Raw genomic sequence first — 121,896 nt, forward strand, 5'->3', positions numbered from 1 at the left:
GGATCTACAACCTATCCTGAAGGATGACCCAACACTCTCACAAATCTTGGGAGACAGGCCAGTCCTTGCCTACAGACAGCCCCCCAACCTGAAGCAAATACTCACCAACAACCACATACCACACAACAGAACCACTAACCCAGGAACTTATCCTTGCAACAAAGCCCGTTGCCAACTGTGCCCACATATCTATTCAGGGGACACCATCACAAGGCCTAATAACATCAGCTACACTGTCAGAGGCTCGTTCACTTGCACATCCACCAATGTGATATATGCCATCATGTGCCAGCAATGCCCCCCTGCCATGTACATTGGTCAAACTGGACAGTCTCTATGTAAAAGAATAAATGGACACAAATCAGATGTCAAGAATTATAACATTCATAAACCAGTCGGAGAACACTTCAATCTCTCTGGTCACGCAATCACAGACATGAAGGTCGCTATCTTAAAACAAAAAAACTTCAAATCCAGACTCCAGCGAGAAACTGCTGAATTGGAATTCATTTGCAAATTGGATACTATTGATTTAGGCTTAAATAGAGATTGGGAGTGGCTAAGTCATTATGCAAGGTAGCCTATTTCCCCTTGTTTTTTCCTACCCCCCCCCCCCCCAGACGTTCTGGTTAAACTTGGATTTAAACTTTGAGAGTGGTCAGTTTGGATGAGCTATTGCCAGCAGGAGAGCGAGTTTGTGTGTGTGTGTGTGTGTGTGTGTTCCCGGGAAGCGGGGGGGGGGGGGGGGGGCGCGGGGTGAGAAAGCCTGGATTTGTGCTGGAAATGGCCCACCTTGATTACCATGCACATTGTAGGGAGAGTGGTCACTTTGGATAAGCTATTACCAGCAGGAGAGTGAGTTTGTGTGTGTATGGGGGTGGGGGGGCTGAGAAAGCCTGGATTTGTGCTGGAAATGGCCCACCTTGATTATCATGCACATTGTAGGGAGAGTGGTCACTTTGGATAAGCTATTACCAGCAGGAGAGTGAGTTTGTGTGTGTGGTTTTTGGAGGGGGGTGAGAGAACCTGGATTTGTGCAGGAAATGGCCCACCTTGATTATCATACACATTGTGAAGAGAGTGGTCACTTTGGATGGGCTATTACCAGCAGGAGAGTGAGTTTGGGGGGGGGGGGGGTGGAGGGTGAGAAAACCTGGATTTGTGCTGGAAATGGCCCAACTTGATGATCACTTTAGATAAGCTATTACCAGCAGGACAGTGGGGTGGAAGGAGTTATTGTTTCATGGTCTCTGTGTGTATATAATGTCTTCTGCAGTTTCCACGGTATGCATCCGATGAAGTGAGCTGTAGCTCACAAAAGCTCGTGCTCAAATAAATTGGTTAGTCTCTAAGGTGCCACAAGTACTCCTTTTCTTTTTGCGAATACAGACTAACACGGCTGTTACTCTAAATTCAGAAGCTGGAAGTGGTGGAGAAAGCATCTGCCTTGGTTAGCAGGGCATCTATAAAGAACATCAGACACTGCACTGAATACCTGTGAGCTTTCAGATGATTTTAAGGCATTGGCATGGACATATAAAGCCCCAAATGACCTGGGAAGGGCCTACCTCTCTCCTCATGAGTGGGCAGTTGCAATCAGCAGAAGCACTGATGCTAGAGTCTTCTCTGGATGACAGAGGGAATTGCAAGAAGTGCATTCTCCATCCAGGTAACCCAGCTTTATTAACTTTCAGTGAATGCTGTAGGGCACATTTGTTTCACCTGACCTTTGAAGAAAACTAGGGGATATTTGAAGATGAGTGGGGGTCTGGGCATTACAATTTCATTATAGGCAGCTGCTAGGGGAATGGGATAAGCTGATTAAACTGTATTTTGTTTGCAATTTTAAACAGCTGACAAGGTGCTCAAAACCTGTGGCATTTTTTACTGTTTATAAATCAAAAGCAAATATATAAAATAAAATAAACCCATAGCTAAATCTTGGACGTAAACAGATGGAACAGAAACATAATATTCACAATATACATGTGTCAAACAGGAATGCATAGTTGCTGTAATGTGCTTGGATTCCTATGTAATAATTATAACTAGGTTCTACTTCCTCTCAGTATGTTCTAGCTTAATTGGAAGCCAGGATCCAGCACAAAACCAAAACAACATTCAAACAGGCATTTATGCACTGGATTCAACTTCAGCATTTGCATGATCTCAATTTGTTCATTCAAAATGATACTACAGATACGTTTGCAGGTAGAATATCCTGCCTGTTTATGTGATTACCCATGTTTATAAATGCTATGTTTATCTTCAAGCTTTTTTAATAATTTAAACTAATTAAAGTTAATAGTCCTTGGATGTTACAAAAGAGAACTTCACTGGTATTCACAAATGAATGCAAACTAATATGATCCCTATTTTGTATTAAATGGTGTATTATTATATATCATTAATCTATAAAAGCTTTATCTGACTTGCAGAAATTAAGACCCAAATTAACAGCAATTAATGTCCAACCATAAACAGACATTAGTGTACTATAACATTGAAAAAGGTGTTAATTGCATTAATACCCCAGTGTAATAGGGATAAATTGGATTTTACTTAAATTACTTTTTACTTAGTGAGATTAGTTACCTTAGTGGCAGCCACTCTGCCCTAGCTGCATAATCATCATTTTTCATGATTCCCATTATTTTTCCTCCATCTAGGACATGAGTTAAAACATTATTATACAAATGTCACCATCATGCAAAGTTGTTTCGTATTATGGACTCCTTGAAGGCTTAACAGCCAGTGCAGAGCTGCCCTAGTTTGAAGTTAGAACGTGCTAGGACTATGAATCTTCAGGGGTGCAGCACCTTCTACTAGCTGGTGCATAGGCAGCGTTGGGGCCAGACAGCCCTTTGAGGGATCTGTCCTGCTTTCTTAGGAGCAAAGGGATTACAATTGTGCCTAGCTGTTTGCACAGGTACAAGGGTGGGGGGTGTCCTTTTTTCTGGGAACAATCTGACTTTAGAATACATCTGCACTGCAAAAAAACCCCACCAACCTATGGCAGTAAGTCTCAGAGCCTGAGTCCACAGACTCACGTTAATGGGATTCATACAACGGCACTAAAAATAATAGTGCAGATGTTTCTACTCAGGCTCTGAATCCTGGGAAGGAGGGTGGGTCTCAGAAACTGAGCTCCAGCCCAAGCAGGAACATTTACACTGCTCTTTTTAGAGCTGTAGCCCAAATCCTCGTCTGGGCTCCGAAACTGTCACAGGGGGGTGTTCTTTGCAGTATAGACAAACCCATCATAGAGACCCTTCAGAAAACCTTCCCCATGATACTTCTTTTACACTGAGATTAGCAATCGTTTCTGAGTGCCCAAAACTGTGAGTCACTTCACAGGAAGGTTCTTGTCCCACATTGTTTACAATCTAAACCCACTGATGTGAGGTGACATATGTGCTGTCCCAGTATATTTATAAATGACAGTCCTCCGGGCCTAGTCAGAACTGACTCAAAATCAACAGAAGTGTTTTGCAAGGGACTGCTCTGTTAAAAGAACTCTGAAGATCTTGGAAAGGTTAAGGGAATATAGTTTCCATTTCAAAAGCAGAGCATGTGCGAGTTTGAATGTATGGCCTTGTTTTCTAGTCTTACTCACACCACAGAAATTATTGCTGGAGCTGATGGAAATATTGCATCACTAGTTTTTTTTAGAAGCTCCAGCAAAAACTGTTTTGCCATAAACACACTGCTTTGCCCATGTTAAAATAATTGCTACAACAACCATGTAATTGAGCAACGCTAACATCTGTATGTTTTGGAGCAGGGACTTGAAATTTGCCAGGGAATTTGCCCTGGTGTCAAGGATGTTTTTTACTCTTTCCATGAAAAACTGCCCAAATTTGGCTAAGCTATAAGTCTAGAAAATTTCAGTTCACACACGCTCATTAGAGACAAGTTATAGTATGGCAGCTAAATTCTTCATTCTTCTGCACTGAGTATGCTCCATCCACTCGCAGATTGTAGGTCTGTTCCCACAGAGTGACTGAACATACTCCATCCTGGGGAGCAGCACTTTCCCTGCAGTTCCTACTTCTGGTTGCCAGGAATTACTGTGGTACCAGAATTGAGAGCGGGGAGACTGTTTCTCCTGTGCTCTCAGTGATGCCCCGATCGAGTCCAGGCAGCATGTAGGACAAGGAGCAAATGGTGTGACTGGAATTTGGAGTGGTGATGAATGCAGAAAGGAGGAAAGGGGAAAAGAAGCAGAGCAGGGAGATGGGCAGGTGCTCAGGGAGACTAGAAGTCAGGGTGGGGGAGAAATTAGGAGCAGGAACAAAGCTAGGAAACTGAGGACAGGGATGGAGCGGGGTAGAAAATGGGAGATAGGAACAAGAGGGGAAGAGGGGCAGGAGCTGAAGATGAGCAGAGGGACGGGTAGGACCTGGGAGGAATGCAGGGGGCGATGGGGCAGGAGATAGGAAGGGGGAGATAGGAGCAGCAGGGAACACAAAGAGGCTGCCGGAGTGCAGGGGCTGTTAGGTCTATAACAATGAGAGTGCACTTGCTTACAGAACCTGAAACAGAACCCATTTTTGACTTTCAGTAAGATTCGGGCTCCTAAGTGTCTATGTCATTTTGAAAGTGGGACTTAGGCATTTTTGAAAATGTTACCTTAGATCTTGTAACTAAATTGTTTTTCGCAGCCCAAGCTCAGGACAATTGGATATCAAGAACACTAAAATTCATGGGATTTATAAAGGAGATGGACAGAAATTTTGAAATATATTCCTCTAAAAAATACAAAGTACCTGAAATTAGAGAAATGAAAGCAGACAAATATACACTGAGTCAATAGATGGTACTGTTCTGTATTTATTTATATTTATTTTAAAGCTTTTTAGAGAAGTAGTTAAAAATAGCTGCTGTGTGATTTTCAGATAAGTGCTTACTTGTGGAGTGAGCTCAGTTGTATTTTTAGCAGTAAAGTTGGCCATAATTATAAATATTTTTGTGGTATTTTTAATTTTTGTATTTCATATTTTATTTTAGGCAACAGGACTATTTAGATATTCCCAAATCACACAGCTATCATTTAAGCCTTTTCCAGTAATTACATTTGAATTTTGTTTTCAGCAAATATCAGCAAATATCCTGTTTATACCAAAAAAGTGTTTCTCATTCTTATTGCCTTGCAATAAATCAAAAACTCCAGGATCTGCAGATTTCCTGAGATTTCACTCTACAAAGAACAAAGCAGCCTAGCCCTGATCTGGAAACAAGCAGACCCCTGAGTTTACATGGAGATGAATTCAGTTTATTGTCCACCCATGCAGCATCAATTGCGGGACTGTGTTCTGATCTGTCCCTAATCATCTTTCACTAATGATCTAGTTCAGCAATCTGGTTAAACTCACATCTATAAAGGTGGAAACAAACAATAAAACATTTAGACATTAGATGGCAGCAAACATCTGAAAACTGAGCTCTGCCTGCAGTCTGACACATATGTTATAGGAATCTACAGAATCCTCCAACTGTGGAGTCTCTTTGGTTCAGCTGTTGGAGAACTATCTTGCCAAAAGAGCCAATATTTTTTCAGCCTGCTCCTACAGAGCTTAGAATCTCAGTTTTGCCAACACAGCTAAATAACTCAAAATGACAGCACCCCCCGACCACTCATAATTAGTCCCTTCACTAATAACACACAGTAGAACAGAACAGAACTTGAAGGGGTTTTTTTAATCGCTTTTACTTGTAAGTCCATGCAGGTATTTTTTATGCTATTTGACTGTATAATTTTAGGAACAGACTTTTACAGTTATCGGTTCAGTATCATTATGTTTATTTAGTAACCGCTTTTCCTAATGAGGTTGCAGTGTAAGTAAACAGGCATATTTTTCACTTGACAAAATGTTATCTTGAAATATAATTTTCCTAATAAAGTTTATTGCATTATTAATGTACAACATTTATTTCAAGCTAACAGATTCTTCTGAAGTCATGCAGAAGGAGTTAACCAAGAGCTTCCTACAAATTCTGGAAAGCCAGATGTTTCCTAATGATTTATATTTCCTTTAATTAGCTAAAATAGAAGATACAACTTTTGTACTCTAATCTTACATACTGCTCTTTCACTATGTAGAAGTATTGGCCTCAGTTGTCAAAGGCCACTTTTGAACACATACAGTTGTGAGTTAGGTAGTCATTGTGTATGCACAAGGCATATGGTCAAATGAGCCCAGGGCCTGATCCAAGAGACATAGAAATGAATGGGAACCTTTTCAGTTGCTTCACTGGGAGTTGGATCAGTGCCTTAGCGTGTAAGCAGTTGCACTGAAAATTGGGCTCATAGAGTGTATGCACACAAGCTGCCAAGTTCCCTGGGAAGCTTTTGAGTTCTGTGTGCACGCAAATTAACCGCAGGGGAGGTAGTTGCATAGACTTAGTGGACCTTCTGCAGCCTGCTGTAAATTAAATCAAAGTATGTTTATAGACACAGCTCTGGCCCACCTTGCCCATATCTGATTGATGAACATGAATGAAGAGAGGAAACTGTCAATTGGGCAGTCAGCAGACATCTCTCTCATGGTAGCCCTCATCATTCTCATTAATCCCACATATATCCTATCCATTCTAGAGAGGTGAAGAACTTCAAGCATAGATGCAAAGACCTGAAAAATGGACAGCTGCAGAATCTCTACCATCTCCAGGAACGGTTCATGGAAAGAAAACCCCCAGTGTCCCTTAGCACAGGCTGAGAGGGTCTCAGGAGGGTGGACAACGCACATGCAGCAAATTGTGGCCTTGTGTGCAAATAATCAAATTCAGATGCTCACCCAGAACAGTGGGGACAGACTATGGCTGAGTAAAAGTGGCAAGAGTAGTAGCCACCGAGCCAGGAGGTTAGGTAAATACAATGGCAAACCTGAGTTTCCCTCTGCACAAGAAAAAGCTCACTGTCTGCTGACAACTCCACTGCATCCAAGTCCAGGTTCAGAGAGCATGTGCTGGGATTGACAGATCAGAAGGTGCACTCTTGCTCTGCCTTCCACAGAGCTCAGCATTCAGACAAGCACTCATTTAGTCACCTATAAATAGAAGCAGAGTAACTCTAGCAAATGTATCAAAGGGCTTTACAAAGGCAGCCTTTGTCAGAACATACAGATAGGCCACGCCAAACATGAGACATCCAGGCATTGTACAACAGTAGTAATCATTGTAAGTTTTCTTTTGCAGAACTGCATCCCTCCCCTACCTACTCCATCTTTCAGGGTAATGTGAGCTTTAGACATTGTTGAAACTTCAGTGGAGACACCTTTAAATGACAACAGTGACAACCCAGAGAACAAAGAGGAGCATTCCTCTCCCTTTGTCAGCCAGGACCAGATCTCCCGATACCATCCGGCTTCATTGCCCAGCCTCTGTTCCTGAATCTATCTGCCTGCCCCTTTGGTACTTGCCTTTTCTGCTTCGGAATTCCTCTGCCCTTCTACTATTGCTCTGCCACCCCTGGACTCAGAGTCTGCTATTTACATGCAGAAATCAGGGAAGCAGCAACAATTAACATCAGGGGAGGCAGAGAAGGTTTGGGAGTACTGTCAGTGGTTAGGGTTACTGTCAGTGATTCTCAAACTTTTGTATTTGTGACCCCTTTCACACAGAAAGCCTGTGAGTGTGACCCCATTTATAAATTAAAACATATGTTTTATATTTAACACTATTATAAATGCTGGAAGTAAAGCGGGGCTTTGGGGTGGAGGCTGATAGCTCGCAACCCCCCACATAATAATCTTGCAACTCCCCGAGAGCTCATGACCCCAGTTTGAGAATCCCTGGTTTACCTGAAGAACAAACTAGGAAATCAGGTGCTTTTTAAATTAGGCTTCTTTCTGGGTTACAATATGACTAGCTAATATGATTGTAACATGTTAACCTGTGTCCACATCACTAGATGCTAAGGGGGTTTCAAATCATGTTAGCTAACTTGAGGTAGTACCATTTCCCTAGCTTATTCCTTGTGCAGACAGGCCTCTACAGGGAATAATGGGTTTAGCAATTGGTAAATAAGTACTTATTTCACAGTCTAGATTCAGAAGTGATATTGATCAGTATGATTATCAGTCTTCCAGGTTTTTCCAAGGTTGTAAGGATGGTGTTGTGAGTCATGTCTGGAAGAATCACTCACCTTAAGGAGCAATTGGAAGAGTTTTGTTTGACAGATTTTTGAATTCAGTTCAAATCCATTGGAGCCCAGCATGTTTTTAGAGTGATGACCATCAATTACTTGTATAATTTCTCCTTGGTCAATGTCAAAGTGACAATTTCTCCTATCACTTCAGCACTGAGGTGTGTTTTTTGTGTGGAGTGAGTTAAGGAAAAAAAAGTCATATTAAGACGAGTTTGGTTCTCTGTGATGTTAAATAAATAAAGATTGACATAAAACTTTTTAAAAAATACTATTTCTTCTTTATTGATTCCTTGTTCCATGGATGCGTTTTTTAGCCAACAGAGAGCCCTGCACAGGAGCAGCCTACTCAGTCTGGCCACCATTGCCGAACTCACAAAGAAGCTAGCAATACTGATTTTTGCCATAAGGACAGTGGTAGATTTTAAAAAAATCTAACCTACTTCATTTTATGTATTTCATAAATACATCTTAAAATCAATCCATGTTCTGAATTTAGTTTATTGGGAAATACTGGCTGGCACTATCAAAAAGAACATTCACCCTATTCCCTTATGAGGAAATAAGGCAAAGGCCACAGACGACTCTAGACTTTTCTCCAGAGTGGTGACAAAAAAAAATAACTGCAGGCATAATGTGGTCACAAATGAGCAAAATGACCTGAAAGTAACAGGCACTGCCATAGGTTCCCCACATGTCATGAGAGCTATGGGCTAGCCATGTGTTCTTCTCCTGCTAAAACTCCTCCTCCTTCCTGCTATTCAGCTATAGAACAAAAGAGGAGACAGACAACTCATGGCCTAATTTCCCCTTTCCAATAACTCAGGTCCAGAAATTTTTAAGGCCAACTTAAGTTCTTCTGTCTGTCATATTGACTTGACATGTTGAAATTGTTCTTACTGGCAAAAAATTATGCTACCGTATATGAAACTGGAAGTGTATACAAAAGTAGTTTTGTTATTTCACAGAAAAACAATTTATTATAGTGGGTTTACTTTTTTTCATTAAAACATTTTTTTAGTGAACATGACTTTTCAAACAAAACAAATTTTTACAGAAAATTTGCATTTGGGCAAAAAAATTTCAGTTTTTCAGTGAAAAACTGGAAGCTAAAAACTAAACATTTTTTACAGAAAAATGCTATTTAACATTCATTCCATGCTTTTCCCCTGACAGCTAAAAATACTAATGCCTCCTATTTAGAGGGGTCATTTGTAACTCCAAGTCACCTCTCTGTACCATCTTGATTTACAGTGAGATCTATCTGACATATGGTCATGGTATAATAATGTTGGGACAGATGGCAAAACTGTACTGGCTCCTGGATATCACTACTATATCATTCAATTTCTTGAGCAGCCCTCAAGAGTCACTATCATCACTAAAGTGCCTTCTTGTGTATTCAAGACAAAAAATGGAGAATGTCAATTTCAAATGTCCAACTTGCTCTAGAAGAATACCCACTGATGCCAAGGAGAGTTCTGTGCACGAAGGGTGAGATGATTTTAGAATCACAGACAAGTTTGCAGAGCTGAGAAGATAACGTTGCTTTCCAATATGTCATGTCGTATGGCCAAGCAAAATTATCCTTTCTTAACTAAACATTCTGTATGGTGGATCGTTGAATATTTAACTGTCAAACTCAAAATGCAATGCAAGCTAATATAAATGAGCCACAACATTATCTGTATACCCGACATGGGAACTTTTAACAGATATCTGATCCTTTTAGAATGGGAATTTCATATTAGCCATAAAAAGTTTAAAGCATGAACAGGAAGATTTTTTTACACTAAGTATTTCATAGGAAAAGTGGTATTTTTTACTTATTTCTTACTATTTCTGCCATAGCGTCCCTACAGATTTTCTTCTCTATTAATCCACATTCAAGTGTAGATGTGAGCTAGCCAAGATGAAAGCTTTGCCAAGGGCAAAGAAAACAAGAATAGATGAAAGCTCACAGCACTCCAATGCCAAAGTTTACATTTTAAATGCCTTACTTTATGTGGCAAACACTCAAGGGGAAAAAGTGACACTGATGCAGACTTTAATTGTCCAAGCTATTTTGGGCATAACACTGTTATGACCCACACTGATGGCAAAGTTTCCTTAGGTGGGATGTGACTCAAGATAGTGCTGCTTCCTTTTCCTTAGATTTGCAGGTTCTGTACTCATGCGGTGCAAGCTGTTTATCATGTTAATGGCATAATAACTACTCTTTTTATTAGGAAATGGCCTGCTGGAGCAGTGCCTAGCCATTGTGTCACTACACCCGCCTCCCTTCCCCCTGCAAGCTGGATCAGAACTGCAGACAGAGCCTCACATTTCCTCATTAATTCTGGAAAATTCCCATAATGAATATCGTAATTTGGGGCTTTTCTTGTTGCTTCACAATTGCTGGAAGAATTTCAGTTTATACTGCATTACAAGGATTTCCAAATTAAGGATCAAATAGTGTTTGTTTTGGAAACCATGCCTATATATGTTAAAACTAGATAACCCACACAGGATAACTATTATCTTGAGAAAAGCATAACATAAAGGACATGAATGTCCACCTTTAATTCTCACTCCAACATTTAAGTTGCACCATAAATCCTCATATTTTGTGAACTTGTGAGTGAAAAACTTGTTAGTCAGAAAAGTGTGGTGTTTCCCTTCAGTTCAGACCTTCAAATGCAGTTATACTGTGAAAAATGACTCTACAAGAGTCATCATGAGGTCCAAATTGTTTATTTCCTCTCAATTATTTCCACTGTAAGTCTGCTTAGTTTATAAGTAAAAAGATTACCTTTTCTTTATAATTGACAGGTCTGCAGACTCAGCCTAGCATCAAAAGGTGAAATAAAGCTTCTGCAGTCCAAATTATACCCTCATATCCACCTGTGCAACCCCACTGTCTCTGAATTACACCCTCAATGATACCTATCTCTCTTAACCATCCAAATAAGCACACTTGGGCTGGAAATCTTGTGAGAATAGTCCTGCTTAGAAAATAGTGTTTCTGTCTGGGCCAGAAATATCACAAGAACACTCTTCATTAGGGTATATTAAGCATATCATTTTATACTCTCAGCTGCAACTAGGACATGCAGACATGCAAAAGTCATATCCCAATACGGTAACGACTTTAGAGATGAAGCAAAAGTATTATGACAGTCATTCAGTGGCCATCCAACACTTCAGTCCATCTTTACTTTAGACCATATTGACATTTGGTATCACACAGTTACGCATTCCAATTGTAATCTAAATTTCTCCTCAAAGGGTAACAATTTGAAGCAGTCTGTTACCATATACTCCTAAATCACTGTGAGGAGTCTCCAAAGTACATCATTATCTGTCTACAGTATCTTAGACTTTTATATGGTACCTATCATTGTATTGTGTAAGCATACCACAAAATGAAGAACCAGAAAATGACGGTACTTCCCCTTTGGATTTGGCTGAAAAGAATATCATGCAGCTAGCAGCCACCCTAACCTATCTGTGTCCAAGGGGTGGGGATATATAGTCTGCCCAATAATGCTCATGTGTTGAGTTCACAAAAGGAAGATTTTTCTAATCTGTTAGCCTTTAATATTTAGATAATTGATTATATTGTTACTCAGTTACATATATTAGTATAACACGTAAGGCTACTACCACTCCTAAAGAGATTTTGGGAAAGTTTATTTTAAGGTAATTGTTGGGGCAGAAGGTGTCAAATCCTACTCTCACTTAAAACTATAAGAATATTTTCCACTGATTATCCTTGGCATGTTTGTTACTAGAGAAGTACTGAATCCCACATTAATTTACTTTTTCAAAATAATTATCTTGAGGGTAGATTAGAGATGCTTCCACACTGGGAAATTTATCCATCATTGTTCAAGTGGCTCAAAGTTGCGGGCACTTTTAGATTTTGGTCTATTCTTCAAATATCCGATGGAAGCCTGGGCCAAAAATACCTTACACCTACTTCAGGTAAAGCATTTTTTACTATTTTTCACTTATTTGGATGTTTCTACAGTTATCCAAACCTTTGTGACCTATAGACTAGATTATTGCTAGAATCTGCTCAGGAAGAGAACTCACATGAACCTGCCAGTTAGTCACAATGAGCATCTTACACCAGTTCTTAGACAACTGCACTGAATCCCTATTCATTTCCAAGTAGATGCAATTCAAGCTGTTGACTTTCATTGATGGTATAAAGCCCTACATCAGTGATGGCAAAACTTTATTGTACCACATAAAAATTACAAAAGAAGAATTCAGAAGGCCAAGATGCAGAGGCAGCTGTGCAACACTCACTGGGACTTCTGTTCTTCAGGGCTGTTTGTGGGGGAGGGGAGAGGGAAGGGGGACTTTTAATTCTAGTCTGGTATTTTGTATCTTACATTCTACTCTCATCAGTTGATTCCTGATGTCAGACTTGAGTAAGTTGATTGTTTAAAACAGTTGTTTACATGGACACATTGGGCCAAGGGGAATAAACATAACTATGACTATTTTTTAAGGAATAAAGAGACTGAAGAATCAAGCAGTGTGTTCCCAGTTTGCAACATACAGCTTTGGGCGTGGATTGATTATTCTGTTTAATCCCATCATACTCAATATTTTGCAGCTGGGTACTTAAGTTCAACTATCTTTGTTTTCCAGGTAGCCTTGTCTTGGAAGTTAACCATCACCAGCAGTAGCTTTGAAAACAGTCCAGTTCTCCAGATGTTTCCTCAATAAAAGGGAAATGGTTTTGCCTTCCAGTTTCCAAGTCTTTCTTGAATATTCCCAGTTTCAACATGAGATGACCTTCTGTGCACAAAACTCAGAGCCCCGGCAGGAAGGGGTTACATTGGTATTTATGCCACTTTTACACCTACGATATTATGTGCTGCTGCAGACGGAGTAGCCTCTCACCTAAAGCAGACAGCTCTGAGAGCTAATCTAATGTATGGAACCCCCTACAGGTTGCTAATGGATTTCCCCACAGCTTCAGCAAATGAGAATCCCTGTAGCTGGCATAAGTACTGGGATTCAACTCTGGCCTCCGCCACCTCCCACGTTTGCTTTCCCTCCCTTCTCCCTGCAACATGCTCCTACACCTACACCTGGACTTTTGAGGGAGCTTCTAAGTGCTACTGTAATACAACAGATCAGTATTAATAATAACAAAGTACACTACTTGATTAGTGATACCTGATGTGTAAGGCCCTTGGTTTTCACTTTCTATTTTGGAATTTATAGGTTTAACTAGAAAAAATTTAAAACAGGTGAAAAATCAGTGCAAAAATTAATTTCTCACTTTTCTGTGTAAATATCACCTTCTTCTTGGGTTTTTTTTTTACAAAACTTGTAAAAAAGTGCATATGTTCTGAAACACAGTCAGATACAGTTTTTCATTTGCAACCCATTTTAGCAGGAGAAGTAGCTCTCTATCTTTTATTTGCTTTGAATGGTGCTAATTAATGCTGTTAACTGTAGAGGTTACAGAACCACAATTTCTCCTTCTGGAACAGGCCCAGAAGCAGAAAAGGTGGAGGAGGGAGCATGAGGAGATGGCACCCTCACATCCTCCACCTCCATCTTGTCCAAAATTTGTGTGAAATTTTGTGTGAAAAAAAATTCTTGCCCATCATCGCTGCTCAGATGATGGACAGGAATCAAAGACTTGTAGCCTTCAAGATATCCTATAGGGAAGGGTTGTTTTTTCACATGATTTTTCATTGCTTACCTGTCAACAATAATTAGTATTATACTCTCCTAGCTCACTTTCTGTTTATTAGGTCCTGCCCTCCTACAAAGCTTTCCTTCGCTCACTAATCCATCAGTATATCTCCCAGTAGTTGAAGGTGACATCCTTACGAAACGTAAATCAAAGCTCCTCAGCATCTCAGAATATCATGCTGAGCTTGGCAGTCTTACAGGAAGGAAGTCTCTTGAGGCTCATCCATGCTATGGAAGGAAAAATACATTTTGCTCAGTTTAGATTCTTTTCATAACTAGTGCTGTTGAACGATTCTAAAAAAAATTTTCTCTTCATTTTAAGGCTTCCAAGTAATTTCCTTTTGATTACAGAATCTAAAAAATTATAATATTTTAGAAGGTTTAGATGGGGGGGGTAGGGTGTCAACAAAATTACTTCTGATCCAAGCAACTCTGATTCTAGGTCTCTTTATTTTTATTTAAGTTTTGAAAATACTTTCATAGTGTTTTCCCAGTTCATGGTAGAATGAATGGTAATCTCTCTGTACATCCAAAATAGGCAGTAGTGGCCTACTTGGAAAAGTCTAGTTTTCCAAATAATCATATGGCTTTCTCTGTACTCAGCAGTCAATATTCACATGCACAATGGCCTTGATATTGACATCAGTAATAGTCACAGAGTGTGTTTCCTGCCTCTTCTAATGAGCCTTAAAGGGTACATAAGAGTAAGAAATTCTACTGTGGTGCTGGGAATTAGTACAGTGTTTTTTCACACAGAAAAAAGAGACATGTTATTTATCAGATCTCTTGGCTGGTAGAGAGTGCACCCTTACACAGATTTCTTGGTATAGTTATTTGCATGTTTATTAATTAAATTGGAACATATTTTATGTCTGTCTTTTTTTTTTTCTGTCCTACCAGGATTCCCAATTTCTAGTTAATTTTTTATTCAATTAATAATATAAATGCTTCTAGTTTTTTCTGTCAATAAAGAATGAGGACTGATTGATATATATTAATTTAAAGGCTCTACCAGATGCATTTTAGAGCCCAGTTTTACTGAAGTATAGTAAATTATGTAAAGACTCATGACACAACTGATTAGCAAGATTTCCACCCATGGCTTTGAGGGCCACAGCAGAACCCTCCATCACTTAAGCTAAATGTGTTAGCTGGTAACTGTAGTAGGCCACTATCCTCCATGTAGACGAGTTACTAGAAGAAGACACAACACACACTGCAACACGCGTTGCTATTACTTTCTTACCTGGCATAAGCACACCTAGTAAGTGAAGTTGATAGAGGTTAAGCTGTGGGTTCAGCTTGAAGGAGTCCACGAAACGTATGTGAACTGAAGACCAACACAAAGGGTAAAATTTTTGAAAGCACCTAAATGAAATAGGCACTTCAGTCCCATTTTAAAAAGGGACCTGGGCACTTATGAGCCTATTTATTTTCACTCAAGCCCTCCTTTCTTCATCCTTTCTCTATCACTATTGGCACTACCCCAATCGTCCCTTTCCTACAGCCTTGTAGTCATTTTCTATACCAATGCCATGCCTTCTGAGGACTCCCCTATATCAGAGGCATTCCCCAGGGGGTCGTCATGGTTCCTCTACAGTTAATCAAGTCCTTAATCTTCAAACTTGTCGGTAAACCATCTTGCACACTTTAGGCACGACATAAGAAATAAACTACAAACAGAAGCCACATACCATCTGCACATTTCCTGCTCTTCTGTTTCAAACACAGAGATTTATTGTCATAATTCAGGGCAACCACACCTGTGCTCCCTCTCTATGGTACAGAAAGGGCACTAAATCTCAAGCTGCTGGTTCCCTTGTCTGTTGCCTTTCTTAGGTGGAGGCATGTATCTCTCTGCTTTCTGACCAGGGTATTTCCATGTTCAACAGGTCCCCGACTTCACTGTGTTATTCCTGTCTTGCCTTCTCTTCAGAGACTAATAACAGAGTGATTGCCCACCATGATAAGGTAACACACACCACTTCCTATGCAAGCCTATTTTATTCTTAAGGTAAAAGCACTACAGAGAAAACATTAAAAACACCAAAAGAACCTACATGCATGCTAATAAGCTTAGCAGAGATCAACCCAACTGTCAAGGTTCCTCCCCCACTCTGAACTCTAGGGTACAGATGTGGGGACCTGCATGAAAAACCTCCTAAGCTTATCTTTACCAGCTTAGGTCAAAACTTCCCAAGGTACAAAATATTCCACCCGTCGTCCTTGGATTGGCCGCTACCACCACCAAACTAATACTGGTTACTGGGGAAGAGCTGTTTGGACGCATCTTTCCCCCCCAAAATACTTCCCAAAACCTTGCACCCCACTTCCTGGACAAGATTTGGTAAAAAGCCTCACCAATTTGCCTAGGTGACTACAGACCCAGACCCTTGGATCTTAAGAACAATGAACAATCCTCCCAACACTTGCACCCCCCGTTTCCTGGGAAATGTTGGATAAAAAGCCTCACCAATTTGCATAGGTGACCACAGACCCAAACCCTTGGATCTGAGAACAATGAAAAAGCATTCAGTTTTCTTACAAGAAGACTTTTAATAAAAATAGAAGTAAATAGAAATAAAGAAATCCCCCTTGTAAAATCAGGATGGTAGATATCTTACAGGGTAATTAGATTCAAAAACATAGAGAACCCCTCTAGGCAAAACCTTAAGTTACTAAAAAGATACACAGACAGAAATAGTTATTCTATTCAGCACAATTCTTTTCTCAGCCATTTAAAGAAATCATAATCTAACACATACCTAGCTAGATTACTTACTAAAAGTTCTAAGGCTCCATTCCTGGTCTATCCCTGGCAAAGACCAGCATACAGACAGACACAGACCCTTTGTTTCTCTCCCTCCTCCCAGCTTTTGAAAGTATCTTGTCTCCTCATTGGTCATTTTGTTCAGGTGCCAGCGAGGTTACCTTTAGCTTCTTAACCCTTTACAGGTGAGAGGAGCTTTCCCCTGGCCAGGACGGATTTCAAAGGGGTTTACCCTTCCCTTTATATTTATGACACCAACTCTAACATGGGCTCTGGTAAAAGCAGCCCTTCAAAATCACACTCAAGGTTTTCCTTATGGGTTCAAGTTCATCACAGCTTCAGCTCAGAACAAGCCTCAGTAGGCCCAGTCTAAGATCATCTATTGACTTCACTATGAAGAGACCCTGAAGGGTTTGCTTGGTTCAGTGCCTGCACCTAGAAATACAGGATGCAGAGGCCGGTCCATGTAGCCATTATGAAGCAAACCTTGCAGGATTTAAGAAAGCCTAGTCCAACAAAAAATAAGTGGACTTTTTATGATGTTTTAAGAAGGATTTGATGTTTAGGGGAGGAAGCTCTTCTGTTTAAAAAAAACAACACTAGAAATGCAAGTTTTAGGTATCTTGATAAAGGTGGAGAGGTTGGAGTTTAAGCAGGTGGAGGAAGATATTTTGGGGAATTTAGTTTTGGGGAGTTTAAGAGCAATAGGACTTGATGAGAGCCTGGGGATGTGAAGGAAGAAGATAAGAGAGAAGTAAAAATAATCTTCTGAGGACTCGATGACAAGGTTCGATGACAGGGAGCCTCATAGAGTTGTCAAAAAGGTGGAGGAAGGAGGGAGAGAAGACTCAATGAGCTAGAAGATGAGAAGCTCATTTTTTGATCCAATTATTCTGAGAAAGTGAACTATGAGGAAATTGTGGAGAAAGATTTATCATTACTAATGCCAGCACCTGGCTGTAGTGCGAAGTCCGTGTGGCACTGGCAGCAGTACATGCATAGATACACTGGCGGATGTCTTACGTTAAAGCAATCTTACCTCCATAGACCAGAATGCCGTGCTTCAGACCAGCTCTGTGCATGGGATGGAAAAGTGCATATTTCCACTCCTTTTAGAGACCCTGATCCAAAGCTCACTAAATCAGTGGGCAACTTTCTATTGACTCGTTGACTGATAGCCTTTGGATCAAGTTCAAAAGAAGCAGCATGTGGTGTCATCTAGTGCTTGTTGCTGATATTTGATTTAATGCCTGCTCCATTTGACCATGCAGTTTGCTTTGTCACACTAGAAGGCTGTAGTTGTCAGTGCATGATTTGCAATGTGGCAAGATTCTGTTTGGCAGCCATATCATGTGTAACACTGCTTGCATACTACAGAATGACTTCTTATTCCTTTTTTTCTTTATCACCACCCGTGCTAGCAGAGGTAGTGTTTACCCTTACATTTTATTGAATGGCTTAATACTGTCTGCTCCACATTAATATATATGCAATGTTCTTGTAGCCTTGCAGATCCAAGGATATTATAGAGACAAGGTGGGTCAGGTAATATCTTTTATTGCACCAGCTTCGGTTGGTGGGATAGACAAGCTTTCGAGCTTAAATATGAATAGTTAGACACCAGAAATAATAACTACAAAAATGTGCTTGAGAAAAAATCATAGAAGTACTCTCTGAACCTAGAAGAATAAAATAAAGATTTTGTGTATACCTACCTCCAAAACTGTCTGGTCAAGATTCTGCCGCGCACAATCCCTCTGTCCCTCATCTCTCTACATAGCAGAGAAACAAAATATTGCTCCAATAAACGAATGTCAAATACACACTGTTTGCACTACCCAGCTACATTCTTCCAGACATTATTCTTGGTGAAAAGAAAAGTGGAAGCAGACAACCATGACAGTAATTTGCCTATTACAAAAAATACTCCACTGCATTATCTCATTTTCAGATCTTCCTGTTGTTTAACGTTAACATATGAAAATAACTTCTGCTGTCAATTATTCTGACTGATTTTTTAATAAAATGTGAGTAGCTATCCTGAGATAGGAAAGTGACTGCACCCAATAAAGTACCTCTGTAGGTCTCAGCCTCCCTGCAACATGGACCACTGCACATGCTGTGACCCTGAGTTTGGGAAATTTACATTTTTCAGGGTATGAAAAGGATATATGTATCTTGTGTGAGATCTAGGAATGGTCATTTTTCACTGTCTCTTTGCAGATTTATGAGCCCTTGTTACACGTAACAGATGTCTCCAGTTACATCAGGGAAAATAAAGTTGGATAATTTATGGGGAGGGAAGCGTTTTTACATGGATTTTTTTTAAACGCTCCACACTGTTTTCAAGTAAGGAATGTGACCTCTGTGTGAAAACAGCCTGCATTTTTTGTAAGTACAGCCCTCTGAATGGAACTATCAGCACTGTGAACATTACACATATTTCAGTAGAAAACAAGAAAAACAAAAGAATTTCTGAATTTGACACAGACATTTCAATGGAAAAGAAATCCTCCATTAAAAAAGGGGACTCAGGGGTGAAGCCACAAATGTTACATTGTTTTCTGTTCTGCTGTGTCCGCTCTCTGCCCTGTTGACCCCACTGCAGCTTTTTGCCCTCTGACATTTAGCCAATGGTTGCAAAGCTAACACAATCTCTGGAAGGGTTCCAATTAGCCACCTTCATGAGATTCTCAGTACTATTAAGGAATGAGCTACACTCGGGAAATATGACCCCCCCCCAAAGTAGAAATAAAATGATTTATAGACGACTTGATTATCAAAACTTTAAAAACCTCATAAATCCAGGAACATATATCTGAACATTTATTTGTTGACATTCAAATACTGTGCATATATATATATATATATATATATATATATATATATATATATATATACCAAATACTTTATATAGATATATACTTTATTTAACACTTATTTTAAGGTTCAGTCCTGCTCTCCTATATGTGGACTTATATTTCTGTGCAACCCTTATAATACATGATAGTACAAGATACATGGTATTATGCATGTAAATGCCCTCACTCAAAAGGTGTAATGGCCCCACTGTGCCTGTAAGTTTACCACAGGACTGTAGAATCACTGATACATGTGCATACTTCAAATATAGAACCCATTTTTCCTCTCAGTTTTTTGAGAGCAACTTCAGAATTGACCCTTGTTATCTTCTTAGTTCATACACGATATTTGTATTCCATATCTGATTCTAAGTGTAAACCCCTCTGGAATTGTGCATACCAATATTACACTAACAAGGTTACCATACAATATATAGATATGAACTGAATTTCAACATTTTTTTTTAGGCATTTTTCTTGAACTTGGCAGTTTGTCATGTCTACCCAGCAGGAAAAAACATACAGCATTTTTTCAGTTGCACTGAAATAACAGCCAAAAATAGGTTCCAGATTTTGACCTTAGTTTCTCATTTCTATATTGAAGCATAAAGGCTACAATATAGGCTTTAGTAAACTACTAATTTTTGTTGGGATAGCCCATAGTTATATGTGGTGCAGAATTATTCTAGATTCCAATTTTGCTCTTGATGTATACATGGAAATTGGTGCTGTGTGTGATCAACACTAGGAGAAATATTTTCCATACAGGCTCAAGTCCTTTCATCCAGTACATAAAACCCAAATACTGTATCTCCAGTCAGAGCGAGGTAGAAAGGAATTCTCTTCCTTTGCTCTGTAGTCCTGAGACCCTAATACTCCCCATGAGGATCTTCAACTAGAACTGGTCACAGTTTTTCAAATAAAATATTTCTCAGTGAAACATTGTCTTTTTTCAAAATTGGAAAGTGTCGCAATTATTCTTCTGATATTTTTTATTTTTTCAGTGAAACAGGAAAATGAAAATTGTTGCCATTTTCTCAGTTTCCATTTTTGGTTTTCCTCCCCCCACCCTTTTTCTTCTCCCTTTTCAGTGGCGAAATGGAAAGAAGGGACAAGGGAAAAGAAAAAAAGGGGAAGGGAGAAAAAGTAAGAAAATTTTAAAAATTCTAAACCAAAAATTGTTGTTGACAATTTTTGGTGAAAAATATTGACTAAGTGAAAAAAATCTTTCCTTTTTAAAGCCTTCAAAATGAAAACATCTTTGACATTTTTGATTTTTGGACATTATCTCCATTTTTTTTATCATTATAGCAAGTAAACTCAATGCAATGTTCCCCTGCCTGGTCCACTTGTGCAGTGGGGAACCACAGCTGGGCCCCTGAACCCTTGCTACGCCTTTGTGTAGCAGAATCATACCGGTTGTTAGCAGAAGGCTGACAGTGTTATTTTCCAGTGTGAGTCACTTTTTCAGCTGGAGGAGCAACTGCAGTCTCTAGGTTGTAAATGTTATTGCTCCTTTTAAAAATGTCTTCATACTGAAGCTTCAGTTACCTTCTATGAAGCTATATTTTAGTTAACCGGGTTATGTGACCCTCCAGAGAAGTAGTGGCTATCTTCTTGGATAATCAAGTAAATTTTTGTCTCGATTTCTGGCCCATGAGCTCCTTTTAAAAATGTACCCCCACCATTGAGCTCTCCTGCATTTGTCCTAAATGTCTTGAAGAGTCTATTTTAGGTCACAGGTTTCATGCTGACGGTGCCTCAGCTAATGGCTAACTGAAAAATCAATTGATCAAATAGTATGGCAAAAGTACAACTCTATTTTCTGCCACGTGACCCTGCCTAAGCTGAATTTGTGCATCTGGTCATGAATTTCCTCAGTGTAGTACATTTTCTCAATGGGGGTCACCCCAAAGTGTAACAGCCCCATTGTAGTAGTAGGTTTACAACAGCCTCCAAAACTACTGATAGAGTTGCATACTTTGTGGCCCCATATTAATACTCATTTGTAGTAGAATACAATGCAATAATAATTTGTGGTGGTTTATTTTAAAGAGTCTGCTAGCATAAGTCACAAGGGAATAACTCAGATTGTTTATCAAACAGTGGCAGAGCTTTAAACAGTCATATAGCCCTGTATTTGCCAGGAGGCATATACTCATACAGTAATTATAAGTAGATATTTTAAAACTTTTTTTCTTTAAACATGCCATAGCTACTGCAGCACAACACAAAGTCCCATGACACTGGAAGGGAAGATGACACAGGTCATCTCTGTACAGTTAAGTCCTAATAATTTTGACAGCTTTTTCTTTAAACTCAGTTCTTGTTTGTACATGAATTAGTACTGCATAATGATGCTAAAGATCACAGGTAGCACTGTCATGGAAACAGTACTCAAGATTCCCACCCATCAGGGTAGATTTAGAAGTGAATTGATGTGGGAAAATAACACAAGTCCTGTCGGGAATTAAGTTACAAGTCAAAGGACGACGATCTAGCAACCTCAGTATTAAATTGTAATATCATTCTGATTAGAATAGACGGCCATTATAGGATATGTCGTCACTAAATGTAGCACCTGCAGCAGAATTTTTCACAGAATTGAAGAGAATATTTCCCACATTAATCCTTTACAGTCCGATTCAATAAAATTCAGTAGAGAAAGTTATGCTGAATACCATGTTTTAATGTAACTGAGGAGGTTTAAGTCGTACTAACCATCTGTTGTGATTTGCAATCTAGGAACAAGGCTGCAGGGAGACCCATGTCTGTAGAATCGATTCATAAAAAGATCATGTCATTTCATTCTCCCATGCCATGAGTTCAAGCCTACCTCTACATGTCTCTGAAAGTTGGCTATAGGGAATAATATTACTTCTCTACAAGGAGCCTCATCCTACCTTGCAATGAGCCTTCACAAAGTCAATGTCTTCAGAGGTAGTCAGACTTTCTTCGTAAATTGGCCAGCTGGGGCATGAAAGGGTCCAATCACCAACTTACTTTCAGGAAGGAAGAAGTAGCAAAAGACTACACTTAAAACAATATTCTCCTTTCCCTACATCCAGCTGGAAAAGGAAGTGAAAGATGAAGGCCAAAATTATCTTCAGGTCCACCCTGTACATCATGACTTTGAATCCTCAGCTTTTCCTGTTTATAGGCCACACATTTAATCAACAAGCACAATCCAAATATGCAGGGAGAGCAGACTATCAAATCCAAGAACTACCTCAGAGATTAATTTTGCCTCAAGAATTTAATTTTTTAAGAAATATGTTTTCAGTTCAAATACCTTCAAAACCATTTTCAGGAGCTAAAAAATGAAAAACATTTAAACTGGGCTGGTTTTACATTCCACTGCACTTCAGTCACAACACTAGCTGCAACGAGAAGCCATATTTCAGGATGATATCTTTTAAAAACAAAGCCATTTGTGCAATGCCTTCTAAAATAATGGTGTTCAGCATTTGAATTCTTTTTCAATGATATTCTAAGGGCTCCTGCCTTTAGCCGAGAGCAGCAAGGAGGCAACAAAACATGGAAGAAAAAAAAATCACTTTATTTACCAAGCTTGATAGAGATTCTAAAGATCCTCCTGGACTCAATAAAAATAGATCAAAGAATTTAGCATTTGTACAGACAAATGTTAAACAAAAAATCAAAAGCAGCAACACAAGTAATCTGATGGGCACACTCAAAGGAATGAGAAAGTCAGAGAGTGGAGATCAGAGCAGATTGGCAGATGTTGTTTCTTTGATCTTTACTTTCAAGTGATGGTGCAACACATGCTACAGCTTTGAAAACTTTCATTTTCACCCTAATTAAGGCTGACACTGACACTTGTGCTTACAATTTGATTTAACGATTTTTCAAATCTAGCCCCCAAAATTACTTTTACAGAGGAAAAATATCTACAAAAAATGCTGGTGGTAGAAAATCAGGCCCCAGAATTGCCTATTAGCACCTAGATAGTGACAAAGTGAAATAAAGAAACATGTTAATATAGAAAATAAGAAAAAATACTATTGGCTTTAACTAGTGTGATGAGTGAAGTATCTGTACTTTCCTTCAAATCATTGTTTGCTAGATAATCAGTGAGAGAGGGAGAGAAAGAGAGAGAGACTCTTTAATATTGTGCTAGATTCTACCTTCACTTAAACCCACACAAATCTATGGCTACCCATTGCAGTCAGTGAGGTTTAGACAGGTGTAAAGGCAAAATGTGACCCATATTTTTTATTTCTGTAACTTCCAGAAGTGAAGAGATATAGAGTGTAACCTAATGTCTGTTTTGTGTATAAATCATTCACTTCATACATTGCACCCAGTGCACTTTTTACACAAATACGCCTCCTATTATTTTAGCTAGAAAAAGTCAGTGATGAGTGACATCCAATCTCCTTCTGAAAGCATCATAAATTTTTATCTCACTGGTCCCAGCTTTGTGTCCTCAGACCAAAACCCAAGAGCAACAGCCAGACTTGTTCTCAAACTGAAATTAGTGTTCCCAAATAATTTCTCCCAAGTACCATCAAAAGGTATTCACGCTGTTCTTGAAGACTAACCAACAGTAGCATCATGATGAAATAGCTAATTGATGGTAAAGTGTATAAGAAGAATAGGAATCACATGGTAAGAATAATATTAGATTCTGAGTAATGGGTTGCTCTAAAAATATTTGTTAACATAAAAAATCCTCCTCTCACCACAGCCCCTAACACACTGCTCTCCATTCTGCAACAGCAGATTTCATCAGTGCAAAATGTGATGATGGGACAGTCTACCTTCAGTACAGTTTGTGTAACTCTGGAGTAATTCCTTTGAAATTAATGGATTTATGGCAGACCTACCACATTTGTAATTTAGAGTATTCCTACCCTAAGTGCTGTACCTCTTCAGTGTAGACACTACCTGTTTCAGCAGGCGGGGTTTACCCTTACTGCAGGAAGATAATCATCCAGTGATAATTAGACATCTAATCAGAATTCTAGGTGTGAACATGCATATGGTGGAAATACACCATCAATTGGTGGAGTAGACATAATCTTTGCCCTAGCTTACAGTGGCTGTCCCTAACCTACCAATATCTGTCCAGTTTTTCCTGAGTTAAGCCTCAATTACTTCACTGTTTCTCATGCACCAGTCTCCACCAGACTCTGGGAAAGGCACTCAGTTGTACTGCCTGTATCAAAAGAGAGAGAAACATACAACTGGATGTCATCAGCATATTGAAGACATCACAAGCCATATGTAGTTTGTAAGTATGTTAGAACCTATACACATATGCCAACTGTATAAAATTCTAGCGGTCAGAGTATTTATTCATTCCTATTACCAAGGTGAATAACTTCAAAAATAAGTATCTCAATGTCTCAAAAATCTTTGCACTAGAGCATTTTCAAGGGCTTTTGAGTTAAGCAAATTTGACGTTTCTAGGCTAATCCATTTATATGAGACATACAATCAATAAGTGCTAGAATTCTTTTCAAAAAGTGAAATGCATCTATTACCATAAGACTGTTTACTCAGTAATAGTTCTATGATTCACCTCAGATTAAGCCAAAAATTATCCCTTCAGCATAGACCACACATGCAAAGTTCAAAGTACATAGAATCAGTTTAAAGGAATGTAGAGGGTGTGCCAAAAATCAGCCTAATAATGATAACCTAGTTACAACTTTAACTATGGTGACACTGCTACATTCACAAACCAATGGTTCTGATGAATAGAGGGGGGTTATGATAGTTTTGGAAGTTCTTCAAAATAGATTGACCAGGCCACTTGATCTCTGGAGAGGAGAAAGTGGGGGTAGAGCATGTAAATTATTGTTTTAGGCTGAGAAAGGTGGGTGGAAGGGTTGACTGAGTCAGAGGAAGACTGCATGTATATGGGAACTGGAATCCACCTAAGCAATTACTAATTATAGTATTTCAAAATGTATAGGACTGGCTTTTTCTTTGCTTTCTACCATCTTGACATCACAGCTATTGAAAGTGATGGCATCAGGCTGTAGCAGTGGGAGTTGTCAAAGCTTATTAGTTTGCAACAAACCAAAAGTTGTGCTTGGGAAAACACTAAAACAGGATTTTGTGTTCACAAAAGTGCAAACCGTTATAAATGTATGGCTTGTGATTTGCACACAAGCCAGACTGGATTTACAGGGAGGTTTGCAGGATGCTGTGTGAACCAAATTCTGGAGGAGTACCAGCCACTGCCAGTTAGTGACAAACTATTCCCATTACATTTATCACCAAGATCTCATCCTTTATTCATCTTTTTTAGGGCTGTGACATGTTGTGAGATTCTCATTTTCTGCCCCGTAAAGGTTTAAAAATCTAAACCTTTCCACCGTCATAAGGGAGCTCTTTGAACAATAGCACTGTTGTTTCTGAGTTAACTGACAATTTCTTGTGGCTGAGCAGGGATTTCAAGCCTGTCCAATCACTGGAAAGAAGGCAGCACCTTCCACTTATTTCAAGGGTCTGTATTAAAATTTAATTTAACTATTTCTGTGTTCAGCTCTCTCCTTTTCACTTTTATCAAAAGCAAACACATAGTCAAGCACTCCAAACAGCTCTGCACAGTTCAAACTGAAAGATCTGCTGTTTTTTAAAACCTGATTTATATTCACTAATCACCTAATTGCTTCAGCTATCCGTCCCACTATTCTTGTCACCTGCCATTATACCCCAAACCCATATTTTCTTTGAGGAAACAACAAGGCATGCCAAAAATAAAATATAGGTCACTGCCTGTTGGTGGGTGAGGTGTATGTCAAAGAATAGTGTTTGTTTCTTCATTTTGCTGATCATCAGGTTTTATCTTTTGGTGTTAGTATGTCTTGGAGCAATCTTACAACATGAAAATGTACTGGTAAAATTGATGTTTTAAAGCCACTGTATCTATTCAAGAATGATAGCAGCTAGTGGTGGCTAATACTAAATAGATCATTTATCCCATCTGTGATGGAGTTTGAGCTGCCCTGTGATAATTTATAAACACTATATGTTGCCCTGTTATTGGTGTGTTTTCCATATGACTAAATTTGTTTAACTCAACAAAGATCTGTCTGAAAAAAACAAGTGGGAAGGAGAAGAATGGCCCAAAAGGGCCACCTCTCTGCAAACACTTAAGAATTAAGGAATAATGCCAGAACTATCAGTTTCTGTAGGTTGTCTTCGGCAATGCCCCTCTGCCATGTACATTGGCCAAACCGGACAGTCTCTATGCAAAAGAATAAACGGACACAAACCTGACATCAGGAATCATAACATTCAAAACCCGGTAGGAGAACACGTCAACCTCTCTGGCCACTCAGTAAAAGACTTAAGGGTGGCAATTTTGCAACAGAAAAGCTTCAAAAACAGACTCCAACAAGAAACTGCTGAGCTTGAATTAATATGCAAACTAGATACTGTTAACTTGGGTTTGAATAGAGACTGGGAGTGGCTGGGTCATTACATATATTGAATCTATTTCCCCATGTCAAGCATCCCCACACCTTCTTGTCAACTGTCTAAATGGGCCATCTTAATTATCACTACAAAAGTTTTTTTCTCCTGCTGATAATAGCTCATCTAAATTAATTAGCCTTTTACAGTTTGTATGGCAACTTCCACCTTCTCTGTATGTTTACATATATATCTTCTTACTATATGTTCCATTCTATGCTTCCGATGAAGTGGGCTGTAGCTTATGCTCTAATAAATTTGTTAGTCTCTAAGGTGCCACAAGTACTTCTGTTCTTTCTACAAAACTAGTTTGAATCAAGATAGGAAAAGGCCAGCGAATAAGAAGAAGAAGTTCAAAAGAACTCTGATTAAAAAGGGCAGTATTTGTTCAGGAAAACCACGGTGAAGCATAGGAACCAGAATGGATGCATCTGAAGAACTTAGGCCTGCCTACATTACCATCAGGGGATGTCAAGACTTTAGGTACGACAGACATGCATGTAGAATGTTCATTGTAAAATCATTTTTCTCTAAATGCTTTGTTCCTATGCCAAAATAAACAACATCTTGGTTTTCAGAAAGCTGCTCTGTCACTGTATTCCACTGGTCACAGATTCCTGAAGGGAAGAACTACACATGCCCAAACTCAGCCAGATCTGATGGGTAAGAATGGTGGATATAGAGGGTAATATCCCCCAGAGCATGGGCTAAGAGTCGGAGCATTGCAAAATTCCATTTCAGGATAGGTAAAAGCACAAGGCCTGACACCTGAGGGGGTGCACTCAGAGAGACCAGGAAGGGGGCAGAGGTGCAGTTAACCCTGGAAACGTGACACCATCTATCTACCAAAAACAGATAGTTCCCTTCATGTTTTAGTGTATTGTGCAGCCTAGTTTTATTGTGCGAAGTACTGGGGTCTACCACTTTCCTTGGGAAACTTTTCTATAGCCCAGTGTTTCCCAAACTTGGGACGCCACTTGTTCAGGGAAAGCCCCTGGCAGGCCGGGCCGGTTTGTTTACGTGCCGCATCCACAGGTTCGGCTGATCGCAGCTCCCACTGGCCGTGGTTCGCTGCTCTAGGCCAATGGGGGCTGCAGGAAGTGGCGGCCGGTACGTCGCTCAGCCCGCGCTGCTTCCCGCAGCCCCCATTGGCCTGGAGCAGCGAACCACGGCCAGTGTCATAAAGAGCGAGACAATTACCTACTGTTTTCATGACACAAAGCATTTATATTTACATCTGCAAAAAAGCATGTTGCAGCAGCCAGATCACATTGCAAATGTATATGTAATATGGCATCCTCCATCACAGTTAGGTCTATTTCAGCATTGCTGATTGATATATTTTCCCTCCCGTTGAATGAATGGAGGAAATCTTGGCTCCATTGAAGTCAATGGCAACACTCCCTTTGACTTTTGTGGAGCCAAGATTTGACCCTACGTGTTTCAGATTATTTTTTCTTAATTCATTGGTCTGCATTTTTTCCACACTGAAGCATTTTTTTAATCCCAGCCATGTTTCTAATCTGTCTAGGTTCTTTTGTATTTCTTCCTTGTCCCCACAGGTATTTGTGTTTCCTCCCAACTGAGTGTCATTTTAATTAGTGTTATTTTTTATGCTCATCCACATCAATAATGATGATGTTAAATAAAACTGCAATATTAAAGATTACAATGAAATTATTTAATATCAAAGCACTATAAAGGCATTAGCATTCATACATGCTATCTTCCTTATTTGCATCAGGATCTATGAGAATGCAAAATTCATGCAAGCTAAACATCATTTATTTGACAAGCTATACATCAATTACATCAATTAAAAAGGATCTTAAGAATGTTACTGCATTTTACCTACAATTTATAAACACTTATTAAAATGGGAAAGGAGCTGTATCTGGTGTTACATGGCTTAGAGTCTATTAAAAAAAAATGCAAAAAGAACAAAGTTCCAATGCTCATAGCACAACGGCTCCTCCATCAAGATCAATTTTGTACAAATAGTAATTGTAACTTTTTCTAGCTTGACTTGAATCATGACTGTGACTCTAATATTATAGTATAAAGTGAAATTGGATGTTCAGTAAGGTCAGCAGCTAGGGTTGGGATGAGAGACAGAAAGGAAGATTTTTATGTTAGGCATCATCTGTCCAAATGAATCTTGGCAGGAGGAAATGAGGAGAGAGTAGATTAGAGTTCTTGTTTATTGTGTCTTCTGGCTCAAAGTGGACCCAGAGAGTGGGAAAATAGCTAGGAAAGAAGCAAAAGGAGAATGGTACATTTAGAGCTGACATTGCTCTCCAACCCAGCAACACGGTGGCAAAACATAATCAAGGCTGAAGTGAGCACAGTGTAAAGTACTGGAAATTATTTTCATGGAGGTTTTTAGGTAAGCTTTGGCAGCTTTCCTTTTAATTAAAACAGGGAGAGAACTGGCTACCCAAGCCAAGTTTTTCATTACTTAGAGAGGTTCCCAAACAATAACTCTAAGTCATGTTAATAGATTAAACATAAATAATAGCAGCTGCTTTTTCATCATGTTGCAACTAATGTCAGTGTTTCTCCCTGCCTTTGTTTTTTAATGTCAACAATGTCTGGACAAATGGAAGAACAGTAAAAGTAAACAGTAATCTCTGGTCTTGTCTATGTTTTTCGTATAACCAATATAGTTATACCAGCATAACTCCCTCTAATTCTGGTATAAAAGCACCTTTTCTTGATTTAGCTTATGTCGCTTGGGAAGGGTTTTTGCCTGTATAACTGTATTGATATAACTGCAAAAAAAAAAAAAAAAGAAGTACTTGTGGCACCTTAGAGACTAACAAATTCATTTGAGCATAAGCTTTCGTGAGCTACAGCTCACTTCATTGGATGCATGCAGTGGAAAATACAGTGGGGAGATTTATATGCACAGAGACCATGAAATAATGAGTGTTACCATACACACTGTAACGAGAGTGATCAGGTAAGGTGAGCTATTGCCAGCAGGAGAGTGGGGGGGGGGAGAACCTTTTGTAGTGATAATCAAGGTGGGCCATTTCCAGCAGTTGACAAGAACATCTGAGGAACAGTGGGGGGAGGGGGAATAAACATGGGGAAATAGTTTTACTTTGTGTAATGACCCATTCACTCCCAGTCTTTATTCAAGCCTAAATTAATTGTATCCAGTTTGCAAATTAATTCCAGTTCGGCAGTCTCTCATTGGAGTCTGTTTCTGATGTTTTTTTGTTGAAGAATTGCCACTTTTAGGTCTGTAATTGAGTGACCAAAGAGATTGAAGTGTTCTCCAACTGGTTTTTGAAAGTTATAATTCTTGACGTCTGATTTGTGTCCATTTATACTTTTACGTAGAGACTGTCTTGAATAAAGACTGGGAGTGGATGGGTCATTACACAAAGTAAAACTATTTCCCCATGTTTATCTCCCCCCTTCCCTCCCCCCACAGCTGTTCCTCAGACATTGGTGTCAACTGCTGGAAATGGCCCACCTTGATTATCACTACAAAAGGTTTTTTGCCCCCCAGCTCTCATGCTGGTAATAGCTCACCTGACCTGATCACTCTCGTTACAGTGTGTATGGTAACACCCATTTTTTCATGGTCTCTGTGTATATAAATCTCCCCCCACTGTATTTTCCACTGAATGCATCCGACGAAGTGAGCTGTAGCTCACGAAAGCTTATGCTCAAATAAATTTGTTAGTCTCTAAGGTGCCACAAGTACTCCTTTTCTTTTTGCGAATACAGACTAACACGGCTGCTACTCTGAAACTTGATATAACTGGTAAATCATTCCCATGTAGACAAGATCTTAGATTTCCTGGGTTGTTTTTTATACATGCAGTAGATATGGCATCAAGAATGTAGTGAATAAAGTGAATGCTGACAAAATTTGCCCAGATAACATTTTAAGTTTTCTGCTGAGACATCTTAAATTGTCATTTGGATGCCACATTTTAATCAAATCCCAATAAATACAGTTAATTATAGCAATTAAATTATTAATATTGGCATACTCCCCTCTCAAAATGCCATAATCACTGATGCTGCTGATGCTGATAGCTATAACTTCATGGACTTCAAAGGAATATAGCACCTGCTTAACCAACAGTGAATTTGTGCCAGTGAGAGGGAGCCATCAGTATGCTAATAAATCCCTGTGAGCTGAGTACAGTATAAACTAGTCTCCCAAAACTCTTTAGTAAATTAACTTCTCTATAGTCCATTTTTTAATTTAATTTATTCCCAGGTTGCTCAAAATTAGGCTTCTTTTTAGGAAAGCTTTTTTTCCCCAACTTGTCTAGGTGCAATGGGATTTTCCAGTGTGCTATATATATTGTACCAGGGTAGCCAGTACGAACAAATTCTGATTAGAAAGGAATTAATTAGTCTTAATTTCCTTACATTTTCCATCCTTGTGAGCAAGCCATTACAGTGTTTCTATGCATTAGAAATAAGGAACAAACATTTTATCTCTGTAAGTACAGGAAATAATGTTTGGAGAAGAATCAAATCAATTCTCCATAGGAAAAAAGTGGTAGGAACAGAAAAAGACTTGTACTTCCCCCGCCCCACCCCAGTTACTATAAAACATCTTTACCCTTCCCCTCAACCCCTTACACAGGAGAAAAATGAAGTTACCTCTTCTGGCCTCTTTTCTAAAGATTTATTCAGTCATACAGTACATTGTGTAAATGAAATGAAAGCAAAACACCAACAGCTTTGGAATAAAACACTTTACTGTCTTATTGTGAAGTTCTATTTTGGTTGTCTGCCATCATAAAACTAGGTTTTCATCTGAGCATGAAAAAACACAGCAGATCCTATGAGAGGCCAGTCCCCACGCTGTACACACGCACTTAGCCAGAGAAGGGCTGATCACTGCCACCTGCTCACAGCTGTAGTTGAATGGGGAACATAGCTGGGAAATAGCATTAGCAGCATCAAAATGATACCTCCCGCCATAGCCCAGCTGTACCTTCCGGACATCAACATTTCTGTCCTCTTCTTTCTTGGTTATTATTGTGGTTTGTTTCATGCTGTATAAAAAGACAGAAAAACTGTGCAGGAAAAACCAAGTTAGTAGAGGATTGATTGATATATTGTTTTGTTTCTGTTCATCTGCCATAATTTGAAGCTGCATGCATGTAGATATGTCACATACCTCATAACAGCTGTCTGATGCAGTTATACTTTACATTCCTGATTTTTGCTATATCATATAGTACTTCTATTTTATTACTACCTAAGGCCTTAATTGTGGAGCTACCACCATCCCCAGTTAAGTAGCAGCATGGAGTTGTGCCCAGGGCCAGACTGTTCACAGTTTGGTCTCAGGTTTCCTGCTTGCTGTAAGGGAGAAGTACTCCATGCCAGACTTTATTTGGTGCACAATATTAATACTTCCCTCGCTTTGCCAGCTCAGCCATGTGGCCTGTGCATTGGATGGGTACAGACAAGGCTACACATACTTGCACACCTACTCCCTTACCACTTGTACTGGAGGAGAAGCCCTGTGGAGGTTCCTCTCCTCCCTGCATTGTACCCCATGATGTCGGGATGTCCTGCTGCCTTTAACTTCCATTAAAATCAGTGGGCCATATCTTCCTCTTCTGGGTGAAAGCAAGTGAAAAGAGAGGACTCACATCTCAAAAGACTCAGCTTCTGATGAAACACAGTTCTAATTGCATCATCTTTAATGTGTAAGCAGTGTCAGGATGAGCTCCACCCTGACATCTGGTGGTGAGGTGTGGCAAGTTGTGGAAAAGAACTTCAGGGGGCCGATCTCATTTGCATAGGCACACCCACCACGCCTAGAATGAGACCATAGCTGCCCAAATGGTCACTTTGGCTGCTGTGGGATCCCCAGTGTCTCTGTTATTGGAGCAGGAAGAATAAATTGTTATTACCCTGATTATGGGAACTGTGCTTGGAACTGTACGTGGCCTTTTGTTATGATGGAGGGATTCACCATCAACTAAGTAGCACTCGCTAGGCAAGGGTCATGGGTTCCAAAACTGTGTGAATGGAGAGAGGCTGGGGACAAGTAGTAATACTTGGTGGCATGGGCCCCTTGGTGAGGGCCTTACATGCTAATTGCACTTCCTCCTCTCTCCACTGTGGAATATCAGAGCTAATTTTGATTTCATTAGAAGTCTAGTTATAGGCTGCTGAGCTCACTTTGGGCTGACAGTGCCCCAGCACTGGGGCTCCCCTACTACAAGCTGAATTCACCTAAGAGCTGAAATCACTGAGTGTTGTGTTAAGTAGTGGGGGAGCTTGAAGATATATTGTGGAGCAGTTTGCGGGACGGCTGGTGAAGCAGTTCGACGCGGAGCAGTGTGTGAATGGCAGGAGCTGCTTGTGGGCCGTGGAGCTGAGTAAAGAAGTTCGTGGGGCGGCTGGCGGAGCGGAGCGCAGCTGAGCGAAGGAGTTCGTGGGGTGGCTGGCGGAGCGGAGCGCAGCTGAGTGAAGGAGTTTGTGGGGCGGCTGGCGGAGCAGAGCACCGCTATGGAGCTATGGGGCGGTCAGCTTCAGATCATGTAAGGTGCCTCTTACCCCCGTCCCATTTCCACCCAGGTTGGGAGGTAAAGCTCTGCAGATAAACTTTCGAACTCTGGGGCTGCCCTGACCAGGGACAGAGACTTTTGGGGCATTGGACTTTTGGGACTTTGGGTGATTTGGGGTTGCTGGACTCAAGAACCAAAGGGAAAAGGGCATGCCCCAATTTGCCTGGGGTGGGTTTTTTTTTGCTCATGGGTTGTGTTATGAATCCTGTTGGTGGTGTTTCCCCAACATAATGCCACATTGTTTCTCTCTGTTATTAAAAGGCTTTTGCTACACTCAGACTATGTGCTTGCGAGAGGGGAAGTATTGCCTCTTGGAGGCGCCCAGCGGGGGTGGTATATATTTGTCCCAGGTCACTGGGTGGGGGCTCGAGCCGGTTTGCATTGTGTTATTGGAATGGAACCCCTAGATATTGAACCCGGCCCTTGTTGCTGCCAACTCTGACGGGCAGAAGGGTTACAAATGAGTAGTCCCAGCAGTGGTTCACAACAGGTATAGGGTGTGATACCCACACATGGACTGGAGAGCTCTGTGACAATACGCTCGCAACGCTGCACACTTCCAGCCATCTGCAGCTCCTCCACAAGGCTCCCAGACTCTCTCCTCACCTAATATGGGCAGCCTGGCTGGTATGGTCATCCCACCCACAAAACAATTAGAAGCAACAGAAAAAGTCCAGGAAGGGCAACAAGAATGGACTTCATAGAAAGAGGAATTGAAGGCATTAGAACTTTAGTTTAGGGTGAAGAACACAAAGGGACATTATAGAAGAGGCATATCTGAAATAACGTGTGGTGTCGTGAAAGTCAGTTGCTATTTACCCTTTCACATAATGCAAGAATAAGGAAATGCTAAATTAAGTTAAAAGACAACACAATTAAAAATGGTTAAAAGTAATGCTTTATAGGGCCTGATCCTGAAAATATTTAAGCAAATGAAAAACTTGAACACATGAATAACTTGATTTTAAAGTGTGGGGGGACTTGGCAATTACACAGCATATAGTTAACCTGGGAACTCACAGCCATGAAATTGAGGCAAACAACTTAATGTTATTAAAAAAAAAAGGATTAGACACTTATACTGAATACTAACACTGTCACCTACACTAATAAAGATGAAAATATATAGGGGATATGGCCCATGAATTTGGCATAGTACATATGAAAACACGAAATCAATACCATCATTAGGTAAAGGTTACTTTTATTCTCAGAAGATACAGTACTGTAGTTGCTTGCCAAAACACATGGCCTTCCTCAAGAGTCAAGGCAAGTTCTAGCTCATTAACATGTGTCAAATATATATTAATATGTGTCAAATGCTACAAATCTATATTTTATTCATTATTTATCATCTGTAGCTTTTTTGGTTTGGTTTGCTTTGCTTTTTTCATCCAGCTATAGAGCTGCATAAATTATCTGTCAAAAGAATGCAACAATAATTGATTTGGTGAATGCCCTTATATATTCTGAATAACATATCGAAAGACTATTTTTTAATTACTTGTCTGACTCTAGTCAAGACTACGCCATATGGCAGATGTGGACTGCATTTTCAAATCCTCCTACACACATATTAAGGGTAAGATGTATCAAGCCATCGTCAGAATAAATTAATTTAAAAAATACTCCACAGTTTCAAACAATGTTGCAATTGTATTATTGCCAAATTCTTCCCGGACCACAGTGCTCTATAGAAATGATATTTTAATGATGATTTGTCAGACTTGTTACCCTGCAAATCTAAATTTTACTGTTTGTTTTTGACATAATTGCACTTCCGGCGATCAAGTTTAACAGGCATATCCCGGATGTTTTATTTGTCAGGAAAGCAACCACTTGTATAGTTTGGACTAATAAAACACAAATTGTGTCCTCAGTTACACTGGTGTAAATCCAGAGGGAATACTGAAAATTGACACAGTGTTTTTCCCTTTTTTAAAATGAATTGTGTTTGCACCACGTCAGCCGTCTCTATCTGTGAGTACTCTAGCAAACGAATTTTCTTGCAAGAATATATAGGACCTTTTTCTAAAGAATTAATATTGATTAACCACGTGGATTGCTTAACTTCTCTTTTTCCATTCCATCCAACTTTTAATACACAGCACACACACATCACAGAATGGACTCTGTGTGCCCTTGTGGGCGTTTTCTGTTTTAACTTCTTCCATTTGTATGGTTATACTTAAAAGAAAAGCGCAAATTGGCACTTGTGCTCTCTTCATAGTATACAGAATTGTGTGGTTGTACCAAGGAAATTACATACTGCCGAAAAGGTTAGCTCGCTTTTCCACTGGAAAAACATTTCTAACTTATCCTTAGAGGAAAAAATATCACCAGGTTCATTCTATCACACAGTGTGAAGATTTACCACTAGATGGTCTAATCCTTGCTAATACAGTAGGATACTGAATCCATTTATTATTCACTTTTTCAATATACTGCACTGTTGAATAGAATTAACAATTATTTTTTCTTTTGTATTGAATGTATTACAATTATAAGTACACCTCTATATTATACAACATGGGTGAAATCCTGGCCCCACTGAGATCTATAGAAAAACGACTCTTGACTTCAGTGGAGTCTGAATTTCACCCCATAGATTCTCTCTTACAAAAATATTAAACTAGAAAGAGTCAGCTCTGTTGAAATTTACTGTATTATGTAGGAACTGGTAAATAGTTTCATTGTTAAGGATATTGTGGTTTGCTATTCTAATGATTAAATCCCTTTTATTATGTACACATAATGTTTATCATCACCAAATTCTTTTTTGGAAGTTACAAGTAAATCTGTCAGTAGTTTAGGCCTTAGCAGTTTAAACTGACTCCTTCAAAACTTAAGTCTATCTTTGCCCACTCCCACAACCCTCCCATCCCTTTAGTTAACAAATGGTTTGGTTTAACAGCTTGGCTTGACAAATTCTTATACATAGGCTCTGAGATACAGGCTACTTTTCATAATAATAGAGATATTAGCATTATTCATAATACATGTTTGTTTATTTTGCTAAGGGAAGCCAACGGATGATTCATGGTCATTAAAACAACTTGCTTATATAGCGAAGCAATAGCATTTCACCACCTGAACTATAAACTAAACCCTGATCCCCAGCCAGAGTCTCTCTCTCTGGCTCATCATACCCTAAGTAACTCCCTCTCATTAGGCTTCAGCCAACCAGCACTCAGTGTGTCCCCATCACCCTAGTCTTGCCTGACAACCCTACCCAGCACCAGGGACCTGAGAGGGAAGACAACAGCAGCACCTCCCTGCACACCCTGTCCCCACACCTCCTGATGATATGCTAAGGTCTGCACCAAAGAAGCACCTCTGTGGAAAGATCTTTGAAAGCATGACTACCCTACTGGAGGGAGAAGGGGAGAGAAAGAGAAAGGGAGAGAGAGACACACACACACACAAGAAATACCCAAACAAAACACTTGGGAACCTTTAGGTTATCATGGTAAAGTATATTTTCCATCAACACCATCACCAAAATTAAAGCCAATTAGGAATTAAGGGGATTCCACGCTTTACCCTTGTCCCTTACTTACTGAAAATACTGTACATACCATTACATAAATTGCCAAAACAAACCTAGATACATTTTCTTTCTGCCCTGTTAATCTTTTTAATAATACATTATTAGAAGTGAGTAGAGCTGGTTGGGAATTTTTGGACAAAATTTTTTTTCATCAGAAAATTCCAGTTTGTCAAAACTGAAACATTTCCCAGAAACATTTTGGTGTCAGTGAAGCTTTCTTTGGGAAGGTTTCTCAGGTTCAAGGTGGAATTTCTGGTCAAAATCATTGAGAGAGAAAGAAACACAGGAAGGATTTGAATGTAGGTCCCCCACATACCAAGGGAGAGCACCTCTCTCCCTCTCTCTCAAAAAAAGAGGACGTTCTTCTTTTCATACCAGTGAAGAACAAAAATAATTTTGAACTTGCTAAATATTTTGCAAAATGATTTTTTTTCAGCCAGCCCTATAAGTGAATGTATTTATATATTTTATTTACAGGTGGTGAAATGACAATTTGATTTACATAATATAAGATCATTTATATACACATTTTTCCTTGTACTTAGTGTGATGGGTTATTACAGCACTAAAAGTGGTGTTTTGCTGGAAGGAGGGAACATAGCTTTATAATTTTCTGCATATCTTGTACAATGATTTTCAAATTTCCATGAAGCACCAACTCTGTAGATGGGGGTTTGATTTATCATTGGATTCCTCCAATTTTACCACAGTGCAACTCCTCTGAAATCTCAGTGCCTGCACATAGCTTCTGTAGAATTTTGTGGGCAAAAAATGTAGGGGAGGGATGCTAGCTGTTCCAAACGGCCTTGATGACAGCATGTAATATGAATTTTCAGCTTTGCAAGCAGACCAGTTCATGTCTTGCTCCGTTCTGTCTGTCACAGGTCTCACTTAGCTACTGAGAGACACTTTTAAACTCACACTAAAATATCTCCACTAAAAAAAGAATTGATGCATTACAGTGAAGTCCAGCGAACGCCTCTCCACTGCAAAAAAAAACCCCAAAAAACAAAAAATCCACTCTTTGACAAAAATTCTACATATTTAAAAAAACCCTATGTAATGAAAAGCCTTGAACAGAACAGCTGGGGCATCCATTCAGTTCCCCATTTCTACAAAATCCATCATTGCTCTTTATCATCCAGTTCAACTCCCAACCTGGATCTTTGTCCCCATTTCACATGCCTCCTGCGCCCCCTTCATCTTTCTCTTCTTGACTCGCCAGTTTATTGTCCCTTTCCATGAACTCCCTCTTGCAATCTCCTCAAATCCCTCCATTCTGAGATGGGGGAGTACATATCCATATACTCCCCAGACATCTATCCCCAGTCCAAATCCCCACGGCTCCCATCCCACTGTTCTATTTCCCCAAAACACCCTTCCCCCCAAAGGATTCTCACTTTTAGTCCTTCAGTAATTCACCCCAGTCTCAAATCTCCCCATCTGCACTCCCCACACATCTAAAATACACACAAACCCCATTGGCTCAGCTCAGCAGCCCCCTGGACTGGAGGAAAACCTGGAATCAGGAGTAGGGTGGTACTGTATTATAAATATTTTATCTATATGAACACATTTATATTATCTATATTTTAAACTTTGCCCTGTATACATACAACTAGCTCTCTATATCCTTGTATTCCCAACTAAAATTAAAAGACACTTCTCAGCAAGCCAAAACAAACAGTGAATTTGGTGCCCGATGAGCTTAACATGGCAGGAATACTTTAAAAACCTGAACAACGAGGAAAATTTTGAAACACCATATCTTCCTCTCTGATTTTTCCCAAACTTCCCAGAAAAACTCTATCTTATGGTGACACATAGCATATAAAATATTTGCGGGATTAGTGTCTTTTTGGATCATTTAGAGTGGTTGAAATTTGCTTATATCTGACATTATTTTCAAAATTAACCATGGAATGGCTACAGCTGATCCATAAAAAAAATAACAACAAAAAACAGTGGGAGTTTGTATTATATAGATGTTCTGCTTTACCCTAGTTAGTTGTCGGACTCCAAAAAGCATATAAGGCCTTCCTCCTCTATATAAAAAGTACAACTAGTAAATCCTGTCCTTCATTATTATTATTACTATGTCCCCTCTGTGGTATGATGATAATAAAGATAGTGTGAGCATCCTTATCCTTCTCTACAAGGCTTTTGTTTAATTAATACTGAAGATATTTTTTGTTATGCAGCATAACTGATAATAGAACTATACGTCTCCTGTATTTATACAAAATTGCTCAGTGGCATGGACAGTTTTCTCACTGCTTTTACAAGATCTCCCAATCTTAGTTGATTGTGGGTGACAGCCTATAATGTTTGTTGAATAGAATCTTTGCTGATCAGTTCTGATAAAGCAAGAACAAAGATTGCAAGGAGGTTCTTTATTGGATTCATTTTGCAGTTGCTGATTTGACTCACCATACACTATTACAAGAGCTCTGTAATCCTAAGCAAGCTTGAGAAATGGAAAATGAAGTCTTACAGTTATTTAGACAAATAGGTTCATTCCTACAGGACATGCATTGGCACAGCTCCAAACAGCTGGGTTTGCACAAAGAAGTCTCTTTTTCTGTAAGAGATTCTGGTGTAATTTTGTCTCACTCCATAAAAATTGCTTCTTCTTTTTTTTTAAACAAAAAGAAAAGTTCATCGGCTAAGCTTTGCATGATTTAATTTAATTTAGTTCTAAAAATGCAAGACTAAGACTGATTTAAAATTGTTTAGGAAGGCAAACGACACAGATGTGCACCATAAACTTGTTCTATTACTTACCCTAGATCTTGCATTTATTGCACATTCAGAATTTCTATGGAGGTCTATTGGAGTTTTCAGTGTGCAAAAATTGCAGAACAGTCCCCCACGTATACACGGGTTTTCCTAACAGTATTCCATGTTATGTCAGTAGAACTACCAAGAGGAACAATTTAGACAGACTTTTTGCGGATGCTGGGCTTGGATCACTGCATCACAAAAGTATTTTAATTTCCTGTGAAACAGAAGCTGCATCACTCCATGAAATCAACAAGAGAAGTAGAATGGATGTGTTTAGCAGAATGACTTTTAGTTACACTTCTTTTTTGCTAGGAATAAGGGTTGCACTAAGGTTTTCCTAAACAAAATAATTCCCCTTCTACTAAGAAATCAAACAATTCTGATGCATTATTTAATTTCAGTTAAGGACTGATCTTTGTTTCATTGAAATCAGTGACAAAATTTTCCTTGACTTTAGTGGGAGCAAAAAACAGCAGTATATATATATATATATATATATATATACTGCAGGGATGAATTTGGCCAGTATTTTCTAGTGGTTGGTCTGGATGTATTTTAGGAATTTGATCACTTATAGAATCTTAGAATCATAGACGATTAGGGTTGAAAGAGACCTCAGAGGTCCACCACAACTACATAATCCCAGCCAGGGCTTTGTCAAGCTGGGCCTTAAATACCTCTAGGGATGGAGATTCTACCACCTCCCTAGGTAACCCATTCCAGTGCTTCACCACCCTCCTAGTGAAATAGCTTTTCCTAATATCCAACCTAGACCTCCACCACTGCAACTTGAGACCATTGCTCCTTGTTCTGTCATCTGCCACCATTGAGTACAGCCGAGCTCCATCCTCTTTGGAACCCCACTTCAGGTAGTTGGAGGCTGCTATTAAATCCCCCGTCACTCGTCTCTTCTGCAGACTAAATAAGCCCAGTTGCCTCACCCTCTCCTCATAAGTCATGTGCCGCAGCCCTCTAATAATTTCCGTTGCCCTCTGCTGGATTCTCTCCAATTTGTCCACATCCTTTCTGTAGTTGGGGGCCCAAGACTGGATGCAGTACTCCAGATGCGGCCTCACCAATGCTGAATAGAAGGGAATAATCACTTCCTTCAATCTGCTGGCAATGGTCCTACTATATGCCGTTAGCCTTCTTGGCAACAAGAGCACACTGTTGACTCATATCCAGCTTCTCGTCCACTGTAATCCCCTGGTCCTTTTCTGCAGAACTGCCATTTAGCCAGTCGGTTCCCAGCCTGTAGCGGTGCCTGGGATTCTTCCATCATAACTGCAGGACTATGCACTTGTCCTTGTTGAACCTCATCAGATTTCTTTTGGCCCAATCCTCCAATTTGTCTAGGTCACTCTGGACCCTAACCCTACCCTCCAGCATATCTACCTCTCCTCACAGCTTAGTGTCATCCGCGAACTTGCTGAGGGTGCAATCCATCCCATCATCCAGATCATTAATGCACTCCTCAAAGTATTTTGTCACACTCATGTTTGGCAGTATTAGATTTCATCCCAATTTGCATAATAGTTGAGAGTGAATATATATTTACTACTGTAGTTGATTGCTGTTCTCCACTTTAAAGTATTTAACCTTAGCCAAGAAAGGACTCACACTAATTACTGAGGGGTCAAATTAAAAAACACCTCTCAAAGTTAATGTGAGAGCTACATACCGGTCTTCAGTTTTCTATGGTGCCTATCACTACTTGGATTTTACCTGCCTCTTCTGGAGCAAACTTGATTGCACTTTTTAGCAACCAACTTTAAAGTATATTGTCAAATGTTCTTCATGTCTAAGCATATCACTCAGTTTAGTCTCAAAGTTATCAAAGAACCACACAAATGTGTCCCCTCACTTGCGGAAACTTATTCACATCAGGAATAACGAATCATGAAACAGGCAGACTGAAGGCAGAAAGCTACTGAAATGTCCCCCATTGCCCTAGTATCTGAGCACCACACGACTTTTAATGTATTTATCCTCATGACAACCCTTGTGAGGGAGGGAAGTGCTATTAACCCCATTTCACAAATGATGAACCGAGGCACAGTGAGACTATGTGAGTTGTCCAAGGTCACACTGGAAGCATGTAGTGGAGCAGGGAACAATCCACGGACTCATCCTTCTCCCAGCCCTGCAGCATTTAAAATTCCATCCATAAATACTTTTTTTTGTGGTTTGGGATTATTTGCACACCCTGTGCCTCACATTCAGGCTTTTGCAGGTTGAGAGGTCTTAGGTAAAGCAAAAAGTAAATGTAATGAAACAACCATGTGATAATTGGATATAGATCCCAGTTAAAGTCCAGATTCAAATCCAAATCTGAATTTGAAAACCTCAAAGTTTGGGGAGGGGAGGTTTCATATCAGTGATATGAGTTTGGTCAATTTTGAACATGGGGACCATCTGCAAAATTCAGATGCAAATCTAGGTACATTAAAATTTTGGAATGATCAGATTGGAGGTTTTGTTTCAGACCTGTCTCATGTCTAAACTTGTCCAGATCCTCTAATTTAATTAATACTCCTTTATTCTGTGAAGCCCTAATGGTGCTTGAGAAATTGCATAAAAATTTACAGTTTATGATTGTGTCAAAACCTCAAGAAACTGTCCCAGGAAAAAAGAAAAGGAGGACTTGTGGCACCTTAGAGACTAACAAATTTATTTGAGCATGAGCTTTCGTGAGCTACAGCTCACTTCATCGAATGCATGTAGTGGAAAATACAGTGGGGAGATTTTATATACACAGAGAACATGAAACAATGGGTGTTACCATACACACTGTAACAATAGTGATCAGGTAAGTTGAGCTATTACCAGCAGGAGAGCCGTGGGAGGGGAAAACCTTTTGTAGTGATAATCAAGGTGGGCCATTTCCAGCAGTTGACAAGAACATCTGAGGAACATTAGAGGGGCAAGGGAGACCGGGGGGAGAAATATGGGGAAATTGTTTTACTTTGTGTAATGACACATCCACTCCAAGTCTTTATTCAAGCCTAAGTTAATTGTATCCAGTTTGCAAATTAATTCCAATTCAGCAGTCTCTTGCTGGAGTCTGTCCAGTTTGGCCAATGTACAAGAGTACCCAGAAGTCACCTACTACACAACAGGCCCAACAAAGAAAATAACAGAGCGCCACTAGCCGTTACCTTCAGCCCCCAACTAAAACCTCTCCAACGCATCATCAAGGATCTACAACCTATCCTGAAGGACGACCCATCACTCTCACAGATCTTGTGAGACAGGCCAGTCCTTGCCTACAGACAGCCCCCCAACCTGAAGCAAATATGCACCAGCAACCACACACCACACAACAAAAACACTAACCCAGGAACCTATCCTTACAACAAAGCCCGTTGCCAACTGTGTCCACATATCTATTCAGGGGACACCATCATAGGGCCTAATAACATCAGCCACACTATCAGAGGCTCGTTCACCTGCACATCTACCAATGTGATATATGCCATCATGTGCCAGCAATGCCCCTCTGCTATGTACATTGGCCAAACCGGACAGTCTCTATGTAAAAGAATAAATGGACACAAATCAGATGTCAAGAATTATAACATTGAAAAACCAGTTGGAGAACACTTCAATCTCTCTGGTCACTCGATTACAGACCTAAAAGTGGCAATTCTTCAACAAAAAAACTTCAAAACCAGACTCCAGCGAGAGACTGCTGAATTGGAAATAATTTGCAAACTGGATACAATTAACTCAGGCTTGAATAAAGACTGGGAGTGAATGTGTCATTACACAAAGTAAAACTATTTCCCCATGTTTATTTCCCCCACACACACACACTGTTCCTCACACATTCTTGTCAACTGCTGGAAATGGCTCACCTTGATTATCATTACAAAAGGTTTCCCTCGCAGCCTCCTCCTTGCAAGCTGCTAATTGTGTTAGTACATTCTAAGACAGAGTCTGTTCTCAAAGCAATTCTTTGTAACAACAACTACTCACACAGAGAGAGATTCAAAGCAATACTCTGTAACAACAGAAACAGGACACACAGACTACCCACCCTGTTATTGTATTTATCTCGCTTTGCTAACAACTGTGATTAAAATAGAGATAGAGGATGTATGTGGATGGATGCTTGGTGTGGATAATAAATGAATGGTCAGGGCGGTGCCAGCCTAAAAATCCAGTGTCCATCAGCTGAAGAAGGCGTCAAGTGGAAATAACCAGAGGGCCCCCAATGGGCAGACTGGAATCCACCCAACAGCCTCAAGGATGGGAGAACCAAAGAGTAAGATAACATCTGGCAGCATGGAGCCGTCAGGAATGTGCCATCTGCTGATTGATTCAGCGACAGCATGATAAAGCAATTCCCATAGACTGACATAGGAAGAAATTCCTATAGAAATGGACTCTAGAAAGTGAGAACTTTGGGGTCTGATTCTGCAAACCAATTTCCAGGAGCATCAGATGTGCATCTGACAAGGCCCTGCTCCCTCCTCAGGTCCAGGCCACCTGGCCAGTGGCTTGGCATGAGCAACTCTAAGGCTGGTAACTATGATAACAACCTTGCAGAACCTGTGTGTGTGTGTGTGTGTGTGTGTGTATGAATGAATGTGTGAATAAATATGAATGGAATGTTATAGCTATAACTAACTGCTTACTATGATTATTTCTGTATTCACATAAATGTGGTATTTTGCCTTTTCCCCTTTAATAAGATCCTACTGGTTTTTATTTTATTGGTATAACACCCACTGTATTTTCCACTGCATGCATCTGCTGAAGTGAGCTGTAGCTCATGAAAGCTTATGCTCAAATAACTTTGTTAGTCTCTAAGGTGCCACAAGTACTCCTTTTCTTTTTGCAGATACAGACTAACATGGCTGCTACTCTGAAAGCTGTCCCAGGAAAGAGGCTAGATCTTGTGTATGACTTAGCAAACCTATCAGACAAACAAAATGTGCACAGCTTGGACCCTTGGGCGGAAGCCTGGGCATCATCTTCTACTAATACAGACGTTTTTCCACCCTTTTAGCTTCAGTAAAAAAAAAACACTCTGGGAAGCAGGTGCCCAAAGAGATATAACAAGAGAAGAAAACCTTCAGAAAAGCAGGAGATGAAAGGGAACTTTTTGTTGCCAAGAGCCAACAGTCTTGCACATGTTTCTCTTTTAAACATTTTGGGCCAATTTAGGCCTTCACTTACACAGTCCAACCCACTGAAGACAATGAGTTTGTGTAGGTGTAACTGAGCCCAGAATTTAGCTCACTATTTATCAAAAATGGTCAGATTGAAGATTAACTTGCTTTGTTGAATATTTATTAGTGTTCCACTTCACTTGAAATATGAACTGCAAGTCCTTCCATAAATAAATTAAAGCTGTCTAGTTTAAATGTGGTGTCAACAAATCTTTGAAGCTTGTTATAAGTCTGATCCAAAGCCTGTTGTAGTCAACGGGAGTTTTTCCATTGATTTCAAGGGCTTTGGATAAGGTCCTAAGTGCAGTGAGCTGGTATAATGAGTTATAAATAAAATTTTAGCAGGTCTCCTTGCTATAGCAACAATGCTGCTGGAGTGTATTTTTCTCAGCCATGTGACAGAACAAGTGTCACAATATTGGAGCTGAAAGGGAGTCTGAACACACTCATTTCAGTGTGTCATGCAGTTAAAATAATGCAACCCTAAAATGGTAATGTTCCTAATGCGTATATTAATGACTTGACCTTTCTCTTTGTTGTTCTTTTCAAACTTATGTCATTTGACATTGCATATAAAACTGCCATGTCTCCAGGAAAACAATACATGTAGACTCCATACCACAGTCCCCAAAAGAGACTTTACAAGGAAACAGTAAGTTAGGGTTAGTGGTCATTTCTCCCCACTGTGGGATATTTGCTTTTCATTGTGTCAAGCCAAAATAATTGACATATTTTATTATTAACCGTAATTCAGCGCTAGCGGTGTACTGCCCTGGTCCTTGTCTACTTCAGTAAGCATGTGGGGCTCCTTTCTGCTCTCTGTTTACAAAAAGTAAACTGATAAAAGTTGCTACATTTTGGTATATTGTATGAGAAGCTCAGCTGTGGGAACGTCTCTGTGCTGCCTTCTTCAAAATCTAGTTCTCTCTTTCATATATCTACTATTATTATATGTAGGCTTGTTTTGCTGCATATATTATTTTAAATCTCTCTATGTGCCTTATTCTGGCTACTTATCTGCAATGAGATTCCTATAGTCCCATTTTTATCATTTTACCTGACTGTAATTATTAACTAAATAATTGTGATCAGTATTAGAAGCCTGATCCAAAGCCCAGTGAATTCATTTGGAGTCTTTCCATTGACTTCAGTGGGTTTTGGAACAGGCCCTGAATGAGGAATAAGCTTTGCCTGAAATGGGAGCATCCAAACAGTTTAGGCAACATATGTTTGAGCCGGAAGGAAAACATACAGAGCCAAATTCCCTCTGGGATACGTATCACTTTTTCCAGACATAGATGTAAATTTATAAAGATTTTAATGGTGACCATATACCTGAGCCATATGCACTTGTCTTTTGGTTTGTAGCAGTTGGTAACATATGGCATATGCCTTTCAGCAAAGTGACAAGCCAGCTGTGAAATCCCACAGACTAGAGGTAGTATTCCTCTGTCAAAAATTCTGTCAAAAAAAAGCACTACATGCTTTTCACTACACGGAGAGGCGAACCACCTCTGAGAGAGTGATGCAGTCCCTTCTTGCAGATTGTATATGCAATTTCCATTCTGTTACGTCCTTCCACACAGGGTGTTTTGAAACAGTTAAATGAAATGAAAAATAATTCGAAATTATATTAGTAACATCTGTGGAATAATACTTGGGTTACTTGTTAAATAAAGAGTATTACCAATGTAACATCAACTGCAGATGGAAAACTACATATATGGATGATGACTGTACTCCACTCATTTGTTTATGCTCTCCAAGTCCCTCAGTGTATACATGACCTCTCTCAGGGATGGATTTTGCATTTAGAATTAGCTGAGAGATGTATAACACCGCATCTGATCTAACAGTTCCCTATTATCAACTACGCTTCAGAGAAGACATTGCTTATTTCAGCACATATATGGTATATATTGTGCTCATGAAATGTGCCCGGAAGACTTTCGGTCCTCAGGGTCATTTATGCTCTATTGACACCATTTATATTTACACCAGCTTTAAGGCCCCTTTACTCTGCTCTGCCAGAGCAATGTAAAGAAACCTCAGTGGTAATGATAACCAGAGCCATTAGTTTTAGGCAGGAATATGTGAAAGACTCAAACGGTCTTTTAATCAAACCACACCCTGGGCCAAGAGAACTCCCCTGCCTCTGCCCAGAGGAGGAGAATGTATGTATTCTCAGCTTTTAGGGAGGAGCAGATACCACAGAGACTTTATTAACATGCTTAAATTATCTTAATCTTACCTTCATGTTACAGGTTGCTCAAGCTTGGAGATGCTTATGGACTGAATTCTTCTCTTCCGATTTTCCTAATTTCTCCTTTCCTTCTTAGTTTACTCCTTTATTCTCTGTCATCTCATAACACACACTTTTTCTTTACTTGTCCTTATTCCACTACTATTATTTGTACTACCGTAGCATCCAAAAACACCAGTCAAAGAGCAGCGTCGATTACACTTATCTCTTGTAAGATTTGACTTTTTCTCGTTAGGGCAGAAATTCAGCAAAAATCAGGTTCGGCAGATGCAAAAATGCTTATCCATTCAGCAGTAACTTATTGAATTTGGCAATACAGAGCCCCACAATCCATCTTTTCCTGAGGTGGATTGAGGGGCAACAGCTGGTGAAGGAGTCCTGAACAAGGGACAGGATGGAGCTGTGAGGAACTAGTACAGTGGCATTGAAGCTCTGGGCAGACAGCCCTTTGCCTTTGCATATCCTACAAGATCTACATAGATCTGCTATTTCTGTGGGGTTGGAGGAATTCTTGGCTCCCTCCCCAGTGGAAAGATGTAAAGTCAACTCCATCAGTGCAAACCATGAAAGTTATACAGATTTGTATCCTGAAAGAAACCAAACTTGCTATTGCATTATTTCACACGCTACCTTAATCCTTAAACTACCAAATATAGACACTATTAGGAACCGATGTTGTTTTTAAGGACATCTTAATTGTTCTCTGAAAGTGTGGTTCTCTGTAATAACATAACTAAGAAAAAGACACACTCACTCCCACTGAATTTTAGCCATTGCTTTTATGTACAGACAAAAGAGTTAGTCTTAGAGCTTTCCCCCACAAAAATTCTGAATAAAAAAAATTTTCTTTTGAATATTTTCAACGGATGGATGAACATCAAGAGAGTTAGACTGAGACAGAAAGACTCCCATTTATGTCAACAGGAATTTTGCCACTTATGGTCAGGATCAGGGCCAAGGTTTAGCAGATCAAATCTGAATTGTGATGCCACACCATGACAAACACACTCTGGTTCCAATGCCAGTAAAGTCCACGCTTCAGGGATGGAGTGCAGGCAGCAGGAGCCTGGAGCTGGCCTTATGGGAAAGCATAGCTTCTCTTTTCCCATGCACTCCAATTAAAGTCTTCCAGTAACCAGGACTTTTCCAGGCTGCAATCACATTGTGAGGGTGCAAGTGTCATACTTAAACCTGTGATGTTTCAGTTCAGCAGATTCTAACAGAGTTTATTCAGAGGGACTCGTTTTTTGTAACCACTCATCCTGTTCTTAAATAAATATATAACTATGGCATTGACTTCATCTGCTATACTTATGAGTGAATATCACAGATTCAATTCTGTATATGAAAATGGAAAGCATATTTCACTTTGGTGACTCCTAAACAAGAAACTTAATTAAAAGAACTGACTGGCTGAAAGAGTAATTCAATGGAGTCCAGTTAAAACCCCAAGAAAATTACACATACTTTGCAAAAATGCCATACCTCAGGAAGGAATCCCATGTTAAAAAGCTTGGAAAGCAACAGCTAAGGGATCCTGCCATCCCCTAGTGCCATAATATTCTTCACTTTTCAGTATCATGACTTACATCATCCACTCAACCGCCGGGTTTAACCACTAGCCACAACCAAGCTATATATGTTCTCCATTCCCTGCCTTTAGGGTCGAGGGTAGGATTCTGTTATTCCTCCTAATCCAACACTTCCTAGTTCCACCACACAAGGCTCTTTTAGTCAGACTTTGGCGGAATTTTACCCATCCACAGGAAGTAAATGGATTTATTTTTCCTGTCTATAATTACAGAGACATGGAGCATTTATGCTGAAAATATGGACCTAAATTATGAGTGGAAGGTGGGGTGCCAAAAAGCACTGAAACAGATGTAAGTTTTATTTTCTTACTAGGCAAAGCAACCATTGTGAAAGCTGAAGGATATCACCAATGGGTGGTAAAGCTGACAGCAGAAAATCAAAGAAATCTTAGCACTAAGGCAACAATGTAACATAAAAAAATGTGTCAGCTCTCCATGGCCATGCAGATTATCACTCACATCATGATGGAAGGTAAGAATTGTTTCCCAGTATGGAGTTGACACTGCATGAGCTTTAATCTGTTGTTCTTTGCCTTTCAGATCTCTTGCTTCAGAACACAAACACTAACAAGATGACAAAAGCTGTATTTGAGCATTATATCTACTTGCAAACTAGCATTTCAAGTTCAAGTTTAGACATACTAGGGAACAAAGCAAAATGAAGAGGAAGGCTGTGATTTTAGTGGGGCTTTAACCTCTTTTGTTCTTTGACCTTTTGTAGCGCTCAGAATATATCAACACTTCTGTCGCATGAATTACCTTATCAGCTTAGTTGATGCTGATATAGCCATTTATGCATCCAATTACAGCTAGAAGCATTGATTTTGGTGGCTTTTCATCCCATTTCCAGCTGCAGGTGTCCCAAAGCACTAAGCAGTAAGGCCCAAATCCTGTGAGTCGGCACACAACTCAAGCACTGGGCTAATGCTAGTGATCACTGCAAAGGAGGAACGGAGAGAAGTAGCATCATGCCCAGAGTGCAGAGTGACTGTTCAGCAGCTATGACTGCCATGAATCTGCCGAAACCCCCATGTCTCCCTTATCTCTGCTTTGTGGAGGGCCAAGGCGGGTTGGGAGAGTCAGAGAAAAATGTATTTTATTGAAATACAGAATTTCACATTATATTTTTTAAACTCTAAGTTTGCATATAATAAGACTTATCTTCAACATTCTCTTTTTCTCCCTTTTATAACAAATTCAGTCCTTTGATAGCTGCTGGACTGACAGCTCCAGAACGGAAGGTTTTTTTTCATAGCACAGGCAACAACATGCAAGCTTACAATTGTCCAGGAAAGGTCTCTTAATGGAACACTCACTAGGAGTGAAAGGGTAGTTCAGTCTCTCTGCCCAGTCTCTTCTTGGTCTTTCTATACAACTGGTCAATCAGGATTTAGCTAATGGTAATTTGTGGGCTGGTTGACTGATGGACTTGATGAATGAGAGATGATAGATAGGGTGGGGGTAGGCCATGAAAGGCCTTGAAAGTAAACCAAGTAGCTTACCTTTGACACAATCAAGGCAGAGCCAGTGGATGGCTGCAAACAGAGGGATGACATGGATCAGTGACAAGCTAGGAAAATGATCATTGCAGCAGCATTCTCAATGCATATGAACAGGGCAAGACTGTATGTGTAAAGGCCAGAGAGAAGGATGTTGCAGAAAATCATGCCACAAGATAAGGGCCTGGGTGAGTGTTTTAGTTGAGTAGATAGATAGGAAGGGTTGTGTCTTAGAGACAGAATTTTGAGAAAGAATTGGCAAGATTTAGATAGAGCCTGGAGGTGGGGACTTAGAGAAAGATCTGAATTATAGATGACGCCCGGGATACAGTCCTGAGTGACAAGCAGGATGGTGGCGTTGGCCACAGTGACTGAGAAAAGAAGTAGGAGGGTAGGTTTGAGGGGGAAGGTTAAGACCTCTGTTTTTACCCACTTTGGGCTTGAGCTCATGGCTAGACATTTATGAGATGTCAGAGAGACCCCAAGGTTGTCAGAACGAGAGCTTGTTGTGTTTCAAATAGTTAATTCTTTTATCTTCCCTGAGCACAATGCTTTTATAATAAAAAAGTACTTGCTGTTTGGGTATCAGCAGTTTCCTGTGTTTAAGTTTACCACAATTGCACTACAGCTACCTTGCTAGTGTTCTTTAGCCCTCTAACATTTTTAGCGATAGGAGTGTGCATTTCCTTTTCTGGAGAGACTGGAGGCAGGAAATGCTGTCCATTTTTATCTCTGATATGTCATGTATTGTAGAGAATTAAGAAGTATGACCTGTTGTTTTTTGAAATTCCCAAACCAAAAAGGCTTATTGGAGCACGAGCTTTTACCATCTGTCAGGCATAGTTCTCACACTTCATAAAACTGCCTCTCACATTGGTACCATTTTCTGTAACAGTTTGTTAATAAATTCCATCCAAATCTTGAAGTGTTTCACATGACAAGCTGAAGAATATCCCTGATAAAGCATGCTTATTCTGCTTAGCAGCCCTCCAGGGACTGCCAGGCTTATGTTTTTGTGGAAGGAAGCAGAGATAACATTCCTTAGCAGAGGATGCCAAGCCTACATAATTAAATGACAAGTACAGTGCAAAGGGCTAACAAGGAAAAGGTCCTGAAATCTGAGACAAACAATTTTTAGAGAAAGTTAGATTCACCGATTTCAAGATCAGTTTTAGTTCATTAGATGCAGTGAACAGGATATTATTGCTTGAAAGATCTTCAGTTCAAGTTGCTCCCAGCGACCAGTCATTCTCTGTGCATTAAATTATAGTGTTCATGTAAAGTGTCTATTCCTATTAATATTACATACAGCGATCACCAAGGAAGAGAAGAATGAACTAAACTTCACAGAAACATCTCTAAGAGGACTAATGACACTGGGAGACACCCACATGATTGATCTATGCTATACACATACATTAGGAAGGAAGAGGATATCTACATTTTTATTGTACAAAATTTCATTGAGAATTTCAATGAAAATATGTTTGGTACAATATATGATCAATCACATCTTGTTCCAAAAAATAGAATTCTTAGGAAGTACTTTGCAAAATTGTTATGAAGCTCTCTATAAACCTGAAATGATAAGTTGGAAACAGCTTGTCTTCTGGACTCTTTCAAGTGGGCATGGAGTCCAAACTGCTCCACAAAATTGAATCTTATCCATCTTTGGAAGAACAGAAATAATTTCTCATATTCCTGTAGTTAAAGAAAATGTTGGCACATCTTGAAAAATTACAGCTTCCTTCATCTCACTGAGTACTTGTCTCACTCTGCAGTTGTATCATAACATATGGCAAGAGATGCAGATGTCAAGCCATTATGTATTTCATTTTAATTACTGATCTTAAATGTCCAAATTCTAAGATGGATCATCCAAATTCTTCAATAAGATTTGGGGGTGGAACTAACTCTGGAGCCTGCTCAGAAACCTTGCAGCTCCCGGGAGACCTGTCTGGAGCCCAGAGTATCAGCCAGAGTTGAGTGTTACCTGACTGGAGGCCCTGTCCTCTGCTCCAGCTCATATCCCAGGCAGCTCCCCTGCCTACTCCATTGGAGTCATGCTGCCAAGACTTCTCCGGCCCCAGTCCTTTAAAGCAGGTTCCTGGTCATAGAGGAATCCCTGGGGTTCCAGGGTATATTACCTTTTCAATCTAATCTCTGCAGTGCCAGATGACATGATTTGTGTTCCCCATCTCTGCCCACACACAACCCAGTCCCCATCCCCTTTCCCATACAGAGCAAGCCATCAATGTATCCTTGGAAGGGATGGGATGGTGCTATGGAGGCAATTGACTGGACCCATCTGCATGAAAGGTTTGATATCAGAAGTGGAGGTTCCCCTCCATGCATAGAATTAGCGTCACAATCTGGCCCTCTGCTCTTGAGTATGCTACTGTAAATCTGAAGTAACCCCAATCAGTTAAAATCCTGTTCTTATTGACAATGTAATTAATTCAGTACAGTCAATTTATAGCAGTATATACTCCTTAAAGTATAGGTGAGGGGACAATTTGATCTAAAATATAGAAAAATGTTAAGACAATCAAATGCAAAATTATAATTAATTATAAGAACTTCAGAACAAGAATGACCATACTGGGCCAGACCAACAGTCCGTCTAGCCCAGTATCCTCTCTTCTGACAGTGGCCAATGCCAGATGCTTCAGAGGGAATGAACAGAACAGGGCAATTATCTAATGATCCACCCCTGTCATCCAGTCCCAGCATCTGGAAGTCAGAGCCTTAAGACACCCAGAGCATGGGGCTGCACATACAAAAATACGAATTGTAAAACTATACAGATCATAATGCTGCCTATTAGTATATTTTTGGCTTCTGAAGAAATGTACACTCCAGAGACTTTAAAAATAAAAACTCTTGGGCTACTTTATCTGCTTAGCTGCTATGAGACAGGGATTTCAGCCCTTTGTTCCCAAGCCTGTTCACTCTGTTAAAACTTCACTACTACAAATTATCCCTTTCCATCATCAGAACATCACCACACATGGATGTGGGTTTTTCTTTTCAAATTTTAAAAAATTATTCAAACAAAAATGCTTGAGTAAGACTAGGCTACAGTAACACCACAGTACTCACGGGCTTCATTGCTAGTCAACCCCATTTAGTAAGAAAGAATTATAAGTCTCATGAGTAAATGGCTAGAAAATGTTTCCACAGGAAAAGCTTCATAATCTCATGTGGATTGTTTCTTGAAAGAAGCATCTTCAAGGCTATAACTCTTTTAAAAATACCATCCCATCAATACTATACTGTAGAGTCATAATTACTTCAGATCTTGGTACTATTGCAAATCACAGGGATCCCAACTAAAAATCCCAGTGAACATACTCATTTTATTCTTTATAGTCCAGGACACACAAGGACACACACACACACACACTCCAGAAATAATTGCCTAAATGAATCATTGCCTATGACAATTTTTTTTAGTGTTAATTAAAAAAAGACACCACAATGTCATTTTTAAAATATTCAAAGAGAAAAGAGATTCAGTGCTGGATGTAACACTAAATATAAAGTTTTACAGTACTGTTAACTAAGAACAGCCATACTGGGTAAGACCAAAGGTCCATCAAACCCAGTATCCTGTCTTCCAACAGTGGCCAATGCCAGGTGCCCCAAAGGGAATGAACAGACAGGTTATCATCAAGTGATCCATCCCCTGTCACCCATTCCTAGCTTCTGTCACTTCACACTCAAATAACAAGCATTTTGTCATTTTTTCTTCATTTAATAACTAGAAGATTTCTTATACAGAAATATTATCAAAGGGAGATACTGTACTTTTTGGAAGAAAATTTTCAATTTGTCATGGGTATACAAATTGGCATTTGTACTCACAAATCAGGCAATTGTACATATAAACACCAAACTGCACACACAAATCAGTATTCTACTTTTTAGAAACAAGCTAAGGTATTTACATATATTTAAAGAGGCATTCCCAGAATGTACAGGTACAGAGTTACAGGCCAACTGGAAATTTGTCCCTTAATTTAGTCTCTCTATATATGCATATATACACACTGTTTTGAAATCATGTAGTTTATGGACAGTTTTTGAGCAATATCCTGTATTTTAGATAATATGAAAAAGAAGGAGGAATATTGCTTCCACTATGATAAGCAAAAATTCTCATCTTCTGTACTTCTGAAAAGATTCAAGATTATTAAACGTGCTGACACACTGCTGAGGAGATTCAAGGCATCTGTGGCCATGCTACTTGTTTTATACTCTGTCTTTCAATACTATTAAATCTATGATAGTCTTCTTAGTTTTGTTTTTTTTAATTCCATTTTATGTGGTTCTAGTTTTCAGACAGATTCAAGAATGACACAAACGCCTTCCTCCACCCACAGACCTTGGATTCCTGCCATTGGTTACACCCTTCCAACTAATGTGGAACATGAAGCTGTGTCTGGTCCCATATATCCATAAATGGAAGGAAGGCCAGCACAGACGATGTAGGAATGAACAAATGAAGCAAGCATCCACAGTTTCTTTCCTGACTGTGGATCCCTAACACAGGCACAGCAAGGCTTATTTTTAATAGATTCATTTTATTCTGATTTTCAGACAGGAGTGTCATTTCATTGTCAGGTTGTTGTTTTAAAAATGAAGTAAATTAATCTAACTATAAGCTTTATCCGAGCTGTTGAGGTGAGAGCAGATCTCTTCTGTCTGAGCATATTAGCAGCAAATAAACTATGCAGAATGTTTGTTTGGCTGAAACCACTGCATAAGCAGTTATATAAGTGCACTTGAAATGTACGGAATTCTTTTGTTTACTGAGAAATCCTTCACCTTTTGTAAATTAAAAGCTCAAAGTTATCCTTACTTCAGCTATTCCTTATTCTTATGCCCTGTATCAATCATTATTCTTTGGATTATTAACAATACTGTATTTAGCACCATATTAAACAATCATAGGCTAAATAATACCAAATATGACAGTTGCTTCCCAGGGTTTGTATTTATCATCACCAGTATTAGTAATAATTTGAGGCCTGATCTTATGTCCCATTCTTATATCAGTACTCCTTAAAGTCAATGGGAGCATCTGCATGAGTGAGGGGTATGCACTTCAATATGGGGTACAAGATGAGGCCCTTAAGCTGAAGGAAGGACTATATATAGAAACATTAAGGCACAGTGATGTTGGGGAACAATGTGCAGGTGCACCACCCTACACAAACACCAGAAAGAGCGGTTGCTGAAGTAGACACACTATTTGAATCCCTGCATCTCAAAGAGTGCTGTTGTTCACCCTTGGAAAGAGTAATGTCTAATCCGCTGTGTGGCTAGCCATGGTTCCACTCACTCTCTATCCTCCCTCACCCAGTTTGGAGAAGTTAGCACTGGCAGTGTCATTGGCCTGACAGAAACCTTACACCCTGCGGAAGCTGCTTAGGGTATTGACACTGCATTTGGCAAAATATACAAAATGTGTCACACACATGCACACACAAGCATGGGATAGTATCCCCAGGGAAACAGAACCATACAGGGAGCAATAGCAAAAAACACAATGAGTTCATTCAGGGATGCTGGAAAATTTGTATAGTGGGGGTGCTGAGAACCATGGAATCAAACTGTAAACCCTGTATGTGGTGTGGCCATAGGTGCTGGAATTTGGGGTACTGGGGGCGCTGCTGCATCCCTTGTCTTGAAATTGTTTCCATTCTATACAGGGTTTGCAGTCTCGTTCACTGGCTCTCAGCTTCCCCACTATACACATTTTTTCAGCACCCCTGGTTGCAGCAGCACCCACAGCGCCCCTTCTTCCAGCACCTATGAGTCCATTAAAAAAATCAAAATTCTCTCTGAATTCCATTTATTTCTCCTCCTTGATCACTACCTTTCCCTAGGCTTTGGTTCATCTGGTCCATAAGTTAATGCATAATTGAGGGCCTGATTTTCCTCTCATGCCAGCAGAACTCCACTGACATTACTTCTGATTTACACTGTGTTAAATGAGAGTAGCGTCAGCGGAAAGTGATGGAATTCAACTCGTTTAAAACTTTTTTTAATGAAAAAAACCCATACAACAGTATTTAAATTACTCACAATGGAAAAATACTATTGTACATACATTGCCAGAGATGGGTAATTATAGAAACATGTAACATGCTCCAATACCTTCATACACTTCCAAAGAAAAAAAGCTTTCTTGAATGTCTGTTGAGTACTAGGAGGCAGCTATAGGATTATGGTATTCAACACTGATTTATGTTTTATCCCTGGAAGCACATTAAGACCTAGGAAAAGTCTTATTCAAAATGAATGGTGGACAATGTCTCACTTTTCCAATACCCCTCTATTCAGAAATACTTCTGACAGATCTTCAGCTGGTGTGAATTGTCATAGCTTTTTGAAGTCAACACAGCTACATCAATTTAAACCAGCTGAGGATATGCTCCATTGATGTTTTATGATTCGTCCCATCTCTAATGACAAAGTATCTTCTTGAAGAACAGTAAACATTCTTAATGGAACACCAAAGGCTACATTTAGAGCTAAGAGAGTACTAGAAACAACATTTTCTGTTCTAATTTTAACATTCATTCCCCTTCTGTGTTTGCTTTCTGTCAGAATTCTAGAAAATGAGTTTATTGCCAGGAACATTTGCAGAAACAAAAATACGTACTCTAATATAGCAGACTATACACAAAGTTAATATTGAATTTATAATCACCATTAGCTGCACTGGAAATCTGATTCTTGGAGTTGGATTCAGTCCAACAGGGAATAGAAACCTAGCATGTGATCCATAAGTACCAAACAATTTAAATGGAAAATATTTATTACGCTCAAAAAATGGCACATAAACAATCTGCAGACCAATATGGACAATCTGGGGACCAAAAAAAGTCAGATTTGGTCCAAATAAATCATTGGGGAGGAAGTATTTGTCCTTCCCAAGTGCTGGCATAAGCAGGCTATTGATAATTGGTTATTGATAAATTATTAATTAATTGATTCCCCCAGTAATTGATAACAATTTTAACTGTGATTATATGTTTATATGTCTATATGTTTAATGAGAGGGATTCTTTCAAATCTGGATTCGTTTAATTATTAACAAACCTCCAATAAGTCATCTTTGATTGGATTTACTGATTTAACAGTTAGTAAAGACATAGTTACCAACTACTGCAGAAGACCTTCCCTGTAGTTCTCTAATAGCCTGTGTTCAATCTCCAGATGATCTTACTTTCTCTTGATTTCTTAGGGTAATTATATCCTTATTACTCTATTGTTTATCATTCCAACCCTTATTTATTCCTTTTGGTACATTCTTCTTATCTTAGGTTATTTTCTAAGTTCCCTGTTCCCTTGTAACTTTCCAACTACCTCAACTCCTTATGGTTAGTTATTATTTATTTCCTTTGTTAGGGTAATGATATTTGTTATACCTCTTCCACACTTTTGTGTTCAATGTTACTAAAATATCTGTTGCAGCAATTTCAAAATATGCTAATGGTTACTGCTTAGTAAAATTTCACTCCTTAAAGTTATCTTAACTGCAAAGTGTCCTGGGAATCTTGTTTCCAGGCAAAACTTAGATTCTTTCTTTGACCTGTTTTAAGTGTCAACAGTGCCAAACTTCCATTGTCTTCAATGGAAGTTATACCTGCTTGCCAAAGAGCTGAATTTGGTCCCTAGATCTCACAATATCACATATGTAATAAAAAAAATACAAACCATAGGAGACACTGGAAGTTTGTGTGTTCTAAAGAAACAAAAAAGAAAGACTGCAACTCCCTGAATTAATGTTCTCTATTAGAGGTGTGGTTATACTTTGAGACTGGGACTTTCAATCAAAAGTGCTTAGCATTGGCTTAAGGTCTGCTCCCATTTAAATCAATGCTAAAACTTCCATTGACTTCGAGAAGAGCAGTTGTCCAAGGCTGAGTGTGTTTGAAAAATCCCACTCTTAATTATGAAATACCTGGTAAAAGAATCCAGTGGAGACAGATCTGTCCTTAACTGAGAGAATAGAAGAAAGTTTAGAAGATTGAGAATCCAATATTTGTATTAAATTATTGCATTGTTTATTACATGCTTAGACATCTTTGTTAGGAGAACACAGCAATAAATGCATTTAAGAAAGATTTTAGAGAAAGTTAGAGAACTGGCACTTTTATACTATATAACATTTTTTTCAAATGTCTAAAAAAAAAACAGGCTTACCAGTTTACTGTTATGTTTTGGAAATTAAAAGAATTTTAAAAGAAAGAAATTTTGCCATAAGTTCTTGCCTTATATAACTGTAACTCTTAGAGTTAGGGAAAAAAGACTTTCATTCATTCATGGGTAATACTTTGGCTCCATGTGCATTTATATAGGTAAGAAGAATTTTGGCACGCCTTTCTACCACATCAATAAGTTTTTCAATTCCTCGGCGACCTCCTTGGCTCTCCCAATATACTTTGTCAAGGAACAGAGACTGAAGAAGCTTCTCTCGCAAGCGCTGGCTTTTCAGCACTGAAATTGCAGATTCAGGGAACCTGAAAAAGCATATAGGAGTTTATAAGCCTTGGTATCACTCTGAACTACAATATTTATGTTGTGGTTTAACAACCAATTCCATGGATTCATCAAGGTATTTCAGTGCATGCTTAGCTGTATGTACACAGTCCCATTTATTTCTACTGACATGCTTAAAGTTAGACACCTCAGCACTTTGGATGAGTTGGGGTCATAATCACTGATACTGTCACTGATTCTCCATTCTAGCCGACCGGCTGAACAGCTCAGGATGGGGTGTTTAAAGATGGGTGCACTCCCTGATTCTGGAGCTACCTGGGCTGCTAGGGATCAATCAGGCACAGAGATATCCTGGCCACACCCCACATTCTGGTGGTCAGGAAAGGGGGATGTAAGAGCTGCTATGGAAACTCTACATCATCTAATGAGACCCCTATTCAGACCCTCCAATGTCCAGTTAAGGCAGTTTTCAACCACAGGAGTGACCCAAATGTGCCAATGAATCAGGCCCACATTATTCAAAACTATCCTAAAATCCCCAGGCTTTTTAAAAAAATGTCTAGATTGTTTGAAATGTCATATATCAATAGCAGTTATAACTGTACACTGGACATATTTGCGAAATATTAACTGGCCCAAGAGCAGCTCAGCAAAAAATCATTAACTATTGTCAAAAATGCTAATAGCCACTGTACATCCGCTTTTCAATCAGATTCCCCTTCAAGATTAACTTCTTTTGAAATACCCACAGAAGTCAGTCAAAGATACCTTTTATTTATATTGCTTTAAAGTGAAGAAGAAACATAATTCCACCACAATAAACACTTGCCCTAAGTAAATAATCATGGCATTTTAGGGCCCTTGTTTATAATGGTTTTTTTTTCCTCTTTTTGTTTTGTTTTCTTTGAAAGCAGTGTGAACTTCAGATGTAAATGCCTCCAATCTATATAAATGGGGCTTGCACTGATGCAGTTTATTCCAGTAACTGACAGCATGTGGTGTTTCTGCGTTGGGGGCTTACTGCAGTAACTTACTCTTCTGCAGAGTGTCTACATTAGAGGTTTCCACCATGTATTGACACCAGTGAAGTTAGACTGGTGCAGATTTTCCTAGTCTCTATAGGCTTATTGATCTCATGCCCCCATCCTCCTTTCTCCTTCACCCCATTTTGTCAGTCATGCCTTTGGTGGCAAGGATCTTGCTGTATCTGTTCTATAAAGCACCTAGCATACGTGTGATGCTCCAAGTAATAATAATATCTGCCTGGACACAAAAGTATTTATATCCATACCTTAGTTTAGTCAAATTTCCATATGGAGGAGACATAGAAGAGACACTGAGGCTACTGCAACAATGTCTTCTTTGTGAGTGGGGAAAGAAAAGAAAGCGTCCTTGTCCCATTCACAACCTCCTAACCCCTGGGGACATCCTCAGTGCACAGCCCTTTCGCTCAGGCTGTGTGTTGAAGAGACAGAGAGGAGAGACTCTGATCCTAAATGAAGAGCTAGGAAAAGCCTACTGAACCCTGTGCAAATTTGTAGGGATTTCCTAAAACTTACTCTTTGATTCCTTGTAATATTTTGAAATCCAGATTGTCTTCGCTTCTGTCAAAGAAACCTTTATTATCTATAAAGACCAAGTGCCTAGGGTCATGCCTTCTCTGAATAATGTGTGTCAAGTCAACAGAGTCTTGATCTTCACATTTCTGCTTCAGTCCTTTCTGAACACAGGAATCCTCCTTGCGAGGTTTGAACCCACAGCAATTTCTGTCCAGTCGATTGTAGACCTGGAAATGAATATAACAGATGACCAAAGTGAAACGCAACAGGATGCAAAGTTTGACTCTTAGATATACTGGCCTGGATGCAGAAAAGGAACCAGGTGCCCAATTAGGTCTTAGGTTCCACTGTAGTGACCAAAATGCCCACTGAACCTTGTAGGCACCTAAACTCAGCACCTAAGCTTTTGCAATAGAAGGTCCTCAGAAGCTTACATTTCTGCCTCTGAGCATGCACACTGCTGATTTTTTTAGGCATCTAGTTGCCTATCTGCCACCTTAGCCCCAGAGCAATTGACAAACCTGGAGAAGCCCGATGTTCAATCAGCTGAGTCACATGAAGGTGACTGAGCACACTTAGGCAAATTCACACAATACAGATGGGGGAAGGAGGGAGAAGCAAGATCTCCCTCATAACTTTTAGCCCTGGTTATGATTCCCACCTGAGATGTGGGAGACCACCAATCAGAGTCTGTCAGCCACATGAAGGAGAGAAGGAATTTGAACAGGGATCTGCTACCTGTTAAGTGAGTGGTCTAACCACTGGGCTATGCTGAGGTGCTCAGTAAGTCTCTCTGTTGAAGCTGTTCCACTGTGGCTAAATAAAGAGTCATTGGAGCAGGAGGACTAGATTCCCCACATCCCGGGTGAGCGCTCTAACCTCCAAGCTAGAGTCACTGATGTTTGTCTTTCCCTCTCTGTCCCAAATGACTCTTTAATTATTTAATCTAGAATGCGACAGCATCACAGAAGAGACGAAGAGAGCCTCACATCAGAATATCCCACAGCTGGTGGTCAGAGCGCTCACCTGTGAGATGGCACATCCACAGGTGGGGGGAAGGGGGATTTGAATCAGAGGCCTTCCACATCCCAGATGAGTACCCTAAGCGCTGAGCTAAGCATTATGAGGGAAGGAATGTTGGCCTCCTTTCCCCACCCTGCTGGCTTCTTGCAAAAATGACATAGGCACCTAATTCCACAGTGGGTCCCCAGCTGTGAAATGCTAACAGCGATAGGTGACTCCCTGCAGCTTGGACTTAGGCACCTATCTCATGGGGGAGGGGATGCTTACCACACACCTCTCTTGTCAGCATATCCCATTGGCTAGCTTAGGTGTCTCCCTACCTAATGCCATGGTTTTTATGAATCACATAAAGGCTCCTATCTCTCCCCATTCATTGTATAGGAGCTTAGGTAACAAATTTGGGTTTTGTGAATCACATATAGGCATCTAGAAAATCAAAGTTATGCACTGTGATGCTCAGCATCACCACTCCTAACTCCTGTTGTGCATCCAGGCCACCTATTACTTAGACTTGTCGGAGTTTGGAAAAAGCTATCATTCCTTACTAAACAGCACCCCAGCGTCATGAATACAGAGCAAGCTTAATTAACGTCAGTGGCGGGGAGAGGGAAGAGCTCAGTATTGATCATCCACAATTCATCTATTATTAAAACCCATTTCCTAGTCTCCATGTTGTACCCATAGGTCCTGATTCACTCCTCTGTTATTCCAGTCTTGCACCAGTGTAACTCTATCTTAAAATAATCAATGGAGTGACACCAGTGTCAAACCTGAGTAACACAAATGCGGAAATCAAACCCAAGATTTTTCAGAAAGCAGCATCCTTTTTAAATCTCTGAGCTGGAATATAACAGAACTGATACAGACTTAAGTACACTAAGGAGAGGATTGCGTCATATAGCGTGTTATAGGTAAAGTGAAGTACTCAACAGTTAAGAAATGCCAGAATGAAGGTTGCCTGTGCAGCCGTAAGTCAGCCTTGTTTCGCGAATGCATTATGATACAGGCTTCTTCTACATACTATTTTTTCCACAAGACCACTGTCTCATTCAGTGAACAGGACAGATGGCAACCAATTAAATGAGTAGCTATTCGATATTTCGTTTTATCTTCATTGTTTGAGTTGTGGCCGTAGGCCTGATTTACTGTACATTAGTCAAACCCTGTTGTGAGTACAGAATTATCAATTTCCTCACGGACATGGTGCTTTACAAAACATGAATTTATATTCATAACATGCCAGTGAGGTGAGGTGATATTATTATCCTGATTTTACAGAGGGGGAACTGAGGTACAGGTTAAAGAGTGTCCATTTACTTTGTATTTATGTAATTACCGATTGTATCAAAATTCATATGCACAAGGGGTCTGAATTAAGATTCAGACAACTCTAAATCTGGCATGTCCTCACTTTTGAGTGCTTGACTTTGCAACTTTAACGTTTGAGTGTGGCTGATGTATTTTTATATTTTGTGTATCTAATATATTTATCTAGTTTTAAATGACTCACGTGGTAGACATTTTACTTGAAAAAAACTATTCCATGGTCTAGCAGAGTGCACTCCTTGCACACTTTTCTTGATATGCAGACTATTTTTCTCTTTGATCAGTGTCATCCCATCAATCCTTCATATATCTACCAGGACCACCCTGCACAATACCCCTGCTTTCTTGACATTTACATATTTCAGCTACTTGTAACCTGTTACCATACCTCATACCTCTCCAGTCATCATTTAACTGGGCTACACATATTGACTTATTTTAATCTTTCCTCATTAATCCCTTCAACTACTGTCCATTGTTCTCTGATTCCCTCCAATTTCTCTGCATCTTTCATCTCAGTTCAAATTCAAACTTACGGTATTACACAAAATCTTCCCACAAACAGAAAATTACTCCTTTGATTTTTAGTACCACTTGTGCTACTAGTTACTTTACTAGGACTCAACTCAGGAAGTCCTTACACAGATATGCCATACTCTTCAGGGCATGTGACTATTTGTGTAATTTATATGATGTACTCAGGTGAATAAGAGGTATCAGGCTCTTAGTTAAGATACTTTTTTCTATAATCAAAGTAAGAAGATTTCCAACTTTAGAGGGATCAAGGGCAAGCTAGCTGGCAATGGCTAGGATCAGGAAAACCTCAAAGTGGATAAAGGGTAGCCAGTCACCATCTCTTGCACAAGTAGAAAACAAGTGAGTATCAACATGTTTGCAAGTTATTCAGGCAAACCAATCTGCTTACTAGTACTGGAATAGCTCAGAGGTTAATACGCAAATGCAATACTTGAAAAGCAGTTAGAGAATCACTAGTCAACTGAAGGCTTCTGGGTCCATTTACATGCAATGGATGTTGATCACTTTGATCACTTTTACTAGAACATTGATCACTTTTACTAGTGATGAATACAACCCATTATGTTGGTCATGTCACCTCAGCTTCCCTTGTTCATCTGTCCCTTTTTATTGGATTTTTCAGGAATCCGTGCTCTCCTGTTGAAATGTCTCTAAAGATAGTTGTATGTTCAAGTACATCCTGAGAAAGTATGAATCATGCAGAATGAGCAGATTTCTCAAATACATATTCAGCTGCTTGGCATATACTTCTGACAATTGGCAGGGCATTTGCTGGAAGTGTAGAATACCCCAGATTTGTAGCCTGCCTTTTAAAAATGATTTGCTTCCTTTTTATTTCATAAATGGCTCAAGCCTGCTGCATCTCATCTAGTAGTTAACATTTATTTCTGGATAACAGCAGAGATAACATAATGTTCATTGCTAAATTGCAGTCTTTACTCTAGAAGATACTAAAATTAAAAATTAATCAATACTTCTGTGCATCAGCACAGGAAAAAATCTATCTTTTACACCATTAAATGCGAAAACATTAGCACTTTTATATTAACAAATCAAAAGCCATTTAAAATGCTCTGACACACACTGTGCTATTCCTATAGGGTTATTGCTATGTTTAGGATCAATATAATCCACATATGACTTTATATCAGATTACAAGCATTACTCACTCGTAATAGGACTGAGGATGGAGTCATTACACAAATGACAACCTATTTTAGGCAGAAAATTCCCATTCTAAAATTACCACTAGCAGTGTTGCATAAATATAACTCAAAAAGTGAAACATCCATTCGTCCTCGTCAAAAACAAAAACTTGTGAAGGACAGAGATAGATGGTGTCTAAGCAAATGCAATGATTTCTACATTTTAAAAAACATGACTTTCTAGAATGTTGAATTGTATGTGAGAGGAAATGCTGCATATAAACAGGGGTTATTGTAGCTTCTAGATGCAGGTGCCTGGTGGGGGAAGTGCAAACATACACTATACTAACAGGACCTCCTGGAGAAACAGTGTACCCACATCTCCATGTTATGTAGGAGAAAATGAATGATGTGCCACCTTATAAGAGGGTGTATCACGAAGTTCCCTCCACATCCAAGCACTTCTGTTGGCCAATGTGAGGAAGAGGTGGGAAAGTATAGTCTTGAGGTGTCTAGTGCTGCTACCCCTAATTCTCATTGCGCTCAACTGGTTGCAAGGGCTAAGATTATGACTGAACCCTAAAATGGGGAAACATAAGCAGGGGTAAGTCTCCTTGAGCCCTCCCACTCCTTGCACACCTGTTCAGTGGTCAATTATAGTCTAGTCCATGAGATTATATTTGGTCAAAGTATGAATTTAAAATATAGTTGGCCAAATTATTCCCTTAGTTACACCTGTTCATTGGATTTCATGGGTTGCATACTCAGGACAGAAGAATTATGGAGAGCAGCCTATTGTGCATAGCGTAAAAAGAATTGTGGAAATCAGAGATGGAAAACACTTATTAGGTTGTCTAATGCAAGGATTGATCCCTACAGTATATATGTAAGAAAATCTTTTCCAAACGGTTGTGGTGGTTAAGGATACACATACCTTTGGTACTCTTTTGCACTGGTGTACTAGTATGGATCAGAAGTTTAGTCGTTTGTGGGGTTAGGATGTTGCCCTAAATCCTAATTTAAGTGGGGCAATCTCATTTTTCAGACTATACCTGTTATAACTGCCAGTGGCTGTCCTGTTTCTTCACACAAGCCCAAATCTGCATTCACCAATCAAGGTTTTAAGTGGACTTCTCACACTGGGAAAATCTACTATCATCCAGACTTCAGTCAGTATGGAACAAACTGCCAGCCCCTTTTGATCCATCAAGTTATATGGCAGAAAAAAACATATCTTGTAGACAGAGGGACCAGGCTTAAGGGGAGGAAATAGTAGCCCTGCTACAAAGATGAAGTAAATGGACTAAGTCAAGACATGGACTGCTGTGAATGGACTAGGTAAAGGCACGAGTTGATCTGTGAAGTGTTCCTATCATCTATCCCTTTTGTGTGTGCGCCTGTCTGTGTTAAGGACTAAGGTTATGACTGTACAGTCCATGGTCATGTAATGTAATTTGCCTGATCTCCATTGACAAGCCATGGCTTACGTAATGCTTAAGTTTTTGTTATCAGGTGCCTTATCTCCAGTTTACCTTTGAGCTGCGTGTGAAGAGTTGGCAATCAGGTTTGTAAATTTGGTTCATGTCTACTCTTAGCTACTGCCTTCTTTGCTAAGAGCAGGATTTGGTGCTAGGTGTTTGAAACCTACCCCAGTCTTCTATTTTAACTTCAAATCACTTCTGAGAGGAAACAAATGATTAATGAAAGGGATTGAGCTGCTAGGGAGTACTTGTATTTCTGATTATGAAACTATTCAGTCACTTGTTAGAATAGGCTTGAAATCTTTGAGACTGAACATTTGATCCAAAGCCCATTAAGTCAATGGGAGTCTTTCCACTGATTTCAAAGGAGTTTGTGGTAATCAAACTAACTCATGGGATTAAGTCCCTTACTCCACAAGTAGCTCACTGCAAGGAAAATGAGTAGGAGCAATAAACACTTTTGATGCCAGTAGAAATTACTCAAGTTTCACTTTTCAGGTTACCATGTAGTAAGGACTGGGTCTAGCTCATAGCAATATCTTACTTAGCAAAATAATGGGGACAATTAAAGAATCATAGAAATGTAGTACTAGAAGGGACCTCAATATTTATCTCGACCAGTCCCCTACACTGAGGCAGGACTCAGTATAATCTAGACCAGCCCTGACAGATGTTTGTCTAACATGTTCTTAAAAACCTCCAATGACAGCGATTCCTCAGGCTCCCTAAGTAATTTGTTTCAGTCCTTAACTACCCTTCCAATTAAGAAGTTTTTCCTAATGTCTAACCTAAGTCTCCCTCGCTGCAACATCAGCCCATTACTTCTTGTCCTGTCCTCAGTGGATAAGGAGAACAATTTATCATTCTCCTTTTTATAACAAATTTTGATGTACTTGAAGACTTACCATGTTCCCTGCCATCCCAGTCTTCTCTTCTCCAGACTAAACAAACCCAATTTTTTTCAGTCTTTCCTCGTAGGTCATGTTTTCTAGACATTTGATCATTTTTGTTGCTGTCCTTTGGACTTCCTCCAATTTGTCCACATCTTTCATGAAGTGTGGGGCCCACAACTCGACATAAGGCTCCAGTTAAGGCCTAATCAGTCCTGAGTACAGTGGAAAAATTGTTTGTCTTGTCTTGCTTACAACACTCCTACTAATACATCCAAGAATGAAGTTCACTCTTTTAGAACAATGTTACATTGTTGATTCATATTTAGTTTGTGATCCACTATAACCTCCAGATCCTTTCCTACAGTACTCCTTCATAGCCGGTTTCCCATTTTGTATTTGCGCACTTGATTGTGAACTCCTAGGGGTGTGTGAAAAGTACATACACACTACATAGATTATAAAGCCAGAAGGGATGACTGTGATCTTCTAGTCTGACCTCCTGTATAACACTGGCCACAGAACTTCTCTAAATTAATTCCTGCTTGAACTAGAGCATCTCTTTTAGAAAAGGATATCTGATCTTGGTTTAAAAATTTCCATTGATGGAGAATCCACCGCAATCCTTGGTAAATTGTTCCAGTGGTTATTCACACTCTCTATTAAAAATGTGTCTTATTACTAGTTAAATTTGTCTTGCTTCAACTTCCAGCTATTGTATCTTGTTATATTTGCTTGCTACAATGAAGAGCCCTCTATTATCAAATTTCAGTTTTGTGCATAGGAGGTATTTATAAGTCAGGATCAAATCGTCCCTAATTTTTCAACCTTCTTGTTGATAAACTAAAAATATTGAGCTCCTTGAGTCTGTCAATATAAGGTATGTTTTCAATTTTTTAAATAATTCTTGTTGCTTTTCTCTAAGCGCTCTACAAGTTTTCAACATCCTTCCTGACTTGTTGACACCTGAAACAGACATAGTATTCCAGCAGTGGTTGCACCAGTGCCAAATACAGAGGTAAAATATCTTTACTCTACTCAATATGCCCCTGTTTATACATGCAAAGATCGCATTAGCCATTTTGGCCACACCTTCACACTGGCGGCTCATGTTATACCACTTGATGTCCTCTTGGCTGAAGAAGGAATATCATTTATTCTTTTTAAAACATTAACAGGAAGACATAAGACCAATGAGATCCTCACATCTATGGCTGAGTATCAGCAGCCTTTTGCTGGAGAAGGGGAAATGAAGAAACTGGTGTCACTGCAGGTAATTCTCTGCCTTTTTCAAGAGCATGTGAGACTGGCACTGCAAAATAACTTACGGCCAGATCCTCAGCAGGTAAGTTCTATTAAGTGGAATGAAAATGAGTCACATCAACTAAGGATCTGTCCCCATGACTTAATAATAGAGGTCCTGACTCTCCAGTGCCTCACACCTTTGTATATTCATTTACACCTGTACAAAGTATGTGTAAAATGCTACCAGAATGGCAGCAGTTTTCACTCACTTTCCACAAGTGTAAATGAATACACAAAGTGCAAGGCAGTGCAGAATCTGAACTATTGTCTTTTATCTTTTGGGGTTGTACAGTGTACCAGAAACAAACCAAAGGAACACAAACACATACCTTTCTCATTAAAGACAAAAACTGAAACCACCTTTTTAAACACTCCCCTTCTGCGAAATTGCAACCCAGAGTGAATTTTATCATTGGACATATCTGTGGAAATTGTTTATCCTTAACCAGACTGGTGCTAAAATAAATCTTGCAAAGGTTGGTATTCTTTGTGTACAGTAAACATTTTACATTGCTCCCTTACCTGCAGAAGAAAATCAAAGAGTGCCATCTTGGACCACTCATGGTGATGGATTTCAGTACAGCCCCACTCAGCTTTGGGCACTTTGCCATTCTGCCAGCACTTCTGTTTCAATAGCTGCTGATAGGCCCCCCAGTTTAGCCTCACTGAAGAATGGGTCCTATTATTTGTCGGAGCCAATGAGGAATCCCAGAGAATAATAGGACATGGCAGACCACCTGAGAAGAGGCAAAATAGAATCATTACCATATATGAATAATTCTCTTATATTGGAAACTAAAAGAACTTGATAATTCTTTAGACATTGTCTCTGGCATCACTAATTACAGCATTTGTTTTTAAAGAAGACATTTCAGATGTGGCAGGAAAAAGCTACCAAGCCCCAATAATTTCACATCCTTTGGTTTATGTGGTCATATTCCACATCTGAAAACAGCCACCACAGAAAAGGAAAAACCCTAGACATTATAGTTCTCTTCAATGTCTGAGAAGAACTGCTCTCTGTTTGCTGTCTGCTTAAAAGTCTCTCTACCTTTGGAGGCTATCTATTAAATCAGTTTTAAAAATTTAACATCCGATCCACAGCTGGGGTAAATTAATGAAGCAATGTTGATTTTCACCAGGTGAGGATCTAGCCCACTGTTTCTCCCTTTCTAAGGCAAATATATAAGGCAAATCCTGGAGTCCAACCAAAAAGTGGATTTATTTTGTCATCTTTAGAGTTTTAGTCCTACAGATATAAGATTTCACAGCTGTAAATAGAAAGGTTATAGATAGACCATATGAGGATGTGGCATGACTTTGGCTTTATCATTCATGAGCAATATGTCCTTGCCAATGAGTCATACAGTTCATCCCAAAGTAGTGCTGATAAGACCTTTATTCAACCCCACAGTGTCATATATTCTTCATATACAATACATATTTTACAGAAAATCCATTTTAGAAATATTTTAGTCAGTTTTTAAAATGTATATAAATAATATTTGTCTTATCCCTCCAGATGTAAAACCAGGTGCCTTAGATATGATGAATCCATCTGTACAGGGCTCAGAGAGAGAGAGAAATTATAATCATCATGTTATGTTCACTGCATACACACAGAGAAGCTAGATGAAAAAATCAATAGTTTTGCTGGAAGGTTTAAGATAACACTACTTTAATTCTTAGAATTCAGAGTGATAACACACAAGAGAGAGAGAAAACAAGCTCATCCCTAAACCAGTGAGGCGATCTTGTTTTTAAGCTGGCTCTTTCCAGATTGACTGGATAGGATGCATTGTTACAGAGCACCCAACCCCACAAGTAGGACTGGGAAACCCTCATCTCTGCTCTTAAAGTGGTAGCTTGGAATTCCAACACAGTCCTCAATACACCACATACCAATTTTAGACACCTCTAAAAATTACCCCAAACTGCCATTTGCTATATAATAATGCCACCATATTTGAGTCATATATCTCAGAACATACAGCAGCAGGGCTATAAGTAAGTGGTGTGTATCCTATTGGAAAAAATGGGATAATTTTCTTTCCAATGGTACAAAAGTTCTTGTTGCTAACTCTGATGTCCTGCCTGATGCTTAAACCTGTCACTGAACCAGGGCTGAATACCGGTGTTGCACTTCAAAGCAGAGTAATTTTTTTGAGGTGGGGCAGGGAGGGGGGCCAGGAATTTACATGTTTGTATGCAAAGAAGGAAAAATTTATATGGCAAGTTATTAGATGACAGTTACTGGAATATGATCAAAGGTTTGGAATTTTTGTATGTTAGTCCTGAGCAGTAAGCAAGAAAGTGCAGGCAAAGTGGTCAAATTTTATGCTACATCCAAATGATCACATTGCTACCACCCTGACATGTGTTACGTTGCAGAGCAAATCATCTCACTATTTCCTTCATGTACATATTGAACCGGAGAGGTGGCAAAAGAAAGTTGTAGCACCCCACATGAGAGTACTCCCAGAACAATGAGTCCAATAGCGCTCTCAGCATCTCTCTGAGAGCAAAGAATAGAACTACTTAAGAATGAGTCTATCCAGTCCTGCCAAGATCCGCAATTGAGTCAGTAAAAGTCAGAAGATGCTGACTTGCCCTAAAATAATCAGCAAGGACAACATATCAGCAAGGACAACTGATGTTTGCCCATTATTAGCAAAGGGTCATCTGCCAACAAGGTCAGTGCACTTTTCATACTACTGAATTCTCCCAGGACAGAATGACCTTGAGCCATCCTAGACTGAATAAAAATGTGCTCAACTTGTTTCAGAAATCTGCTTCGGAAAGCAGAAGAATGGGCTGTACCACAAAGACCAGATATATTTCTAACTTCGCCAAATCCTGGTACTTACACACACAAGGTGATCACACTCAAATGAATCCAGTGTACAGCTCGAACCACCTCTGGAACTGTCCTCCTGTTTGCCTGTTTTCTTGAACGAGGCATCTCCAACCCCGAACAGATCTTTCCTCTTATGCCCTCCCATCTCTTTCCTTTCACTACCATCACTGATAATTACTCTATCCTCCCCTATCATATTCAGCTTCTTTCTGTTCTTTTTCCCCAGAAGTCAATGGGTGATCAGCAGTTTTAAAAAGTAGGACACTTATTTTGTTGCCTAAATAAGGATTTAGGAGCATAACTTTCAGGAACTTACATTTGAAAAGCTTGGTCCAAATCTTCCATATGCAATCTAGTCTCCCAGAACTCTCTCATTCTGGGTTCCACTTCTGACTCTGTCACTGACTTACCTCTTGACCTTAGCCAAATGACCTCTCAGTGATGCTTTCTTTATTTGCAATAAATGTATATGCAATAGGGATAGTGACACTTACCTTCCTTTGTAAAACACTTTGAAACCCCCAGAAAAAAAGCTCTATATCAGAGTTAAATATATTATATATTGATGGGACCTCAATTTGATCTTGTTTCCTTATATCAATAATCAAAGTTCATGTAATTATTTATGGGTTTTCCCCAAAGCAGATATATCAATGCTCTCCAAACAAAGCAAACCACCTCCCCACGCACCCAAAATGTTCAGCATAACAACCAACACCTCACTGTTATTTATTATTTTAACGTTATGACAATATCATGCCAATTTCCATTCAGATTTTTAAAAAGGTTAAACACAGGAAATGTTTGTGATTCACAGGAAACAAAGATGAACCACCACAAAACACTTGAACTTTATAACACAAATGGAATTATTGGAGCATGTCTTCGTAGCTGGAGTAGAGAGCAGTAACCCAGATTGCTGGCTGCTGCAGGGAAAATGTGAAGGCAGTGAGTAAAAACAGATAAGGGGCTTCATCCTCAGATGGTATAAATTGGCATAGCCCCATTAAAGCCTGCCAACTTACACCAAGCAAGGCTCTGGCCCAATTTGAATAACAACAAAAGGTAGTTCTAGGCCTGACCCTACATGCTGTTGAGTGCAAATTCAGTTGATTATGGTAGGAGCTGAGATGTCTCAGAACCCTCCAGAATCAAGCCCATTATCTCCCACTGCTGCTGGGCCTCTGCTCCCAACCTTTCCTAGAGATGCTGCTGCAGAGAGGTGAGTTAGAACCCCTTTCTTGCTTTCAATGATGCTGCTGCTCCTTGCAATCCTCTCCAGAGACATCTATGCTCCACATCACTGTAGTACATGAATCTCTCTCATACATATAATTAACATGTATCCTCTCAAGCCCACATGAGGAAAGGAAGTAGTAATGGAAGCACAGACTGATGTAAGTGGCATGCCCAAAGTTTGTTAATTAGAAAAAAACAGAATGAAAGTTGGTGGGGAGAGGGACACATCTCAACGTGGCTTATATCAGCAAAAGAGTCTTTTGCTAGTTTAGCTTATATCATTGGGGAAGGTGGTCTAACTATAGTGGCAACCCACACACACACACCTCCTTTTGCTGGTACAAGCTCTGTCTCCACTAGGGACCAATAGACCAACCTGGCAAAGCCTTCTCCATGTAAGGTAGCCCTCTGAACAGTAAGGAAATGGTGTAAGCCACTTAAACAGATCTCAAAAGTGTTGACTAAAGTATTTCCCCTCTTTCTTCCACATCTTAGCTATAAGCATTATACACTTCGGAGAAATCTTGGAAGGGACGAAAATCTTCTGTGTGTGAATACAGATTTTAAGGAATCTGTGAGGGGTGTATAAGTATTGGATTTTTATGTAACACACTGTTGTGAGAATATGACCTCTGGTCTCTCACTCAGATCCAGCTATATGGCAGCAAGCAATTCACAGCACAACTCAATCTGATAAAGGGCACACAAAAGAGACATCATTTAAAATGCATAAGTAAGACTGAGTTCTTATTGCCCTGACATTAATAACGAGTGTGCCTGAATGTTCATAACTTTTGATGTGATGGAAAGAGCATGCTAAGTATGTTGGGTGTAAGAGAAAATCTGTGGCTATCTTTCTCATTGTGTAGAGGTCAGTAAAGAAACATGACAACTCTAATCAATGGAACTTTCTATCACACCTGTGCCAAATTCCCAGCATCCATTTGCACATAACCTGTGATGAAGTGAGCAGAAACAATGCTACTCAACAGGTGAAGAAACTCACTATGGACATGCTGTGCAGCCATTTTGCTTGGCCAAAGTGCTGAGTAAGATGGACTGTGCCCTGACACCAAACAACTCCCCTACTAGTAGGTATCCCTGCCTGTTTTGGAGATAAGGGGGCACAGGATATGGGCAAGGAATGACCTGAAAACCTCAGGGCAGCATGTGGAATAGCTACTGATCTACTGAGTAGCCGGGATATGCACTGGAAGTGATATGGCCTTCTCCAGGGCCCTTCCTACCTCTCTGCAGGAATCATTAATGGTACTTGCTAAAAAGACAAACTCCTGTACATTTTGTCTTTCCCACTGAAAGATTAATGGGAGGAAGAAGTGTCCCAAAAACTCTCTGAGTTACATTTTACAGCATCTAAGTCATTCCTGACAGGTTTCAGAGTAGCAGCCGTGTTAGTCTGTATCCACAAAAAGAAAAGGAGGACTTGTGGCACCTTAGAGACTCACAAATTTATTTGAGCATAAGCTTAAGTCATTCCTATATATGAGACAGTGTTTTGAGGCAGCACAGAGGGACTAGAAATGTAGCCTTCAGGCTGTATAGTCCAAGGATTCCTGGTGAAATCCAGATCCATCCTGGCCGACCTGTGGGAGCTTGCAACGGGCAGGCAGTACATCCTATACAGAATTTTGCTTGCAAATCAGTTTGGTTTGGATGGAAGCACGCCCTGTAAATGAGATACTCCCTAATTCCACACCTCCACGCTGACATTACCAGACCCTTTAAAGCGCAGATTTCCAGGGCTAGGATGTGGACTTCAGAAGGCTTGGATGTATGAGGATCATCCACTATTTACTCCAATGCCCTTACCACACATTTATGCCATTTTCCCACTTCTTTTCAGCCCTTGCTTTGCTATTTATATCTCAGTACCAAAGGAGTTCTTCCAGCTAACACCTACTGCTTGAACACTGGGAAAAAAGTGGTATATATATTTGCATATGCATAGAATTATTTTTGCTTGGTTTTCAAATCAAAATTGTGGAAGACTTTGTCCACCTTTAGTCTCCATGCCCATGTTATTTTTGATAAGTCACTGGAAAAGAATATTGAGGAAACAGTTATTGTGACCCAACTTTCCATTCTGGCAAGGCAGAAATGTCACAGGATAATTTAAAACTGTGGCAAATGGTTCACTTTTGATTAGGGGAGTGGCAAGCAGAGAGCTCTGGTACAGTATTTTGCTAGCCTCTCCGTCACCTGTCAGGGGAGGAGCTGTGGAAACAAAAAAATAAACCCAAAGTTGTTTGGGGGTTTACAAAGCATCTCTTTGAAAAGGCTTTTAACAAAATGAATGGCGGTTTTGTGGAGCCTATTTTTAAAAAGATTTTAATGCTACATCAGACATGTCTTGTTACATTGATTACATCATGACTGAGGCAAGCTAAAAGGATACGTCAGCTTAGAACTTGTTGAGGAGTCCAGTCCTACATTGCTTTCTTTCTCATGAGTAGTCATGACTCACACAAGCAGTCCCACTGAAATCATTTGGGCAGCCCACATATAGATTACTCAAATGAGTAGAGGCTACAGGAGCGGGCTCATGAATTGTTCATCCTGTTTTCTAAAATAATTTTTCATTCCTTTCCTAAACAAGAAGAGAACAACAAATGAGGTGTTCTCCGCTGACATTTGTGTAGTTAATTAACAATCCAAGTCAAATACACTCAAGCAAGTAACTATGGCAACCAAGGCAGGCATTTGAAATCCAGCAAGTTTCAAGATTAATGAAATGGAGAGAGGTAAGGTGCTGTGGCTGTTCCAGAAGCTGAACTCGCCCTTTAGCTGGAAAACATGAAAAAAGACCCAAAAGGAAAAATGACTTTTTTTCTCCTCATTACTTAGCAACACTTTTCGTGCTCTAGGAACATAACCAATTACAGGGAAAAGGAGGCTGAAGAAAATAGAATCTCTCTCCCAGCCAATCCAAAAGATGTTGCAGGCTGAAGACATTAAGTAATTCAGTCTACACTTAACCTAATAGCAGTTTCCAAAGGGGCTACAGTCTGTCATCTGTGCAGCCATATTATACAGAATTCTTGAAGCTGAACTGCCTTAATGCCTTATGACAGCTCTATAGCAATAAATCCTGTTCCTAAAAATAGAGTATGCATAATGCATCTTCCATGCTCTGCTGCTATGAATAATATTCAAAAGCCACCAAACTGTTATTCCTAGAGATTCATTCATATTGTCGTAAAGGCTGCCAAAGGGAAGGTTTATACAGTGTTGATAAATCACAGATCAGTACGTTCTTTTCCTGCCATCAACTTTTGCAAGGACATTTTCGCTTTACCCTTTCTTTGATAAAATACAGGCTGATTTATAAAATATTTTGTATAAAATAATCTTCTTCAGTACTAAGAAATGAACAGCAAAAACAAATAGCAATGATTCAGTAAAATATAACACAGCCCTTTCAGCTTATGATCAGTGTGTATATAAAAATAGCATTTAGGCTGAAGACACATTTAACGAGACAGTAATGTTTCAGATAGACTTATCAACTTACACTGAAACTATTAAATATAATTTTAATTTCATTTTAGGAGAAGAAAAATATGCTATTCTGATAAAAGCAATTTGCATTGTACATTCTACAACCACAATGAAGCATCTATAGCAGGTGTATTTATTTAGCTAGACACAGGTGTGTCATGAGCTTTAAGTTGTCAAACAGAAGAAACCACTCAGACCTCAGTGACTGCACAATTTCGGTTTTAATTTCCAGAGGCATTTGTGCTTTTGGGATTTTGCCAAAGGAGTTCAAGAAGGAGCTCTAAGACCTCCCACAATAGGTGCTTGGGCTAACAGAAATGTGTCCCCTATCTGCTACTTGTGGCAAATGAATTCCAGTGCTGGTTTTCCGCAATATCTTGTGAAAGTGAAATCTAGGGGAGGTGAAAGAGTAAAAACTAACCTCTGAAGCACAAAGCACTGTGCTGAGAGACTTCCAGACTGTGCCATTCTTCAGTTTCATTTTGATCAGTCTATAGAATTTCATATTCACTACAAATGATATGTAAAAAAGGATCATCCCTTTTCTCCCCTCACTCAAATTAGTCTTCTATGGAAATGAAGTTGTCTGTATGCTCTCAATAACTCTATTATTCTATGAGGCAGCCAGAAGCATTGATAAACTCTGGGTGTATTACATCCTTCAGAACAGAACTATTACACTGCAGAGGAGCCCTGAAATTACATAAACACATATTCCAGGTTAAGTTCCTTATAACTTTGCTCTGTAGAGTTAGTTCTCAGACTATCTGAAATTAAAGCCTGCTGTTGCTCAAATACTACACACTGGAGTCCCCCAGATGGAAACTAAAAATCAAGTGAATTTGTTACCTTGGATGAACTCCGATTTCCTGCTTACAGAAGGCAAGGTCTTGTTCAGCCCCAGGATTCTGTCTAAATGGAAGGCAAACACCTCACTCATATCAAGGGGTCTCTTGATGAGGCCACAGTACCCTTGACTGCAGGCTGCTCCTGTGGCACTGGGATTCCTCTCAAACACCAGTAGGACTCCATGCTGAGAGGGTGCTTCTTGGACACTGTCTATCCGGGAATCCGCCAGCAAACACATGCTTAGGATGTCATCTTTGCTCAGCCAAGAGGGGGACCTCTCACTGTATATCCTGATATTGCTCTCCCGAGCCTTGGGCTGCACATTTATACCTCCTGAAACCCCAACATGTCTTCGGTGTCCCCTGCCCACTGCTTCCCTCTCTCCATCCCAGTGCTTCTTCAGTTGGTGCCTTGGTGTCTCTGGAACTACTACTTCCCTCATTAGTCCCATGGAGTATCTAGTCCGCCCCTGCTGCTGGGACAAGGCCTCCTCCTGCCCAGTGACACCTACTGGAAAGCGCTGCCCATAGGGCAAAGGGAATGCATGCTTCTTCCTCAGCTTGGGTTTCACACTGCCTCGGATGTTGGTGGGTTTACTGCGCTTGGACCGCAGTGTGATGTACACCACGTTGGGTGGCACTGAGGTCCCATTGCCACCCATCTGGGGCCCTTGGAGATCAGGTGGGGAGAAAGTGCCATCCAGTGGGATCCCCAGAAAAGGTGTCTGACCAGCATCTTGAAGACTCCTGGAACTGACCTTCTGGCGTCCCCCTCTGTGCTGCGGTAAAATGTGACCCACTTGACTGACCAGAAACCCCAGGTATATCACACAGGCTATAACCAGCAGCAGATTCCTCCTGGTCCTGGGACGCCTGCCACTCCAGAGCCTCAGCACCCGTGGGGTGCACAGCAAGCAAACAAACCAGTTTATGATTTGGCCTGGCTGATCTAAGAAGGTCATTTCTCTGGTGAATCCACATGATGAAAGCAGCTTATAGTCTTCAGTGGTTTCCAGCAAGGAGGATGATGCATGATTTCCCTTCACAGATCTCTATTTCTTCTTTTCCAAATAGCTTCCAGTGCGAGCGGTGCACAGGGGCCAGTGGTGCTAAAGCTGCTAAACTCTTATCAGCCAGCTCAGGGGAAGTGACTTGTTTCAGAGAATGAATGGAGTCAACTGTGTAAACAAAGTTAAAGGAATCACAATCCAAAATGTCTGAGTTTCCTCTGTGAGCTGTGAAAGGAAAAAAATTGCAAATAATATTCCATTATCCACATGGATATAGAATGTGGCATCTCTCTTTCTCACTGTGTAGCTCTAAAGATAAGTTAGTGATCTAGAGACTTGCCATATTAGAGATTTCAGATTAAAATGAAAAGATAAATAAAACCCCAACATCATGGAACACAAGTTACAATTTACAGTCCCGAGTGACTGAACTCCAGCACTAGGAGGAAAGCTTGGAAAAGCCAGACTTTCCTCTCCTTGTGTTTATGACAGGCAGGTCCTCAAAGTAAAACCACATCTTTTGTTGCCTCATGTTAGTTTTAAAATATAGTGCATTAGCCAGCCCAGTAACTGTACCAATTCAAATATGAACATTTCCACTATCAAACAATGATTACACCCTGGCCCAGTAACAGTTCACATGCTTCATAATCCTACATTAAAGATAAAATATTGTTAATTCTATACTCTTGTGAAGCTATAAAATAGCATTTCCTAAATGACTGACTATAATCTTCAAATAAAATAAAAAGCACTGTCATCTCCTCTTAAGGAAGAAAAAACATAAATGCAGAGTTTATTGCACTACAAAGATATAGAAATAGTCTTACCTATTCAGCTTGCCCCATCCTTGGCCGTGGTAAATCTCTTATGCTAATACCAAGAATTTAGTAAAAGCAGCGTTTCTTAACGTACTCTAACCCACATCCCAGATTTAAGTGTGCTCCACATTTTAGATATTTGATTGCAGGCTTAATGCTCTTTGCAAATGGACTAGCTGTACAGGAAGGCTGTTTGCATATGAACTGCTACAAACTTACATGAACCTTGTTATTAAAAACCCTTCTATTTTAAATTCTGCAATGAAAAGTCCTGTGAACAGTATGCCTTCTAAAAGTACATTCCAGCCGTTTCTAACTCCTGAGGGCCCTCTAGTGCATTGCATGCAAATGTGTTTAAGAAATGACAGTCTTCCACAGTAATAGGGAAAACTAGATCCTTTAACATATCAGAAATCATACATCCTTATATCGAAAAAGGTAACTGGCTTTAAAAATATAAGAATAATAATATATAGCAGTTACATAGTGCCATTCATCTGTAGTTCTAAAAGGGGACATATCATTGGCCTAATTTTACAGATGGGAAACCTGTGGCACAGAGAAGTTAAGTGACTTGCCCAAGGTCAGACAACAAGATAGTGGCAGAGCCAAGCATAGAACCCAGGACCTCTGATGCCTCCTCTGGTGCCCTAACCAACTAGACCATACAGGTTCCTATAAAATTAATGCTATCTGTAAAAATAATAAAAACTTCTTCATTCCACTTTCCTTATGACTCATAATAATGGAGAGAATCTCTTTTCCATTACTAATAATAATGGGAGAAGCACTCAAATGTGAACATATATTTAAGATAAATTCCAAGATTACTTACAATATTGTATGATTTGAAGTGGTTTTATTTTAAACTAAGTTGGCCTTTGTAGTCTTTATATGTGGATATTTTCTAAGTTGTGCATCAAGCTAGGTACCCCCTATATCTATAAATTTTCTGTGAGGACAATGCTCCTGTGAACTGTTTCCTCTAAACCTGATTTCTCTTTGTACCTTGGAAGGGAACAAGTGATCTGTAGACAGAAGAAAAGTTTTCTCCTTCTACTTATGGTTCCCTCTCTCTTGTTCTATTTCAGGTTTTTACTGAGAACTTGAACTGACATTTCTCAAACTAGCAGGATTAATTCAAACAAGCTAACGAGGTGCATTAACAACTTTGCACTAATCTTGTTAGTACTTTTGGCTATACCACCCTGCTCTAAAGACTTGGATAGTCTTGGTTACTTATGTTTTCCTTTAGTTCATCCTCTTTAAACATTATAACCCACACAAACCTAATCCTACAGATCTTTATAAAAGAGTATTGATGATTTGGAGCACAGTTTCACTCCCACTTTGCTTTGTAGGAGGAGCCCATGTAGTTAAAGTGGTGATGATCCGACAGAGAACATAGTTTGGGATTGTTGTTTTTCTGATGCTCCCTTAATACAATTATAGCAGAAATGCTTCCATTATTCTTGTGCTCCGGCAATATTGTTCTTTCTTGAAATGCAGCACCAATAATTTCTTTGGAATGGAAAGATGCCAAGAACTTGACTAATGTCTTCTAACCTGGGTGAGATCTTTTTCCAAAAATGTATACTTTGGCCTGACCTTTAAGGGACGCCCTTAAGAAATGTTCGTAGTTTTTCAACTCCCATGACATGCAGCCATTCTGCCTTGTGCTGGGATCCTATTAGATCTCCCAGTGCTAATCAGTATTGAACTGGATATGGACTTGTTTAGAAATCTATCAAAGAACACAAAGGACGGTCCTGTAGCAAGTGTTATTTGTGTTTCCAGAGATGGCTCTCATCTCTGAATCAATACTGAACCAAAGCCCCTGCATAGTGCTAAAGAGGAACTGTTCCACTGGAGGTGCCTTCTTATAGATGGGGTGCAAAAGCCAAGGTCCCGAACGCCGGTGATCATAGATATTTCCTGAGTGTTATTTGAAAGGGTAGAGTTATTAACACTGGTGTTCTGGTCAAATTCCAACTCGGCTAATTGCACTTTGCCTCCCTAAATTTCTTCTGCAATTTCAATGAGATTCTGAATTCATCTTCACTTCCTGTCCTAAACTATTTTGTAGAATTGCTGTATGCCACTGCCAATTCATCTTCTTCCCATGTCACTAATTAAGTTATCACCTCCACAAATCTCTTCCTTGGCTTCCTTTCATTTACTGCATCAAATTCAAGTAACTTATCCAGAGCTTCATGGCCCTGCATAATTTTGCCCTCACTCCTGATCTCCTCTCCTCTTATTCATTACACTTGTTGCCTTCTCTTAATCCTCTCCATTTATGAATCCCCACTCTCAGCTTGTACCTTCTGATGCCAAGCAGCCTTCGGAGCTGAGAAGCTAATGGCCATTGCCAGTTTCAGAGATGCAGAAATATCAAGGCTAATATAAAAAGTAGTGTCTTGCCCTTTTCATTACAGACAGCCTTCAAAATGTAAACCAGTGGCTAGAACATAAGAACGGCCCTACTGGGTCAGACCAAAAATCCATCTAGCCCAATAGTCTGTCTTCCTACAGTGGCCAGTGCCAGGTGCCCCAGAGGGAATGAACAGAACAGGTAATCATCAAAAAGAAAAGGAGTACTTGTGGCACCTTAGAGACTAACCAATTTATTTGAGCATAAGCTTTCGTGAGCTACAGCTCACTTCATCAGATGCATAAAGTGGAAAATGCAGTGAGGATGTTTTATACACACAGACCATGAAAAAATGGGTGTTTATCACTTCAAAAGGTTTTCTCTCCACCCACCCCACTCTCCTGCTGGTAATAGCTTATCTAAAGTGATCACTCTCCTTCAATGTGTATGATAATCAAGGTGGGCCATTTCCAGTACAGGGTTTAACAAGAACGTCTGAGGAACACTTCCTGGACACTACGGTGCTAATAAGCGATGGTAACATAAACACCACCCTATACCGGAAACCTACTGACCGCTATTCCTACCTACATGCCTCCAGCTTTCACCCAGACCACACACATGGTCCATTGTTTACAGCCAAGCTCTATGATACAACCACATTTGCTCCAACCTCTCAGACAGAGACAAACACCTACAAGATCTCTATCAAGCATTCTTACAACTACAATACCCACCTGCTGAAGTGAAGAAGCGGACTGACAAAGCCAGAAGAGTACCCAGAAGTCACCTACTACAGGACAGGCCTAACAAAGAAAATAACAGAACGCCACTAGCCGTCACCTTCAGCCCCCAACTAAAACCTCTCCAACGCATTATCAAGGATCCTGAAGGATGACCCATCACTCTCACAAATCTTGGGAGACAGGCCAGTCCTTACCTACAGACAGCCCCCCAACCTGAAGCAAATACTCACCAGCAACTACATACCACACAACAGAACCACTATCCCAGGAACCTATCCTTGCAACAAAGCCCGTTGCCAACTGTGCCCACATATCTATTCAGGGGACACCATCACAGGACCTAATAACATCAGCCACACTATCAGAGGCTCGTTCACCTGCACATCTACCAATGTGATATATGCCATCATGTGCAAGCAATGCCCCTCTGCCATGTACATTGGTCAAACTGGACAGTCTCTACGTAAAAGAATAAATGGACACAAATCAGATGTCCAGAATTATAACATTCATAAACCAGTCAGAGAACACTTCAATCTCTCTGATCACGCGATTACAGACATGAAAGTTGCGATATTACAACAGAAAAACTTCAAAACCAGACTCCAGCGAGAGACTGCTGAATTGGAATTCATTTGCAAATTGGATACAATTAACTTAGGCTTGAATAGAGACCAGGAGTGGCTAAGTCATTATGCAAGGTAACCTATTTCCCCTTGTTTTTTCCTCCCCCTCCCTCCCCCCTACTGTTCCTCAGACGTTCTTGTTAAACCCTGTGCTGGAAATGGCCCACCCTGATTATTATACACATTGTAAGGAGAGTGATCACTTTAGATAAGCTATTACCAGCAGGAGAGTGGGGTGGGTGGAGAGAAAATCATTTGAAGTGATAAACACCCATTTTTTCATGGTCTGTGTGTATAAAACATCCTCACTGCATTTTCCACTTTATGCATCTGATGAAGTGAGCTGTAGCTCACAAAAGCTTATGCTCAGATAAATTGGTTAGTCTCTAAGGTGCCACAAGTACTCCTTTTCTTTTTGCGAATACAGACTAACACGGCTGCTACTCTGAAACCGGTAATCATCAAGTGATCCATACCCTGTTGCTCATTCCCAGTTTCTGGCAAATAGAGGCTAGGGACACCATTCCTGCCCATCCTGGCTAATAGCAATTGATGGGCCTATCCTCCATGAATTTATCTAGTTCTTTTTTTAACCCTGTTAAGGTCTTGGCCTTCACAACATCCTCTGGCAAGGAGTTCCACAGTTTGACTGGGTGTTGTGTGAAGAAATACTTCCTTTATTTGTTTTAAACCTGCTGCCTATTAATTTCATTTGGTGACCCCTAGTTCTTGTGTTATGAGAAGTAGTAAACAACACTTCCTTATCTACTTTCTCTACTCCAGTCATAATTTTATAAACCTGAATCATATCTCCCCTTAGCTGTCTCTTTTCCATGCTGAAAAATCCCAGTCTTATTAATCACTCCTCATATGGAAGCCATTCCATACCCCTAATCATTTCTTTTTCTGAACCTTTTCCAATTCCAATATATCTTTTTTGAGATGGGCAACCACATCTGCACACAGTATTCAAGATGTGGGCGTACCATGGATTTATATAGAGGCAACATGATATTTTCTGTCCCATTATCTATCCCTTTCTTAATTATTCCCAGCATGCTGTTCACTTTTTTGACTGCTGCTGCACATTGAGTGGATGTTTTGAGAGAACTATCCACAATGACTCCAAGATCTCTTTCTTGAGTGGTAACAGCTAATTTAGACCCCATCATTTTATATGTATAGTTGGGATTATGCTTTTCAATGTGCATTACTTTGCATTTATCAACATTAAATTTCATCTGCCATTTTGTTGCCCAGTCACCCAGTTTTGAGAGATCCTTTTGTAGCTCTTCGCAGTCTGCCTGGATCTTAATTATCTTTAGTAATTTTGTATCATATGCAAATTTTGCCACCTCACTGTTTACCCCTTTTTCCAGATCATTTATGAATATGTTGAATAGGACTGGTCCTAGAACAGACCCCTAGGGGACACCACTATTTACCTCTCTCCATTCTGAAAACTGACCATTTATATCTACCCTTTGTTTCCTATCTTTTAACCAGTTACCAGTCCATGAGAGCACCTTCCCTCTTATCCAGTGGTAGCTTACTTTGCGTAAGTGCCTTTGGTGAGGCTTTCTGTCAAAGGCTTTCTGAAAATCTAAGTACATTATATCCACTGGATCCCCTTGGTCCACATGCTTGTTGACCCCCTCAAAGAATTCAGACAACAAACTTGCCCCAAGGGTCATGTAATCGCTCCTCCTCCACCTGGAGAACTCCCTCGCAAAACTCCCCTGTTAGCCACTCCTGTTCGCTAGCTCCTCTGGTCACTGTTCACTAGCTAGGAATGTCAGTTTGTTTATTGACTTGTGAAATCCACCACCATCTGTACCTGAGTATTTGGAAGAAACCCAGCCCGATTTATGGCTCTAGGAGACAGTGCCACCCAAGCTGCTATTGCTTGTGCTAAGACTGCTTCAAGCACCTGACCAGCTGGAAGCCTGCATCTATGCCAACTCTTCTACTAGGCAGTCAATGTGGCCTTTGGCCAAACTGTGGGCAGTTCAAATAGCATGAGCAGCAGCCTTCTCCAGCAGGCTAGTGGATTAGACATGGGACTGAATGTTAAGATATCTGCATTCAAACCAAAGCTCTGACCCAGACCCGTTTTGTTGTCTTAGGCAAGTTACTTAATCTCTCTGACTCAGATTCCACATCTCTAAAATTGGGATGATAAATAGTTACCTATTTTACAGGGACGTTGTTATAATTAATTCACGAGAATGCATGCTAAACCTCCAGTGCATGTGGCCTATGGTTGGAACAGCCTCCCACATACTGACAAGCCATACTCTGTACTCCGTGTCCCTCTTAACATTCAGGATTTCTTCCTCTTTCTTCTCACCTAAATCCCTCCTTGTGGCCCTTTCCTTCCTATATCTTCTCTTTGTTTGTCTAGTCCACTTTACAATGTAAACTCTTTATGACAGAGCACGTTTCTTACTCTGTAAAACAAAATGCATATGAACAGCACAAGGGAAACCATTTATAATTACTTAGTGATAATGTTACTATTATCATGACAGCCTGCTTAACAGCTGTCATATTTCATCCCAGAAGTGCACAGTGCATGCCAATGTTGTCTGCCTAAGAGTGAATGAAATAATCCCTGACGAGTTTGTAAAGCACTTTGCAATAAAAGGTGCTCTATAAATGGAACTGCTTGTAATATTCAAAATTTGGAAACTCCCTCCCAGTTTTGTCATTTTCCATTTTAGTAAATGCTACATATATTGATTCCCTTCTCTTCACATAGAAACCCTGGGATGCTGGGAGAAGCAATGAAGCTGAACTACACATGGCTGTTTTTGTTAAACTACATGGTTAATATACATAATATCTTTTCATATTTAACACTTTAGGTTGTGTAACAGCTTCCTCTGTGATGTCCGCACATCCCTGGGAATGCTGTTTAGGGAAGTGCTGCTGCAGAACCAGCAGAGGGAGCCCAAAACATTCAGTTTGATTATTCCCAAAAAATAGTGACATGAGCTAAGGTTTCAACTTTCTTTTTGTTCATTTGGCGTCATGTTGTTATTGGCTCCCCCCTCTCCCCTCCTCCACACATTTTAACCTGCTTGCTGGACATGGATGAGACAGACAGAAAATTCAGATATAACTTTTAATTCCCATTTACATCTTTTGGAAACCCTTCCCTCCCTCCAGGTCCCTGGTTTGAGGTAAGCTAGGCCTTAGGATATACTGTGACCAATAATATATCCTTGTGGGGAATCTGCCTTAGCGTCTGCCGTGTGTTAATTAACCCACATTATTACAGGACCCCAAACTCCTTTCTATACAGAGCAATAAAGGGTCCAGAGGGATCCATTCTGTTACCCCTTTTGTTCAATGTGTATAGAAAGCCATTGGGAGGGTTAGAGAGAAGACATGGGCTATAATGTATTCAATACACAGATGACACAGCTCTACAACTTCATCATTTCTGTCATGGTAGCTGCAGGGAACAAATAACCGAGTGAGGTGCGGGGAGCAGGGGCTGGCTGAGGATCAATCTAAACAAGGAAGAGGTATTAGGAATTAGAGGAATTAGAGCTGGTCAGAATTTTTCAGACAAAAACTAGTGACAAATTTTTTGCAACAATTGCAAAATTCCCCATTTTTGGACGAGTTCCAGTAGTGACGGTAGGTGGGAAGACACTATCTTTTATCTTGGACATCTGGAGAGGATGTGGGCTAGAGTGCAACATATTGGCTTTGTATTGGGGTTCTCAGTATGTGAGGATTGGCATTATATCTGAGTAGTTCAATGTTAAAGATTTTTACCATTTTGCATTAGTATATAATTATTAAAATCATGAAAAAGGAACGCTGCATCTGGAAAACAGATCCATCTCCTTCACACAGCACAGTATTTGAACATTATAGTGTGGCCTTTTGTTCCTCTTGGATACACTGCAGCTAAATTGTTTCCATAGAGACATCATCCACTTCATCTCCATAAGTGTCACACACATACACTGTGGTGAAATTGACTGATTTACCACCTCCTATCTATGCCTTACAGTTATGAATGGTTCTGAGGACCTATTAGCTGAAAATGCTGTATGTCATTACTAAGGATGATGTAGATTTGTACTTTGAAATATGAAACATTTTACTTCTGAAGGTTTATGCTGTATTTCTAAAGAGATTGATTGGAACTGCCATCTGGAAACAATATTCTAAAAAGATAAAAGGAAAATGTTTGTTTCATGACCAAAAATGCTGACTAACAGTCTAGGCTTTAATTGGTCTGGGTAATATCCTTACAGAGGGATTTGTAAAAAGCCTCCTGGAGGGTGCTGAAATCCCCTGCAGAGCACCTGATTTTGGCACTCAAACAAACTGGAGGATTTTCAAAGGAGTACTCATTCTTTGCAGATCTGCACTCTGTTTCTGGTGCTCAGCTTCAGCTGGGATCCCAGCCAGCAATATTTTCTAAACACCACTGCTAAACAACAGCATCGTCTCCAGGCAATGCTGTTTCTCAGGGGCATGTCTGACTGGCTGGGACAGTAAAATGACCTCAGCGTACCTGACCTGATAGAGGGGAGAAGAGAAAATGGTGGAGGAGAGAAGAAATTGGTCACTGTTTTTCCTCAGAGTTATATCTGTTCTCAAATGCTGCAGAAGTGGAATGTGAAGCAGATAAGAGACAGTAACTGAGAGTTGGGCCCTTTGTACATTATAGTGGCCACGGATTTCGATATTGACTTTGTGAGGGTAATGGATTTGGGCTCCCACAGTACCCCTGTGGTAGAGTTGCCAACTCTCCAGGATTGGCCTAGAGTCTCCCGGAATTGGCATCGACCTCCCAGTGACTATTGGAAGCAATCTGGGAGATTTTAATAGGATATTTTAAGAAAATGACATTACATCATGTTGAGGGGGAAAATCTCCTGGAATAGCTTCAGACAGAGTTGGCAACCCTACCTTTGGGGTGCAACAAGTCCCTGTACTCACCCTCTCTTCAGCATCTAATGGCCAACAGCACAGTTCCAGATGTGGGAGACTCAGTCTTCCAGCTGGGCCCCATGGGACTCTACCCCTTCTGAGGTTATCAAAGATCAAACAAAAATAACCACCGCAAGCCCTTTGTGGAACTCCCTTCCCTCAGTGGGCCCTCAGCAGGGCGCAGCACATTTCACCACCCACTGGCAAGTTACTGGTAAGAGTTCTAGAGTATTAGTTCAGTGTCTGGCCTTCTTTCCCCCAGGGGACTAAGACAGGCAATGGTTGTGCACACAGTCCCTATTCCCAGCCACACTGTATTCCACAAGGCTGAAACCAAGGCTGCTGCCAACTAAGCAGAGTTTCTCCTTCTTAAGGCCCCTCCTGCAGGCCTGACCTGGCTTGCAGGTGTGGTGGGGCAGGGATCTTGAGCCCCTAGCAGCGCCTTAAACACTTCCCTGCCCCCATTGCGGGCTTTGTATGCCCCATCACTGGTGCCAGTAGTATTTAGAAAACTATTCAATATAATACATAATCATTTTAGAATATACTTGTACTACTATGGCTGTTTCTTACTCTGAGTTTTACTAACAGGAGGGGGGCCCCCAAACTTAATTGGGGTCTCTAGGCAGTACCATAATGCAAACAAATTATAATGTTATAACAGTTACTGATTATGACAGTTTGCTTTCACATACTGTCTCACTTCGCCTCAGAAAGGGGCTGCATATACCAATACTCTAGGTTGGGGGGGGTATATTGTTATACTATTAGATGTTGATGGCTGCCATCAAGCATGTCTTTGATCTATAGGTACTCACAGAAACATAGACAGGTAGCACTGGAAGGGACCTTGAGAAGTCATCTAGTCCAGTCCTCCCCCAACTCCTTGTCATGCTGAGGCAGAACCAAATCAGCCTAGACCATCCCTGACAGGTATTAAAAACCTCGAACAAAGGGGATTGCAAAACCTCCTTTGGAAGCCTGTTTCAGTTCCTAATTATCCTTAGCATTAGTCCTGATCTATACTACAAACTTATATCAATATAAGTATGTCACTCAGGCATGTGGAAAACCCACACCCCTGAGCGACGTAGTTATCCCGACCTAACCCCCAGTGTAGACAGCATGATGTTGACACGAGGGCTTCTCCCATCATCTCCCCAAGAGGCAGTAGCTAGGTTGGAGTACCTATGCCCAGGTGAGAAACTCTCCCCTCAGCATATGTAGCATCTTCACTAAGCACTACAGTAGTCAGCTGCACCCAGTGCAGCGCTGTAAGCAAACCCTCTGAAGGTTTTCCTAATATCTAATTTAACTCTCCCTTGCTGCAGGTTAAGCCCATTACTTTGTATCTTACCTTCACGGAACATGGAGTACAGTTGCTCACTGTCCTCTTTATAAACAGCTTTTAACATATATGAAGACTTATCAGGTTCCCCGGAATCTTCTTTTCTCATGACTAAACATGCCCAGTTTTTTTTACCTTTCCTCAGAAGTCAGGTTTTCTAAACTTTTTATCATTTTTTGTTGTTCTGGACTCTCTCCAGTTTGTCCACATCTTTCTGTAAGTCTGTTGCCAGAACAGGATAAAGTACTCCAGCTCAGGCCTCATCAGTGCCGAGAAGAGCAGGACAGTTATGTCTCATGTCTTACACAGAACACTCCTGTTAATATACCCCAGAATATTTGCCTTTTTCACAGCTGCATCACATTGTTGACTCATTCAATTTGTGATCCACTATAATTCCCAGATCCTTCAGTGCAGTATCACTGCCAAGCCTGTTATTCCCCATTTTGTAGTTGTGCATTTGTTTTTTCCTTCCTTTGCACTTGTCATTATTGAATTTCATCTTGCTGATTTCAGACCAGTTCTCCAATTTGTCATGGTCATTTTGAACTATAATCTTGTCCTCAAAAGTGCTAGCAAGCCCTCCCAGCTTGGTGCCATCCACAAGTTTAATAAGCATACTCTCCCCTCCATACTCTCCACTCCATTAACCAAGTCATTAATGAAAATATTGACTAATACTAGACCCAGAACAGACCCATGCAGGTTCCCACCAGAAACATCCCCCCAATATGACAGTAGACCATTGATAAGTACTCTTTGAGTATGGTCTTTCAATCAGTTGTGCACCCACCTTACAGTAATTTCATTTAGCCCACATTTCCCTAGTTTGCTGATGAGAATGTCATGTGGGACCGGGTCAAAAGCCTTACTAAAAATCAAGATATATCACATCTACAGCTTTCCCCCAAGCCACTAGGCCAGTAGCCCTGTCAAAGAAGGAAGTTAGGTTGGTTTGGCATTGTTAAAAGCTGATGGGCCTGCTAATCACCCTTCATTCAGGCTAAATGAAAGATGCAATAGATCTCCTTTATGGCGTAAAATAGGAGGAGACAATAGAAGCCTAAGGCACGAGGCTGCATGCAGGGCCAATTAGAAGTTGAGCCATATGGGCCAAGGGGGGTTTCTGGGGCCTGATTGCAAATGCAGGAGCTTAGGCATTGATTGGTTGCTGGGTGGAGAGAGCCAAAAGAAAGCCAGAAAAGCAGTCATGAGTGTGGGCCTGACAGGGAGCAGAGTTTGCATCAAAGAAATACCTGACTCCTATTATCAATTTTTCCTTCTAATGGAAATAGCCCGGCTATGCCTCAGATATGGACTAACCACTCAGCCCAAAGATACAATATATTATTTTTACATTTGTTTGATATTTTAAAAATAGTTGTCCCTAATTATTTTTACAAATTTTTAAAGATATTTGTATCTGGCAAAAGGTTGGTTCACAGCATGCTCTCTTTCTGCTTCAATCTGCAGCAATGTTATAATGATGCCTTTGTCACAACTCTACCGTTCCCTGTGCATCACATTCTAATATCACAAACAAGGATCCAGATAGCCTCACCCAGACCTGTGCATGGAGGCCCCTCCCAAGTGGATTTCACCTATCCCATGAAGGAAGTGTGTACATATGTCTATAATATCAGCCAACGACACTGCTCTATCCCCCCCAATCCTTTCATGTGATCACACAGATGGCTTTCCCAGGGTCAGTCTGTGTTGGAGCAAGGATTAGGAGTTGGGTATACAATGGGGAAGAGGGTGGGAAATGCAATCATCCACCAACTATTCTCAAAGATTAACCAAAAGAGTTGATACAGCGATAAACTACCTTTCCATTTAGCCAATCCAGATAGGAAACAGCAAGGGCAGTCACAATCAAAGGAATCCTGATGGCACGGCTGCTCTATCTCAGCCAGATTGCCATGGAGCGGGTTGAGTGTGCTGGGGTTCCAGCACCAGTGTAGAGGCACCGGATCTCCATACCGCTGGCTCTTGTCCATGAGGATTCCAAGGGTATGGGTAATTTGGGGAGGAATCTCAACTAATTTCTTGCAAGGGGGTGAGAGGAAGGTACACACATGCAAACATCTTCAAAGATTTGTAGAAAACTTTGCACCCTCCAAGTATTTCAGTATTGCAGGATCAAGGCCAGAATTATAACTTCATTGTGGAATCCAGCCTGGCAATGCAAATACCATTAGATCAAAGGCTATATCATGCACTGTAAATACCATATCCCAAAACTACAAGTGGGAATTCAGCCAGTTATTAGTGCCGCATGTTTTGTTTTAAATGTTCTCCTCCATTCCTATTTACTTTTGCATAAAAATTTGTCTCTACTTGGTACAACCCCACAGTTTTCCAAAAGGTGAGTGAATTTAAATTACCAGTGGGAGCCACGATCGGCCAAACCTGCGGACGCAGCAGGTAAACAAACCAGCCCAGGCCACCAGGGGCTTTCCCTGAACAAGCGGCGTCGCAAGTTTGGGAAACGCTGGTCTAGAGATACATCTGTACATCATGGCAAGCTGTGTGTACCATATCCATGTCATCCTCAGGCAACCCACAATCCACAGAACATACAGAATAAATAAAGCAAGCAAGATTTTGCTCATGAATATCTCCACTTCTAAGAAATTATTTCAGGCATTAGCTTTGCTGTTTTATTTAGAAAATATAAGACAGTTGAAAAAGAACCTGACACTCTCAAATTAAGGTTCAATAATATCAAAAATAAGAAGTGAAGAAACAAACAAGTTGAAGATACTGTATACTTTAAACCTGAAGACAGGAGACAAAAGTGGTTAAGCAGCAAAGTGGAATGGGCGGGCAGGAATGCATAGGAGCAGAGGGAGAGTGCGGCAGGAGTTTGGGCGAGAGTGGAGGAAAACAGAAGGGGGAAATTGAAAATGCCAGAATTAAGGCACAACCTTAATTCTGTCCCCTTGTGAATTATGATACAGTCAGTCTCTAATTACATGATCAATCACTAGTTTTTCCACAAGACCCCAGCCAGGTAATTCCATTCAGGAGAACAGGATTATTCTATCCCTGCTTCCACAACAGAGTGATACTGGGCAAGTCATTTAAACCAAAATTTTCCCATGTGATCACTAATTGTGTGTTCCTCATTTTTGGGTTCTCAAGCTTGATTTACCTGGGACTAGATTTGCAGAACTGCTGAGCGCTCATTACTGCATATGAAATAGATTAGAGTGGTGCTTTGAATTTATGAAGTGGTATAAAAATGCTAAATCCTCTGAAAAATCAGGTCCTAGGCATTTCAAATTGAGCACCAAAAAGTAGCGGAAACTTTTGATCTTAATCTCTGTATGCCTCAGTTCCACATCTGTAAAATGGGGATAATATCACCCCTGATCTCACAGGAGTGATGTGAAAATAAATATTGATGTTTGTGAAGCATTCAGATACTGTAGTGATAACCGCTACAGAAACACCTGTGAGGAAGTTAACAATTCTGTTTCCAGAGCAAGGGTTGAATAGTGTGCAGTAAATGGGGCCACTCATTGAACAATAAGGAGAAAACTGAATAGTGAATAGCAGCTCATTAACTGAGCACCATTCTTGTGCACAGAATGATGCATGAAAAAATAGCATGTAACCATGTAATTAAGGGCTGTATTGTAATGCACAGGCACAAGCGCGGTGAATACAGGTTGCACAGGCAACCTTCAATCTGGCATTTCTGAAATTTTGAGCACTTGACTGCCACCTCAATAATGTTCTTTTAACTATTTTTGTGTGCATATGTATCTCCACACAAAAAAAAAACTTAATTAAGATCTAGTTAAAGCTGCAGGCACATATCAGTGTTGTGAGTGCCTATTTCTTTTCAAAGCATTTGAGGGTTTGGGGTTTTTTGTTTGTTTGTTTGTTTTTAAGAAGCCTTTAAGCATTAGAAATCCCCAAAACATAGAGTTAAATTAAGCCTGCACTTCCGAAACGCTGCACCGAAACTGCCTGCAGCCCTTACTCCTCCTCCTGCTTCTGCTTCTGGCAGTGCCCTGGACTCGTGATCAGCCCCAAGCACATGACATGAAGCAGCTGCTGATACAGCGGAGCCACAAGAGGGAAGAAGACGGGAACAGAGGTCAGAATCAGAAGGCTGTTCTGCTTCATTGGCAGTTTGGGAGTTATCCCTTCCCCTGCACTCTCAACACACATGTAGTATGACAAGTTCCCCTCAGTATTAAATGTGCCCAAAAGATAATAAATGAATGAAAGAGAAGGACGGGTGGGTGGGAGGAAGCCTTGATCACATGAGGAGAAGCAGGAACTGGAGTTGGGCACCGGCAGTTTCTGCAGAGCAAGTCCGTGCAGGAAGTCGGAACTTCAAAGAAACAATTGTAAGTAAAGTCACTGTAAAGGAAAACACATTTATGTGCCTAGGATTTTGTAATGTGAGCAAAGTGATTGCAAGGAGAGTCACATAGATACACTAGTAAAAGTGGAATATTAAGGGGAGACACATTTATAAAGCGCAGAAGTAAAGGAGATGTGAATTTCAAAAATCAAATGGGTAGAGAGAAATGAAACTATCCAGCAGTTGGATTGACAGAGTAAATAGGTAAGCCTATATTATCACTTCATTAAAATCAAAGTAAGATACTGCCATTTAAATTAAACAATTTTAAATAATATCAATACTTTTTAATGATATGATCATGTAAAGGCAATGAATGAAGTGAATGAAAGCTCAAAGGAGAGGATGTACTGTGCCTATAATGAAAAGGAGGACTTGTGGCACCTTAGAGACTAACAAAGTTATTTGAGCATAAGCTCTCGGAAGTGAGCTGTAGCTCACGAAAGCTTATGTTCAAATAAATTGGTTAGTCTCTAAGGTGCCACAAGTACTCCTGTTCTTTTTGCGAATACAGACTAACAAGGCTGCTACTCTGAAACCTGTGCCTATAATGCTTCTGTGGGTATGTTAATGCTTCTCTCAGTGTGGTAATTTGCCTAATTAATGCTTCTGGAGTGAGTGAGATGAAAGGGGTGAAATATCTGCTGATGTAAGTGAGCAAGGCTACACGGAAGTCTCTAGAGCTGAGCCCACTTCCAACAAGACACAATTTCAGCCTAGGCCCTCTACACAAGAACGCTGACTGTGGAAACAAATCCATTACAATCGTAATTATTAAATGGATTATCATCCATGTTGCTTTTGTTTGAAAAGGGAAAAGGATAACAGAGAGTTTGAGTTCTCAGTTACCATTTGAGTTACATTTTTGAAGAGTCGCACAATATTTGCAGATTCGTACGTGAAAAAATAAATGACATGTGCCGTTATTTCATTTGTGACTGTATTTGTGATTACTTATTTCTGGCCAGATTCCACCATCGGTATTCTTGCTGGGAAGTCCTTTACTCTGAGTTAGTTCCCTTGACATCATGGAATAAGGTACTACTCAGCATGAGTAAGGGAATTAAAATCTGGCCCTTGGTGAATTGAACTGCATATTTTTTCTATGAGAGAAAAAAGGTAAGTGAGGCATTGTCTTTTACTGGGCCAACCTACCTTGTCTCTCAAATATTTTGGGACCAAGGCAGCTACAACACCACCGCAAACAACTGTTTTTTCTATGACAGGTTCAGAGCAGCAGCCGTGTTAGTGTGTATCCACAAAAAGAACAGGAGTATTTGTGAGACCTTAGACACTAACTAATTTATTAGAGCATAAGCTTTCGTGGGCTACAGCCCACTTCATCGGATGCATAGAATGGAACATATAGTAAGAAGATATATATACACACATACAGAGAACATGAAAAGGTGGAAGTAGCCATACCAACTGTAAGAGGCTAATTAATTAAGATGAGCTATCGGCAGGAGAAAAAAACTTTTGTAGTGATAATCAAGATGGCCCATTCAGACAGTTGACAAGAAGGTAGGAGGATACTTAACATGGGAAAACAGATTCAATCTGTGTAATGACCCAGCCACTCCCAGTCTCTCTTCAAACCCAAGTTAATGGTATTTAGTTTGCATGTTAATTAGAGCTCAGCAGTTTCTCCTTGGAGTCTGTTTTTGAAGCTTATCTGTGGCAAAATTGCCACTCTGTTATATTGTTTGTTTGGGGGGGTTTTTTGTTTTGTTTTTTTACAAACATATAGCAAAATACTGTAAAAACTCTCTGAAACAGCTTGCGTTCTAAATAGACCAGACAGACAAAGGATGAGTGGGAAAACAGAGGCCTAGACAGGTGGAGTAAGTTGCCCCATGCTCTTCTCATGGTGGGGTACCTTCTACTCCAACCCTAAGGAATCTCCTGGTTTTTTCTTGGGTGTTCAAAGAGAAAACACCCCAACACCCTCCAGGGGGAAACATTTAAATAATTACATTCATTTCGCTCCATGTGGAGAGTAAACTTTTCACCTGCTGATCCTAGTTTCAAGCAAAACCTGTCACTCTGCTGCCGCAGTGGATAATAGGGCCAGTCCAGGAGGAATGGATGTGGGGGAACACAGCTCTTCCTCCATTGCTGAAAGCAGAGGGAGAGCTCCCTCTCTTCTTTGGCTGATCATGTAAGAGTTCGCCATCTGGTTTCAACCTGCTTTAACCACTGAGGCCAACTAAGGAGCATTTGCAGTATTACCAGGATCCTAGCACCAGGAGCTACTACTTGGAAGATTGGCCAAAATCTCATCCACAAAATGAAGCCCCTCAATAAAAATGCCCTGATTTTCACAGGCCTGAGCACCTCTGAAATTCAGGTCACTTATTTTGATGACTAATATTGGAACCCAGGTTTGGAAAATTATGGCCACTGTTATTTATAAATATGTGCTACTTTTCCAATAGCGGTATTTAGTGCATCTGCGTGTGGAGATGCCAGACTGCACTGGGATGTTATTTTAGTCTAGTATAAAGAGTGGTACAAATACAGTGGTACCACATAACTATCACACCAAATACTCTCCTTTATATTTAGTTTTTGGAATCTTTACACATTAAACTTCTGCTGTCATGGACAAAGTTCAGTGATTTCGTGTGAATGAAATGTTTTACATTTCATTGCCACCTGGGGCTATTTCCTGATAAATTCCCAGCATTAGCTTTTACCCATAATCCTCTAAATGTGGTGTTTCTAATGTATTTAATATTTGTTACACGCGTCTACCTGCATGAAACAGCATTTCAGTAGTGTCTGTGACAGCAAACACTCTCTGCAAGCTTTCCCTCACTGCCTTCTTCCCAAAAGTTTCCATGGAGGTTTAAGGAAGAAACTTTATGACTTCCCTCCCACACATTCCGCAGAAAAAAACCTAGGGCCCCTTAAACTCCATGGATTGTAAGAGCTGCAGCAATCCTAGGCTTCCATCCTGGCTCTGTGGAACAACTGCCCTGCACACCTTCCCCTCCATTCTGGTTTCTAGGCAATGTGGTGTGACTAGAGTCTCACTGCCAAGACTTCTTCCACCAGAGGAAGAGATTGCACTGAATTGCCTAATACTTGCTGTCAAGCAAACCCAAAAGACATCAGCCTGCTTGGTTCCAGGCAATCTCCCATAGCAACATTCTGGATCTAGGATCATTCCAACATTCCAGTATTAGCACCTGTCCATAAAGAACCACGGGCCTTCCCTTAAGCCAGATACATTTGAGTAGTCATAATTCTGTATTATGGCTGTGTCTGTTCTCTAACTACTCATGTTTTTCTCCCTAATCAAAATTTTATGGCGGTAGCTCATTAGGCTACATTATTCCTTACAAATTTTTTCAGCTTTTGGGAAGTAGAAAGCAGGACTTTTTAAACCCCCACATTACTAAAAATCAAACCCCATTAGGACTGCTATGATCCAATGACATATATTTATTTAATTCTCTTCTCTGTTTTCAGAAGCTGCCTGAAAGGATCTTCATTTAAACAGCATCACAACAAGAAGCATTTTCAGAACAGAAATGAACAGCTGGAGAGCAAATAACAGCTCCGTCAACAGCAATGGAACAGATCTCACTATTGGCTTTATGTCTTCTGCGATAGCTGTCTTTTTATTTGGGACAAATTTTGTACCTGTTAAGAAATTTGATACTGGTGATGGTAAACAATCTGTTTTTGTTTTTTAAATAGTTTTACCACTTGTAAGAACAGTGTTTTAAGTTTTACACACTTTCAGTGAGAATATGGAATCTGCTGGTTACTGAAACTTCCCGGCTATGTCTACATTCACCCCAGCACAGCCTTAAGCTACAGAGAGAGGTGGAAGAATCACAGCATTTTTAATTCACAACAATTTGTTTTGTAAATGCAATAATAAAAACGCCAGGAAGTGGAAAAACTTTGAGAGCCCCTTCTTATATCTTGCCATCCACTTACGAGAGATGGAGTATATTGCAGGATGCTGCAAGATGGAAAAGCAAAAAGTGAAGGGCCTTTCAGTCCCCCGCAGTTTGCACATTCTCAAATACACACTTCAGTGTGTAGTATTTACCCTTTGTAGCTGGTGATCTATTAAATATCTCCATCCTGTGAGTCACGTTATTGTAGATAACATTAAAAGCAATCAAAAGTAGAAACTTGAGTACTTCTGTCTTGGGAATATGATAACACGAAACAACCCCTTTAGTTTCTTACTTATGGTTTATGATTTTGCCACAGCACTTCACTTGCTTTATATGGGGGTCATGCTATATCTAGGTATATGTGAAGACATTATTATTATTTGTTGGTTATCAGAGTCCCACGATCAAAAAAGGCTTATCCCAAATTACTTTTCTGTAACCATGTCTGCATTACAGGGTGGATCCTAGCCTCTGTTTTCTCCCCTATTTGTGCCAATCCAGCACTGCAAAGGGGACAAAAAAGTGGGCTTAAATATTCAGCAAAGGATTCCCCTTGTGTAAGGGAAGTCCTGGGGAAGGAGGGGCATAAAGCCAGAAAATACTTCACCCACTCCTGGCCCCTCCGAGTACAGGATCTGCTGGGAGTGAGAGGAAATTTGGCCAGAGTGTACAACAATCTGGCTATCCTGTGTTACTGGTACAGCTCCAGGACTGTCCCACACAGTGCAAGTTAGAGCAGGGGTTCTCAAACTGGGGGTCGGGACCCCTCAGGGGGTCACGAGCTGTCAGCCTCTACCTCAAACCCCGCTTTGCCTCCAGCATTTGTAATGGTGTTAAATATATTAAAAAGTGTTTTTAATTTATAAGGGGGATCGCACTCAGAGGCTTGCTATGTGAAAGGGGTCACCAGTAAAACAAGTTTGAGAGCCACTGAGTTAGAGTAATTTCTAGGCTGTTCTAACATGTTCATGGTTTGGAGGGAAAGTAACTTAAGTCCATCCTCTTCAAGAGCCAAGCAGAGCTCATGTGCACCTGAGGATCTGGGCACTATTAACTCTGTCCAAGCAAGTGTAGTTTCCAAGCATATGGAGAATGCGAGAACCCAGAAAAAGATGACTGGTTGACTGCTAACATCTTGCCTCAAAATATAACCTTTAAAAAATATTGTAACATGGCTACATAAACATCATAAGGCATAGTTCTCTAAAATATGTGACCAGATTTCAATTGTATCTGTATAATTCATCTGAGACATATTATATGAACAAGAAACAACAGGTTCACATGTACAATACTTGAAAGAAATCTTTTTTTTTTAAAACCATTGATGGTAACATATTCATTAGTTTGTCTGTTTTCTCCCCAGGAATGTTCTTCCAGTGGATTCTCTGTGCTGCAATATGGATTGTATCATTGGTGGTGAACCTTATTCAGCATAGCCCTACGTTTTGGCCTCTTGCTATGGTTGGGGGAAGTGTATGGGCTACAGGTAATGAGGAAGAGATCCTACTTCTTCAGAGGCACAGTAAAGCTAATTCCTCAGAGGAGGCAGAGATAACATTGAAATATTTGATATACTAAATGGATCTTTGTTATTTCTACTCTGTGGATCTCTTATTGTATGTATTACTGTGAACATGATATTTTACAGTTTTATCATTGACAGTGGTCTTCAGCAGCCTTATTTAAAAACCTAAAGTAATACAGGTACCAAATAATATCCATGTTTTAGAAGGGCTTAAGAAATAAGATGCTAAAGTTACCTTAACCATATAGCAACATAGGCTGAATGCTTACATTTTAAATGGCTATAAGAAACCTATTGGTCCAAGTTTTTTGAAAGTCCAAAGTTAGGCTTCTAAATAAGTGACCTGATTTTCAAGAGTGCTGAGCATCCAGCAGCTCCCACTGAAGCCAGTGGGAGCTGGTGGGTGATAAGCACTGTGTATTTCCTAATTTTGTCCTCAAATTGGATTGATATAAATTAAACCTTAAAGAAACATCCACCCAAAAAAAAAAAAAAAGCATGAAATGACTAGACCCTCTAAGCTGTAGTCCAGTGCAGGGCTCTTTAATAGGAAGCATCACTGAATAAGACAGATTCTTCTCCTTAGGGACAGAAATATCTGTAAAACCTCTTTGCAGAATACAGAAATTTTCAGTTTAGTAAGTATATGGGAAAATATAAAAACTCAAGAATACTGGTCTCTTCCTATTCCTAAAACATGATTATTGCACAGTTAGACATAAATGGCATTTTCTTCTTGAGAGAAATTTAGGACCAGATACCAGGCATTCTTGTAGGGTTGAGGTGCATTAAAGACCTTACATACAATGCCTTCAGCACCTTCCTTTTGTAAGCACCAAATTCACACCAAGAATAGCTTTCAAAATTGTGGATGATGAAGAATTGAAGAAATTGTGTTTGTGTGTGCGTGCATTTGTTAAATATTTAACAACAACATCATGTCCTGCATATTGACTGATGTTGTTCAAAAGATCTGAATTTACAAACCATATTGAAATTCAAAGTACAAATATGAGCACTCAATTTTAAAACCAAAATATTTTGGCAATAGAATAATTTTGCTTTGTGTTTTTCCATATTGCAGGTAACATTACAGTTGTCCCCATTGTTAAAACCATTGGTTTAGGTCTTGGACTCTTAATCTGGGCTTCTTTTAATTTGCTAACTGGCTGGGCAAGCTCAAGGTAACTGCATTTGAACTTTAAACTGCACAACATGAATGCTGTCATTTCCTCATTAACAACTCTAATGAAAATATTCAACATGAATGCAAAAGATGTATCAAATAGAAAAGATTTTTTTTCTCCCAGTGAAATATACAGGTTAATTGTGATCCATTGTGCTCCCTTATTTGTGAGATTCTCAATAAGAGGAAAATGTTTACTGGATCTTCTTTGCAAAAGAGCCTAGATGCTCACTCATCTGATTAATTAAAATCATAGTTTTCATGTGCAAGTAAAATGCTGTTTATTTTCTTGTTTTCTTTATCATCATAATTGTGCATGGTTAAATTAATTTCTTTTAGCCTGGACATTTACATTTACATGCCTTTTGGCAAAACTTCACTAAGCATGAACCCAGTCCTGATAATCTGGACTTCAGTGGGACTACTTGCATTAGTAAGGATTTCTAAGACTGGAATCTAATTTTAAATTTAATACATGTAAATGGAATCAAATAAAGCTGTGGTTAAATATTCCAGGTTCGGCTGGTTTGGAATTGACCCAGAAGAGGTATCAAAACCCATCTTAAATTATATTGGAGCTGGACTTTCAGTGTTAAGGTAAATACTCTTCCTAATAATAAACAACTTCTTTGATTTAAAAGATCATAGATTTAGCGACTGAGGAGTTGATTTAATAGGAGAGGATGTGTGTTAGTTGAATACATTTTGCAAATGCAGTTCATTTAAAACTTAATAAGTTGTCCTATCCAGTGAGACAGAGAAATATTTTCAGAATTAGACAAATGTTAATTCCAATTCAATGGCAAAATAGGTCTTCATAAATGGAGAAGCGCATTTTTATGCCAATGGACATGTTAAATACCATCCCAGATGTAGACTGATTGATTGTCATAGTTAAATTCTTCAAATATTTCACTTTGCAAATTGTTGGGCAAAGCCTTCCCTAGAAAAGGCTATGATCTCCTGGTGGAATTTGTCTCTCATTAGTCCTTCAGAGAGGTGGAGTTTGCTGCTTCTTTGCCCCTTTCCATAGACTAGGCCACAAGACCCTTCCTCAAACCTGGCAGACTCCATAGATTCAGCTGAATCCAGGACCATCCACACCACCTCTTGCCCCCAGAGGCTCTGCAATCCCCAGCAGTGAAGCTCTGAAGCCATACTGCCAGAATTCCCCAACCATGGCATCCTACAGGACCCCCTACAGTGCCTCCAATTCTTTATTTATATATGGGAGCAGCTATTCTATGCAAGACACTTTCCAGACACTTAGGGAGGATGGAACTCACAGTTTAAGCATTTCATCTAAGCTTCATAGGCCTGGAGGGGGAACAATGTGTGTTTGCCTGGTCTTCATGGGGGAGGCTGAAATCCCCCCTTCCCAATATTCCTTCCTCTCCCCTCAGGAGGGGGAAGAACCATGCATGATGGGGACCCGCGCCATTCCTTGGCATTAAAAACCAAACCCTGCCAATCCTGATTTACAGATTCACCTGATCAAATTTGAAAGTTAAATATGTTGGTAATTACTCCTATTTAAACCTCAATGTCCCACACTCCTACCAATCACAGAACTAGGCTTCTGAGGAGGGGCTTAACATTTTCAGTTGAGTTGAACTGAAAAACATGTAAGGCTATAAAAAACAAATCCAAGTACTGCCTGAGGAAATGGACCTAGAATTTCTATTCTCAGTTTATGTCCCAGGCCAAACTAAGTGCAGTAAGCTGTTGAGTCTGCTGCACAGAAGCTGTAAATGTAAGGGTGTGTTAAAAACATCCTTATTATAAACAGTTTAGTTACCATCTAGAAACACTAATTCTGGTACATGTAGTATGCTTTTGCTTTTTGAAAAGAAGATCTCATTCATTTTCTCCTCTCCTTACTCTCCACCTCCACCCCATGGAGGGTGTATATAGAATTTCCCTCAGGATATCCCAGTGTACATCTGCTATAGTTTGAAAATGCGGTACTGGGCTATGACAACTGTCTTTAGAAAAATAATGTAGTGATATATCAGAACAGTGACATTTACATCCTATTAATATGACAAGAGATAACTATAAGGACTGTACTACGTTTTTAAAAGTGGATTTGATCCGATTATTTACTTGTGTTTAAATTAATTAATAAGATTAATCAAGCTAGTTAAGAGTTCATTTCAAGATATACTGAAGTGTGACATTGTCAAACCAAGGATGAAAAATAAGGAACAAAATGAAAATGTGGATTATGCCTTCAACTACTTTGTTTTTGCCCTGGGGTATTAAATTTTATGAAATGATGTTTGGTACATGTTAATGTACTTTTCTCTTCACAGCACTATCATATTTCTTTTTGTAAAAAGTGAAGTTCAAAGTTCTTCAACTTCATTAGAAGCCACCCCATTACTGAGAGAGAGTGTAAGTACACTGACTGTTGTTTTACTTCACTGAAAATATGCATCAGCATAAAAAGAAAAGCAATTACTTGATGTTACCCAGATTTGCCAACATTCATGGTCAAATGGAGATGCCCATTTATATGAACTTCAATTTATGGGTCTTGTAAGATCGATAGCATATAGCAACAGAAACAGCTTTTTGCAATAGTCTGGTTGTTACTGGCTTGGCATGTTTTATAAGTTCACAAGTCCTTTTCTATTATGACACAGGTTTTATAATGATTGAGAATATCCCCCCCATGTCAGAAAGGGGAAATAATTTTAATTACAGCTATTGGAGCTAAAACTGAACTGTAAAAGTAGAATATTAGATAAAAGGAAGCAAACAATGTGTCTTGGCAGCCAGATTCCCTGCTGCACAGCAGAGTGGGGAAGCTAGCAGGCAGGTAATTATGACTTCCTGTTCCTTGACCCTGGCCTTGGCACAGGTTAGAGACCTGAGGCTGGTGCCAGATGGCTGTTGTCCCTTAGGGAGCATGAACCAGGGAAGGATAACTGGAGCACAGCAGCACGCTTCAGTCAATCTCTATCCCCATTTCACTATGCTGCCTGAACTGGGGACCACAGGAAGGGAGGCATAGAAGCCAACTATGCCCACTGGATTCCTCCATATCAAGGGAATCCTCAGCAAGGGATTTGTGGGTGGAGCAAAGAAAGCAGAGAGTGGCATAGAATCTGCTTGTATTATAGAGAAGGATTCAGTGTGTGCATGGAAAGACGAAAATAAGCAGAAATGGTTATGGATCTGAAACGATACTAGTGATGGCAAAGGACCCACACAGTCAACAACAACACTGGAAACAGAGAACAAACAAAACCTCTGGATTTTAGCACCCACCAAATTTAAGGGAAAACATGTTTTGAAATCCAAATTTGGGTTTGGATTCTCTCTCTCTACAGTGTGTTGAGTTAAGCCCCAGAGTCAGACACCGTGAAGCCTTTGAAATCCTGAGCCAATCTTTTTGCTTTGGGCCTATCTGTAAACCCATGTCTCCTGACTTTCGTTGGGAAGATTTTTTCCCCTGATGTGTGACTGGTCTATTTTAAAACATGCACTTTTTTTTGGATGTTTTCCAAAACATTTGACACTAAAATTGTAACTGTTGTCAACAGTCAGTCAACAATTCTGAAAATACCTGTTCTGATGCTTCATGGGTAGACAGTCTTTCTCCACTACGAAAAAGAGTAATGTAAGTAGCTACCATTTCTTTTCTTCGTTCTTGCTAGTTGACCTGGGTTTCTTGAAGTTGCTACAAAATAGTAAAGGAACTTCTGTGTCCTGTACTGTATGAAGCACACTGTAACAAATGATTGATAGTTTTTATAAATGTTAGTACTATAATGAAGAGGTATAACTGCAAAACTACTTAGATACATTTTAACTGGATAAAAGTGTTTGTCCTTCTAATTCTTCAATGTGCTGTCTCTTACTGGCCACAATATTAATTACAATTACAAATGATCTATACTGTCTTGTGGAGATTACTTAAAATAGATTTTCAGTGACTTTTCAATTGTCCCAATATGTGTTTATGCCATCATATGCAAAGATTACAGAAACACAGGATGCTGTGGTCAGTTTTATGCAAGACTGTGTTTATTTTCTCTTGACACAGACTTAGTTTAAGCTTGAAATTAGGCAAAGGTTTCTAACCATCAGAGGAGTGAAATTCTGGAACAGCCTTCCATGGGAAGCAGTGGAGGCAAAAAACCTAACTGGCTTCAAGACTCAGTTTGATAAGTTTATGGAAGGGATGGCATGTGGCCCATTGGCAACTGGCAAAAGCAAATATCCCCAACGGCTGGAGACAAGACACTATATGGGGAGCATTCTGAGTTACCACAGAGAATTCTTTTCCAGGTATCTTTCTGGTAGGTCTTGCCCACATGCTCAGGGCCTAACGGATGGCCACATTTGGGGTTGGGAAGGAATTTTCCCCTCGGTCAGATTGGCAGGGACCCGGGGGGTTTTTCACCTTCCTCTGCAGCATGGGGCAAGGATCACTCACAGGTTTGAATTAGTGTAAATGGTGAATTCTCTGTAGCTTGAAGTCTTTAAACCATGATTTGAGGACTTCAGTAACTCAGCCAGAAGGTAAAGGGTCTATTTCAGGAGTGGGTAGGTGAGGTTCTGTGGCCTGCAATGTGCAGGAGGTCAGGTTAGATGATGACGATGGTCCCGTCTGACCTTAAAGTCTATGAGACTTTTACCTACTTGCTTTATGCCTGTTAGTGGTCACCCTGTATAGTGGATCTAAATGTTCACAGCTACCAGCACATCTTAGTAAAGTTCATTGTTGTGTCTTGTCATTAACCTTGATTGTACACTCATTAGCTCTTTGTTACATGCTTGTACAGCACCTAGCGCTGTGGGGCACTGGATAGGGCTCTAGGCACTACTGTAATTTCTATATCATTACTAGCAATTTGCATGTGCAGCATGTTTTACATAGTATCATTCTCGACCTGTTATGTCTTAAGTATATTATCTAATCTACTGGTTAATAATGGATTCCTTTCTTTCTCTCTCTCTCTCTCTCTTTTTTGTTTTTTTAAGAGGCTGTACCCTAGCAGTAGTAGCTGGAATATTCTATGGTTCCAGCTTTGTGCCCGTGCTGTACATCAAGGACCATGGTAGAAGAAACGAAACGATATACAGAGGAGCAAGTCAATTTGGTAAAGGCCAATGAGCCATTTTTAAAAAGAAAAGGAGTACTTGTGGTACCTTAGAGACTAACCAATTTATTTGAGCATAAGCTTTCATGAGCTACAGCATCTGATGAAGTGAGCTGTAGCTCACGAAAGCTTATGCTCTAATAAATTGGTTAGTCTCTAAGGTGCCACAAGTACTCCTTTTCTTTTTGCGAATACAGACTAACACGGCTGTTACTCTGAAACGAGCCATTTTTATTTCACCTTATAACTACTGTATGTCCTATTGATTTTGTAAATTGATTTGGTGATTTTTGCCATGCCTCCTGGTGTTATGTGGTGACAAAGGAGTCGGTGCACATGATTCTCCACTACCTTGCCCTGTTTGTAGTCACTTACAGCTGGGCAAACTGGGTGCAATCACTCCCATTCTGATCTGGTAGTGTTTTACACCCACTTTGCGCAGGTGTAAATCCCTACACAAGATGTGAGGCAATGGCCAGTCAGGCCCAGTGAATGCCAAACTTCACTGATGTTTAGACACAATTTCATTCACAACAAAATGTTTTTTCTTTGAAGCATTTTGAAATGTAGTCACATTTTCTACTTATTTTTGTTGTGAGAGGTCATATAGATTCTCACTGCTGCATTGGTAGGCAATATTCCAAATATGTAAGGAGCCTAATTAATATAAATGTTTGGTTTCTTCACCCATTTTTCAGCTCATGCTCTGCTTTTACTGTGCAGAAAATATATTTATATGATGATTATATGAATTATCCCCATTAAGTATGGGGATAATTATCAATTATGGGAAAATATAGACACCACCTGCTTTAAAAGTGGAAATGCATTCAGCTGCAGCCAAACAAGACAAGTTCAATTTTCTCTCTCAGTTGCAGGCTTCCAGTGGCATTAATTCCACCTGGGGTGGATGTGAGAGAACACAAGGGCTTACTATTCTATGTTCCTCCAGCCTGGCCAGCATAGCGCCAGAAGTGAGTAGGTTGAGGGCATGAGCCCAGCCCAGGCAGGGCAGAGAAACTGATTTAGTGCCTACTAACGGAGCTGGAAGGAGCATTTCAAGCCATCCTTCCCCAGGCTTGACCACCCCCTACTTTGCAGCCCTATCTGCGTCTCCTTTGTCTTCCAACAATTCATGCAAGTGTATTGTACCACGGTCATTCTCTTGCAATTTCTTGTGGGAGTGGAGGCTTCATAAATTGTCTTCCTCACAGTGCTGCAGTAATAATGAACCAAAGTCTCTAATTAGACAGGTGGACAACGAGCTTCTTGGCTCCTGCAGTCTTCATCACACGACAAATTCACATAGAGCAGAGGACCTAAGAGATAGCACAAATAAGGAAAGAGTCTGTCTACTCACATAACAAGCTTAGGACAAAAACAAGGGATTCCTTTTCTTCTTGAGACAAAAACATTGGTGCTTAAGTGTGAGGTTTAGGCACCCAAATCCCACTTTTAGGCTCTACTGTGATCCATACTCTTGAGGTCCCTTCTAGCCCTATGTTTATATGATTTTATGGCATAGTCATCTCAGTGAAAGTCCCTTATATAATTTAACCTGCATGATTGAACAACTCCATCTATAGTAATATTTGTAGTCATGTTTGGGTCACGTGGATAATGCAACAAGCTACCTTCCTTTGTTTTTCTTATTTTTGGTTGTTGTTTTTTTTTTAAATGGATGGACAATGACCAAACTTCAAGTTGTTAGTATTAGTGTCTTATGCATTTTTGTATTTATGCACACTATGTATGAAACAGCATAGAATAAGTTTAGTAAAAATATTTACAGTAACTGTGATTTTAAATCTTTACCTCTGTGCCATTTCTGTTTCAGATTTAGATTATGTCTTTGCACACTTTAGTGGAATCTTTCTTACAAGTACCATATATTTTTTGATCTACTGTGCCGTCATGAAAAATAAACCTAAAGTTTACCCTGAAGCCATAATACCAGGTATGACTATTCAATAAAATAGTTATTAATTTAAGTTACTTCCTGTAATCATTTCAACTGTACTACTATAATGATTCCAAATCATACTCTTGGGATTATGGTTAATTTTGGAAGTATGTTCTCTTGACTTTTGGTATCTTTTGAAAGAGCACATGTGAAAAAGTTGGGAGACAATGAAAAATTGTGGTCCAATTTGGAATGTGATGTTGCATGTTAAAGATGTTCTGAAATTGACACTTTGCCAGAACGGAGAACACATTGCCCGGAAAATTATAACTGAGACCTATATATTGTACTGACCTTTGAAAATTTTAGAACTTCTGTGAGGAAGGAGTGAGGAGAAAAAAAAAATATCCTCTTTGCGAAAGGCCAGATGGTGATGTGGTGTCACAGCAAATGTAAGAAAAATAAACAGAAACTGAGTCAACAGAAATAGCTGTAAATTCAGTAGTGGTGAGTGCATTTGGATTCCATGTATTTTTCCAGAATTCAGTATCTAAGCAGAATTTTTGACACACCCATACAGTTTAAATAGTCTTAAGCCAAAAGACACTTTGACCTCAAACTCTTGTCCTGCTATTAAATGATTAGTGATTAACTGATTTTTTTTTTCTAATTTAATGCTGTGAATAATACCCATTGAACAAAGCAAAACCAACAAACAAAAAGCCAGGCTAAACGTTTTCCAGACTGACATATGAATGCAAAACCACAATTTCCTATACAGCAGTATAATAGTAAAGCAATTAATTACTCCATGTATGTGCTCTTTCACTTTGGTAATAATGCATTATTTTACTATGTTATTGCCATTTTCTGTAAGTGTTCTTTGCTGTAAGTCTTAAGAGAACAAAAGTATAATAATTTAAATCTGCCTGGGACAAAGACTAAAGTCTGAAAGAATGATTCTTTTGATTTCAGCAGAAGTTCTTCTCTTTCCAGCCCATCCTATCAATGTTTACTTTTGCTAGGAACATTAAGGCACATATTGTACTTCATATTTTGTCTTTATGTTGAGTAACAGAAACATTTAAGATACCAAATTTCACGATCAATTTTAAATGCAAACATTGTATTACGAAACATTATTCTAAATACAATTACATCAGTCCTGACTGTTTCAGTCAAATCCTACTGTGGATCTTAGAAAATCTGCACAATGAGATCAAGCCATATCTCCAACCAGGACTGGGCTAGCTGTGACAGATTAACAATATCGTGTAATATCCTGAACAAACCTTATGGAATTAAGATAAACTTAAATAAATAAAGTTAAACCTTATTGAATTAGGTTTAATACCTTTGGGGTATGTTATATTAAAAATGCAGTTCTGTATTTGTTATTGTATGTACCTTCTCTAGGACGGAGGGAAGTGCTAATATACTTTCTCCATTATCAACCTTTTGAAGGAACCAACAGGCAAGAAAAAGGTTTTTGATTGATAACCTGGTTTTAAACTGACTCAGGGCCTTCTTTCTGATCAAGCAAATGGACAGGACTCCTGGTCCACAGAGAGTTCCAATCTTTAGGGTAGGGTTGGAAGTACTAGGCCCACTGGGATCTCATAAGACTGGGTATTTGCTCTGAGCTGAACTTATAACCACAAGGAATCCCCTTGGGAGGGAGATTGAAGAACTGCTTTCTCTCCAGGATCCAGTTAGCATTGGTAAGCTTATTAGTACGTGTGTAGGTTTTTATTGTTTTTAATATGTTTTCTCGGTAATGCTTTTTACCTTAAGAACAAAGTAAGCATGCATAGAAAGTGCTTACTGTAACAATTACACCTATTAACCATCTCTGAAGAGAAAGCAAGCAGGTGTCCTTGAGCAGCCTGTCTGTGCTGGGAATAATAGAGTGTAGGCAGGGAACTGTGTCACCTGGAAATTCCCCAATAAGAAGAGAGAGAGTGACACAGAGGTCCATTCAAGAGCAATGGTTGGGAAACTGGAAGCCTGACAATGGGTGCCCTTGCTGAACCACTGAGGGGAAATACAAATGCAGTTTCCTGAATTTTGACACCACCTAACTGCTCACCCAGAAATACTTCCTGTGGAGTTACCATTCTATGGCCATTTCTCTTGGAGAGGATGATTTTAACCCTTAATGTTGGATTTAGATAATAATCGTCAACATACTATTCAGATTCTGGTTTACATTTGCACGTAGTAAATTGTAATGTCTTTCACTGCCTGCTGTAGGTGGCCTATATTTTGTTGTAGATAGTTTTCTGATTGGAATTTGTTGTTTCTAGGGTTTGGTGCTGGTGTACTTTGGGCAATAGCCAATTGTTGCTGGTTCATAGCGAATCACTACCTCAGTGCGGTGGTCAGCTTTCCAATAATCACTGCTGTGAGTACCTTTTTAAAAAAATTGTTAATTGTGTCATTATTATTTAAAATGAGGGTTTTCTTTTCCCTTCTGGGGGATAATTTTCAACTTTGAGGTGTGCAGTCTGTACAGCCAGTCTGTAGTTCTAGTTCTGTGTCTCCCCCTTTGGCTTTTAGGAAAGTATAATTATGACAACAACCATCTAGGGTGGCATCAAGGGTTGAATTAATGGCCTCCACATCTAAAAGAATGAGTAGATTTTAAGTGAGAGAGTCAGTCTCTGTAAAAGACCCTCATCCTCTGTAGATGAGGCGCCGAGGGAGGAGACACTGATCAGCCAGTTACACTTTTCACTGTATTCCTCACAACTTGTGATATTTTCTGTCTTTAATATTTATTTTGCATAAAGTTATGAATTCAGATATTAATCCTTTTGTGTGTTTTCAATACAGTAACTCCTCACTTAATGTTGTAGTTATATTCCTGAAAAATGCGACTTTAAGCGCAGCGATGTTAAGCGAATCCAATTTTCCCGTAAGAATGAATGTTAATAGAATCCTCTGGACAAAAACTTAAAGTTACAGAAAACAGGAATAAACCTCCCTCTTATCACAGGGAAAAGTCACAAGAAAAACAAAAGAGAAACTAATCCACCTTGCCTGGCTTACCTATACTGGTTGCAATATTGGAGACTTGGGTTGGAGAAGATGGATTTCTGTCTGGCCCCTCTCAGTCCCAGGAGAGAACCTCCACACAAAACAAAGAGCACAAAAAAACCCTTTCCCTTTCCACCCCCCCAAGATTTGAAAGTATCTTTGGTTCTGTTGGTCAGGTGCTAACCCAGTTATCTAAGCTTCCTAACCCCTTACAGATAAGGAGGAATTCTAGGCTACCCTTAGCTGTATGGTTCTGAAAGGGGGGGTTAGGTTCCAGGGAATTTTTTTTTTTGCCAGACAAAAGACTATTGTTTAAAACTTATACATGGTATAAGTTGTAAACAATTTAATACTGTACACAGCAATGATGACTGTGAAGCTTGGTTGAGGTGGTGGAGTCAGAGGGTGGGATATTTCCCAGGGAATGCCTTACTGCTAAAGGATGAACTAGCACTCAGCTGAGCTCTCAAGGGGTTAACTCGTTGTTAATGTAGCCTCACGCTCTTCAAGGCAGCAGGAATGGAGGGAGGGAAGACAGCATGGCAGACAGACACACACACTCTGTGTGTTTGTGTGCGAGAGAGAGAGAGAGAGAGATGCGCATTTTCCCTTTAAGTATGCTGACCCACTCTTAAGTACACTGCCTTGTTAAGTTAATCAGCAAGGTGAGACCACAGCTGCCGCCAGGAAGCTCCCTCCGTCCTGAGCCCTGTCGTGTGTCCCCCTGCTCTATGGAGATGTGGTAAGTGGGATGCAGGGGGGAGGGGGACACCCTGACATTAGCCCCCCTCTTCTCCCCCCCAGCAAGCAGGAGGCTCTGGGAGCAGCTCCAAGGCAGAGGGCAGGAGCAGTACATGGCAGTGGGGGGAGGGACAGCTGAACTGCCTGGCAATTGATAGCCTGCTGGGTGGCTGCTGCACAGGGAACTTAGGGGAGCGGGGAGCTGATAGGGGGGCTGCCAGTCCACCCTGGTTCCTAGCTACCACCAGCTAGCTGCAATGGGCTGCTCTTCCTGCAAGCTGTGGACAAAGCAGGTGGCTGCCAAACGATGACGTTATAAGGGAGCATTGCGCAACTTGAAACGAGCATGTTCCCTAATTTATCAATGTAACAACGTTAACCGGGATGACTTTAAGTGAGGAGTTACTGTACCTAATACATGCTCTTTGTTACAAAGATTAATGGCACTATTTGTGTGACTGAGGCTATATCTACACTATGAAATTAGGTCGAATTTATAGAAGTTGATTTTGTAGAAAGCGTTTTTATACAGTCGATTGTGTGTGTCCCCACACAAATGCTCTAAGTGCATTTAGTCGGCGGAGTGCGTCCACAGTACCGAGGCAACCGTCGACTTAAGGTCAGGCTTGGCAAAGCCCTGGCTGGGATGATTTAATTGGGGATGGGTCCTGCTTTTGAGCAGGGGGTTGGACTAGATGACCTCCTGAGGTCCCTTCCAACCCTGATATTCTATGATTCTATGACTTCCGGAGCATTGCACTGTGGGTAGCTATCCCACAGTTCCCGCAGTCTCCGCCACCCATTTGAATTTTGGGTAGAAATCCCAATAACCTGATGGAGCAAAAATGTTGTTGCAGGTGGTTCTGGGTACGTATCTTCAGGCCCCCCCCTTTCCTCCCTCCATGAAAGCAACGGCAGACAATCATTTTGCGCCTTTTTTCCTGGGTTACCCGTGCAGACGCCATACCACAGCAAGCGTGGAGCCTGCTCAGCTCACCGTCATTGTACGTCTCCTGGGTGCTGGCAGACACGGTACTGCATTGCTACACAGCAGCAGCTCATTGCCTTTTGGCATTGGCAGCAGACAGTGCAGTATGACTGGTAGCCATCATCGCCAGGGTGCTCTTTTAGTCAACCTCAGTGAGGTCAGTCAGGGGCGCCTGGGCAAACATGGGAGTGACTCAGCCAGGTCATTTCCCTTCTAAGTTTTGTCTCATGGCGATTCAGTCCTTCCGGCAGTCGTACTGCACTGTCTTCTAATGCGCAGCCAGGAGACGACGATGGCCAGCAGTCATACTGCACCGTCTTCTGCCAAGCACCCAGGAGATGACGATGGCTAGCAGTCGTACTACACCATCTGCTACCAGCAAGATGTATAAAGATAGATGAAGTGGATCAAAACAAGAAATAGACCAGATTTGTTTTGTATTCATTTTCTCCCCCCTTCCTCCCTCCCCCCCTCCATCCATGAAATCAACGGCCTGCTAAACCCAAGGTTTTGAGTTCTGTCCTTGAGGGGGCCATTCTGTTTCTCCTTGATGCAAAGCCATCCCCTTTATTGATTTTAATTCCCTGTAAGCCAACCCTGTAAGCCATGTTGTCACTCGCCCCTCCCTCCGTCAGAGCAACGGCAGACAATCATTTCGCGCCTTTTTTCAGCACAGATGCCATAGCTCTGGGAACATGGAGCCCACTCAGATTACCATGGCAATTACGAGCACTATAAACACCGCACACATTATCAAGCAGGATATGCAGAACCATAACCCGCAAGAAAAGCAAAACCAGGCAAGGAGGAGGCGACTGCAGTGCGGTGATGAGAGTGATGAGGACATGGACATAGACTTCTCACAAAGTATGGGCCCCTGCAATGTGCACATCATGGTGTCAATTGGGCAGGTTCATGGCGTGGAACGCCGATTCTGGGCCCGGGAAACAAGCACAGAGTGGTGGAACCGTATAGTGTTGCAGGTCTGGAACGATTCCCAGTGGCTGCGAAACTTTCGCATGCATAAGGGCACTTTCATGGAACTTTGTGACTTGCTTTCCCCTGCCCTGAAGTGCAAGAATACCAAGATGAGAGCAGCCCTCACAATTCACAAGCGAGTGGCGATAGCCCTGTGGAACCTTGCAATGCCAGACAGCTACCAGTCAGTCGGGTATCAATTTGGAGTGGGCAAATCTACTGTGGGGGCTGCTGTGATGCAAGTAGCCAACACAATCACTGAGCTGCTGATATCAAGGGTAGTGACTCTGGGAAATGTGCAGGTCATACTGGATGGCTTTGCTGCAATGGGATTCCCTAACTGTGGTGGGGCCATAGACGGAACGCATATCCCTATCTTGGGACCGGAGCACCAAGGCAACGAGTACGTAAACCAAAAGGGGTACTTTTCAATGGTGCTGCAAGCACTGGTGGATCACAAGGGACGTTTCACCAACATCAATGTGGGATGGCCGGGAAAGGTACATGATGATCGCTCGCATCTTCAGGAACTCTGGTCTGTTTCAACAGCTGCAGCAAGGGACTTTCCAGACCAGAAAATAACCACTGGGGATGTTGAAATGCCTATAGTTATCCTTGGGGACCTAGCCTACCCCTTAATGCCATGGCTCATGAAGCCGTACACAGGCACCCTGGACAGTTGTCAGGAGCTGTTCAACTACAGGCTGAGCAAGTGCAGAATGGTGGTAGAATGTGCATTTGGGCATTTAAAAGTGCGCTGGTGCAGTTTACTGACTCAGTTAGACCTAAGTGAAACCAATATTCCCATTGTTATTACTGCTTGCTGTGCGCTCCACAATATCTGTGAGAGCAAGGGGGAGACGTTTATGGAGGAGTGGGAGGTTGAGGCAAATCTCCTGGCCACTGATTATGAGCAGCCAGACACCAGGGTGGTTAGAAGAGTACAGGAGGGCACGGTACGCATCAGAGAAACTTTGAAAAGCAGTTTCAGGAATGGCTAGGCTATGGTGTGACAGTTCTGTTGGTTTCTCCTTGATGGAACGCCCCTTTCCCCTCCCCCCCGGGTTCATTCTACTTTCCTGTAAGCTAAGCACCCTCCCCTCCCCCCTTCGATCACCGCTTGCAGAAGCAATAAAGTCATTGTTGCTTCACATTCATGCATTCTTTATTTATTCATCACACAAATAGGGGGATAACTGCCAAGGTATCCCAGGAGGGGTGGTGGAGGAGGGAAGGACAAGGCCACACAGCACTTTAAAACTTATTGAATGCCAGGCTTCTGTTGCTTGGGCAATCCTCTGGGGTGGAGTGGCTGGGTGGCTGGAGGCCCCCCCACCGCGTTCTTGGGCATCTGGGTGAGGAGGCTATGGAACTTGGGGAGGAGGGTGGTTGGTTACACAGGGGCTGTAGCGGCAGTCTGTGCTCCTGCTGCCTTTCCTGCAGCTCAACCATACGCTGGGGCATATGAGTTTGATCCTCCAGCAGCCTGAGCATTGACTTCTGCCTTTTTTCAGCAAGCTGACACCACCTCCTATCTTCAGCCCGCCACCTCTCCTCGCAGTCCTATTGTGTTTTCCTGCACTCTGAGATTGTCTGCCTCCACGTATTTTGCTGTGCTCTGTCAGTGTGAGAGGACAGCATGAGGTCAGAGAACATTTCATCATGAGTGCGTTTTTTTTTTGCCTTCTAATCTTCGCTAGCCTCTGGGAAGGAGAAACATATGCAGCTGATGGAGGAAAAAAAGGGAGAGTGGTAGTTAAAAAGACACATTTTATAGAACAATGGGTACACTCTTTCACAGTAGATCTTGCTGTTAACATTACATAGCACATGTGCTTTCATTACAAGGTCGCATTTTGCCTCTTATTGAGGGTATGCCAGTTTGGTGTGAGAGTGCCGGGCAACAGAATTCGGCTTGCAGGTAGCCATGGTAAGCCACAGTCTTTTGGATTCTTTAACCTTCATAACATGTGGGAATGGTTTCAAAGAGCAGCCCCCTCATTTCCCATACGAAGTAGCCATTGGGATGGCCATTAAAAATGGGTTGGCAATTTAAAAGGAGGGGCTGCGGTTTCCGGGTTCACGTGCAGCAGAAACCCAACTAACCCCCCCTCTCCTCCACACACACTTCTCTGGGATGATGGCTTCACCCCTCTCCCCACCGCATGGCTAACAGCGGGGAAGATTTCTGTTCGGCCACAGGGAAACAGCCCAGCAGGAATGGGCACCTCTGAATGTCCACTTACTAAAACCACCCTATTTCAACCAGGTGACTATGAACGATATCACTCTCCTGAGGGTAACACAGAGAGATAAAGAACGGATGATGTTTGAATGCCAGCAAACACCAGGACCATACGCTGCAATGCTTTGTTCTGCAGTGATTCCCGACTACGTGCTACTGGCCTGGCGTGGTAAAGCGTCCTACCATGGAGGACGGAATAGGGCTGCCCTCCCTAGAAACCTTTTGCAAAGGCTTTGGGAGTACATCCAGGAGAGTTTTATGGAGATGTCCCTGGAGGATTTCTGCTCCATCCCCAGACACGTTAACAGACTTTTCCAGTAGCTGTACTGGCTGCGAATGCCAGGGCAAATTAATCATTAAACACGCTTGCTTTTAAACCATGTATAATATTTACAAAGGTACACTCACCAGAGGTCCCTTCTCCGCCTTCAGGGTCCGGGAGCCCGCTTTGGGTGGGTTCAGGGGGTACTGGGTCCAGGTCCAGGGTGATAAACAGATCCTGGCTGGTGGGGAAACCGGTTTCTCCACTTCCTTGCTGTGAGCTATCTACAACCTCCTCATCATCATAATCTTCCTTGCCCCCAAAACCCGCTTCCATGTTGCCTCCCACTCCTTGGACGGAGTCAAGCACAGGGTTTGGGTAGTGGTGGCTGCATCCCCTAGAATGGCATGCAGCTCATCATAGAAGTGGCATGTCTGGGGCTCTGAACCAGAGCGGCCGTTTGCCTCTCTGGTTTTCTGGTAGGCTTGCCTCAGCTCCTTAAGTTTCACACGGCACTGCTTTGGGTCCCTGTTGTGGCCTCTGTCCTTCATGCCCTGGGAGATTTTTTCAAATATTTTGGCATTTCCTCTGTTCAAACGGAGTTCTTCCAGCATGGATTCGTCTCCCCATACAGCGATTAGATCCCATACCTCCCGTTCAGTCCATGCTGGAGCTCTTCAGCGATTCTGGGACTGCATGGTCTCCTGTGATGATGAGCTCTGCATGGTGACCTGTGCAGGTGAGCTCGCCACGCTGGCCAAACAGGAAATGAGATTCAAAAGTTTGCGGGCCTTTTCCTGTATACCTGGACAGTGCATCTGAGTTGAGAGTGCTGTCCAGAGCGGTCACAACTGAGCACTCTTGGATAGCTCCCGGAGGCCAATACCATCAAATTGCATCCACAGTACCCCAAATTCGACCCAGCAAGGCCAATTTCAGTGCTAATCCCCTCGTTGGGGGGTGGGGGTGGGGAGGAGTACAGAAATCGATTTTAAGAGTCCTTTAAGTCGAAAAAAAGGGCTTCGTCGTGTGGACGGGTGCAGTGTTAAATCGAGATAACACTGCTAAATTTGACCTAAATTCGTAGTGTAGACCAGCCCTTAGATAAGCGGCAGCTGGCCTATTTTATTTAAATATATGATACAGTACATATGAGCAGTTAGTCTTTTGTAGCTGCATAAGTTTTATCTTCCACTAGATAAAGAGCCACCTTGCCAGGTACTCTGTGTCAGTGTAAGAGATGATGTAGTAAATGAGCTTATGCTGTTAATGTATGTGTCTTTTTGTATAGGGGAACTGTAGTCTTGTGGTGCCAATCATGCTTTTGGCTTTGGATGAAATGCACTTTTTTTAGTTTGAATCAACCTCTCTACTCCATTTCAGAGGGGTTGGCATCATGGGTTTCCAGCCAGTTCACTGTCACACACCTGTTATTGACACTCTTCCCCACTTTATTCACCTTGCATGTATTAAGTGTAACATGAGAACTCATTCGTTGCTCTGTATTTTAAGTGACATATTTTTGTTCATAGTATGACGATTTCCTGGTGTGTATTTAATAATTCTTTCCTTCAGGCATTGGAAGTCATAATATAGCTTTCACTGGGAAAAGAATGGTATTTCCAGGTGCTTTTCATTATCACTAAGTTTGCTGTCAGCTAGGAAAACTGTAGTATAACATCATTGATCAATGGTAGTTTTATGACCTGTTCATCTGGCCTGACTATGGGGATTATCCAGATTATTGCTAAATAAAAGAGGGTGTATTTTTAGTCTTTCACTTTCACGACAAGTGTTTAAGGCAAACTTTGTTCAACTGGTTAGTTTTAATAATGAAATAAGTATTAGGAATAACCATGGTAACTGCTAAGATCATGTGCAGAAGCCTGAGTAGCCTCCTCCAACCTGGACTGCAGATGAAAATCTGATGTGAGACTTACTAGTTGGAGAATATCAAGAATGAATATAGTGGCAGGTTCAAGATTCTGTCTCTGCAATCTAATTTAGGTCCAGATCATGCCCTCTCCTCAGATTTTCTCCCCCTTTTTCTTCCTCCTGCAGGATTTACTGACCCTTCCTTTGAAATCTTTACAACGTTTCTGTTTTGTTCATAAGCATTTACAGTTGCATTACACAGGAAGGAAAGGTCTGAATTAAGCATTGAGGAAATTGCCCATTTTTAAGAAATGCTATATATATTAACAAAGCTAACCTTGTTCTTTAGGGCCCTGGTTTTGTAGCGGCTATGTGGGGAGTCCTGGTATTTAAAGAAATAAAGGTAAGTCCAATGGTGTCCTAACTTTTTTACCTGTAACTGACTTCAAGAATTGCATGTGAAACCTGAGACTTGAGGATACATGGTACAATGCTGTCTCCATGAGACTTCTTCTGCACCTGTCAGAAGTGGGCAGATGCAAGATGGAGCTTTGACCATTGTCATGCCAGAGTATTTTTTCTAAGAAAAAGTTTGATGTGAGCTTTCATTCACTTTAGAAGAATGAAAACTTGAATTCCACATCTGTATAAAAAGCAGTGAGAAAGCATGAGGGACTTTTTGCAGGATCAGGAGGCAAGAGCCCAAGAACAAATGGATTATTTAAGAATATAACCAAAAGACTTTTTGGATATTAAACATGTTTTCGATTGACAAGGACAAAGGTAGCTATAACATGTTTTAGATTAATGGAGTACTATTTTTGGATGTCTGAAAGAAGATTTTAGAAGTCTCATGAGTAGACAATATACTTTGCTGTAATTTTAAAAATTGTATACTTTAGAAGTCCTACATTTTGAAAGATTAAAATGGGAATACCGCTAAAATTAGTCTCTGCTGTTTAGAGAGATTACTAAATGCTACCACTGTAACTAGAGCTGGATGAAATATTTGTCATACTTTTCCCCCCCCCTAGTTGAACAGTTGCTTGCGTGTAGTTTGTGAAATTTACATAAAACTGAAGAGCTTTGATTTTTATTTTATTTTTGGAAAAAACATTGAAAAGCCATTTTCACTTTAAAAGTCTCCCTTGTGAAAGTTGAACAAACTTCTAGAACTGGTGGTGCCACTGTCCCATGAGTCACATTGTCTAGTGCATTAGGCAAATAGACCCATATAAGGGATGGTGCACCTAATTCCCATTAAAATCAATGAGAGTTAAGCGCTTCTGTTGGGAAAGGGCCTAAGACCCAGATCCTTAAAGGTATTGGCACTTAAGATCATGCAAGTACATGAAAGTGTCATGGACTTCAAAGGGACTACTCACATACTTAAGCATGTTCTTATAGGTACATCCACACTGACATAAAAACCTGCAGCCCAAAATCAGTTGACCCAGGCATGCAGGGCTCAGGTGTTGAGGCTAAAAATTGCAGTGAAGACATTCATGCTTGTGCGAGCAGCCAGGCTTTGAAAGCCACCCCCCTTGCAGTGTTTCAGAGCCCAGGCTCCAGACCAAGCCTGAACATCTATACTGCAATTTTTGAGCCCTGTGAGCTTGAGTCAGCTGACCTGGACCAGCCACGACCCTGCCACAGTCCTCGTATTGCCGTGTGTATATACCCATAAGCACATGCTTAACTTTAAGTAAAGTTGGTAAATATCATTGTCTGAGCTACATATATGAGGAAAGTGAGGATCAGCCAACCTCCCTGAGCCAACATCACACAGCAAGTCAGTGTCCAAACCAGGATTAGAACTCAAGTTGCCCAGTTAATTTGTAAGAATCTATTCAACTAATTTTGCCCCTTTTGCTGTTTGAGAATTGCCCTGGAGTAGAATGAAATTTCTCAAACACATTCAAAGTTATTTGCTGAATAGTTTTTGTGACTAATTCCTATATAAAAATATCACTCACCATGAGCTGCTTTGTGAACATTCTTTATGAACCGAGGCCAGCTCCCTTTGAAGTCAAAGGAAAGACTCCCATTAACTTTGTAGGCCTTATTTAAGCAATGTTTGGCTGGGTTTGAATAGACACATCAACCATGTTCGGTTCCCTGACTGGAAGAGAGTAACTCTTCTGTTGTAAGCACTGAACTTGGGATTCACTTTCCATGAGTATTCACTTAAAATTTGTTTCTAATAAATAAAAAGAAAAGGAGGACTTGTGGCACCTTAGAGACTAACCAATTTATTAGAGCATAAGCTTTCGTGAGCTACAGCTCACTTCCTCAGATGCATATCGTGGAAACTGCAGCAGGCTTTATATATACACAGAGAATATGAAACAATACCTATTCCCACCCCACTGTCCTGCTGGTAATAGCTTATCTAAAGTGATTTCCAGCACAAATCCAGGTTTTCTCACCCTCCACCCCCCCACACAAATTCACTCTCCTGCTGGTGATAGCCCATCCAAAGTGACAACTCTTTACACAATGTGCATGACAATCAAGCTGGGCTATTTCCTGCATAAATCCAGGTTCTCACATCCCCCAATCCAATAGCCCAGCTTGATTGTCATGCACATTGTGTAAAGAGTTGTCACTTTGGATGGGCTATCACCAGCAGGAGAGTGAATTTGTGTGGGGGGGTGGAGGGTGAGAAAACCTGGATTTGTGCTGGAAATCACTTTAGATAAGCTATTACCAGCAGGACAGTGGGGTGGGAATAGGTATTGTTTCATATTCTCTGTGTATATATAAAGCCTGCTGCAGTTTCCACGATATGCATCTGAGGAAGTGAGCTGTAGCTCACGAAAGCTTATGCTCTAATAAATTGGTTAGTCTCTAAGGTGCCACAAGTCCTCCTTTTCTTTTTGCGAATACAGACTAACACGGCTGCTACTCTGAAACCTTTCTAATAAATGTCATTCCAGAAAACTCAGTTATTCATGTTTCAGAGTAACAGCCGTGTTAGTCTGTATTCGCAAAAAGAAAAGGAGTACTTGTGGCACCTTAGAGACTAACCAATTTATTTGAGCATAAGCTTTCGTGAGCTACAGCTCACTTCATCGGATGCATACTGTGGAAAGTGTAGAACTTCTTATATACACACAAAGCATGAAAAAATACCTCCTCCCACCCCACTCTCCTGCTGCTAATAGCTTATCTAAAGTGATCACTCTCCTTACAATGTGTATGATAATCAAGGTGGGCCATTTCCAGCACAAATCCTGGGTTTAACAAGAACGTCTGAGGAGGGGGGGGGGACAAGGGATTTGAAGTTTTTTTGTTGTAACAACTTTCATGTCTGTAATCGCGTGACCACAGAGATTGAAGTGTTCTCTGACTGGTTTATGAATGTTATAATTCTTGACATCTGATTTGTGTCCATTTATTCTTTTACGTAGCTATTCAGGGGACACCATCACAGGGCCTAATAACATCAGCCACACTATCAGAGGCTCGTTCACCTGCACATCCACCAATGTGAAATATGCCATCATGTGCCAGCAATGCCCCTCTGCCATGTACATTGGTCAAACTGGACAGTCTCTACGTAAAAGAATAAATGGACACAAATCAGATGTCAAGAATTATAACATTCATAAACCAGTCGGAGAACACTTCAATCTCTGTGGTCACGCGATTACAGACATGAAAGTTGTTACAACAAAAAAACTTCAAATCCCTTGTTTCCCCCCCCCCCCCAGACGTTCTTGTTAAACCCTGGATTTGTGCTGGAAATAGCCCATCTTGATTATCATACTCATTGTAAGGAGAGTGATCACTTTAGATAAGCTATTAGCAGCAGGAGAGTGGGGTGGGAGGAGGTATTTTTTCATGCTTCGTGTGTATATAAAAAGATCTTCTACACTTTCCACAGTATGCATCCGATGAAGTGAGCTGTAGCTCACGAAAGCTTATGCTCAAATAAATTGGTTAGTCTGTAAGGTGCCACAAGTACTCCTTTTCAGTTATTCATGCAATCTACTGTGAACAATGCAACTTCACCTTCATTTTACTCCCCCCCCCCTTCTAAAAACAAACACTGCTTTATATACAAGTGATGATATTACATTTTTCTTCTCTTTCTTTGACTACATAGGGATTGAAAAACTACCTGTTACTCTCCATAGCATTTTGCGTCATTTTGGCTGGGTCACTCTCTACAGCTTTTTCTAAAATTTGAAGGGATTGCTTGGACCAGCAGATGGTGCTACTGTTTAATAAAAACACTCTAAGAAGACGGAAATCTGTGAAATTTTCTAAGCTGATTAATAGATCTTAACGCTAACAAGAGACAGGCGAATACTCATTGTTCAAGATTTTTTTATGCCAACTGAGAAAATTCAGCAGTTTGTTTCAGGCCTGAAACAAGTGAAAGATTTTTTAATATATTGGAAGATGCCAGTGTTGTCTTTCTGGATGATTGTAGGAGCAAAAACTGGCCTTCAAAGGGTTTCAGATATTTTTATAATTTTCTGTGTTAGAGTGCATTGGTCTATAAGTTATCATTGAATCAGGATATGTTTTAATTCGCCTTTGCAGGTTGGAGGATAAAGGGAATGTTAATTCTGGGTTCTTAATATTTTACTTCTTTGCAAGGCAGAACACTTGTTTTAATATATTGTTTGTTCTGGTGTATTAGGGCTGATATGCAAAACAACCTGTAAACAAAGTAACCATAGCATCACTGAAGCAAGGTTTGTTGGAGTGGGGCGTTGTTTTGTATTGTTAGGACGTTATCTATTAAAGTGACATTTTTTATGGTAAACTGAATCTGCTATTCACTTTATAGTTTTGAATGTAAAAGCTTTTGTTGTTGTTCAAATAGTCAACAACGTTCATTGATTATCATCTTGTTTTGTTTGACAAAGAAGTAGTTTACAGTTCCATTTAAATTATGCAACCATTAGTACCTTGGGCATCATTCTTGAATTATTTTCTAAAATCTACTCAGTTGAAGTAGAATTGTGAGGAACTATGTAAATAACATTTATTCTGGAACTGGAGCAATACCTTCAATGTAAGAAATGTAAGTTTGTTGCCAAATTACATATACAGTTAAACGTTTATTGACAGGCACCAATTATTGTGCATTTTCTTAATAGTCGGACTTTTTCATGCAGCACATTCCATATCAAAGCTGGCTGTCACGGTAACATTTTGTAATTGGTTATACTAAAAATTCATGGTCATTTCTATGTTATCAAACAGGTTTTGCTGAAGGGCAA

At 40.4% G+C, this 121,896-nt stretch overlaps 2 protein-coding genes across 8 annotated transcripts; one reads left to right on the forward strand and one right to left on the reverse strand.

Annotated features, from left to right (window-relative positions):
- Positions 1 to 54,222: 54,222 nt before the first annotated feature.
- Positions 54,223 to 78,682, reverse strand: GASK1B (golgi associated kinase 1B). Of its 2 annotated transcripts, none has more exons than XM_084627430.1 (5): positions 78,450 to 78,682; positions 76,611 to 77,787; positions 68,669 to 68,883; positions 60,440 to 60,666; positions 54,223 to 58,900 (listed from the first exon to the last, which is right to left on the reverse strand). In XM_084627430.1, exons 2-5 carry the CDS (start codon positions 77,569 to 77,571, stop codon positions 58,693 to 58,695), a joined length of 1,611 nt encoding a protein of 536 aa, XP_084483556.1. In that variant the 5' UTR covers positions 77,572 to 77,787; positions 78,450 to 78,682; the 3' UTR covers positions 54,223 to 58,692. The 2 variants fall into 2 exon arrangements, with proteins under 2 accessions (XP_084483556.1, XP_084483555.1); XM_084627429.1 differs by having other exon boundaries at positions 76,611 to 77,844.
- Positions 78,683 to 92,553: 13,871 nt separating this feature from the next.
- Positions 92,554 to 121,436, forward strand: TMEM144 (transmembrane protein 144). Of its 6 annotated transcripts, none has more exons than XM_084625942.1 (13): positions 92,554 to 92,860; positions 93,846 to 93,996; positions 96,355 to 96,555; positions 98,164 to 98,286; positions 99,410 to 99,509; positions 100,028 to 100,108; positions 101,827 to 101,908; positions 103,063 to 103,139; positions 104,507 to 104,625; positions 106,463 to 106,582; positions 108,835 to 108,932; positions 117,006 to 117,059; positions 120,768 to 121,436. In XM_084625942.1, the coding sequence occupies exons 3-13, from the start codon at positions 96,417 to 96,419 to the stop codon at positions 120,849 to 120,851; spliced, it is 1,077 nt and encodes a 358-aa protein (XP_084482068.1). In that variant the 5' UTR covers positions 92,554 to 92,860; positions 93,846 to 93,996; positions 96,355 to 96,416; the 3' UTR covers positions 120,852 to 121,436. The 6 variants fall into 6 exon arrangements, with proteins under 6 accessions (XP_084482068.1, XP_084482069.1, XP_084482067.1 ...); XM_084625943.1 differs by having other exon boundaries at positions 93,846 to 93,915; XM_084625941.1 differs by lacking the exon at positions 93,846 to 93,996.
- The last annotated feature ends 460 nt before the right edge of the window (positions 121,437 to 121,896 follow it).

This window comes from Lepidochelys olivacea (assembly GCF_965140295.1).
Source record: "Lepidochelys olivacea isolate rLepOli2 genome assembly, chromosome: 4".
Lineage (NCBI taxonomy): Eukaryota > Metazoa > Chordata > Testudines > Cheloniidae > Lepidochelys > Lepidochelys olivacea.

Coding starts and splice junctions, on each gene's coding strand:
- TMEM144 (XM_084625942.1), top strand. CDS start 96,417: ATGAACAGCTGGAGAGCAAATAACAGCTCCGTCAACAGCAATGGAACA. Junction 96,556..98,163: donor GAAATTTGATACTGGTGATG/GTAAACAATCTG, acceptor TTTTCTCCCCAG/GAATGTTCTTCCAGTGGATT. Junction 101,909..103,062: donor CCCCATTACTGAGAGAGAGT/GTAAGTACACTG, acceptor TGTTGTCAACAG/TCAGTCAACAATTCTGAAAA.
- GASK1B (XM_084627430.1), bottom strand. CDS start 77,571: ATGACCTTCTTAGATCAGCCAGGCCAAATCATAAACTGGTTTGTTTGC. Junction 68,884..76,610: donor GAAATCGGAGTTCATCCAAG/GTAACAAATTCA, acceptor GCCTCTTCTCAG/GTGGTCTGCCATGTCCTATT. Junction 60,667..68,668: donor TCTTTGATTTTCTTCTGCAG/GTAAGGGAGCAA, acceptor ATTCATTTCCAG/GTCTACAATCGACTGGACAG.